General features: G+C 33.5%; 2 protein-coding genes across 11 annotated transcripts in view; one reads left to right on the top strand and one right to left on the bottom strand.

The window, feature by feature from the left end:
* The window catches only part of LOC143237598 (cadherin-like and PC-esterase domain-containing protein 1), a 275,925-nt gene extending 235,420 nt beyond the window's left edge, over positions 1-40,505 (top strand). For all 6 annotated transcript variants that reach the window (XM_076477036.1, XM_076477037.1, XM_076477035.1 and 3 more), the window contains 16 exons: positions 516-700; positions 2,332-2,575; positions 8,406-8,510; positions 12,822-12,898; positions 15,362-15,484; positions 19,390-19,475; positions 20,898-20,927; positions 21,312-21,501; positions 21,693-21,873; positions 23,452-23,575; positions 26,247-26,383; positions 32,815-33,035; positions 33,299-33,400; positions 35,382-35,469; positions 36,468-36,614; positions 38,170-40,505. In XM_076477036.1, the coding sequence (XP_076333151.1) occupies positions 516-700; positions 2,332-2,575; positions 8,406-8,510; positions 12,822-12,898; positions 15,362-15,484; positions 19,390-19,475; positions 20,898-20,927; positions 21,312-21,501; positions 21,693-21,873; positions 23,452-23,575; positions 26,247-26,383; positions 32,815-33,035; positions 33,299-33,400; positions 35,382-35,469; positions 36,468-36,614; positions 38,170-38,322 (2,193 nt within the window). In that variant the 3' untranslated portion in view covers positions 38,323-40,505. The remainder of the gene's footprint in view (positions 1-515; positions 701-2,331; positions 2,576-8,405; positions 8,511-12,821; positions 12,899-15,361; positions 15,485-19,389; positions 19,476-20,897; positions 20,928-21,311; positions 21,502-21,692; positions 21,874-23,451; positions 23,576-26,246; positions 26,384-32,814; positions 33,036-33,298; positions 33,401-35,381; positions 35,470-36,467; positions 36,615-38,169) is intronic.
* Positions 40,506-74,725: 34,220 nt separating this feature from the next.
* On the bottom strand, positions 74,726-121,642 carry LOC143237576 (membrane-associated guanylate kinase, WW and PDZ domain-containing protein 1-like). 5 transcript variants are annotated; one of them, XM_076476994.1, is made up of 20 exons: positions 121,365-121,641; positions 106,568-106,675; positions 105,107-105,323; positions 104,212-104,352; positions 103,564-103,646; positions 102,408-102,465; positions 101,365-101,429; positions 98,827-99,030; positions 97,840-98,354; positions 96,093-96,299; positions 95,332-95,398; positions 91,658-92,739; positions 86,588-86,780; positions 84,859-84,984; positions 82,456-82,623; positions 80,659-80,693; positions 79,449-79,619; positions 78,580-78,718; positions 77,283-77,440; positions 74,726-76,268 (listed from the first exon to the last, which is right to left on the bottom strand). In XM_076476994.1, the coding sequence occupies exons 1-19, from the start codon at positions 121,513-121,515 to the stop codon at positions 77,283-77,285; spliced, it is 3,888 nt and encodes a 1,295-aa protein (XP_076333109.1). In that variant the 5' UTR covers positions 121,516-121,641; the 3' UTR covers positions 74,726-76,268. The 5 variants fall into 5 exon arrangements, with proteins under 5 accessions (XP_076333109.1, XP_076333108.1, XP_076333111.1 ...); XM_076476993.1 differs by having other exon boundaries at positions 74,726-76,308; positions 121,365-121,640; XM_076476996.1 differs by lacking the exon at positions 121,365-121,641 and adding an exon at positions 108,671-109,423.
* Between the last annotated feature and the right edge of the window lie 2,358 nt (positions 121,643-124,000).

Below are 124,000 nucleotides of genomic sequence, written 5' to 3' on the forward strand. Positions count from 1 at the left end.
TACTTCAGCTCCTCCTCAAAAGTTGAGGCGCACACCACTTGGTTCCGCCAAGGCCACGCTCATTAACAGTGTTACTCTTTATGCCAACCATTGTTGGATACATTTCCTAGTTTCATATAAATCAAAGTTATTCAAGGATAAAACTCATTTTGTATCTTACAATAATAAGAACCAATTAAGTAGAATATTGTAGTCAACTTTTGTATATGCATATATCAACCACATGGTATAAATAAAGATGTTTCACTGTAAGGTCTGAATATTCAGAAACCAACTTATTTCTTGTTTCAAAATCAATGTGATTCTTTACACTGGATTATTGTGTAAAATTTATTGTGCACTTCGTGATTAGTTGTATTAAAGCTTAGACTCGTTAGACAGAACTAAAGAAACTAAGTGCACAACAACTGCAAATGTTCGATGTCTCTTTTTATTTCCAAAATCTTCTAGAAATAATCTTCAGAGAAAGTTTTAGTTTATGTTTTTCTTTCTGATTTATGGTATTTTTCTCACAGATTTCAGGGAGATTATGGAGTCTCTCCCAGTTTTGGTACTTCGTCGCACGGAACCACGGTATGCAAACCGTTAAATTGACTCTAAACAATCTTCACGATGTCATAACAAAGACTTTGTTATTAACTGACATCCTAATTGCGTCATCAACAACTAGTCGTCCAACGGATGAACTGAACCCATTAAGGTCTGTTTGACGCTACTTTTAGCATATGAAAATTAACGGTTAGTCGTAATACATAGTAACAGCACCAATGAATATAAAATTAATTATAAAATAAAATTAATTATAAAATAAAGTTAGTTAACATAGGTGAGAGTCTAAAAGCTGTGTTTGCTGGCGAAAACAATCTGTATTAGAACTAAATTTCGTTTAATGTAAAGAATGATTTTAAGTCATGATAAAATATCAGTGTTTCATAAGGACCTAAAATGATCCATACCATATTTGGAAAACAAAAGTATATTAACAGATAGGACAAATCTCTTAAGACATTATATTCTTACTGTGTGATAATCCGATACATAGTAATCATCAAGGTATGTTTTATGTATATTATATATATATGCATATGCACACACACACACACATTTTAACAAATCCGATATTATTTAATTTGAACATTTTAATTTAATTTCGTGAGATATATTGGGATTATGGCCGAAATTATATTTCACAGAGAGACAACCCAGTAACTGATGAAGCAATGCATTCTAATCTTTATAAATAAAAAACGTAAGAAAAATATACTTAATTATCTTTATGATAGCCGGTTTTAGTTATAATAAAAGTTTGTTTGTTTGTATTTTAATTTCGCACAAAGTTACACGAGGGCTACCTGCACTAGCTGTCCCTAATTTAGCAGTGTATGACTAGAGAGAAGAAAGCTAGTCATCACCACCCACCGCCCACTCTTGGGCTACTCTTTTACCAACAAATAGTGGGATTGACCTAAACATTAAAGCGCCCCCACGGCTGAAAGGACAAGCGTGGTTTGTGTGACGGAGATTCGAACCCGCGACCCTCGGATTACGAGTCAAGCGCCCTAACCACCTGGCCATGCCAGGCCCACGATCAACGTATATAACTCTGATTGGAAGTTAACATTTTCAACGTGCTATGTTTACATCACATGATATACAGTTAAAACAAGTTTTATATAACTAATCTAGCCCTGGAGTGTTTCTAATCTTCCCGATTTCAGTTTCTATCAAACTAAACGACTTCAAACGCATAAATTTCTTTAAAGCATCAATTCCACATTCTGCAAGGGCTAATGTACAAAAGCAGTTTTGGAGCATAATACCATCACTGGGGCATGTACAACCAAATGTATTGTCATTTTTTGTGACAAATAACGTTTTAATATAAACCGTTGATCTTTAAAATTCTTAAATCAAAATTAGTGACCCCTGTTCTTCCAGAAATTCACACCTAAAGTTTTTGTTTTCAGTTACTGACTATGCTATATTAAATTGCTGAAATTAAAAACACGTAATAATTCATACAGCTCAGAAATATTTCAAGCAAGTTTATCGAGAATTCTGTGTTCACCGAATCACGTTTAGCAAATGTTTTTATCTTGAAATGAAACATGACATTCTAATCGTTTAAAATAAACCTATGACTTAAGTATACGATATTGACATTAATTTCAAATTTATCTTAAAATAACATTTTACTGAAAATAGTATATGTGGGTCATCTTAAACTGCTTAACAATGATTTTAATTAACTGGGCGAATCTCCTTCATTTTGCCGACTTATTAAGATAGAAAAAAGCATAGTTGTCCTTGTTAATTGATGTGTTAATTTAGGTGTCACCAGTGTTTCCAGCTTATGGGGTTTGACGTCATTATGAATGGGTCATTTTACCCTTTTATTACGGAAATCAACGGCCAGCCTAATTTCCAGGAATCCCGAAATCAGGAAGGATGGGTAGCCAGTCGTGTAAAAAATGTTGTCGTCACAGACACCATAAATATACTGTTTACTCCTCATTCTGTGGCTAAAGATGTTTCTGAGGCTTTAGAAGAAGTCGGAGAGGAAATCGGAGTAATGGTAGGTCTCTCAGTATTTAGAGTTTGTTCTGTCGAAGTGATTTAACTGATAGAAAAGTTAACGCTTACAGATGTGAAAAAAAAAAAAAAAACGTTGGTTCTGTAAACGTCGTTGTAACATCAGTGGTGCTAAATATGTCATCAGATTGAGTTTGATAAGCAGCTTTGCAAATTTATACGAGGTTGCAGGGTCTTTTTTTCATTTTACTGGGCTGAAATTTAATTGTAGTAGAAATATAATAATTGCTTTCACTTCTTAAAGTATCGTTTCTCTCAGAAATATAAACATTTAAAACGATTAACCTTGAAGTGTGTGTGTGTGTGTATGTGTGAGATACCTCATTTCTCGTTGTTGTTTTTTTGGAAAACTATTTTGAATTGTGCAACTAAAAGTTTTAATTACAAATCCGTTTTTATTTGTTTTCAGAAACCATAAAGAAAGGTTGGATGTCGGTTTACCGTTTGTGACTCATATCTCTAAATGAACTTTATGCTTTGCCTAATACTATAAATACCACTACAGTTGGTCCGCATGACCAAGTGGGTTAAGGCGTGCGACTCGTAATCTGAGGGTTGCGGGTTCGCATCCCCCTTGCACCAAACATGCTGGCCCTTTCAGCCGTGGAGTGTTATAATGTGACGGTCAACCCCACTATTCGTTGATAAAAAAAGTAGCTCAAGAGTAGGCGGTGGGTGGTGATGACTAGCTGCCTTTCCTCTAGTCTTACACTGCTAAATTAGGGACGATTAGCGCAGATAGCCCTCGAATAGCTTTGCTCGAAATTCAAAAACAAACAAACAAACCACTATAGTTTGAATTCAAAGTATTTCTACCAACACACTGTGACGTTATTTCTAAATTTTTTCTGATTGATTAACGTAAAACAACGGGATTTTTTGTATAAAAAACCTGTTTTCAAATGATTGACAAAATACTTTGCAAGTACTTAAATAAGAAAATCTGTGTAATGTTATTCCAACTGAAGTTCCTACATATTCTGTTGGTTTTTGCCTTTTATGGTTGAATTCCCTTTAGTTGTTAACAATCAACTAAGACAGACAAGTCATTCGTAGGGTATACCTACAAGTACAATTAAAATGTTTTCAAACTTTTGTCACCTATAATATTTTTTTAATCTAAAGAATAAATTACTATCTTACAATTATCGTTAATAGTTTACAGCGTAATTTTCTAAACTGTTACCAAACTTATATTGGCTTTTTATATGCAAAAACGGCTCGTTTGGGTTGAGAAAATATTTTACATAGAAGAGCGAACAACGTTTCGACCTTCTTCGGTCATCGTCAGGTTCACAAAGAAAGAGGTAACTGACCGGAAGCTGACCACATGTTTGAAAGGGGCTGTGTAACTGTGTGTCGAAATGTAGAGGGCGGTATTAGATGTTTGAATATATAATTTTTTTATTTTATTATATTAATATAGGTATAAAGGCGTTCCCTTATATTGGTTTATTTTGGGTTTAAGTTGTTGTATAAGTAAGGCTTCTTTAATTTTGCGTTTGTTTATGTTTGTTTCTTTATTTAGTATTTGAGTGTTTTCTATGGTTATGTTGTGTTTATTTGACTTGCAGTGTTCGAAAACGTGTGAAGGTGACTTTTTATGTTCTTTGAATCTGGTTTCCATTTTTCTACTTGTTTCTCCAACATAGAAGTCGTGGCAGTTATCACATTGTATTTTATAAATAATGTTGGTGTGGTGTTTGTCAATGTAGTTTTTACATAGTACAGACCTCAGTTTTGTGTCTGGTTTTTGAATAAATTTGGTATTAACTGGAATGTCATATTTTGTTACTAATTTTTGCCAAGTGTTGGTTATTTGTTTGCTGATGTCAGGAATATATGGTATACAGCAGTATATGGTTTCGTGGTTTTTTTTGATTCGTGAGCTGTATTTACTTTAGTTGGTTGATTTTGTTTTCTGTCTAGGTGTGTGCGTATAATGTTTTTTTACGGTTTGTGGAGGAAACTTATTGATGTTGATGAAGTATTGTTTTATTTTGTCTAATTCATCGTTAATTTTATCTGGTGAGCATAGTTTTATGGCTGTGTTTATTTGGTTTCTTAGTATGTTGAGTTTTTGTTTTGTTTCATGTGCTGAGTCCCAAGGAATGTATAGTCCAGTATGGGTGATTTTTCGGTGGATTTCTGTTTTGAATTGTGTGTCAGTTCTTGTAATTTTGAGGTTAAGAAATGATATTTGATTGTTTTCTTCCTGTTCACATGTGAAGTTAATGTTGGGATGTATAGAGTTAATGTGATTGAAAAAATTAAGTATGTGTTCTGTAGATTTGAATCCCGCAACCGTGTCATCTACATATCTGTACAGTATGTTCTCTGTAGAAAGTATCACAAGTCTCCTGGCTAGGTCTTCTAAACTATAAGAAAAATAAGGAAACAACCAAACACAACCAACAGAAAGAAGACAACTTAGATAATTTTATTGACATCCAACAGCCAAACTTCCCAGGTAAAATTACAAATTTTTATTTTCCAGAAACACCTAAAAACAACATCTTAAACGATTTTTTCAAAGAATTTTCTCACAAAACCATCAACATAATTTCACAAAACAGAAAACTAAAAAACAATCTTACAAAAAGAGACATTAATTCCATTAAAAACCTAAAACAAGACAAAAACATAAAAATTCTGAAAGCAGATAAAGGTAACGCTATAGTCATAATGAACATGAATGAATACATCCAAAAAATGAATAACATCCTATCAGACACGAACAAATTTAAACCAATACACACAAATCCAACAAAGACACACGAGACCCAACTGAACAAATTACTACTACAAATGAAAAAAGCCAACACAATTTCACAAACACTTTATTCCTACCTACGTAAAACCGACTCACGCACACCGCAAATATACGGCATCCCCAAACCTCATAAACCAGATTGTCCATTACGACCAATAATGTCCACATATGAATCGTTTAATTACAATCTTGGTAAATACATAGCATGGGCATTCTCCAAATATATAACATCAGCCAGCTCATTCATCAAAGACTCTTTTAATTTCAAGTCTAATCTAAATCAACTTAATCATAAAGCCTTAATGGCCAGTTTCGATGTTATATCCCTCTTTACAGAAGTTCCAACCACTGAAGCCTGCAAGATAACCTTAGAACTCTATATCCGAGACCCTAACCCAACTATAGAAATTCCCAGTAACCAGTTAGCAACCCTCATAGAATTCACCACGATAAAGACAAACTTCATGTTCAACAACCAAAACTATATACAAACAAATGGCCTAAGCATGGGCAACCCAGTATCACCAGTTCTAGCCAATATTTGTATGACACAAGTTGAAACACAAGCAATTAACACAGCATTACATCCACCACTATACTGGTACAGATATGTAGATGACACGGTTGCGGGATTCAAATCTACAGAACACATACTTAATTTTTTCAATCACATTAACTCTATACATCCCAACATTAACTTCACATGTGAACAGGAAGAAAACAATCAAATATCATTTCTTAACCTCAAAATTACAAGAACTGACACACAATTCAAAACAGAAATCCACCGAAAAATCACCCATACTGGACTATACATTCCTTGGGACTCAGCACATGAAACAAAACAAAAACTCAACATACTAAGAAACCAAATAAACACAGCCATAAAACTATGCTCACCAGATAAAATTAACGATGAATTAGACAAAATAAAACAATACTTCATCAACATCAATAAGTTTCCTCCACAAACCGTAAAAAAACATTATACGCACACACCTAGACAGAAAACAAAATCAACCAACTAAAGTAAATACAGCTCACGAATCAAAAAACCACGAAACCATATACTGCTGTATACCATATATTCCTGACATCAGCAAACAAATAACCAACACTTGGCAAAAATTAGTAACAAAATATGACATTCCAGTTAATACCAAATTTATTCAAAAACCAGACACAAAACTGAGGTCTGTACTATGTAAAAACTACATTGACAAACACCACACCAACATTATTTATAAAATACAATGTGATAACTGCCACGACTTCTATGTTGGAGAAACAAGTAGAAAAATGGAAACCAGATTCAAAGAACATAAAAAGTCACCTTTACACGTTTTCGAACACTGCAAGTCAAATAAACACAACCATAGAAAACACTCAAATACTAAATAAAGAAACAAACATAAACAAACGCAAAATTAAAGAAGCCTTACTTATACAACTTAAACCCAAAACAAACCAATAGAAAGGAACGCCTTTATACCTATATTAATATAATAAAATAAATAAAATTATATATTCAAACATCTAATACCGCCCTCTACATTTCGACACACAGTTACACAGCCCCTTTCAAACATGTGGTCAGCTTCCGGTCAGTTACCTCTTTCTTTGTGAGCCTGACGATGACCGAAGAAGGTCGAAACGTTGTTCGCTCTTCTATGTAAAATATTTTCTCAACCCAAACGAGCCGTTTTTGCATATAAATTTCTCAACAAATGGGTTTCTCGACATCACTGATTATATTGGCTTTACTAAACAAAAACCAATAACATGTATAAAAGGATACACTAAGTTCAGATCACCCAACAAATCTAGTGTAGTTGAAGATGTCCCTTGTCGTCACCTCCATTTTATTTAATATCCTAGCTAGAGGTACTGATGAGAAATCCTCCCTGTTAAAGTCGTCTGATTCACGTCGTTAAATCTTCAGGAAGAAATCTTCCATTCTGCCTTAACAAACAATAGAAATTATGTTTCAAGCTGTATCCACAAGTAACTACCATTCGAATCTACGAATCTTAAGATACGTTGTTCTCGCCAACTAAACTAGTGTGGTTTACGTATCTCGTTTCATTGATGATTTAGAGTCAAATGTTAACAGAATCCTGAAACTCATAATTCGTTTACAGTTACTGTTTTTCAAAGTGTCTATAGTTGTTTTATTCTTATAATGTTCATGTCAATCATGAAAAAAATAAATTTTAAAATATTTTCCTTGACAGACAGACACACATTAAGTTTCCAGCTCTGAAGGAGTAAATAAAAAAGTGCATTTATCCTCATCCTTCAAACTAGTTTACAATGTGGTGCTTATATATAGGTAGAAAATACTTTACAATACTCCACTGTATAAACATTAGTAAATTAGTATTTACAAATATAAAAGTGTGAGCTCTCATAAAATTGTTTAATACATTTGAAGTTACAGCATAACTTAAAATACACAGCGGACGTTTTGCTTTAAATGGCTGGTATCTGTGAAATTTAGATTTTAAGATTGCTGATTGAATAAATGCAAAGACCGTGACAATAAACCCGTTTTCAGAACTAGATACGTTACAGATAAAGTCTGAATGAGGAGAAAATGTTTGCTTGACATAGCAACAGTTGAAAAGACATTTAATGTGTCTAGATTTGTTTGGGTGTATTGATCTAACCCTAATGACTATCATTTCATACAATATTTGCTTTCACATTTAACACTCATCTTAAACATAATCTATATTAAAAGTTGAATTATTTCACACAGGATTTGAACTAAATTGATCTAATGTTTAATAGCATACAGGATATGTAATAAATAAATCCAAGATTTTATTTCACGCAAAAAAAAAAAAATGACATTACACGCATCTTAGTCAAAATAATGTTTTATCAGTCTTATACGTCAGCAGGAAAGTACCTCACGTCTGTCACAGTGCAATGCACGCGCGTGTTTATAAATGTGAAAAATATGCAAGATGTACGAAGATTTTACTTAAATTCAACAAAAATTTCTCTTCTGGTTGATTTTTTTTATGTATTTTAGGGCCTTAACTGCTTGATAAGTCACGAAGTATGTCTGAATCGGCAGGATTTACAGATTTTGTTGGACGGACGGCGGGAGACGTTGAACCTTCGAGGCTTTCAGCAAGTAAGAAAGAGGTCATTCTTTTGTTGGATGAACGTAATTTAATTGTCTGATGGTTGAGTAGTCAAGTTTCATTTCTAGGATTTTTTTATTATTATTTCTTTACGATTAACCCCCGTATTCGTCACATTGCTTTTTTACCCTCTGTTAAGAGCAGAAATCACTTGTTAACTCAGATCATTTGTTAACCGGAAACTTTGTAACATTTGCCAATGTATAAAACTAAAGTTGTATAATATTTGGACACCAGAGTTCCCTCGGACTGTTCATTTTGTTGGCTCAACTGCTATTAGTAACAAAGATACAAATAATTTACCACAAGCCATTTTAGCCAACGTGATTTATGTACAATTAATTTACATTATATACATATATGCTGTGTACATTTTGTGATATCAGATGTTTAATAATTGATAACTAATTTGTTTATTTGCGTCTGTTTTGTGAACAAGGAAGAATTTAATTTTAGTGTATTTGAAAAACTGATCTTACCGATGTGAATGTTATGCGTGTTTGTGCCTGATCTTACCGATGTGAATGTTATGCGTGTTTGTGCCTGATCTTACCGATGTGAATGTTTTGCGTGTTTGTGCCTGATCTTACCGATGTGAATGTTATGCGTGTTTGTGCCTGATCTTACCGATGTGAATGTTATGCGTGTTTGTGCCTGATCTTACCGATGTGAATGTTATGCGTGTTTGTGCCTGATCTTACCGATGTGAATGTTATGCGTGTTTGTGCCTGATCTTACCGATGTGAATGTTATGCGTGTTTGTGCCTGATCTTACCGATGTGAATGTTATGCGTGTTTGTGCCTGATCTTACCGATGTGAATGTTATGCGTGTTTGTGCCTGATCTTACCGATGTGAATGTTATGCGTGTTTGTGCCTGATCTTACCGATGTGAATGTTATGCGTGTTTGTGCCTGATCTTACCGATGTGAATGTTATGCGTGTTTGTTCCTGATCTTACCGATGTGAATGTTATGCGTGTTTGTGCCTGATCTTACCGATGTGAATGTTATGCGTGTTTGTGCCTGATCTTACCGATGTGAATGTTATGCGTGTTTGTGCCTGATCTTACCGATGTGAATGTTATGCGTGTTTGTGCCTGATCTTACCGATGTGAATGTTATGCGTGTTTGTGCCTGATCTTACCGATGTGAATGTTATGTTCCTGATCTTACCGATGTGAATGTTATGCGTGTTTGTTCCTGATCTTACCGATGTGAATGTTATGCGTGTTTGTTCCTGATCTTACCGATGTGAATGTTATGCGTGTTTGTTCCTGATCTTACCGATGTGAATGTTATGCGTGTTTGTTCCTGATCTTACCGATGTGAATGTTATGCGTGTTTGTTCCTGATCTTACCGATGTGAATGTTATGCGTGTTTGTTCCTGATCTTACCGATGTGAATGTTATGCGTGTTTGTTCCTGATCTTACCGATGTGAATGTTATGCGTGTTTGTTCCTGATCTTACCGATGTGAATGTTATGCGTGTTTGTTCCTGATCTTACCGATGTGAATGTTATGCGTGTTTGTTCCTGATCTTACCGATGTGAATGTTATGCGTGTTTGTTCCTGATCTTACCGATGTGAATGTTATGCGTGTTTGTTCCTGATCTTACCGATGTGAATGTTTTGTGTGTTTGTTCCTGATCTTACCGATGTGAATGTTATGCGTGTTTGTTCCTGATCTTACCGATGTGAATGTTATGCGTGTTTGTTCCTGATCTTACCGATGTGAATGTTATGTGTGTTTGTTCCTGATCTTACCGATGTGAATGTTATGCGTGTTTGTTCCTGATCTTACCGATGTGAATGTTATGCGTGTTTGTTCCTGATCTTACCGATGTGAATGTTATGCGTGTTTGTTCCTGATCTTACCGATGTGAATGTTATGCGTGTTTGTTCCTGATCTTACCGATGTGAATGTTATGCGTGTTTGTTCCTGATCTTACCGATGTGAATGTTTTGTGTGTTTGTTCCTGATCTTACCGATGTGAATGTTTTGTGTGTTTGTTCCTGATCTTACCGATGTGAATGTTTGCGTGTTTGTTCCTGATCTTACCGATGTGAATGTTATGCGTGTTTGTTCCTGATCTTACCGATGTGAATGTTTTGTGTGTTTGTTCCTGATCTTACCGATGTGAATGTTTTGTGTGTTTGTTCCGGATGTTACCGATGTGAATGTTTTGTGTGTTTGTTCCGGATGTTACCGATGTGAATGTTTTGTGTGTTTGTTCCGGATGTTACCGATGTGAATGTTTTGTTTGTTTCTTCCTGTTTTTTGCAAAAAAAATACCTTACTGTATAATTTATATTTTATTGGTTTATTGTCTGTTATGCTTGTCTTAAACTAATCCTGCTCTGAAAGAGTTAAGTTGCGGTTTAACATTAGTAGAAACAGAATTGCCCCAGATCGCAATGTTCTCCTTTGTTGATAGTTTTTAGTTCCATTCTTAATAATTGTTCAGTAGGTTAAAATATCCCAAGAAAAGATTAAACAAGCATTTTAATACTAACGTTGATTGCAATAACTTGAAATATTCGACGACAGGTTTCACACAAACTGGAACTCACGTTTATAATTTGGTTGTTTGTTCTAAATCATAAAGCTAGACATTAGATGGGCTGTGATTTAATCATTGTGAACATCAAAACCCGATTTTTAGCAGTATAAGCCCACTAACTTACTGCTGAGTCACAGAGGATAAACATTTGTGTACATAACTAGAGATGTTCTGCTAACATGTGTAGTTAAGCGTTTTAAAAAAGGTCACGTGCTTATGAATAGTTTTAGAACAAACTATTAATGAGACTTGTGAATATTCAGATATAATCCTGTAGAAATCACTGGTAGAAGGTGTCGTTACACGGTTAATCTCTAATCCCATTTGTTGGGTAAAAACGACAAGAAAAATTAGTTTTTTATTGTAAAATAATCACAGAAACAATCATCCAATTTCATCCACATGCTGAATGTTTTATCAACTTAGTTCAATATATAATCGTACTTTACTGCTATAAATGAAACTTAATAGATAAATTATATTTTGTTTACTAGTGAGGTATATATCTCATCCCGTTAGATTCCTCTCATTAAAAGATCATTGACTTTCAACTGCTTGTAGACACAGGAAATTATCTTCTACCCCCCCCCCATTTATTCAATAGTACGTGAATCTTAGTCAAATGAGATTAGGTCTAGGTATAATATTCTATCTTTTATTATAAATTTAAATATAAACTAGGCTCTCAATCGAATAAAACTAACAGAGCTTCATTTTTTCAGTTCTTGAAGAGCAACTGGCCATTCGAAATGAGACGATTCAGGTTAAACTATTCTACCCACAATAACTGGAATCTTATTCTTAGAAGCAGACCATTGTTTCTTAAACACAAAAGTCCTTTTTATAGCCTTTGTTTGTATTGATTTCATTTCAACCCTTTTCCGACTATAGGAGCGTTTGTTCGTTTGTTTTGAATTTCGCGTAAATTTACACGAGGGCTACCTGTGCTAGCCGTCATTAATTTAGCAACTGAAGGCTAATGGGGAGGAAACTAGTCGTAACCACCCACAGCCAACTTTTGGGTTACTTACTCTTTTACAAACAAATAGTGAGGTTGGCAGCACATTATAACGCCCCCACGGCTGAAAGAGCGAGCATATTTGGAGAGACGAGGATTTGAACCCGTGACCCTTAGAAAGCGAGTCAGACGCTCTAATCGCCTAGACTATATGAACATATTTGATACCCACACCATTTCTATTTCAGAGACCACGTAGGTATACTTGATAATGTTTTTCTTCTTGTTGAATCCAATGATTATGTGGTTTGCGAAGCCTTTTTTCAATAAGATATAAGAATGATATTTTGTTAAGGTTTTCGTTGTTCTTCCGATTCCTGGGAACACAAAATTGGTGGTCGCGAAAAGGTTAATTTGAAAGTAAACTGCATCAGCCACATGAACAAACATGAACAATACTAAATAAAGAAACACACAAACACAAAATTAAAGAAGCCTTATTTATACAACAACTCAAGCCCAAAATAAACCAATACAAAGGAACACCTTTATACCTACACCAATAAATATATCCAAACTCTAAGCACGCCCTACACTCAATTACACAAACATGTGGTCAGCTACCGGTCAATAACCCTTTCTTTGTGAACCTGACGATGACCGAAGAAGGTCAAAACGTTGTTCGCTCCTCTATTAGTGCTTTCTTTATCCATACGAGACGTTTATAAATATATAATATTTGAGTATTACTTGTTTTGTTGAGTTTGTTTTTTTTTTCAGCTGTACCCGACAGTAGAGGCCCAGAACCAAGCAGATTTGATTCATGAACTCGATGGAGCATTACTTGACCAGAAAACGTAAGTCTATCGAATTGAATCTAGATTCAAGTGGTGGAAATGTGGTATTTCTGTGAAATACCGATGCTATTTTAAAATTAGAATAAGCAGGAACTAATAACGTAAGATAACATTGTCGACTCACCCTGTAACCAAGCTACCCCTACCAACTCGTGTAAGTCAAAAAGTTGAATTTTTTTAATTATGTTCTCGATTTTTATCAAACAGTCTGATCCGTTAAAAATAGAAATATTCAACACTATTAAGGCGCCAGTATTGCAGGTTGAAATTCAAATGGTTGTTTGAATGCGTCAATAAAAGCTTTCGATTTCCTTATTCTGAATTATTCTAATATTTCGTCTTAATTTCGTAACTGCTAATATAAATATGTGATATTATACCTTTCCTTTATCGGTTTCTGCAGCTTTATGTTTTTGTAATTGATTGATAATTGGACAATTCAAATTCGTCATGTTATTGTTGCGATAACGAAAACCGCACATTTTACCTTTTTTGTATACAGAAGTCAGCTATTAAGAATGTAACATTTGTAATTTGATATGATCTAATGTGGACTCTTAAGATTTTTTGTTTAAAAATAAACAGAATATTGTGACTTTACGCTAATAATTATCTTTTTGTTGTGAAGCCTTTAAAGTTAAATACGTCAAAGAGCCACTACCAGTCTGTTTATATTCATTTGGCACCAGCAGATGGTATATACACTGCTGGCCAAAATCTTAAGGCCAATAAACATAGAGAAAAAATATGCATTTTACTTTGTTAAACTCAACCACTCATTTGAGTAGAGCTTCGACAGATGAAAATAAAAAAAAAAATCAGCATTTAATAGGTAAAATGCTATGAAATTAGCCTAAATACTAGCTGGTTAAAAGTTTAAGACCATACTGAAACGAAGTGTTAATCGGTAAACACGAAACGAAATTTAGTCATTTGCGTTGTCAACATCTCCCACTGACATCTTTTGTGTTACACATTGGATAAAAACATGGCAAAGGCTAAAAAGTTGACAGAGCTTGAACATGGCAGAATTGTCGAGTTGCAAAAGCAAGGTCTCTCTCAACGTGCCATCGCTGGTGAGATTGAGCGTAGTAAAACTGCCGTTGCAAGTTTCTTAAAAGACCCTGAGGGATATGGAACGAGATTTTGAGGTGGTCGGCCCAATAAAATGTCGCCGGCGATGAGCAGGAGGATTTGACGGGTCGTCCGGCAAGACATCAGCCGATCGTCGAACAAGATTGAGGCCCTTACGGACGCAGAATGCAGCTCAAGAACAATAAGACGGCATCTACGAGAGAAAGGCTTTAAAAACCGTAAACGTCTTCAAAGGCCACGTCTCCTTCCACACAACGAAACAGCTCGATTAAGCTTTGCTGAAAAGCACCAAATACGGGGCGTAGAAAATTGGACGAAGGTTTTGTTCTCTGATGAGAAACAATTTAACCTGGATGGACCGGATGGCTTCTAACGTTATTGGCACGATAAGAGACATTTTCTGCCAGAGACATTTTCTACACAACACAGTGGAGGAGGTTCCATCATAATCTGGGGTGCTTTCTTCTTCCAGGGAACAATGGAGCTTCTGATTATACAGGGGCGTCAAACAGCAGCTGGTTACATTGGTATGTTGGAGAGAGCATCCTTATTGAATGAATGCCCTCACTTGTGTGGAAATGACTGGATCTTTCAACAGGACAATGCTGTAATCCACAATGCCCGCAGGACAAAGGACTTTTTCATGGCGAAACGTGATTCTTTTGGACAATCCAACGTGTTTGAGGGTGGATGACAAGGGAAGTCTATAGAAATGGACGTCAATTCCAAACAATGCATGATCTTCGTGAAACCATCGTCACCACTTGGAATAACATTCCAGCCAGCCTTCTGCAAATACTCATATCGACCATGCCAAAGCGAATGTTTGCAGTTATTCGCAATGACGGCCGTGCAACTTACTACTGAGATCTTTTGTTGGGCATTTCCAACCCTGTTTAGGACTTCTTTTTGGTATGGGTCTTAAACTTTTGACAAGCTAGTATTTAGGCTAATTTTATGGTGTTTACATTTCCCCTATTAAATGCTAAAAGAGTTTTTTATTTTTATTTTCCCTTTTTTTATTTTCATCTTTCGAAGCTCTACTCAAATAAGTGGTTGAGTCTAACAACGGAAAATGCATATTTTTTCTTTATATTTATTGGTCTCAAGATTTGGGCCAGCAGTGTATATTACGTATAAAGTTTCTAAGTCATAAGGCTTGTTTGGTTAAAATTGTCTTAAGTTACGTAATCAGCACATTTAATTGTACTGGCCTGTTACTTATTAGACAATTAAGTTGTAAATTTGGACGTAACGAAAAGTGATTCAGTTCTGTACGTTGAGACGGACGAAGCTGTCTCCTTTATCAGTTTTCTTCAAATGTAGCATCATGTAACCGTGGTTTCGCTTTTCATTTCGTTGTTGTAGCGATCTCTCGCAACACGGAACCGCAGATTTGCACGATATTTTGTTACGACTAGAATTCTACTACAATCGGCATCTTCTAGATCAAGAATTCTCAGACGATGAGATCAAAAGAAGTGAGGCTTGGTGAGTAAAATTCGAGCAGCTGTTAGCTATTTATGCCTGTGTACTAATTATTTATCATTTGTGATAGGGTGAATAATTAGTTCATCATGGCTGTATACTGTTTAATTCTAAGCTGTACTTTTCATCTATGTCTGTTGAACTTTTGAACTATTTTAAAGAAAATATATTTAGCATGTAAGTTATAGACCCCACCCACACACAGCAATTTTCGAAAAACTTAGGAGAGGTCCAAAAATGGGGACTAGAGAGTTTTGTAGGCTTTTAGGACTCAAAATGTTGACTCATTTAAAGATTAATTTAAATGTGTAAAGATCCATTCGAAAAACATTTGTTTGTTTGGTTTTGAACTTCGCGCAAAACTACACGAGGGCGAAACTAGCCCTCCCTAATTTTATAGCGTAAGACTAAAGGAAAAACAGCTAGTCATCACCACCCACCGTCAACTCTTGGGCTACCAACGAATAGTGGGATTGACCGTAATTTTATAACGCCCCCACGTCTGAAAAGGCGAGCATGTTTGGGGCGACGGGGATTCAAACCCGCGGCCCTCAGATTACGAGTCGAACGCCTTAAACGGCACGCCAGGCCGAAAAACATTTGAGTTAAGATTTTTGAAGAGTTTTTGTTTGAGCCTCCATAAAGAGTTTTGAAAAATCTCTAGACTGATTTGTGGATTCGCAAGAAACTTAGAACGAGAGTGTATAGAATCTTTCAAAATTAATATTCTTACTGAACGCATTTCTATGGAAGTTTTGGGGGCTTTCATAATTAGCTGTAGCGATTTATTTCACAAAAGACAAAACCATGTAAATGATTCTCCAAAACAAAATACACCACATATTTTGAGTAATTGTTTTATCCCGTACGTTTTCACTGGTATTTGTTTCGCTGCTTTCTGGTGCTTCATAAAGCCGGCAATGAGCTCTTAAGCACTGTGTTATTTGCGAAGAGTTGTATTTAAACCAGGGGTATGCCATAAAATTTATTTAGCCTAATGCCTGAAGTAATGAGACTTGTAAGAACGGTTTGTTATGCTTTGATTACTAAAAGAGTATTTTTTTTAAACATTGATCGTTCTCTTGTTAGAAGATCACTTCGGGTAGCTTTACAGCTGTCCATGTTTCTGAAGATTTCGAACTGCTGAATTGTAAAGAAACAAACGAACAGGTAGAAATATGTGTCTAAACCTCAATCCAAAAATATACACATCTCTAATTCACAAACCCACAATCATACAGACAGTTGCAATCGTACTGCTTAAAGTAATGGAACAATACTACTAAATTTTCTTTGTTTACTTTGTTTCGTTGGTGGTAGTATTAATGTAATCAAATTACGATTTCTTTATCTGTGGACGTGTGTGGTGAGGTAGGAGTATTCTGTGTCATTTAAAAAGCCCTCTACTGGCCAAAGTGACAATGGGAATCCATCAAACTTCTCTAAATCTTGCCAAGTTTATTTTATGATCCATTTGTGTTATCTGTCTTCATGGCTTTAATATCATCTGTATTCGTATTTTATTGTACGGAAGTAAATAACACGGATGCATCACGATGAAACTCTTTCATACAGTTACGTCGTCTGCAAACTGAGGAAAAAATAAAAATTTGAATATTTTCAGAGAAAGTCTGATACAGGAATTGGTATCTTAAACCGCTGTGCCAGACACTATCAAAAATTTACTCGAAATCGAGGAAGCATGCGACAGCGTGAACTATTATTATTAAGTTATTAACCATTTTTTCTCTTAGCTGAATTAATTGATCCCTTGTTTTGTTTTGATTTTCGGAAAATGTTTTGAACCTTTGGTACTTTGTGTTCCAGCACAAGCCAATATTCTGCTGTTTATATTTTATTTCTAAACCTCTTCCTAAACAGTAAAGCTAATGAGTTAGTAGTTTTCTAGATTAGCCTGCAATTTTCCTTCCATCGGGAACTTAAGAACATCTGCCTTTTTCCAAGTGATAGGTTTGTAGCTCGATTTTAATAAGAGACCTTATTCATCGACGTACAAGAAAACAACGTACGCAGTTCAGCTGCTATCGCATACGACTAATAAATGTAAGAATAGCTATACTTAAGACAGTCGTAAGGGAATTTCAAAGGCTATATTTAAGATATTATTGTTACGGCTGCGCAATCACGTTTCTGGTTTATTTCGGAGTTTCGATCGCAAATCGCATAGGTATTGCTCTTGTGATAAGTTGTTGTTTTGGTGGTTATGCCATTACTAAATAACTACCGATGGTTGAATTATAGAATTTTGAACTATTTATTGTCACATTTACGGATTGTTAAATAATTCTATATTTTGAAATATATTCTAATTTTTGTTTAAAATATAGCACTGGCCGATAACAAGATCTAAAGGTGTAAAAAACGCCGCCATGTTTAATAGTATCTCTTTCCCTCTCACAGTTTCACTCTCTGCGTATCGTTAATGAGATAAATATTTCGTGCTACGACCGACGTAAATAAACTCACTACGATGAAACAATAAAAGTATGTTAACTATGCACAATAATTACGTTTTTAGCTAACTTAAAATTAAAAATTAAGATAAATTACCTATGTGGCTGAGACTTCTTTCCTACAATAGCGCTAAAATTAAACAAATCAATGTAATGTGTTAGGATTTTTTACATTAGCTAAATGTTAAAAACATGAACGAGTATATATGAAAAACTTAAATGCGAAACTATCAAACTTGAAGTGCCACATTACGTTGTATTGATTACACTCACAGTTAAATCAAGCAAAAGGCCTAATGTTATTTTACTTTTATGCATGTTTCGTAAAACGGAGGTAGGGGGTTAAGACGTTAAATATATTTTTATATAATTTTATCCATTGGGCAAATATTTTTTCCGTAATGTCCGCACCTCTGTTTAAACACACAAAGATTCGCTCCTTACACTTTAGTATTGTAAGGTTGTACAAGTGTCCACGTATTAATGTTGTACTTTGTATGACATATTAAATTACTCAAAATCAATTTCTGCCCCTCTACTTCCCTGTTATTTGGAGGTAAATCTAAAGGCTCATAATGCTAAAGCCCGGGTTTCGATACTCATGGTGACATAGCACAGATAACCCACTATGTAGTTACTGAAAACGTACTGTATGCGTTTTTAAAGTATCTGAAATATCGAGATGATCAAAAGCTGTGTCACCATTTATCGTAACTCTTAATGTTTAAATATAAACATTAAGTATTCAATAATACATCAAAAATAATTATAAAATATTTAAAAAAACATTAAATACGACTGATTTGGATAATTTTAGTTAATTAGAGTTTCGTTGCTGTAAGGTTGAGCTTAGTCTTTTATTTCTGTTTTCATGTGATAGTTTACATACAAGCTTGTCTAGTAAAAATATATCTCCGAATAAACCCAATACCAGAAAGATGTTTTCTAGCAAAGTTAATGAGCAACGCATAAAGTAGATTAGATTTAACTTATGGGTCCCTCCGGGAAATAGTGAGTGAATACGTTAGATAATAATTTATCCTATCAAACATAACCTGTACCACAATGTTTATTCAGTGGAAACAACCCAGGAAGAAATTAAATCACAGCGGGTTTTTCAAGACTATTTCTTTTTTCCCTGAACCAACACGAGTTGCTTGTGTGTTATTTGTGTAAAGATAGATAATTCTTATTAACGTGTAAAAAAACATTAAGGAAAGTATAATAAAACATTTTTTTAAGGATATTCAATTTGTCGTGATAATTTTATTTTATTGTAATAACGCAAAATAACTATTGCAAGAAAAACTTACTAAAACTGTGTTAATGAAACTAAGTTTAGATAAACAACTTGTCGGATTTTAACAAAAGTCAGATTAACTGTGTTGTATTTTCTGTGATGTTTAAGAAACTCCTTAAATTTTATTGTTGTAGGAGAGGGATGAACTTGTCGTCCTTAATGAACGAACCTTCGGATCAGCAGGAGTCCCACCTTCAGGAGAGTCCTGATATTTACATAGGTTAGAACAATAAATTCTTTTGTATTAACTCGTACAGTGACTCCTCAGGCCATATACTGACTCATCGGAATTCATACTGGCATACTTATATATGCACACCGACTTGTGTAAAAATACACAGAGCATATAATGATGCATCTAAAACACAATCAGTGAATATCTAAACACGATTACATACCTTAGAGCATTTAATGACATATGACTGTTTTGGTTTTTCATTTTGTAAAGAAAAAAATTAGCATGACTAAATCAAGAAAATATCAGTCATCGAGTAAGTTTTACTGTGGTTCATTTCTTATGACGTCTATAAAATTAGAATTCACATTTTACAACTATTTCTTCTTTCTTTTGTTACTCTTTTTAAAATGTTTGTTGATTTTCAGTTTTTACCATTAACCTACAGCGTGGCCCGTAAGTCCCTACCCGTCCATATATCTTATGTATCCAGTATCTGTGTGCTGTCCTTCATTCTTGCTGCATAATATTATGCGACGCCATGTTCTGGGAGACATTTTCCTCAACATAGCAGGGTTAATGTTCCAAACGCCGCTGTAACAGCTGCCTTCAACTCATCATTAGTATTATAACGTTGGTTAGACACAACATATGAATGGGTAGGGACTTACGGGCCACCCTGTATTATATTTAGTTTAAACTGTTTAATGACGATACCATTTCTTTGTGTTTGTAATTTGAACAAAATCTTTCTTGTTTTAAAAGCAGGTGTGTTTGATGTATAACGAAACATAACCCTTTATTTTAATATATAATTTTCTTCGTGTTTTTGTCAATCCTGTAAGTCAATGATCAAATAAGAAGCACAACTTTTCCGAATAACATCACTCCCAGCTTCCGTACTGATGGTTAAAATAGGGAGTAAGCTGGTTTGTTGTAACGGGTATGCTTTCATTGGCCGATGGCCTTCAAGACAGCGTCAGTATATTTATATGCATTTAAATAATTTTCTCACATTCCAATGTAGCAAACACGTAAATAATTGATTACTTATTGATCCGTCCATTCAACATCTGACAAGAGCTTAAGTCTTTCGCACTACTAGTAAACATGCTTCTTCAAGTGGAAATTTATGAAAAAAAGCTAGGGACTCATTTATATTTCAGTGTTAGATGCATCTCAAAGCTAAACAGAAAAAGTTTTGTTCCTTAAGAAGAAAATATTTATTGCTAATACTTGTTGAGACCTTATGTTCTCAGCTTATCACAGTAGAAGAGTACGAAGAGAAAATATATTAAAAACTAATCAAAAACCAAACGAAAGCTATGTAAAAGAACCATATGTAATATGTTTAACTTCCGGTTCCGGGGGAAACTTAAATTTAAATACTCAAGGGGCAATGTTTCTGTAATAGGTAAGTATATAAATATGAGTAATGAGTTTTTTTTTTTTTTTTGCCTCTTCTAGACCAATTTGTCGGCCGGAAGTGCAGCAATGGTAAGTGTTCTGCTTTTGCCATGAAACAAAAAACAGTATTAAAATCATTCATGTGAATTTTTAGCATAAAAAACAGCTTTCCCATTTGTTCTGATAATTAAAAAACATCACACTTACTAAGCCTTATTTGGCACTCTTCTGTCTAAAAACGTTTAAACAATTATTAAAAACCCATTTACTAGAAATTACATTACTTATTTAATTTCGTCAAAAGTATTTTTGTGAATCCTTGTTTATGTACGTGTTGAGCAATATATCCACGATATTTACGCATGCGTATAATATTTAAACTAATTTGATTTGCATGGTCTTATGCTTCTTACATAATGACGATAATGCAGGCACTTAAGTTCCAGTAGAATCCGTGTTGCTTTACCCTTTTAGACCCAATAACCATGCCTTACATCGGTCAGATAACGACGTCACCACCGTTAACCCTAACACCATCTTTTTCTTCCCTCGTATCGGATTACACTGCTAACGTCTCCTACGGCCAGCTATTGCTGAGAGTGTGGGCGTTTGGCCAGAACTGTCAAACAGAAGTACGAATAGATGATAAATATGGACCATCCAGGTATGTTCTGTTTTTACTGGCCATTCAGAATAAATAATTGCATTTTGTTATTTTTCAACAAATGAAACATACTTATTTCACATTTAAATTCTCAAAACTGAAATGCTCATTACTTCTTTCTATTATTACCGAGTTCCAACATAATATGGCAGGTTATGATTTACCATATTGTGTTTTTTTTTCTTTGGCAGACCGACCAATTACACGCTAGGAGTGGGTCCAAACAAGCTTTCATTTTTCGTTGTGGATACTTCTCATACGGAACCATGGGTAGTCAACACCTACACTTTGTTGGTTTATCGTCTGCCAGTCACACATGATGAACCACCCTTCAGCCCAGATTTCCCCCATCAAGTGTGTAGCTTGAAGCAGGTTGGTGTTTTCAGCAGCAAGCTAGAACTTTTGCAATTTAAAAAAAAAAAATGGGGGACTAGGGTTAGTTCGAGCGGTTTGAATAAACTCTGCCCCTTCATTACACCAGACCTGTCGTGCAGCGAACATTACGAATCTGTATCCTAAAAAAATCGTGTGGTAAGATGACAAAACATTACCACAAATACTTATACTGAATAGCAGAACATACAAACAGTTTGTAGTGATATGTGATTGTCATAAAACAAAGACACTAGATTAATTAAAATATTAAATGTTAGTATACATTGCGTTTAATAAGATCATGCTCCAACGACAACCGGTATATTTTCGAGTTGTTAAAAATAATAGTAGGCTTAAGATCTCTGTCCGAAAATTTAATTACTCAGTGTTTTATTGAATGCAGCTGTAATTGCCAAAGATTTAAAGGTTTATTTAAATACAGCTTTTATGTACTAAACTGTCTATTCGCAATTCATGTAGTATATGCTCTATCTTTATACTAATTAAATTATATTCAGTGATAACAATGAATGAAAGACGTATGGTTAAATAAAATCAGTGGTCGCCACTACGCCCTTTATTATTAGCTATTATTTTAAAGCATGTTTAGCATATAAATTATTGTATTTCTTAATATCTCTTCACAAAGAAACCTGGTTACACTTATAATTAAAACCTCCAGTTCACGGTAGCCATAAAAGCTACGAACACGGAAGTGTTTTGATTTGTATACAGATTAATATAGTTGAAGATCACAGTGACATACAAGATTTCTTCGATTAGTCGAGTCAATGGTTTCATTCAATAGTCACCGAGACAGGACAATATACGTTTCATTTAAGAAACCAATCTTTAGATGGTACTCAAGAATGCTACTTAAATTATATCATACAATCAAACACCATGAATATATTTAAGTGCTTTGTCTTGTTGCGATAAAATTACATTGCATAACATATTATTTGTGTTCTTAAAAGTAAATGGGTTTAGTTTGTTTTTAATTTCGCGCAAAATTACACGAGGGCTATCTGCGCTAGCCGTCCCTAATTTAGCAGTAGTGTAAGACTAGAGGGAAGGCAGCTAGTCATCACCACCCACCGCCAACTCTTGGGCTACTCTTTTACCAACGAATAGTGGGATTGGTTGTAACATTATAACGCCCCCACGGCTGAAAGGACAAGCATGTTTGGTGGGATAGGGATTCGAACCCGTAACCCTCGAACTACGAGTCGAGTGCCTTAACCACCTGGCCATGACGGGTCCAAGTAAATGGGAAGCCCATTCGATTTACCACTCGTCACGGTTTTATTCAGCTTTCGGAAAATTCCACCCCTCAACCAGTAAACCTTGATAAGGGAAAATCGAAAGAAGAAGACAAGGCTTTATACGTTGTCGTAGTATATATTATATAAACATCCTATTTGTGTCTGTATTTCTTCTACGTATGATGCTATTATAAAAGCAAAATGAAAACAATTAAAATTCACCACTATTATTCAAATTCGCTTTATTATTTGTTAAAAGCATTTAACATTCGATTCCTTGTAAAAACTGTTTGTATTATTTTCTGTGCAGGAATGCGACCTTCAAGTATTTTCTAACGAGCCTTGCGGTATCCAGAAAGAACGTCAAGCTGATTGGATCACACAAATGAAAACAACTGCAGATTTACCGGCCTGTGACGTAGGTGATGCTCCAGGTATGTAAGTATTTGTCTATATAATGTTTTACTGCATTAATTTCTTAGAAAGAAAGAGAAGCAGTAAAATGTTCAATTATCATGCGGTTGTTTATTTAAGTAGAATACATTTCCAAAGAAAAATAGACTCGTGAATATTGATTTGACGGAAGAAAGAGGCTTTCAAAATAGTGGTTTTGTTAGACTAGGAAGAAGTGAAAGATATCCATGTTTACAACTGCTTGCTGGTTGAATTTTGCGCAAAGCTACTTGAGGACTATCTGCGCTAATCGTCCATAATTTTGATATGATAGACCAGAGGGAAATACACTTGTCAACTTAGTTCATCTTGATTGAATAGTGGAATTTCATTGTCATTGTTACAACAGACCCACGGCTCAAGAGAACGTATGACAATACTTTGTTGTTGTTGTCGTCGGCAACGAAGCACGAACCACGGAACCTTAGATCCACAGCCCGGCACGCTAACCACTCCAGGTTGTCGAGCGATCTTATAAATTATTCTTTCCCGTTGAATGGCTCAGCACAGAAGTTGAAAAGTTGACCGCGACAAAACTCCAGGCAGGTGTAATTCTATGAAAATTCAAAGCTAAATGTTATTTTTTTTTTTTTGTCTAGAGTTAATGGATAATGGGCTAGACCTTTTGGGCCTGACTTAACCTGGTCGTCAGGACGCTCAACTCGCAATCTGAGTCTCGAAGATGCTCGCCATTTCATCTTTGGGGCACTACATGTCGGTCAATCCAATTATCTGTTGGTAAAACAGAGAGAGTAACCCAAGAATAGCGGCGAGTGTTGCTGTCTAGGCTGCCTTCCCTCTAGTCTTTCACTGCTAAATTAAGGACACGTAGTGCATATAACTCTCGTGTAGCTTTTCGCGAAATTTAAAACTTCTCTGTCTACATTTTGTAGATTTTGTGAAGCTTTAAAAACTATTTACCTTATTTTTTACTAACATTTTAAGAAATGATTCTTAACTAGTTTTATTATCATACTACAACTATACAACATTCTGTTATTTTCACATCCGAATTTAAACTTTTTTTTAGGTTATTTCAATACATATTAATCTTTAAAATGCCGATTTCTATATTCTGTTTGCTGATCACAAAGATTGACGAGAATAATATAAATCAGTGATTTTCAACCAATTCGCGAAAGGAGGCACAGTTGCAGGCTACTTCATGCTAATACAGTTGTCACTGCCTTAAATAACAACAGTCCATTACTTACACATGTTTATTTTTTGTTTTCATTTTTTGAATTTCGCACAAAGCTACTCGTGCTAGCCATCCCTAATTTAGTAATGTAAGACTAGAGGGAAGGCAGCTAGTCATCACCACCCACCGCCAACTCTTGGACTACTCTTTTACCAACGAATAGTGGGATTGACCGTCACGTTATAACGCTTCCACGGCTGAAAGGGCGAGCATGTTTAGCGCGAAGGGATGCGAACCCGCGACCCTCAGATTACGAGTCGCACGCCTTAACACACTTGGCCATGCCCGGCTCACATGATATGAGACTTTACTGTTGTGTCGAATAATTAACCTGGAAGTAAAAAAGTTGACACTTCTATAGATGTCACCTTATCAAACTATTTCTCATGAAGACAAACCCAAGAATCATATAGAAAATTGTGAGGAATTAAATATTCGGTGGGTCGGGTATGGTCATGTAGTTAGCGCACCCTAACTGTGGATCAGGGTTCGTGGTTTGCGGACTGTTGCTATATAAAAGCATTTCGTCTTTGGGGCCGTCGGTACTCTGTGAGAATGACGATCAAACCCCAATATTATGTAGACAGAAGTATCCCTCAAGCTAGCTGAGGGTAATGCTGATTAGCTGCTTTATTTGTATAGTCCGTCAGATCATAATTAGGTAAGGTTTGGTTTGTTTTTAATTTAGTCCAAAGCGACTCGAGGGCTATTTGCACTAGCCGTCCTTAATTTAGTAATGTAAGACTAGAAGGAAGGTAGCTATCCTCAACTCTTGGGTGACTCTTACCAACGAATAATGGAATTTACCGTCACAATATAACGTCCCCACGGCTGAAAGAGCGAGTATGTTTGGTGTGGCGGGCATTCAAACAAGCAACCCTCAGATTACAAATCGAGTGCCTTAACCACCTGGCCATGTTGGGCCACGGGGTAAGTAAAAAGCTAAATATGAATTATCTTTTCAAGACAGAATGGCAAAAATTCTTTCATATCCGTCGAAACGTGGGTTTTATTCTTCAAAAGTTCAACTTACACAGACATTTCAATGAACATCTGATCAGTGTATCTACTATGTTTGTAGTTTTATACATGAATATAGTGTCGAGCTCAAAACTATCTTAAAGCAAATATTGCGCCTTCAACCGTTTTTGTTTTTTCTCTATACGATTTCATTATTAAAGCAACTGTTTGATTAGGTTAACATTAAATCTTTTATAAACATTTAAATATAAGTGTAAATGCATCTACAAGTGTTGTGTTGTACTAAATATAAGGAAACAGACCACGTTTTCTGTCATGTGGCTTAAAATTGAATTGTTCTTGGCACTTTAACCACCTTACCGAAGAGAGTGCCTACCCAAAGTGTATAGTCTTCAAGGTTTACCAACAATAACTACCTGAATACTGAAAATCCTTATATTTTGCTTACGATTGTTTTTGGTTTATTTTAGGGCGATGGGTTTTGCCATGTGGATCGTGCAGTAATCGACGTAGTTGTTTTTGGCAGGAAGCAGTATGGAACCCATATCGTTGTCGTCATCCTTTGTTGTCACGTGATCTCTTATCTCAGTGCCTTGCTAAGAAAAAGGTAAATAGCTACTTTCCCTGGTTTCATACCATATACACAGTTCTTATCTTCTCATAAAATGAGTGAACAAATAATCTACTGTGAGAGAGATGTTTCATAATAATTTCACTTTAAATTCTGTTATTAAGCACTATTTTTGGTTGTTTGTTTAGAATTGATCATAAAGCTACACAATGAGCTATCTGTGCTCATGCTCACCACAGGTGTTGAAAGCCGGTTTCTAGCGGTGTGAGTCCGCAGATATACCGCTGGGGGGTTGGGGTGCTTAAGCACTATGAAATTATCATCATCACGTTCTCATTCGATACGTCATAATATGTGAAACAAAAGTACGAGAAGTAAGAACTTTAGGACTTATAACGTTATAAAAACAACTATAACATAAACGTATGGAAAAATGAAAAATAAGACAAACAAATTATTTTAAATCAGTGATGTGGAGAAAACCCACTTGTACAGAAAAAAAATATGTAAAAACGGCTCGTTTGGGTTTAGAAAATTTTTTTTACATTTTCGAACACTGCAAGTCAAATAAACACAACATAACCATAGAAAACACTCAAATACTAAATAAAGAAACAAACATAAACAAACGCAAAATTAAAGAAGCCTTACTTATACAATTCAAGCCCAAAATAAACCAATACAAAGGAACACCTTTATACCTATATTGAAAAATAATAAAATAAATAATATAAACTTATGTATTCAAACATCTAAGCACGCCCCCTACATTCCGACACTAAGTTACACAACCCCTTTCAAACATGTGGTCAGCTTCCGGTCAGTTACCTCTTTCTTTCTTTGTGAACCTGACGATGACCGAAGAAAGTCGAAACCTTGTCGCTCCTCTACGTAAATAATTTTCTCAACCCAAACGAGCCGTTTTTACATATGAATTACTTTAAATGTTTTAAACTTTCTGGATTTGGCATTAATCAAAATCATTACATATTGTTGAACTTCATATTTTCTGTGCTAGAACTTAGTTGTTTACCAGAGGGAGCTCCTAACTTGATGATCTAAAAACTTCATCTCGTTGGTAGAAGAGGGAGCTCAGTAATAAATACTGAAATAATTGAGTAGTTCTTGATCTACAAAATATTAAATTATTGATCGAGGAAAGTTATTCAGTTCAGTAATAGTTAGTGCTTCTGTCAGATAATCAGTAAGTGAATCAGGTTTGTTATTAATTAATCAAATATCTGTTAAACGTTATTAGTGTATTAGGCCTACACTAGTGTCGGAGATTCTGTTGAAAGGTTTTGTATGAAGTTAAGCATGGCTGTAGCAAATGTTAACGAAATTAATTTATTATTGTTACGTGGACAAAACGTCTATTATTTTAAACAAATAATCCAAAAGAACCCGCCAAAGGATGGAATACTTTACAACTCTGAATTTGAAGCGTGGAAGGTAAAACGTGTGAATTAACAGTAAAAAAAAATAATCTTCAGAAAATAAATTATTTCTAAATTATCAATTAATTCTTGTCATTCTTAACTGTAACCTAACAGTCATTTGGATAATTCATAGTAGTGTGAATTCGTAACTAAGATATACATAATGATATAGAATCAAAAAAAAATAAATACCTCCCTAACATCAAAACTTTTCTGACTTTTTAATTTGAAAACTGGCCAACAATTTACACTTGCTCTAATTCCTAGTTTTTAGAAGTTAGAGAGAAGATACTGTGTTCCGTAAATATTTCTTTACTCTTTATAACACAGAAAATAACTTCATTGGTAGTATTGTTAAGAGGAAAAGACTCAGCACAGTTGCTACGTTTGGAAGTTTCGAATGTAATCCCCTCGATGGTAAATTATGTCATCTGGGCAACAAACATTTTCTTCGCAAAATTCTAAAAAATATGCTGTTTCTTCTCTAAGTGATTGTATATATATCATTCACATATAAATTAGATAATTTTTTTACTAATATTCGTGTTTTTCTTTTTTTATTGAAAAACTAAATATTTTAAAATGTAACATCACTAACTTTCAATTCTTTTGTCAATTTCTGTAACTGGTCGACCACAAATTTCAAAGAAAACACTAGAAATGAATCAGTGTGTTCCTGTTAACAATATTTCAGTGTTAATATTTTAAAAGAATACTTTCCGTTTCTGTGCGTTGTTTTTTTATCGACTTTTTCTTTCGTAAAATATTTTTGTCATCACTGATGGATAAAGCATTTGGCTTCATTTTCAAATGTGTGTGTTTTCTTATCACAAAGCCATATCGGGCTACCTGCTGAGTCCACCGAGGGGAATCGAACCCATGATTTTAGCGGTATAAATCCGTGCCTTACTGCTGAACCAGCAGGGGACCATTTTCAAACGAATCGACACCATTTTTTAAAGTGTTTCTACCATCAAAATATCTTTCGTAATTATACCTTCAAATGAGCTAATTCCTTCATATTTGGCAGAATGGTGTCACAGGAAACGAAAAGTTATACCACTCTGTTTTCATTTTTGTTTCTGCGGCAAACTGGTGGACCATTTTCACTTTTTTATTGCGCAGTGTGATTAAAAAAAAAAAACTTAAAAAATTTCCTAAATACCTGTGTTTGCTAAATTTTGCTCCTTAAGGCGCTTACAGTAGTTATGTTCACTTCCAAAAGCTAGCTAACTGATATGCGTGCGAAGAGTATTAAACTTGCAACCTTAAACAGTAACGACTCTGCTCAAGTGTATTGTATAGACTTCCTAACATTTTGAAATGCAATTTTTGGAAATAAATATGGTTGTGTGTTTAAATTTTCACAATTCATATACACTATTTAAAAATTGGAAGCATACAAAGGCTAATAACATCCAAGTCATAGGGTGATAAAATGTGGAATTTAAAAAAACTTTTGAAAAACTACACGAAGGCCTATTTATGATGTTGCCTACCACATGCATCGAAACCCGGTTTCTAACGGCATAAGCCCGCTGACTTATCGCCGTACCACTGGAGGGCAACATCATATTAAACATTTTAATTTTTGTAAGAAATATTTATATTTATTTTTACTAAATGTACAAGAATTGAAGATATTTATCTTTTTCTGTGACTATTATTTCATGGGACACAAAAATGTTTTGATATGCAAGCAAAATTTTTAAAGGGTTTGCAACCTACTAAAATGAAAAATTACGTTGTGAATTGTTTAAATTGTTCAAATACAAAATTCTGTTCTTTCAAAGATCTTTAATTTTTAATTAGCCCGAAGGCTGATCTTTAACGTGATTTAGGGGATGGAAAATAAGCAATATCGCGATGTTTGAACGAATAAAACTCGTTTATCAGAGGTGAAATGATTAATGTATGAACTGCGTTTAGACTAAATCTGTGGGTGAAGGTGTATATATATATATATATATATTGTTCTTTGTTAATAAATGAAAAATAAATAATAATAATATGTCATTATATATGTTTCATAAAATATAAAATACGTTTATGAACATTTTTAGAGTTCGGGGACCCCTACATCGAGGGTCTTAGCACACACCTTTAGCACCTACTGATAAATCTGTTTAAACCTAACAAACCAATAACCTTACATTTCAAAAGTTCTATGGGTTTACCTAACTTTACATCCTTAGAGTTCTATTGGTTTTTCCTAACCTTACGACCTAAAAGATCTACGCGTTTTCCTAACCTAACAAACCAATTAGTAATTTAACAAACAAGATTTTTTTTTCTTTTCTAGAGATGTAATTGTTTAAGCGCTGATACTTCAGTCTGTAAATTAGCATGCATATTATAAAGGTTCGTTGAGTATCAACTTCTGATGACAAACTGAACTATTGATTTGTTTATATTTCATCGGAAGTTACGCCTACCTAACAAATGAGAATAAACGTCTCAGTGTAACACTGTTGCCCAGTTTCTTACTTTTAATGCTGAAACAGCATGATGTAAGAATACAGTCTTCTGTAAAAGTACAATACTATGAATTTCCTTGAATTCTCGATTTCACGATATAGTATCCAATTAAGAGGGGAAAGAAATCCATTTTTGAGAGAAAAAGCTAAATTCTTAAAATTTTAAAAGGGCAAAAAGGAGCTTATTAGCCCATAAAGAATGTCCCTTCCAGCTCCCAACTATAACCATCCTTACTACTCGTATATTCATCAATTCTTTTCTCGAACTCTGTTAAATATTCTACCTCCAACCATCCTTGAAAACCGCTTATTCCAAAAGCAAATAGCCCTGTTTGAAAAGTAATACTATCTAAATTGCAAAACGGTTCCTGCGCTGCCAAAATTTATTTTATGAACCCTCGTCCTATTGTTTTCACTGCTAAACACACAATCGTTTCATGGATCTAGATTATCAGCTCTTAATAATCTTAAACACCTCAGTCAAATTCCCTCTGACACTTTTTCCTCTCCATAAAAAAAAAATATTAGATTTTAGTTTCTCCTCATAAGACAATCCCATCATTCCACGTACCATCCTAGTGGCTCTACTCTGAATCTTTTCAACAATTCAATGACCTTCTTCGGAAAGGAAGTCCAAACTGTACACAACACTCTAAATGAGGCTTTACAAATGATATGTATAGTTGAACAATAACATCCCTTATCCTGTATTCATTATTTTTATAGATGCTATCCAAAATCTTGCTAGCCCTGTTGCTAATGGCAATACACTGTTTAGATGATTTAAGTGATTTTTGACCATAACAAATATCCCCTCGGTGTGGATTCCTGTACGTGGTGAGAGGACCTCCCAGGGAATGTTCTGTTCTTTCAGTATACCTCCTTTGGGATTTAAACATCCTCCCACGTGTTTGCCGTGCGTGGCGACCTGTGAGGGGGAGGAAAAGGCCCTGGTGGTTGAGGGGTCCAACCCTGACACACCACTTTGGCCTTGAACTTCTGTAGACGGGCGGCCTTGGGGCGGCCCTCCTTGGGTCAGTCGGCTAGTCCACTTGGGCTAGGGTCAACCAAGAACCAGTGCTGTATGTTCTCAACAGGTGTTGTTCACATTGTATCTGATGCTGGTGTTTGGGTATAATGCTCACGAAACCCTGGCGTTGCTGCAATGTCCTTGTTTGACAATGTGGTTCATCCACTCATCGGGCTTCGTGGTGGGTGGGGTCAGTGGGCACCGAAATTTCCCTTTTTTATTATGGATACTCCAATTACAAATCTTAATAAAATAGTGAAAAATCAGTCTATAGGTAAACGACCACGTCTTGAAGATCCTGAGCAGCAGTCCTCACCATCCGTACCACCTGTTGTACCCCATTTTCTTATCCTACATTCTTTTTCAGAAGGGAGTAGAAGGGCTTGCTGGCTCTCCAAAGTCAGTAAAGAAGCTTCGACCTGGTAACATATTGGTGGAAACATCCACATCTCAACACAGTGAACTTCTCTTGCATTCAATGGCAATTGAGGATTTACATGTACCTATTGAGGTTATACCTCATGCTACTTTGAATTCATCACGAGGAGTTATTCCTGCAAGTCTGTAGTATCTCTGGTACAGTTAGCCACCCTGAAAATCTTAATGTCATCAGCAAACTTAAATATTTTGTTAGTTATTCCAGTGCGATCATTTCCACTTACACCTAATACCATTGCATTCAATGGCAATTGAGGATTTACATGTACCTATTGAGGTTATACCTCATGCTACTTTGAATTCATCACGAGGAGTTATTCCTGCAAGTCTGTAGTATCTCTGGTACAGTTAGCCACCCTGAAAATCTTAATGTCATCAGCAAACTTAAATATTTTGTTAGTTATTCCAGTGCGATCATTTCCACTTACACCTAATACATTAACTGAAGCTGACTTATTAAACAATACCATTAGTTATTGTAACATTAAATATGCATCTTAAAAGGAATTCACGTTTTGTTGTGTTTTTTTGTAAACCCGAGTGATTTTCGTTTTATCCTTGGAAGCTTCGTTTTTTGTGTGTGTTTTTTCATGACCCGAGACTTGTGTTATTTATCAATATATATTTCATATCTTTTGTCAAAATAGAAATATACATGTTTTTTCAAACTTAAAACGTTACTCTCCAATGGTTAAAATATTAATACATCAAGTTTTAGTTTATCACTTCGGGTTAATGATGTAGAGCTCCTTGTCTTACTAAGTAGGTTAGCGATAAGACTGTAGGTTTAAGACGTTATAAATCAGGCTTCAATAACTAACCGTTGAGGGCAGAGCACAGATAGCCCATTGACCGGAAGCTGACCACATGTTTGGAAGGGGTTAAATAAAATTATATATTCAAACATCTAACACCGCCCTCTACATTCCGACACTCAGTTACACAACCCCTTCCAAACAGATAGCTCATTGTGCTTAACAACAACCAAACTTTTTGTATGTTTTTAGCCCCTTCAACCACTATTATTATAAGTACTTTTAACCAATTAAGGGGTTTTTAAGTATTTTTTGTCATTTGTAACAGTTGCTTTTTATCGGAGACTCCACCAATAGAGGGATGATGCATTACGTCATGGAACGTGTGAACGGAACCCTAACAGAATGGGACAAGACGCACGATATACGAGTGTACAACAACTTGAACAATGGTCAGACAACTGTTAGTTTCGCTTACTATCCTCAATTCTGGTTACCGACCAATCAAAGACCAGTGTTCGATAAAACCCTCTATCAGCTTTTGCAACGGTAAGCTCTTACCTCGCACACAAAATCCCTCAGAACAGCTCTGTTAGCAATGCACGTGTTAATTCTTAACATTCGTAACACATAGAAGACTGTTCATTTTTAAAGTTAAAACTATGTCCATTACTGTTGTCAAATCAAGATTCCTGACTATACTCATTAAATGTTTGTTATTTAAAATGTATCCAGTTTATATTAAACTGCTACGAAACGCCATTGTACTTTGACCAGTAAATTATTAAACATTTTGATACGGCTGATTTCAGTTCCAAGCCTTTGAAGAATAACACCGACACTGTACTGATCGTAGGTGGCGTCCATTGGCTAGCTACTCAACATCTACACATGTTGATGCGTGCTTTAAGAGGGCAAGTACTATGAATACTTTAATGTTTTGTTTCTTCCCTCGGTATAGATTTAGTACATTGTTTTAAAGGATAAATGAATATGGCGTTTAAAATATTATGCTCATGGTCGCTTCATTTAAAAATAGGTATGACACAGCCTACCAGAAAGTAACTAAGCGTGTCTGAGGATAAAAATCAATCATCTTTGTTACGTCATATGAAAATAACTCAGACTTACAAATATAAGCACAGTTTGATACAGACCATTAGATACAAAAGACCATGCTACAAATGGAAGTATTCCAAGATTTGGCTGTATTGTCTCTATTCGTATAGTTCGGCGATCAAAATCGGCAAGACGACATTCAATATTACAGTCTACAGTGAAGTGATAATGCAATTACTGTGTCGCGAAGACCCTTTTGGTCATGTGTGACACACACCCTTGATCGTTCCCTTCAGAAGTGCTCCAAACAACCATCTATATTGGCTTTGTGTAATCCCATAAGTCCATATTTCAGCTCCTATGCATACGATGTGTAACCGTATTTATTGTTGTTTATTTAACACAAACGGCATTCTGAAGTGTATGTCTATTCGTTTATTAATACACTGTGTATAATGAACGGTAAGACGAAAAGCATGTGAAATTTGCCAGATTGATCAAGCTACACAATACATTTTCCTATGTACCTCGTTGCTAGTTTAAATAGCCCTGATGCTTTATTTGATCATATGTCTCGTCATTATATGAACCCATTTGATTTATTGATGACGTACATCGTTATTAAATCAATCAGCTTTCGTGCTCTCTTGAACAATAACTTGTAACTACGCGAACAAGCTTTATACTGTATTCAAGAATACAACTCAATGTTATATCGGCTAGTTTTATCTAACCCTAAAGTAAAATGGCCTGTAAACATCTAGTTTGGCTATATAATTCATTACTACTTTGACCAGCCCATCTGGTTTGTCGTCAAGATATTTTATTTTATTAATTTGGTCAGCTACATGTAAGGTGTCCCAGAAGTTGACTCAACTGCTCGTTTAAGATCTAGTATAACTTCTAGAAAATTATCTGCGCTAGCTGTCCTTAATTTTTTAAACAATAGACTAAATGAAAGCAGTTATTCAACACTATCCACCGCTATCTCATGGTCCAATTTTACCCAACGAAAAGTGGGACTGATCAACAGTATAACATCCGCACGGCTGAAAGTGCATAGTCGGTGGCAGGATTCGAACCAGTGACCTGCAGGTTGCAAGTTGAGCGCCTTGACCACCAGACCAGGCCCAGTAAGTCATTTACCAAACGCTGAATGTTTTTGGTTGTTTTTTTTTTTACACGTTTGCAGTAGGTACTGAAAAATGTTTGCCTTCAAAATCGATACAGTACTGGATTCGATCTATCCGTATTTCCTCTGTACATTCATCAATACTCAGTACCACTACAGAAACAATCAATAAAACAATATGGAAATCAACGTTAGTTTCCTTAATGTTACTGTGTGGTAACAGATTTCTGGGACATCCTCTAGTTTACTCCTTGCATAACTGTAATTTAAACCAGCCTATTTCGCTTATTTGAACACACAACTCTGTATAACGATTATACATTCTTTATTCAACGAAACAACTTATTATCCAAACAAGTTATTTAATTCAGTTTCGTATCGTAAACAACATGAATAATTTGATATATATCTTACTAACAACATTGTAGATTGTTAATATATTAGTATGTAGAAAAATAATATGTTTGTCAACCTCTACTCCACGCGTTTTAAGTAATTTTAATCTCATAATAGAACACTAGGCAGTAATATTTAATTATCTAGCAAAGTTACGTAATAAGAAACTTCAGTCTATTTACCGAAACCTAAATGACATGAAAACTTAAACTGACAAATTTGGTGAGAAACTATTAAGGTTTCAGTAGTTTTGAAGGTAGTTCTTGAAACCACCAGGGTGTATATCCTTATTTTTTGTTCTGATACAGAGAAAGACTACAAGGAATAAGACTAGTGATGAAAACCTTAGGTGCAGGGTTCCATCAGCCAGTGGACGAGATTCACAGTCTCACTACAGTAAGCCTGCCAACATTTTTGTGACAATATCACTGACATCACTAACGGGATAACGTGATTGCGTTAGATAGCATAATAATACACGTGACTCTCTAAAAACGATACACAATTTTTTATTTAGTAGATAAATAAACGAATAATCGAGTAATAGTCTTAGCTTATCCGCTTTAATTCATGAGTTAATGTCATCTTATAAAACAATATTTTTCTTGGTAAGACACGTCATCTTTTGGAATATTTGCATCATAGTGGAATTTTTGTATTTATAGAAAAACTACTCATTTTGAATTTTCAATTACTGGTCAGATAGAAGGCACTCAGGCAGCAGCACCTTCCCATCCATCATTCACGCGAAAGGATTGACTGTTGCTCTTATAACGTACATACAGCTTAAAACAACGATGTGCATATAACATTGTATCGCCTATCAAAATACACATTTTTGGTGACGTTTTGGCATAATACGAGAATTAATTCACTTAAATAGTAGAAAGCTAAGAAGCCGTCAGAATATATGTATGTACCAAACTTTAATCGGACACATGAATAGTAGCGAGTTTTGTTTTAAATGTGGGTTGATCAAGATGGCGCTACTGGAATGAAAACTGCTTAAAAAGGGAGATGCTCTTTCAATTCTAAACGTCACCATCTGTGAAATTACGAACCAATATAAATACTTTAATCTTCACTATAAATAAGTTATAAGAATTTAAATCACACTCTGGGTGATTATATTTTAAAAGTTTTAATACGAATAAATACCTAAATTTGCGTGTTTTCTGCTGTATCCACTGAGGGGAATCGAACCCTCGATTTTAGCGTTATAAACTGTACGCATCTTAAAAGCAAGATCATATTTGTAGTTTTATAGACATTACAACTCTAAACAAGAGTTAAACGTAAAGTTAACATGTGCTTTGACATTTTCTACGATAATAATAAGTTAAGAAAACAGGCGTTTATTAAGTACTTCAGTTAATTTCTTTTTACTTTTACAGACAGAACACCAAAAGCTAGTTTATCATAATTTAGGCTTAGCAGACTTTGCTAAACACTACAGTTTTGAAGTTATCGACACTTTTAACGTCACTGTAGCCCGATATAAGGACTTCTTGCAGGGAAAATGCGCGTGCCACTTTCACAAGGTAAGTAGGCACGAACAGTTGTTGTTTTGAAAATATCTACAAAAAGGAACAACGTCCTAATGTAGCTGAAAATAAATATTAAAAAGAACGAAAAAAATTGACCGATGGAGTTCTGTTGAATATTATTCAGTTTCATATACTGTTCATCTTGCATGTTAACAAATATTCTACCACTTTGACAAGAAATGTTTTAATGATTTCATAAACTTTTGTGGTTTGTTATTTATTGTCGTCGAATGTTTCATTGATAAAAAATTGCGATTTTTCTAACCTCATCCTTCATTTCTTATTGTATAGTTTATCCAGTTCACGTGTTACTATCGCCCGTTTTTATATCACTGACATTAAATGTTTAACTGATTAAAGTTTAAACGTTTTGCGTTTTTGTGTCACTAAAATAAAATACTCGACAGCTTCTAAACAGTATCGTCTGTTATGTTACTATCACCAGATGTTTTGATGTATACCGCCTGTTTCCAGTGAATATATATCTACTGATGGAGGTCTACTTTTACGAACCATAATTCGACTAATAATAACACTATGTAACACAAATTTTGTTCCTGGATAGTATGTGTTATTTCTTAATTGCTTATGTTGTAAAAGTACAGAAAATAGCCATTATTCCCTTCCAACTTTGCTTTTGTAACCTGGATAATGAAATTCAGAAATTAACCTATTTTCTATGCAAAAACGGGCAAATTTGCACATTTTCATTTACGTAAGGTCTGAATAAAACAACACATGAATCAAGATTTACATGTATTTATACTAAAGTTATACAAAAATATTTAGAAGTGAGTAGTTTTCGTTATACGCTCTCAGGTTACAAAAGCAAAGTTTGAAGAAAAAAATAGGTCTTTCATTTACTTTAGGCATAAGCAGTTGGAAAATAACACTTTCCGCCCAAGAACAAGAAAAAGTAAAAATTTTGTTACATAGTGTAATTGTTTAAAATAATATTCTTCACTAACCCTGTACAACGGGTTTGTAAGTAAGATGGACATTATAACATCTCAACAGCACATCCTTTACGCCGCACACCACTGCCAACGAGGAGTTTCACTTAATACCGGAGCTCATTGGGTCAGCTCGGAATGCAATAATACAAAACTATGTTCAAAACACTGATAAACTAGGCCTATTAGGATATTGAATAGAAGTCCCCGCTAGCAATTGCGTGAGGAAGTGTTCTCATATTCTTTATACTTTGAAGCCTGTATTATAGGGTTAGTAACTATATAAATTTGCATACAATTATCATCATTTTTACTGTAATGTTATGCCACACAAACTGCCCATCTTTGCATCATCTTATTGTTGATTGTTGTTTTGTGAGTATCACCAATATTAATCTCATATCCTGTACCCTTCTTTCAATTAGCCTAAAATTGAGTGTTGTGTGAATCACAGATAATTTAGTTTAAACATTAAAAAAGTTATTTTTTTAAAAAGATTACATGATTTAAACATTTCGATTGAAAACATAACATTAGAAAGTTGTGTTTGTGACCTAAACATAACGACTAATTTCGTGTTTTTTTGTTTTTGTTAGGTGGTTGAAGTAAACGATTCCACAAGAGAAATTCGACGATGGGGAAATCCAACAAAAAAGAAAATTCGTTATCACGTTGAAGGCACAATCAACGCCATCTACAGTGAGATCCTAATCAGCAGACTATGTAATAACTTTGTTCCAAAAAGATGATTCTTGAAAGTGAGGGTTAATCCAGAGTTATGCTAATTGTAAAGAAATGTGTATTCTAGTTTTAAACTTTCATCCGGAGCATCCTCTGAATAACTACTGCTATTGAATGTGTTGCTTTGGTAACGAGTTGCTAAGTCTAAAAAGCACATCAGTTGCCCAGTGAACAACATTCAGAAAAATCTGCCTTTGACAAAGTCTGTAACTGAGGAATTCGAAAATTATCTTGACATAGAACCTGTGATAGTTAAAAAAAAAACTACATAAGACTATGGTATAGAAGAAGTGGCAGAAGACTGTTGAGGGCCGAGTCCTCAATGTGGACAGGATAATTAAATGGTCAGTACGGTATGTGATTAAAAACGGGTATATGGAAGATGAAAATTCGCTACATCATATACTACTATGTTAGAAATGTATAGATAATATTACTATAATTCAGCCGTTAGAGTAGAAAAGAGCGCAGTTTAAATATATTGTTCGACATTTTATATCACGTAGGTTGGCATAACAATCATTTCTGCAAACGATTACTTCCTTCTGGTGGCTACGACATACGCTCTGGGTTTTTAAATTATATTAGTGGACTGACTTAAGTAACTCGAAGTCATCTTTATGGGCTGTGTATCAGTATAGTGACTAGATAAGCGCTTTTTTTCATTCCATGTCAAGATACAACTTACAAATATTTAATGGGGAGATAAGCATCATCTATTACAAGATACTGTCACAAATACAGTGGTCAAAAATTAGAGACTCTAACAAATGTTTCGAAGCCTTTTGGTTTTCATGTTTTTTAGCATTGAAGATACTGTAAATATTATATACATATGTAACAAACGAGAAAAATACATTTATGACGACTTTCTCTATAAAACAACAACCACCCCATAGTCCCTTTTCTTTCCTCAGAATAAAATAACATTGATAATTCCACTTTGATATCAGGTTGTTTCGGTATCCATGGGTCATCACAAGTTAAGTGCAAAGCTCGTTTTTTTGTTCGTTTGCTTTTGCGTAGAAAACATATAGAAACTTGTTTTTAGTTTGTAGTATCAGCTGCTATGCTAGAATAAAGTACCTCTGATACGTTTATTATGCTCATTAAGTAGCGTAATAAATCGATCACTTACTGTTTACAAATTATACTCTCGCTACAATAACGTTTTCGAATCACTAATGCAAACCTCTCCACTTCACTACGTCAAGGTATAATATTTTACGAAGTTAAAAGCTTTCGTTTGCAGATGGTGCCGTGTGATAGGCTTAAACTGAAGCAAGCACGCTTAGCACTTTATATTATAGCTGTGCGATTTCCCGAAATTCTCCAAAGCAATCTCATATCAACATTTTAGTTTTTGTAATCATCCATTGCTACTTTGTAATGAACTTCTTGTAATCCTTTTATTTCTTATAGTTTCCAAGGTATTTACCCTTTATAAATACCTCATACCTACGCATTAATATTTTGAAAGATCACAGATATCCATTATTAACACAATACACAGTCACATTGATAGTACCTGGAAAACAGTTTTGCATCTGTTGTAAATATTTGGTAATTTATTATACTTTGTATCCTTATTAATATAACTTAATATCAACTATAAGTAATCCATGTAGCGCTATTAATATATTATTGTTAAAATACGAGTTATAAATAGTTAATATATTCCTATTAATATTACTATATTATCACCTAAATACCGCAAACATTTTTATAAACAAAAAGTTTCCACGTAATTTCTGAGTATCCATTTGTCAGTTCTTAATAGTATCCCTTCTAGTCCTAAAAGTTTTTGAATATTTACTAAAAATTGCATTATTTTTAACCTCTGCCCTTCGTTTCTGTGTTCAAACTTTCCAGAAAGTCGATCACTCACTATCATGTTGTACTGGAATGAAACTGGTGACGAAAATACATCGTGCGTGTTTTTATGTAGTTTAAAACAAATTTTAATAGTTCTTGCTATTACGAAAGGATATTTAATAACGTTAATCACTTTGTTCTCATGTCACCAGACACAAAACACGTGCACGGAACTTGTTTTAAAATTTAACTCTTACACCTGAACTTGCTCATAAGAAACCACGTGCTTTACAGAATGTGAAATCTTCTAAACAGTGCCAAGAGTAGCTAAACAAAACACGGTTAAGTGCAATAAAATGATTTTGAACACGTTGAAGAGTGTGTTTTTTTGTGTTGCTTGTATGCTTATCTTGTTCGAAATAAATCACTTCTTTTACTTATTCCAGGCAAATGTTAAACAACTAGATATAGGTGAAAATATTAAACTTAAGTGTAAAGTTGTACATAGGAAGGGTAGCCCGTCTGTGTACCACACTTGTCAATTCTATTTATAAATGGCAATAGCTCGTGATACAACCGATTTAAATTTCAGACCGATTTTCACATTATTGGCTTGGATATATAAAATGTACTCGATAAAAAAAAAAATCCACGTATTAATTCCATAATGGTACTGAAGTATCTCAATAAAATATATGAAGTTTGTTTATATTTTTTCTAACTTTCCATTTGAATTAAAATTTTACAAACTGGTTTAATCTTGTACCATTGTTACAAACTGCTTTTAGTGAAGGGAAGTCATTTTCGAAGCATCATGCATGTGAAGAATGAATCTTAGTAAAATGAGAACAATAAATCATTAACCCCGTAAACAAACTTGAATAACGTTTAGAGATATGTTTATAAAATATACGCAAGTTGTTACATTAACAATTTCTGACATTGAATATTTTAATTATATTATAACAAAGTAACCGGCAGTAGTTTTATTATCGCAAGCTAAGCGAAATTAATTTACCCAAAATTATTCGAGAAAAGATAGTTTGTTTGAATTGAAACAAAGCCACATTGAGCTATTCAATTAATTTTTTCTTTTTTACTTGGAGAGCAATCGCCTTTCCAGAACTGTCTGCAGGCAGTGAAGGGTGATATAGATGTGGGACGTTGCGAGCTTGAGCACCAACATCTCGCTCTCCCAATTTTTATTCTATATCTATTGGCACTCCTTTATTTTATTTCTTTGTGCCAGACAGGCAAATGGAGGTTAAGACTGATAGACGGTGTATCCCCACCGAAATGTGAGTCCTACTTCCACAGTCACCTCCAAAACCTCAGGTACCTTTTATATCCCACATTACAGTTTGTACCCTGGGATCATTTTAATTAGTGCAGCGTGTTCTATTTTTATTTTATTATTGTTTTGGCCTGTTTTTAGCTTATAACAAACTAGTATAATTAGTCAAAGGTCTGGATTTTCTCTTGTAAACGTAGTCCTTCCTTTTGATTTTTACTTTTTCAGTATTAATTTTCTCTCATTTATAACGGTCTGATACAGTGTTGTTTATTTCATCACTTAGGTTAAATCACACAATTTAAACAGTTATCTTTAAACTGCGTATAAAATATTTTAGGTTTTTTTGTGGGGAGTAATCTGATAAATGGAAGTCATCTAGTTACAGCAAGCTACTACAAGTTGCTCAAATGGGTGGTTAGCAGAATTTGGAATTGCTTTGAAACTAATGATATAGGTGTTCCGTTACCTGTACAAACTGTCATTCGTTTCAATAACATTTGAGGAACATGATTATGAAACATACGTACGCTGTGACATCTCTGACAGTAATGTCGATTCTAGTTCGACATAGTAACAGGGTAAATATTCGAAGCTGAATTAGATGTTTTCAGCCTCAACTGAACACCATGTTAGAAATTGGCTTTAAAGGCCTCTTAAGGTAGACACCCAACAGCATTTACTAAACTCATAATTAATCTCAAAGCAACGTCCAATGACCCATTCACAGTAAATCAATTGATTTTATCTACATGATTTGCGTTTCAGTCTCCAATCATATAGGACTAGCTAATTAAACTGGAACGTGATCCATTCCGTTTAATACAGAAGTGTGTTGTATATAGTCGTAATGAAAGTATAGGGTAAGTAGGAATAAGAGATAACATTGACATCTACATCCTCCGAAACTATACCCTTAATACCATAAGTATTAAACAAATAATAGGGATCACAACATGAAACCCTTCCTATTGTTACATGGTGAAGCAGTTTTCCCTAATTCACACTAGCAGGTGATAATGCTCACTTCCACCACTGTTTGACACCTCTGTGAAGAAGAGATTAACCTTTACACTCAATCCTATCGAGCGTGTACGACTCCAGACACCTAAAGGTATAATAAAAATCATACTTTCAGAAGAAGGTTCCAGAGGATGATGCAAGAATTCATCAAATCTGATCTTCAAGCATGAAGTATCGATACCAGGATGTTCTTGCTGTTTGGGAGGCCATGTTATATACTGGTGAAATGAAAATTAACTTAAGATCACATATACCATGGTATTTACAATTCTGATACATGACTGATCAAATACACGACTACATGACATTAAGATGTATGATGAATATCATTTCTCATCAATTGTTTTTGCCTTACCATAACTATAATGTACAAAGTTACGAATATCCTTTAATTGTTTTGAATAAGAATTGAGACTGTGATGTACGTGGAATATGTGATATAAAGAGTAACTTAAAGTTCCACCAATCAAAACTTTTTGACATTCATACTGCCACTTCTTTTGTAGAACCAGTTTTACCGAATACAATTATGTTCGTAATCACAGTCATAACTTGATATCTTATTGTTTAAGTTATATATTACTGATTACACATGTAATACAATTTTTACTTTTTCTTGTTCCTGGGCAGAAAGTGTTATTTCCCAATTGCTTTCGCCTAAAGTAAATGGAAAAGATCTGTTCTTCTCTTCAAACTTCGTTTTTGTGATCTGGTGATAAATTTTTCAAATTTACCCATTTTACAGAACATTCCAGGTATATTTAGTACTGAGTGGCTCACACAGAATTTTCTGGAACTTTCTAGAATTTAAAAACTTATGAGAATTTTCTAGAACTTTCCAAAGTAATACATATACACAGGGGCTCACCACTTATCACTTCAGTTCAATTCTAGCTGCCTAAATGAACACATAGACCTATCTGATTTTATCAGAGATGGCATTAAGAAGCAGAAAGAATTCTACAGACGCATTCTGCTATGTTATGTGGCCAATTTATCAAGACAAGAGCGAAAAAGTACTCTCTGACAACATCTGCGAAAACCCTACAAGGCATATTTCGGTATGTTTGTTGGGAATCAAGACAAACCCTGGGCACCTCATTTTACCTGCGAGTACTGCAAAAAAAAAAAAAAAAAAACACTCTAGAAGGTAAGACGAACAGTTTTTGCTTGCTTGAAGAGTAAAATTTTATATTATACTTGATAAATTTAACAGGAACATGGAAGCATACTCAGAAGAGCAAGACGAGCGCTTCCACCAAGATACACTGGACTTTAAACGCTGCTACCAAGGAGCGTACAACGAAAATATGATGGGAAAGTATGTTTGGGGGCTGATACGTGAAAGTGATTTTCATTACAGTCGTAAATCTCGAAAAACTACTCACTTCTAATCATTTTTGTACAACTTTAGTATAAATACATGTAAATCTTGATTCATGTGTTGTTTTATACAGACCTTACGTAAATGAAAATGTGCAAATTTGCCCGTTTTTGCTTAGAAAATAGGTTAATTTCTGAATTTCATTATCCAGGTTACAAAAGCAAAGTTGGAAGGGAATAATGGCTATTTTCTGTACTTTTACAACATAAGCAATTAAGAAATAACACATACTATCCAGGAACAAAATTTGTGTTATATAGTGTTATATACTCAATTTATGTTTATAGCATACATTAGATGCAAATGCTGTGATAGTAATTGTTTGTATTCACACGTAGTGTAAACACAAAAAATAAAACTATAAATCTGTCTTTTAGTTGATTATTTAACATCCAAATCTATGAACAGTGCTTGACTTGTTAGTTAAAATACAACACAAGGAAGAAAATACTTTTAAAACTTCTTACCTCATCATGTTTTTAAACGAGTACTAATGCATTTAAATAGGTTGCTATTATTTTTATAAGATCATATACTCACTTTTCGTTAATAACTAGCAGATATCCGCAAAACTTTTGCAGTCACATTGTATAATTTTTGCAACAGTATTTCTTTAAATATAGGATTTTTATTTCTAGTCTTACATTACTAAATTAAGGACGGCTAGCACAGATAGCCCTCGAGTAGCTTTGTGCGAAATTCAAACAAACAAACAAACGCAGACATACCGTTGTGCCACTGGAGGGACCAAAATAATTTTAATCGTAGACAAGGAAATCTAACTACACTTGTCTTAAGCCTAACATTAAGAAAGTCTTTATTAACCACAACCTATATGCAATAAAGAGATGAATTAACACTAATTTGTGTTTATTGTTTGCTTTAGTTAAGTCAGGATTAAACTTCGCCGTACTTAATACTATCAACAAATAAACACAGTGCTTTTCTATGAAATAATGTTAGACGTTCTTAAAAGGGTTGATGTACTTTTACTATGTGGTACAAAATGTCTACTAAAGTGTATTTGCATCCGTCTCTTCGTGTTTTGTTTATTCTTTGAAATGAGTGCATGTGCATTTAGATAGATGTGCGCGCACTTCCTGGACAGAAAAACTGAGTACAGATATAATAGGTAGTTCACGAAAAAAAAGTCTTAGGTATTTTTCTCTTTATAAGTTGGTTTAATTGCTGAAATTTATCATTGATTTACTAAATCAATTAAAAATTCAACTGCTTACATACACACAAATTACATACTTTTTCGACATGTAAAAATGCATACAAACTGAATTTTGACCGTGACAGTAAGAAACACACCTAAATATGTTAAACATACAAAGAGATAATTAAACTTGATTGCGTATTATTAGGGTAAAATCTATGTTACTAATAAAAGCAGGAACCAGACGAGGAATATAACATATAATACTGTAAAAAAAAAAAAAAAAAGCGCTACGCTCGCACCTTGCCTGAAATAAAAATATTCGAAAAACTCGTAACATTCAAATAAGTAATACGATGATTAATCGCAATACACAGAAATTATAAATTGTTCTCTAATTTAATAAAAACAAAGGACATATTAACGAGTATTCTTAATGAAGCGGGAGAACGGAAATATACAACCTCGAATTCAAATTTGAAGGGTATAGACCCCCAACACTAGAAAAGCGAGGGAAACGCTGCCTTCTATCACTACACTGTTTTTATGAACCATCAGCTGTTGGCTTTATGTATGTCGGAAATTAAATTAGCAAGATACATAAAACAAAAGGTAGAAATACAAGTTGTTTGAACACATCTTATTAGACAGTCTTTTTCAAAATAGGTTTATAATTTAAAAAATTGATTCAACAAGAGCCGTGTTTCTGACAACCGAATTATTGACTAGCATGTTTGAAACAACTCCTATTGGAAATCGAGAATTCATTAAGGCTGGAAACACGTGGATAGTATAGTGGAAAAGGAGAAAAAAACTAGCGGAAAGCTACATTACAATCAAAACTTAAACCATACGCTAACTATTTTAGAAATGTTGTAGTTGTTTATTACCTTACGTCCATTATTTTTAACGTTAACAAACGAAAGTATATATTGACAAATATTATGATTATAAAACATCGAATAAAAACAGTTATTTTTCATCATAAATACCATGAGTTTTATTTTTTTAAAATAAAGCAACTTGTTCAGAAAGTTTACATTGAGATAAAGATAATTTACTTCCATCAATTTACCCAATAAGTATTACAACAGGACATATCTGTAAAACAATATAACAATATTGCACATTCTTTAGATATCTGTATAGAAATGGGTTAATTACAGAAAGTAAATACTGTGTATTAAATCTGTCAGTTTTCAGATGTTGTATTCTAAAAAATGTAGTTAGCTTTCCTGACTTAAGATAAAAAAAAATCCACTCAAAAATGCCTGTTCGTAATTATTTGTCTTGTCATTCTACAACAAAAAATGTTTGGTATAGGGTACTACAAAGGTCTGAGAATACTGAAAGTCACCTTCTCTTTTGTATACTTTACACAAGTTAAAACAGCATCAAAATTCTCGTACAAACGATGTTATCATTACTCTTGAAATTCGTTTTCTTACAAATGTCTGCTCTTCCTTTAAACAGCTTACGTAAATAGTGAAACAAGAATTACCAGCCAATAATAGATGAACATCTGATGATGAGTGAGTGTTTTATTATATCAAAGCCACATCGGGCTATCTGCCGAGTTCACCGAGAGAAATCGAACCCCTAATTTTAGCGTTGTAAATCCGTAAAGTTACCGCTGCACTAGTGGGAGACTCTGATGATTGTCATGCAACTGGAAAACTATACGATCGATGTTTTTAAGGAGCTGACTTTATATTACGTATGGATTGAACGAGTTGTGTTGTTGTTTGGCGTTTTATGGAGCATAGTAACTAGGCTATCTGCGCCAAACAACCGGTAAAACAAAAAATAGTGAAAGTATTATAAAGCGTAAAGAGAAATTAAGTTAAAAGGAAATCGGTGGCTCAACGTTGGATAAAAAGTTAAATAGAATTAAAACGTCCAATGGCGCTTTAAAAAAAATTACAAATTGTAAGGTGAACAGCGACCATCGCCAATGATGGGGTAAGCCCATGGTAAAAACGCATCTAAAATGGGGCTGTCGTTCACGGTCATGATGACGGTAGACAGTAAAATATGGACTACTGTGACTTAAGAGTCACAAAGGCCACACATTGGTGCATCAGTACGAGATAAAATAATAGTGGTGAGTTAAAAAACTGTGACCAGCGTCTAGCCTAACCAGGACAATCTCCTCCTTCCGATCCTTATGGCAGCAAGACAAAGAGCAACAGAAAATTTCATCCTGAACAGCTTGTCATGACGTTGCTCAACGGGGCGGTAGTTTCAAAGAATCATGGGTCCTTCTCAGGCTCAAAAAAGGGAGGAAAATAGTCCAGCATCAGGAAGAGCATTCTCCTGCAAAATCTGGTTAAAAACAACCAAAAGAGTAGCAAGAGAAGCAGGAGAAAGACGGTGCAGTGTCTTTTAGTAAATACCATCAACAAGCTTGACTTCTATTAGTATAAAGGGGCAATTATAGTCATAGTGATGATAAGCAGGCAACTGCTCTGCCAGAGTTTTAATGGTTAAGAAGGTGGGAGCTGAAGCAGAAGTGTTAGATGCACAAGAAAAGCCTTCACCCAGAAAATCGTAAATGGTCTAGTCATCAGCAACTTCTTAGCCGTTAGGGAACAAGAACAAAATGGAGGGGGCAAAATTTTATTATTCACTGACCTTTCGAATCTTGTTTCATACACCTTTGGAACTGGTAGGAGAAGAGATGGTGGTTGTGCAATTTGACGTCTGACCTGTTGAACATGAGCATGGGCCTGCTGAAAAACTATGTGGTTTAATAGTGCGAGATACCTATGAAAGGTAGAGCAGACTCGTTTTTGAGCCTCCCATGCCATGTGGCAGGTAGGATTCCACCACAAACAAGGATACCATGGAAAATGTTTAAGGAATACATTGAGAAACTGCCTGGATAATACAGTCAGTCAGTTACTATTACCACGCAGTCATCTATCGATAGCTTACAGACAAGTTCTGAGAGAGCACTGAAAGAGGGCCAATAAGCTTGGTCCAACTTTTATCAAGGCACGCGGGTGGGGTGGCGTCACCACAGCCAGTCTTTCTCAGAACAATAGGAAAATGATCACTGTCCCATGGGTTATTGTCAAACCTCCAAGAAAGTAAAAGAAAAGTCAAGATGAGAAGTTAAAGATATCATTCAAATGACGAGGTAAAGGTCCTGCTCCTGATGAGATTCTTAACTTCTATCATGTACATGTAAGAAGTGGGTAAAACAAATGCATGTCGTTGACAAAGACCGGTCTTAAATACACTGACAAGTTTAAAACTGAATGTGATCACATCTTCTCTGAAGAAGAAATCCTCAGCATTGAAGCTGATGAGTACACTGACGACGATGATGATAATAATGACAGATCTCTGAACGGTTACATAATTCTAGAGAATGAAAGATAAACACTGATAAGGCCTCAAAAACAACGTAGCTACAAACCTTTTATTATTATTATATTTGATGTAGGGCCCGGCGTGGCCAGGTGGTTAAGGCACTCGCATCGTAATCGTAGGGTCGCGGGTTCGAATCCCCGTCACACCAAACATGCTCGCCCTTTTAGCCCTGGGGCATTATAATGTAATAGTGAATCCCACTATTCGTTGGTAAAAGAGTAGTCCAAGAGTTGGCGGGTGGTGACGACTAGCTCCCTTCCCTCTAGTCTTACACTGCAAAATTAGGGATGGCTAGCGCAGATAGCCCTCGTGTTGCTTTGTGTGAAATTCTAAACAAGCCAAACCATGTTACAGGTAGAATATCATTTAGATCTCTGACACTAAAGTTTCTGTAGATATTGCAATATGAAAGGACTGGAGGATACCGTGGTGTTCAATCCATTATAGTCAACGTGTGTAAGTAGCTTTCCTGGTTACATTTTTGAAGAACTGTTGAGGGTTAGAGCAAATAGTGAAATGTGTGTACGTATTATTCAGAGAAAAAGATGTCATGTCGACAAAAACTACACAACGAAAAGAATAGATCTGGACATATTTGGTTTTCTCCCTATGGTTGATATAGCAAATCATTACCTACTGGCCATTATCAACTACTTTATTAAAAACGCTAAATATATGACAAAAAGTAATACAAATTTTTGTTGTACTTTTTTGTGATCACAACAGATGGAAATAACACTTGGTAGGTAAAACATGTCGTTTATTACTCAATCAAATAACCGTTTATTGCTGCTGCTTCGAACGTATCCCAATTCAAATGAAATTATATGATACATGGCCCCCATTTTGAAATTACTCATAATTCTACTTTTTCTCCGATTTTCTACTCACTCTAAAATGACTGCAACATAATAGAATATGGATGCAAATATCAACGAGCCTCTGCAATTTCAAACATTGTTACATCAATGAGACACAATAATACCCAAGTTTTCACATTTCTTTCATAATACAAGCACAACTTTGTCCTCCTCTCCTATAAGAAGTGGAAGAGAATGAGTGGAAGGCTACCATTGAACATTTAAAAATGAGATGATTAATAACGCCGACACAAGTGATGGACTAATACTACAGCGTCACAATCCTTAGTTTCACTTACTGAACAACTTCCACCATACTAGAGTACCACATCGTGCTACAGCGTCACAATCCTTAGGATTAGGCGAATTTCATTTACTGAACAACTTCCACCAGACACGAATGATTCTTTAACAACTCCAAGTAATTCTGCACTGAATGTTGTATTTTAAATTTATTACACTCATACAGTGATTTCTAATTACAGTAAAGGACATTTCGTCCATAAACTAACAACTAATTTCACACAAAAAAGGAAAATTCTGATTTCAAAACACGAATGATTTTGTTTTCCGTTTCAAGTTCATTGAATTTAATATTACGAATAATTATCTTCACATAAAAATATCCCTATCACCTGTAACTATAATTACAAATTATGATTACACCTAAAATTCTACAAACTAAATACCAATATATTTTTTCTGAAATTCAGTTTTAAGTATTAAAAATCAATACAACATTCATTAAAACGTATTAACTGTAAACGATTAGTATTGCAAATACTGGTGATATTTTAACATTCCAAATTACTTTGCTATTCACTAATGAAATACGTTGTTCAGTACGCTCAGAAATGCAAATGATCACATGATAAACCTATTCAAAGTAAAACCAGGAAAAAATTCGACACTTATTGATATAGACTATTTGATAGTCTTTCTTCGTAGCCTTTGATTCATTTTTCTATTTAAAGTACGTTTCTGTAAGCTTATCTTCATTTTGAATTTGAAAACTTTCGAGACGAAAAAAAAATTAACAAACTAAAATACACAATTATTTCTAGACAGCATGCATGTCTTTCAAAACTTCAACTATCCAAACTTCCAATAAACCTACCCTAAAGGCATTGCCAAGATGTTACATCATGTGATTGTGACAGCGCAGTTAAATTTTGAAGACCCCTTTGGCAAAAAAGTATTGAGTATGTTGATTCGCTGCTGGTCTTGACAAAAAGTATTGAATATGTTGATTGGTCTCTATTCCTGGTTTCCTCTCTTCGTGAATAAGGATCTTTTCGAAAATAAAAAATAATATCAATATTAAGTCGAATGTTTGTAAAATCTCTTTGGAAAACCTTGAACTGTTCACAACGTTCAGCCGTTAAGTAAATATTACAAAAAGTAATTGAAAAAGCTCGATATAAATATGAATTAACTTTTCAATGGGTCAGTGTTAAATAATATCCGATAGTGTTTGCTTGTTTTTGAATTTCTCGCAAAGCTACTCGAGGTCTATCTGCGCTAGCCGTTACTAAGTTAGCAGTGTAAGACTAGAGGGAAGGCAGCTAGTCATCACCATCCACCGCCAACTCTTGAGCTACTCTTTTACCAACGAATAGTTGGATTGACCGTTACATTATAACGCCCCAACGGCTGAAAAGGTTAGCATGTTTGGTGCTACGGAGATTCGAACCCGTGACCCTCAGATTACGAGTCGAACGCCTTAACCCACCTGGCCGTACCAGGCTTATCTGATAGTGATAGCCAAACAACAGATTATGATATAAATATTCCTAATTCCTCAAGTAACTTTAATATTATATTTACTGAAGAAACATAGCTGTGAAAAGTGCGATTAAAATAGGGATTTGCAATCGGAATAACTAATGTTTACAGTATCTCCAGCTGTCCATATTTGCAGATATTTAAATTCCCAATTCCTTTATTTATCATGTTTGATGGCTTTTTACGTTACTTTGGAAATAAGATATATCACCCTACTTTGTATGGTAAGTTCTTCACCGTGTAAGAGCTATTTGAAACTATTCAATAGCTTTTCTCCGAACTCTTTGATTCATATTCAAAGAGCTTGTCTTTATTTAAAATTTGAAATCTTCCTAGGAGAAAACAACATTGAAATATATAATTTTGGACATGCCGAATATTTTTAAAAACTTTGACAACATCCTAGCTTCCAGTAAGCCTAGCCTAAATATATTTAATACCAAAGCTGTTTATTCTGGTTACGTAAAATAAATAAAAAAATCGAGAATTTAAAAAACCTACAAATAGATATTACAAAAAATGTAAGAAAACAAGGCCGGAGTTACTGTAGATATTATTTACTCGAACTTCAAATTTTCTTTTGGCTTCATCATGTTGTCTAGAATTACATTTGGTGGAATCAAAATAAGGATTTGTAGTCAGACTAACTAATGTTCACAGTATCTTCAGCTTCGTTTCCTTACTCTCTTTTTTTCTATCCCTATTAGCAGGTTCTTAAATCCCCAATTGTTCTATTTATCCTGTTTCCTATCCTTTTATAATCAACTATTAATTTGATATAATACGTTGTATGATAAACATAACTAGTAGTTAGCTGATACAGTTCATGATAATTTACTGTAGCTGCTAACTATTTAATCACATCATTTCGAGATATAAAAGTTAAACTGCAGATGGAAATTAATACATAGGTTTGTTTAAGATTATAGTGAGCATTTATAGTTATTCTGTAACTAAATTCTCTACAAATAATGCAAATCATTGGATAAATACATAAATTGCTGGATCCACATCTACAGAACACACACTTAGTTTTTCAACCACATTAACTCCATACGCCTTAACATTAAGTTAACCTGTGGACAACAAATTTACTCCAAAGTACGTTGAAAAATTATACACACACACATATATACTGTGTAAAAACTACACTGACAAACTAACACTAACATTATTTATAAAATACAATGCAACAGCTGCCACAACTTTTGTATCGGAGATGCAAACAGAAAAATGGAAACCAGATTCAAAGTGCACAATAAAACACCTTCGCACGTTTTTGAACCCTGCAAATCAAATAAACACAACATAACCATAAAAAACATTCACATACTAAGTAAGGAAAGAAATATAAGTAAACACAAAATCAAAGAAACCCTACTTATGCAATAACTAAACCCAAAATTAAACCCATATACCAACTAATAACGTATCATCCAACTGTAACCTTCTCTACAATCCCGTACCCGTTTACACTCTCGTCCCTAAGATGCGCCCAGCAACGGTCATTTGCAAACTCTTTTTGTCAACCTGAAGATAACCTAAGAAGGTCGAAACATTATTCTGTATTTTACTTTAATTAAAGTTTTAATACCCGTACCAGACGTCTTTAGAACACATTTTTACTTCAAGTAGGTTTCTCATCATCACAAATTATGATATTTTTTTGGTTTATGTAAAATATAGAAAAACAGATCGACTTTTCACTACCCTCAAGACCTTTGCAATACTTTATTTTAGTATTGGGTGCAATATATGTAGCGGATTTACTATTATACATTTATTTTATTACCCCTATGATCGTTTCACTTTTGACGCATGAGACCTATATTGTTTGATGTGCGTTGTGCAAGTCCCGCCTGTTTTCTAACTATATAGAAGAATGTCGAAAGTAAGAATCAACAATATATGGTTTACGAAAACATATGTCTTCGAACATAGTTGAACATTCGAGAATCCCGCCTTAAAGTATAAAAGCCGAACTGCCAGGAGACAGAACATAATATTTTTTGTCGCTGCAGCCCGTATATTATAAGCGTCGGAAGCGTTAATTGTGGTTGATCGGAAAAGTACAGAATTTGACCAGGAACGTTTATATATTTCGAGCATTACAAACTGTTCAGTTTCATTGAATTAACTTCGGACGTTAATATTTCTACGAGAACATTGAATATCTTTCTCAGTAAAAAGCCAGCTTGCAAGCGGTGTGAGACCAGCCAAGAAAAGACAGCACTAACTTAGACGAAGTGTAATAACATCGACTCAGTATTAACTTGCTTGTCGTGAATTTGGACTGTCGATAAAATATTCAGTCCTAGACCAAGTTTAAAACTCACTGTAGTTTTCAAGTTTGTAAAATATTTATATACAAATCAATAACTTTAATAACTATTCGTAATAACCGTTGTTATAAATATCGCAAATTTAATACATATTGGCATTCAGTTAGCTTCTAAATTAAAATTAATATATTCGGCTACTTGAAATATTAATACCTAGTATATGTAGCATAATAAATCAAAAACTTTCTCGAGATAAATTGTAAAACGTAGCACATATAAAACAGTTTTCTTGTAAGTTGACAAAAAAATTACAACCAGGCCATTTTAAACGAGTGTTCTTTCCCTTGTTAGTCTAATTTTTTGTGTACATTCTTAGCAATGAACAGTAAAATATTTTAAAATGTTGTTTGAACTAACTCTTTACTGTTTAAAGAACGTTCTATTACGATTTTGTTCAGTTAATTGCAATCCTTATTATGAAATATCGTGGTTCATGATATTAATATGAATCAAAAACTTTTGTATTTAGAATTTTAAAAAGGTACTCTTTTGAATAAATCACCAAAAATAATTCTTAATAAATAGTAATGATTTTAAAAACTTCTAAAGCACCGTAATTGCATTCAGTAACCTCCCCCACCCCAGACATCAGCCATCAATAAACCCTTCTTCATTATCCTTCTAACTCTGATAGGTACACCATTATATTAAAATTAATAAACTTCCGTTTCTTCCACATGAAAAGAGAGAAAATCATCAAATATTATTGACGTAAAAACGTTAAATACAGTATACTTCCACACAATTTGTGGATATTTCGTATGTTTTTAACAGCAAACTGAGATGTCCAGATAAAAATACACTGAACACCTGCGAAAAAGTTTAAAACTATCTCACTCCTGCATGAAAATAGCTTATGAATTTGTATTCCAAGCATTCTCAGCTACAGATTAGAACATCATTAAATTTAGTGCAGCAGGTTGATATGAGATATAGCTGTCAGGAAAATTGTATCAAAATAACACAGCTATAACTTAAGCCTTATGAGCATCCCACACTGAAATAATTTTAAAACCAAATATTATGTATTAATTCAAGTAAGATTTATTTTTATTATGAATGATACTTTTGTGAACATACAACCTGCATTTTAAACGTAAAAATTATTAACATCATCGTATAAAATGCATTTATAAGTGAGTAGTGAGCTCGTGTTTCGGATTTGTATTTGATTACAATAAATGAAAAGTTTAAAATGTAATTTATTAACTTCGAACAAATGACGTTAAAACTAGCTATTTTTTCAGTCTTTTCTCTCATGTTAATCTCACCACAAAACAGTTTAGTCGACATGAAAGTATAGTACAGATCGTGTTGTGGTATCTGAAAGTCTACCCATTACACACTTATATACTATATTGGAAATATTTATGCAAACGGTGAGGAAAACGGATATATAAAAGGAGAATTCTACAGAAACACCGCCCCTTTATCGTGTGATAATAAGCCGCATCAAAGTAGAACTACATGCTGACTGGTTTTTATCCAACCAATCAGAAAGTGCCAAACCAGCAAAGCCTATGAAAATAGAGTTATATTAAGCTCAGTAATATCCACTTCTTAAATTCGAACAACTGTTGTTAGCGTCTGGTCGAAAATCCTGATGCATTCATAGGATGACGACGATAGAGTTAGATAACACTCATATATCTGTGCGTATAAATTAATCCGAACAATATTATTATCTACAAAATTAATAAAATTGAAATTTTGTAAAAGATGGTGAGGATTATTAGGAAATCGTGAAAATAATACCGTACAGAACTCTCAAAAGATTATGGGTTTAAAGAGTTAATATGATCTAATCACTGCCCATAGGAATAGAACAACAAATGCCAAACGTGTATAAACTGAAATTTTGGCAAAATAAGAATGTTGAAAGGTGTACGATATTCTGTCAATAGTGGAATTGATTGAAGTAGAAAACTACAATTCTCCACAGAGTACGTTGAATATGTCAGGGTATTTTCTTTATGAGATAGACGAGAGTCAAATATATATTTTGCCCACAACATTGCAATAAATCCATATACGAGTATTGTCTGGAGAACAGTAAGATATGTGTTAGCAGGAAGTGATAATAATGGATGACTTGTTTCTCGGTAACCTTTCCTGGTAAGAGGTAACCAAACTAAAGAACTGAAAGAAACATATGGGACTAACAATGGAATGAGCAAAGCTGCAGACATGTGCTCTCTACACGTGAATCCAATTTAAAAGTTTTCGACAACTATCAGCACAAGTTTGTTCAGTATCATAGTCGATGTACAATATTTACGGTAAAGGAAGACAGAAGTTTTTTTTCATAGATAAATTTCAACGTCAAATAAAATTAGGAAATATTTTGGTCCTTACTCAACACTTAAATAATGGCTTAGCCCTCACAGTCTCGATTACAATGCTAAAATCAGGGGTTCGATTCCCCCCGATATGGCTTTGCTCTAAGAAAAAAAACACACACACAATCTTGATAAGAACAGCGTTGAGCCTGCATGAGTTTTTGTTTAAATCGTATATTGCTAAACTGTGTGACAGCATGAAAATAGGACGTGATGTTAAATGTAAAGGAAAGTACTTATAGATAATTCTTGGTTATTGTACAACGTATTTCCTTGTATTTTATATTTTCTGATAAAATTGATACATTAATACGTTCACGTACGTTCACGGTGTAGTTGTCATTACTCGCTGTTTCCGTTTCCTACATGATTTATTTTACTCCAGATCTTCATGGTTTCGTAGTCATCAGTACACACTCAGTTAATTTTTAATTCGGTCTATGGAAGCAGCTTGCTTTAATAAGTTATTCATAAGTCCTCTTCCATAGTACCTTTGTTATTGACTTTGATCTGAAATTTTACTGCTAAAGTTTTCCCCAAATTGACTAGAAATTCAGAGATGGAAATGAATTAAAAATGAATATTAGAACACACGCCCGAACACAGAATGTTTGAAAGAAGGTTCTAATTTGCGAGATCAAAAGCAAAACATATTGTGCAAAACATGCTAATGCTACAAGGATCTGGGGATATGCAATTTTTTAACCAAAAATATGTCAATGTGTCATCAGAAGAATGTGAATCGTGATTGCACTATAACGGTGTTAATATGGTGTTTCAAATCACAAACATCCTCGAACTCTATGCGTGTGTGCATAGAACATATTCTAAGTGATGGTAAAGGGACACTGGCAACATAATCTGCTCAATAGTCATTTGTTACTTCTTCCTTATTCTCAAAAGTCGGTTCCACTAATGAGGCATTTTCATTACACCCACCCCCATCCCATACAACTGTTCGTTATGGTTGTTCTTAGGGAAACAAACAAAGCATACTGCGAAAGGTACAGCTCATGTTCTCATATTTCATGAAGTCGTTGACTTGTACTTTTAAGGCTGTTTTAAAGTTTAAGTATTTACCTATGAACATCACATATGTTTGTCAATTATACAAACATTAATACTCATTAGCCAAACACGTAAAGCACCATTTACACAGTAATTTGTTGTTGTTTTGGAATTTCGCACAAAGCTACTCGAGGGCTATCTGTGCTAGCCGTCCCTAATTTTGCAGTGTAAGACTAGAGGGAAGGCAGCTAGTCATCACCACCCACCGCCAACTCTTGGGCTACTCTTTTACCAACGAATAGGGGGATTGACCGTCACATTATACATCCCCAGGGCGAGCATGTTTAGCGCGACGTGGGCGCGAACCCGCGACCCTCAGATTACGAGTCGCACGCCTTACGCGCTTGGCCATGCCAGGCTTTACACAGTAATAATCGAGCTAATTACCCGCCATTAGCGCCACAGAACGATCCAAGATTTTGGTACTTATAAAGACTCGTTTCCAAAGGCCAACCTATACCCACGTGTACTGCTTTCTCACCTAGTTACTATGGTAACATGAGCAGCTTCGCGACGGTAAAGCATGTTAAAAATTTACGTCTGATCAAAATGGGTTGCTGCGAAAAGTGTATTTGAGAAACTAGACTCTTTCTCATGAAGAATATTAAAAGGCTATTCCTTTTTTTTTAGCACAAGTTGCAACTTTAAGCCTAACACTGACAAAATTATTCTATTTCTTATTTTTAGCAAATAGTTGAAATGTCACTAACATAAATAAAAACATGGTACTAAGATCACATCAACGAGTTCCACATTTATTGAGCGCAACGTCAAAAAAAAAAAAAAAAAGACGACAGTATGCATTTTGTATTGCTCATTTTTGCACCGGACTCTAAGCCTTATACGCTGAAAACCACATTTAACTGTACAGAGTTTTTGTTGTTTTGTGATTCCAAGTTCCTCGTAAATAGTCCGTTAAAGATTGTAAGTCATATATTTATAAAAGTAACATTTTATATTAAATATAGTTTCCAATATATTTTTATCTGCTGCTATTACCAGTCTCCTGGGCCGTGATGTGTGGGAGACAACAAATACAGTTCAAATATTACTCTTAAATAAATGCCCTTCATCTGGAATGCATGATGAGCTAATTAAGACCATGTGAAACTGACTGCAATTTACTGTGCTTTGTGTTACTAATATCAGACGTGTTGGTTTCATTGCACCGCGGGATTTCGGTTTTAAAACTATAAAAAGTCAGTCTACATTCTGGTTGTATCATCACAATGCAGTAATGAGTACAATAAGAAGAATTATATTGATTATATAGCTGTATTTAAATGTGTTGTTAAATCGCAAAAGAGAGTTTATTAAAAACTGTTAAATGTGTAACTGTGTACTTAACTACCGAACAGAAAGATGTTATAATAATTCTCTTAACTTTTGGGTGTCTCCCACTAGGACAGCGATAAGTCTACGGATTTACAACACTAAAATCAGGGGTTCTATTCCCTTCGGTGGACACAGCAGACAGCCCGATGTGGCTTTGCTGTAAGAAAACACACGCTCTTAACTTTTAGGTTGTTTAAGATGAATTGTTTAGTGCCAACTCGAATCACAAGTAACCAAGCCCTCACAGAGGTTGAGAGAGGCCAGAGCCACTTCTACCTTTTGAGGCTTCTAATTTTAATGAAAAATAAAAAATAATGATACATGAATATAAAAGAGAATAAATTGGTCAAAATAAAAGTGAAACATAATTTGAATATTTAATTTGTATATATATTTTGCAGATCTAAGCTGAGTGTCACATTGTGATTTGATAAGAAGGCACATAAAAACAAGTATCGAAACTTAACAAACCTAAAAGATTACGAGTGTATAAATTTGAGGCTCGAGCCAAGTGGCCCCGCTCCCTATAATTGGCCCTGCAAGTACATTTTATTACGATGCACGAGGCTCAATGACGTATTGCACTAAGACTTTTTACACAGTTGTACATCCTATCAAATGATCGAAAGAATCATTTAAGAACTCATTGTTTACTCTTAGACCAAACTTCTCTGACAAAATAGCAGAATTTTGCCGCACGCACGGACCTAAAGTGCGTGGCACTTTCTGTAACGGTTTGCGAACCAGGAATTTTCGGATTTACAGTCCGGGCACTATAACCACTAGATCACGCCCGACTCTCACATACATTAATATTAAAATACAATTCCCACTCACATGGTAAAATTACGATTACTGACGTTATGAAGTGACTGGTATGACTTAGTTAATCGTACACTGAATAAACAGTTCATAGTGTTTTATTGATTATAACAGCTTCTAGATGTAAAACCTTTCGCGTTCTTAACAGGAATGTATTTATATCAGTAGTAGAACATAAAAAAAAAATCGAGTGATAATTGTATATATCTTCTCTCCATTTAATGCAATTTCTGGAATACATTAAACGTCACACAAGAAATAGTCGAAATATATTCTATACGAAATCTATAAAACTTTGTGCCAGGAAACTATTAAAACCTTAAAAATAAAACTTAATAAGTATTCGTCAATTACAATCGATCAGTTAGTTGCTTACAAAAAAATCTTTATTGATCGACAAGTATGTTGAAATTTCTGCACAGTTTGATATTGTATACACAGCTGTTAGAGAAATATGGTCGATAATAGTTTAGGATATTTTCACAAATTTGGCAGTAGAGAAATCTGTTGGTCAGTTCTTTTTGTTATCACATATCTTTCAAAGCTCAGCTTTAAGGATAGGCAAAATTAGTGACTGTCTACAGCGCCAAATTTGAATAAGTTCAAAACCTTATTTACTGCCTTCAGCTGATTAAACTAACACCAGTCGTGTTTTTGCACTCAAATTTTCAAACTTTTCTCAGATTAACGTTTAGTGTTTAATAAATTCTGATGAACACTGTCTTTCCTTACACACTGAAGAGCGGAAATGAAAGCTAAAGTATTGCTAAACATATTGGAAGAGCATAAAAAATTTAATTTTTTTATATTGACTGGGTAGTGCACTTAAAAGGTAGTTCGACTTTGGCTTCAAAGGTATATTCAAGCTAACTCACTATACCTATTTGTCTTTGCGTGAAAATGGTTTGTTTTTCTTTCATATTGTCCCTTTTAATTCATTTAGGCGCACCATGGCCAGGTGGTTGAGGCATTTGAGTCGTAATCCGAGGGTCTCGGGTTCGAATTCCCGTCACACCAAACATCCTCGCCCTTACAGCCGTGGGGGCATTAAAATGTTACGGTCAATCTCACTATTCGTTTATAAAAGAGTACCCCAAGAGTTGGCGGTGGATGGTGATGACTAGCTGCCTTCCCTCTAGTCTTACACTGCTAAATTACGAACGAAGAAAGCAGATAACCCGCGTGTAGCTTTGCGCGAATTTCAAAACAAGCCAAACCAGTAAGTAATACAAAACGGTTCGACATTTCGGTTTTCAATGTATGTATAGAATAAACAAGAATTGACATTTACTAAATGAACCATTAGAAATCTATTGATGCTCTTATCCTTCTATTTAATTTTTTGTATGTTTTACCACATTTTAATAGTTAAACCTACATGTACAGTTTAGTTATTCAATGTATGGTTTGCATTACAAATAAAACAGTCTGTATGAAATAAAACTTACATGTATGAAAAATATTCCATAACAAATAAACTGACCTTTAAGTTTACACTATTTTATTAGGTTGAGGAATAATTCGTGAGCGTTTTTTAATTAATTAATTCAAGCATTACATGCAAGACTATACAATACTTCAATGCATGAACACATTACACCCAAAACATTTATTATGATACTTTATTTCATGTAATACCTAGGTATATAGTATGCATTGTTGTAAACGAAATTGCAAGAAATTAAATGCGAAAAGCAAATGGTGTCGAAAACGCTCGATTTTGTCCACTTGACATTCCATTTAATGAGCTGAAAATGAAAGCAAAAATTAAAGACATATGAAAATCAAACACACCATCTATTAGAGCAAAAAATTATCTACCAAATGACATGAAATATTTTGCGAAAGCGTTTCATTTATGAATATATTTCGTTGTTAACTTGAAAAAAACGCTCACGAATTATTCCTCAACCCAATACATTGTTCTAATCATCAATAATAAAGATATTATAAGCGAGTGGAAATAACATCAGTGTCTAGCAATTTACAACAATAAAAATAGTAAATTCAATACTGAATAGAAATATGTAAAATAGCTGCAGTAAAAACAATATTCATAAAAGATTGTATTTACAGAGTGCCGATTTTTAACCTTTTCCCCAACAACACACAAAACACAGCTAAACCAGCCTACGCCCGTGCATTGTGACGACACTTAGGTCATTCAGAAATTAGTTTTCCGAGTCCTATAAAATATAAACTATTATAGAATGTTATACATCCTCGAGTGATTCAATTTCTACTTTTATAAAGGATGTCTGTAAAGAATGCTCACCCACTAATTAATATGAAATAAATGAAATGTAAGATTTTGTTTCAAATGTCAACAAAAATCCGCTAATGAAAAAGACGGCCCGGCATGGCCAGGTGGGTTAAGGCGTTCGACCCGTAATCTGAGGGTCGCGGGTCCGAAACCCCGTCACACCAAACATGCTCGCCATTTCAGCCGTGGACCAGCGTTAATAATGTGACGGTCAATCCCACTATTCGTTGGTAAAAAAGTAGCCCAAGAGTTGGCGGTGGGTGGTGATGACTAGCTGCCTTCCCTCTAGTTTTAGACAACTAAATTAAGGACAACTAGAGCAGATAGCCCTCGAGTAGCTTTGCGCGAAATTCAAAACACAGACAAAAACAGTCATACATGAAAAAGCAACAAATACTTCACCTTAGTTAACAATAGTTTAGTAATAATAGTAATATCCAATTTTTCGATTATATTGCCTGAAATTGAAAGAGTATCTGATGCAGGGATTTCAAGGATTATACACTGGAATTAGATTTATGATGAATAAGGCTTTGTATGACTTGTTCTAGCTGTGTGCTCATCTAAACTAGCAATTCAAATCAAATACACAAATAATCCGTCGTGAAAAGCTTATGCTGGTGCTAAAATTTGAGGAAGGGGAGGAGCTAGAATGTCGCTAAATTAAGTTTAATGTGATTGTTCCTATTCTGAAAATATTTTGACTCTATAAAAACTTTTAATACGACTGTCAACTTTTTGTGTGCAATAACTGTGCTGAGGGTTTTACTCTAACCTCAGTTCCGAAAATATCGACGTCTAACAAGATGACAACTACACGGTATGTACTTCACGTTATGCTGACATAGTGAATCACGTGACTTTGCAATTCTTGTTAAACATTGGTATACCGTCTTCACGGTTGACGGTGGATTAAAAACCAGTGTCACGTTACAACGAAAGTCATATAAACCAATGGTTCCCAACCTTTTTTATGCTCCGCACCCCTAAAAAAATTTAATATGTTTTCGCACCCCTCACAGTAATTATTTATTTAAGAATAAAGGTGAAGGTAGCCAAACAAATTTTTATAATTAGTTTTAATGATATATAAACAAAAACGAAACATTTGGAAAAGAAAAATATTACAACAAACTAAAAGATGCATAAACCCTACATGGGTTACAAAAAAATAAATTTTCATCCAAGCATGAAATGAAATTTTTTTGAATTTGAAATGCTCAAATGTTCATAAATTTAATGACTCTTTTGTTCCTGTTTATTTCTTACGAGTTTTTTTCAAAGCGTGGCACAATTTTTGAATATATAGGACAGTACCCTTAATATGAGGGCTGTTCAAAAAATACGCGGACTGTTTGAATTGCGCGGCTCCAGTTGGTTCCAGGGAAATTCGCTTGGTGTCGCTAGGTTCGCACAGATCAGCTGATTACGACGCCACTTCCCGATTGCAGATATCTTTATTTGTGTATTAGCTACGCGGTTTTAAGTGAAGTGCGATTTTTTCGTTTGACGGATTTCAGAATGAATGACCTGAAGGAGCAACGACTTGCTGTGAAATTTTGTGTTAAACTTGGAAAATCTGCGACTGAAACTTTTGCTATGCTTAACACGGCTTACGTTGATGTTGCTATGAAGCGTACGGCAAGTTTCAAGTGGCATGAACGTTTTAAGGATGGCCGACAGTCCATTGAAGATGATGAGCGTCCTGGACGTCCTTCCACGTCGACAAAATCAACACCCTGATGCGGGCAAATCGACGTCTGACTGTCAGGGAGCTTGCTGAAGAGTGTGGGATATCAGTTGGATCTTGTTACGAGATTTTGACCGAAAAATTGAAGATGCACCGCGTTGCTGCGAAATTCAGCTCTCAGAACTCGTATTTGGCCAAACACTCGATCACTGTTCTTCCCCACCCCCCCCACCCCTACTCACCTGACCTTGCTCCTTGCGATTTTTATTTGTTCCCCAAACTCAAAAGACCCTTGAAAGGAAGAAGATTTGAGACGATTCCCGAGATTAAGGCAAATGCGACGAAGGAGCTGGAGGACATTACAAAAGAAGCGTACCAGGACTGTTTCAACAAGTGGAAACACCGTTGGGATAAGTATGTGCGTTGGGGAGGAGAGTACTTTGAAGGGGTCCCAGACCTGTAACTTCTAAATAAAGTACATTTTGTTTTATGACGTCAGTCCGCGTATTTTTTGAACAGACCTCGTATAAGCAAAAAAAATAAAAAAACAGACTGAAATGTTATCTCGCACCCCTGGTTGGTAACCACTGATATAAACAGTCGGATCGTAGCCTACAGTCTGTATAACTCGACTCGTAATCTGAGGGTCGCGAGTTCGAATCCTTGTCACACTAAACATGCTCGCCCTTTCAGCCGTGGGGACGTTATAACGTGACAGTCAATCCCACTATTCGTTAGTAAAAGAGTAGTCCAAGAGTTAGCGGTGGGTGGTGATGACTAGCTGCCTTCCGTCTTGTTTCATACTGCAAAATTAGTGACCGCTAGCGCAGATAGCCCTCGTGTAGCTTTGCGAAAAATTCAAAACAAACTCGATTTGTATGTTTTGGAATTTCGCACAAAGCTACTCGAGGGCTATCTGTCCCTAATTTAGCAGTGTAAGACTTGAGGGAAGGCAGCTAGTCATCACCACCCACCGCCAACTGTTGGGCTACTCTTTTACCAACGAATAGTGGGATTGACCGTCACAATATAACGCCCCCACGCCTGGGAGAGCGAGCATGTTTGGCGCGACTCGGGCGCGAGCCCGCGATCTTCAGATTACGAAGCGCACGCCTTAACGCGCTAGGCCATGCCGGGCCATCAAAACAACCCAAACCAAACCAATTGCTTCTCTGATCCTTACCGGTATTTATATGCTTTGACTAATGTATTTTGCTGCATTAAAATATTATAAATACATATTACTGAATTCCAATCTGGTCGTTTTCATTCAGTATTCTTCTCTACACAAAATACTGCATACAGAGTGCGTCAGAACAGGAAAGAAAAACTAAACATAATATCGTCATTGCGCCTTTCATACTACAAGAAGGTGCCGATCCAGAAATTTAATTTATTGGGAGGGGTATCCTTATTGCTAGGACTAAAATTCATAAATATACACAGAGATACACATAAGGATGAATGAAACTTTTAGGCCCAATGCACTAAAAAGATTATGGTACCCCATATAGATGTAATTTAAAATAAAACAGCTTTATAAGTTTTATATTGATCAAGAGAGACCTGAATCAGGTGAGGATAAGCTATAAAAAGAAAACAAAAATGGGAAACAAGTGTGCAGTATAAGGAAGTCTAACAGAATTCTGATTTTTTTTTTTTTTCATGATGACTACTTCCATGCTTTATTTGAAATATCAAGTCTCAATTTATTTCAAAAAAACTTTGTTTTTTTGGGCGGTGCCCCTGCTTTACTGGTGCCCTAAAGCATTTGCTTAATTTGACTATTGAGTAATCCAGGACTGTACACACGCTGTTCAATGTTTACTATACACTTTCCATCTCACTATTCAGAGTATAAGAGTTCAACGGCAATATTTGTTCTTTTCATTTGTACAGAAATCGTATGATTCCTGTTGTTTGTTTGTTTTTTCCATCATTTGTTAATCTGGTTGCGTCATAACATTCACAGTATACATTAGTACAAGTACCATTCATTTCATTTCCATAATGTGATTAATCTGGACTCCAGGATTAATTTGATACTTTTCCATTTCTTATAATTATGCAATGATAAGTAGATTTTTAGGGTAAAAAACTTCATTTTTATAAAATTTCACGTAATTTTTTCAGCCTTACCAATTTGAAATATTTTTCTCGTTAAGTTAGACAATTTAATGTCTTCTTCAATACGAAAAATAACCACATTTATTTCAGAATAACTAATGCTCTCATTACAGAGAAAATGTCTTTGTCTTCAATATTGCAGCAATGTGTAACGTTCATATAAAATATTAGTTTAATTCGCATGTACGACCTACATGGGACAAGTGCTGATACAACAGATGTGTACGCTGAATGTATCGCTGTCTTAAAAATTAGTAATGAACTGGGATCTGGCATGAACCTATTGGCAATACATCAAAAATATGTATGTTCGTTAGATACCACAGGCTCCCCAGTGGCACCGCGGGATGTCTGCGGAATTCCAACGATAGAAACCGAATTTCGATATCTGTGATGTAACTTAGTGCTTAACTTTAAACAGATACCACGGCCAAAGTAGTCGTTGCTATCAAAGGAAGTTATTTTAAATTATATTCTAAATTATTTCACAAGAAAAATTAGTAACTTACTAGATCCACCCTTTTATTTTATATTTAATCCTCTGTAACTGAACTTTTACATCGACTTTCATTTTCACGCTTCTAAGCACGCGACTTTCGATTCATCAGACTATATTGAGTGGCACGAATTTGTAAAAAATAACACCTCTATTTACGACACATTAGAAGGTTATTCATAAGCCTAGTTTGAAACGTTCTAAGATATTTCACGGTGAAGCGCAGCAACGTTTCTATTATTATCAGTAATACGCTTTGTCAACAATACAAAAGAAACTGGATGTAGAAGGCAGGTGTCTCGCGCTCACTACAGACTTAAAGACTTAGCAGTATATCATCCTTCAGAAGAAATGAAAAGGCTTTGATCGTTAATTCTCTAAAATCAATTGTAAACAATCAGGATCTCAATCCACTGAATTACAAATTACAAATTATCTTTGCCACGGGATTTTAACAACGGTAATTAGTGCTTATTTTGGTCTCCTCTTGTGAACAGCTAAATTACAGCTTATTCTGAGCTCTATTATAAACAGTAATGAACATAAAAACCTCTTATTTCTATCAACAGTTTAGAAATTCTTGATTTTGTCAAACCTTTTAAGACAACAGTAGAGGCCCGGCATGGCCAGGTGGGTTAAGGCGTTCGACACGTAATCTGAGGGTCGCGGGTTCGAATCCCCGTTGCACCAAACATGCTCGCCTTTTCAGCCGTGGGAGCGTTAAAAAGTGACGGTCAATCCTACTATTTGTTGGTAAAAGAGTAGCCCAAGAGTTGGCGGTGGGTGGTGATGACCAGTTCCCTTTCCTTTAGTCTTACACTGCTAAATTAAGGACGGCTAACACAGATATCCCTCGTGTAGCTTTCGCGAAATTCAAAATAGACTAAGCCAGAAACCTCATTTCCTGAGGCCCGGCATGGTCAGGTGATTAAGGAGCCCGACTCGTAATCTGAGGGTCGCGGGTCCGAATTCCAGTCCCACCAAACATGCTCGCCCTTTCAGCCGTGGGAGCGTTATCATATTACGGTCAATCCCCCTATTCGTTGGTAAAATAGTAGCCCAAGAGTTGGTGGTAATAACTAGCTGCCTTCCCTCTAGTCTTACACTGCTAAATTTGAATTTAGTAAATTTAGCAAAGCTACTTGAGGACTGTCTACACTAGCAATCTTCCTTCCCTCTGGTCTTACACTGCTAAATTTGAATTTAGTAAATTTAGCAAAGCTACTTGAGGACTGTCTACACTAGCAATCTTCCTTCCCTCTGGTCTTACACTGCTAAATTTGAATTTAGTAAATTTAGCAAAGCTACTTGAGGGCTGTCTACACTAGCGATCTTCCTTCCCTCTAGTCTTACACTGCTAAATTTGAATTTAGTAAATTTAGCAAAGCTACATGAGGACTGTCTACACTAGCGATCTTAATTTAGCGCTGATACACTAGAAAGAAGGCAGCTAGTCACGATCACACACCACTAACTTTTGGACTACTCTTTTACGAACAAATAATGGGATTGGCTGGAACACATAATACCCCATTATCGAAATAACAAAAGTTTTTGGTGAAAGATTACTGAATCCTAAACGTCTGTACATGCAAAGTTTCGCTAGCTTTTCTCATAAAACGCAAGAAGAAGTAAAAAAGATAGATTCCAATGTTCTTAAATAATTCATTTGAATTGCATAATGTGATCTGCAAAAAGAAGTGCCACTACAACTCACCAGTGGCGTAGCTAGGGGGCGCAAGGGGGGACATTTGTCCCCGGGCGCAGCATCGGGGATGTGGGGGGACAAATTAATGTTACATAATTAGGAAAATTGTGTAACGAGGGGGCGCGAAAACTGACTTTGTCCCCGGGCGCTGAAAACCCTAACTACGCCTCTGCAACTCACCAGATACACCAAACAAATATCACAAAGCATCACACCAAAGTTTCGTTTATAAACATTGCTCAAAATCTCAGAAAATTAGAAATGTTGCGCTCGTTTAGTCATTTTTTGTCAGAGAAAGCTGTCTATAATGTTGATCATGTTATAAACCTCAAGAAGAAAGTTGATGCCCGCGTCTCAGTGATTCAACAGAGCAGCCAGCCCACTCCTCTACTTGACTATTTCATCTGACTTTCCGCAGGCCGTCAAATATATACTATTAGCCATGATAGCGTTATAATGTTACGGTCAATTCCAATATTAGTTGGTAAGAGTACCTCAAGACTTGGCGATGAGCGATCATGTCTCACACTGCTAAATTAGGGACAGCTAGCACAGGTGGTCCTCGTGTAGCTTTGCGCGACATTCAAAACAAACAAAACAATCGTTTAAAATCGACATAAACAGGACTGCTCATAATTTCAGTTGAGTATGAAACTGCACAAAAAGTGAGCTTGAAGCAGAAGAGTGCGTGATTCCGCTTCAATGAAAGCGAAAAAAGGACGAAACCTTCATGACTCTAGTAAGTACAACTGTTAACTCTTATTGTAAATGTTCGTTCGGGTTGATGTGTGTGTGCTTGTTTCTAATAGCAAAACCACATCGGACTATTTGCTGAGTCCACCGAGAGGAATCGAGCCCCTGATTTTAGCGTTGTAAATCCATAGATTTACCGCTGTACCAGCATGGGACCGTCCGGTTAATAAATATATTTTTGTAGTCTTAAAATTCACAAGTGAACGTAAAAATGAAGATTAGAGTAAAGTCTTGCATGAGTGACAAAATAACTAGTAAACCTGAAGTACACTTGAGTAACAAAATAACTAGTAAACCTGAAGTACACTTGAATGACAAAATAAATAGTAAACCTGAAGTACACTTGGGTGACAAAATAACTAGTAAACCTGAAGTACACTTGAATGACAAAATCACTGGTAAACCTGAAGTACACTTGAATAACAAAATAACTAGTAAACCTGAAGTACACTTGAATGACAAAATAAATAGTAAACCTGAAGTACACTTGGGTGACAAAATAACTAGCAAACCTGAAATACACTTGGGTGACAAAATAACTAGTAAACCTGAAGTACACTTTGGTGACAAAATAACTAGCAAACCTGAAGTACACTTGGGTGACAAAATAACTAGTAAACCTGAAGTACACTTGAGTGACAAAATAACTGGTAAACCTGAAGTGCACTTGAGTGACAAAATAACTAGTAAACCTGAAGTACACTTGGGTGACAAAATAACTAGTAAACCTGAAGTACACTTGGGTGACAAAATAACTAGTAAACCTGAAGTACACTTGGGTGACAAAATAACTAGCAAACCTGAAGTACACTTGAATGACAAAATAACTAGCAAACCTGAAGTACACTTGAGTGACATAATAACTAGCAAACCTAAAGTACACTTGAGTGACATAATAACTAGTCAACCTGAAGTACACTTGGGTGACAAAATAACTAGCAAACCTGAAATACACATGGGTGACAAAATAACTAGTAAACCTGAAATACACTTGAGTGACAAAATAACTAGTCAACCTGAAGTACACTTGAGTGACAAAATAACTAGTAAACCTGAAGTACACTTGAATGACAAAATAACTAGTAAACCTGAAGTACACTTGAATGACAAAATCACTGGTAAACCTGAAGTACACTTGAATGACAAAATCACTGGTAATAACTACACTTGAGTGACAAAATAACTAGTCAACCTGAAGTACACTTGAGTGACATAATAACTAGTTAACCTGAAGTACACTTGAATGACAAAATCACTGGTAAACCTGAAGTGCACTTGAGTGACAAAATAACTAGTAAACCTGAAGTACACTTGGGTGACAAAATAACTAGTAAACTTGAAGTACACTTGAATGACAAAATAACTAGCAAACCTAAAGTACACTTGAATGACAAAATAACTAGTAAACCTGAAGTACACTTGAATGACAAAATAACTGGTAAACCTGAAGTGCACTTGAGTGACAAAATAACTAGTCAACCTGAAGTACACTTGAGTGACAAAATAACTAGTAAACCTGAAGTACACTTGGGTGACAAAATAACTAGTAAACCTGAAGTACACTTGGGTGACAAAATAACTAGTAAACCTGAAGTACACTTGGATGACAAAATAACTAGCAAACCTAAAGTACACTTGAGTGACATAATAACTAGTTAACCTGAAGTACACTTGAGTGACAAAGTAACTAGTAAACCTGAAGTACACTTGGGTGACAAAATAACTAGTAAACCTGAAGTACACTTGGGTGACAAAATAACTAGTAAACCTGAAGTACACTTGAGTGACAAAATAACTAGTAAACCTGAAGTACACTTGAAGTACACTTGGGTGACAAAATAACTAGTAAACCTGAAGTACACTTGGGTGACAAAATAACTAGTAAACTTGAAGTACACTTGAATGACAAAATAACTAGCAAACCTAAAGTACACTTGAGTGACATAATAACTAGTTAACCTGAAGTACACTTGAGTGACAAAGTAACTAGTAAACCTGAAGTACACTTGGGTGACAAAATAACTAGTAAACCTGAAGTACACTTGGGTGACAAAATAACTAGTAAACTTGAAGTACACTTGAATGACAAAATAACTAGTAAACCTGAAGTACACTTGAATGACAAAATCACTGATAAACCTGAAGTACACTTGAGTGACAAAATAACTAGTAAACCTGAAGTACACTTGAATGACAAAATAACTAGTTAACCTGAAGTACACTTGAGTGACAAAGTAACTAGTAAACCTGAAGTACACTTGGGTGACAAAATAACTAGTAAACCTGAAGTACACTTGAATGACAAAATAACTAGTAAACCTGAAGTACACTTGAATGACAAAATAACTAGCAAACCTAAAGTGCACTTGAGTGACATAATAACTAGTCAACCTGAAGTACACATGGGTGACAAAATAACTAGTAAACCTGAAGTACACATGGGTGACAAAATAACTAGTAAACCTGAAATACACTTGAGTGACAAAATAACTAGTAAACCTGAAGTACACTTGAATGACAAAATAACTAGCAAACCTGAAGTACACTTGAATGACAAAATAACTAGCAAACCTAAAGTGCACTTGAGTGACAAAATAACTAGTAAACCTGAAATACACTTGAGTGACAAAATAACTAGTAAACCTGAAGTACACTTGAATGACAAAATAACTAGCAAACCTAAAGTACACTTGAGTGACAAAATAACTAGTAAACCTGAAGTACACTTGAATGACAAAATAACTAGTAAACCTGAAGTACACTTGAATGACAAAATAACTAGTAAACCTGAAGTACACTTGACTCCCCAACTTGTATTTTAGCCATCGTATACGTGACTCTGAATACTTAAAGAATACCCCTTCCCTCGATGAACGGTAAGGAAATATATAGTGAAGTTAAAATATAAATCTCTCAGTCCTTAAACCTACTTCATAACTGGTGACGGTTCGGTTGGAAAACTTGTATCTCAAATGTGTTTGGGTGCCTGTTACATATTAACGCTGTTCTAGGTTTCATAGCTCAGTCTCTCTATACAAAATTTAGATTTTGTGACTTGTTTGCATTCCTTTCATAATGCCAAATTTTGTAATTATGGAGTAGCGTGAAATGTTGTGTAGATCCCTCTTCACGTGGGTGTTTCTTTTCTATAAGCTTCGGTCACACAAAAAACGGGAAGTTGGAAGATGGTTTGCTTGCCTGATCTCTGGGTGAGTCAGGGTAAGTTTACGGACTTACAGCGTCCGGATTTCGACTCCCCCGCGGTCGATAGAGCACAGAGAGCCCAACGTAAGGCGTTAAAACAACTACTTGCCCGTTGTTACTTGCTGTTTTAGCAATGATAACTTTAAGTGTTTAACACTCCTACGAAAAGTGGGGCCTAATAGGCCTCAGAGCAACTTGAAAGGTTATTAATATTAGGCTAATAATTTTGTATTTAAATGAAATTGCCATTTAAATCCATTAATGAATGGATTAACGAGATTCCCACTGTCCCTATCTACTATCTAGCGAAACCACAGCCAGGGGAACGGGCTTGGAGAAATCAGGAATAGAAACGTCTTTTCGTAGGAGTGTTAAAACCGCTGTTACTTTTGCTTTATGAATATATCGCAACCGAACGAGGGGGTGGGGAGACCGCTCTTTGTAGAGGTCACCGCACTCTAATGCTACTTTAGGAACTGCCCTTTATAAGCTGACAACCTCGTACAAACTTCCCATCGTCGGTCTTTAATAACTTATCTCATTGTCTGGATATTTAAAACTTTCAGGTTGAATTTAGTGCTCTTCGTGACACATTTAGCATATTAAAAAAAAAAGTTTTAAAGCTATTTCGAAAATCTGCTCTCCTGTTTTAGTTAACACATTATTCATTCACATTTAGCCTAGTGGTTCGAGCACTCGCCTCTCAATCTGAGGTTCAAATCCCATTCCCGAACATGCTCATCTTTTCAACCGTGAAGATCTTATAATGTGTGGTCAATCCCACTATTCGTTAGTCAAACGTAGCTCAAGAGTGTGAGGGTGGGTAGTATTGACTAGTTGTATTCTCTCTACGCCATCACTTCAAAATTAGGGTCGGCTAGTAAAGACAGACAGTTCACATTCATTACCAAAGTGATATTTATGAAATATTTTGAGAACTTCTACATTATTATATTCAAAGTAAAACAGTCATTTGTACAGCCCTTGTACAGTGTAATAAGTCTTAACCTGATCACTCTTTTAACAAACTGACTTCTCAAATACTGTCGTCTCAATCTTTGAGAGAATTTCACGCGCTTCTATCGCTCTTACACTTATATAGAGCTTTCCCTACCTCTATAAGATATTTTACACTTTTATACAATTAACTGGAATGAGCTGACCTGGCGAAAAACTAATATATCACCACGAGCACCTAAAGACGCCGTTTCCTTGGTTACCTGCCAAAGCACACATTCTCCTCAACTGATAATGACATCTGATTCTATCCGCCGAATGTTCACACATGAAGTTTTCTGCTATACAGAACAAAAGTGAATTACAGATTCAAACATACTGGCAAGCGCAGTGTTTTATTTAAATTTCCCGTACAGTTGTGAAGCAAAGTAATTATAGAGCAAGTTCTCAAATACATACCCGGTGAATATTAATGAAAATTAGTATTTGTTCCGTTTGTAGAGTAATACTCTGAAAATATGATTTATAAGTTTAACTTTATATTTAAAGATATCAATAAGCAGCAAATATTTCTTATTTACTGTGAATAACATTAAATATATTAGCGGTAAATTTCAGCACTTTTTACGTTAAATATCGGGTTTTGATACCTGCAGTGGGCAAAGCACATATAGCCCATTGTGTTACTTTGTGCTTAACAGCAAACAAATAGAGAAACTGTACTGGTATAGTAAATACAATTGTTTATGGGCAATTGAGTTTCTTTTATCAAACTCAGTACTGTTTGGAGAAACAGAATTGACAAATTGGCATAAATATATATATATGTTTGAACATACTTAACTAATATTTTTATACTTTCATATTTTTAATTTATATGTAATATACATATGTATGTATTTTGATTTATAACCTAATAATCCAATGATATTCATTCACACATTTGTGACCAATATTCTAATTTATGCTTCTTACCTACACTAAAATAATTAATATCTACACAGCTATTTTACATATGTTTATAATTTATAGATACTGAAAGAAATTAATAACATTTAAGTCATATTATATTCTCTATAATAGATATTTCACTATTTGTTTGTCATGAAGCCAAAAAACCAACCTAGTGATGGGATTATTTTTGTATCTACAATGCAGCAGTGTAAAAACGTAATGGATTTAAATACAAAACTTGACAACCTGAGGGTTTCCAGAAGCTAACTGTAAGCCTTTGTCTACAAAAAATTAAGTCTGTGCTTTCTAAAAGATGTTTAACAAATTTTGCACAAAGTGACACAAGGGGTATCTGTGTATAGCTGTCCCTAAGTCTGAAGTATAAGACTGGAGAGAATACAGCTAGTCAACAGCACCAACCTTTAATACTTAGGTCACTCGTGCCTGACCAAATAGTAGGATTTGACTGTTCACTCTTATTGTACTCTCTTAACCCCAAAGTGAGAAGCACAGTTTTTCAGCAACAGCATGCAAACCGTGAACCCTTGGATTTACGATCCTGGCATGCAAACTGTTAGCCCATGTTTGCCCCTATTGTGAAAGAGCTGGAATTATCAGACTTATATTACTATAATACATGCACTTTTTTAAATAACATGACTATTGGCTATAGAGATACAGTAATGTCAATATTATAGGCGAACCTTAATTACTTGTAAACATTATCAAAACATATTTTGAGTAGAGCATTAGATACATAGCTACAGCGATATCAACATCAAAGGCACATCTTAATTATTGTAAAACAGTGTCATAACATTCTTTGAGTATATTTTTCAAGATAAAACACTACAACAAGCAAAGCTGTTGATCTTCTTGCTAAAAATACCTACATTACAGATTACAAAAACAAGTGGTATACATTTCAACTGATGCACCTTCTATATATCAATGACAGCAATGATATAACTTGATTGAGATATCCTCAAAGAAGCCACACAAATAACTAAAGCAGTAAAAGAAATAAGTTAATATATAACAGTAGAGACTGATTTTCTTTTAAAGTTTGTACTGATTATCCATTCCATTTATATTTCTTGGATACTGATTCACAGTATCTTTTTATAAATAAAAAGACTACCAGGCCTCTTAAGATTGGAAATCTTTCTATATATTTCAATATCTTATGACTTCCACCCCTCTGTGAGGAACACACATTATGCAAAATACAAATGTACTTATAAAAACATCATTCAAATATTTCATTATAAGAATGACATTACAAAGTCCCATTTTGAAATTACTATTATAATGTTTCCAAATTAGAAAATATTTTATATGCATCAGTATCAAACTGTTTCAAATGTCTATCATCATTGTTCTAATATTCCATTCTAAAAGTACTGTTTTTGCATCTTCAGTATAATTTTTATATTTCACTTATTTGCATTGTTTTATATAATGTCCAGTTATTAAAAATATATGAATAAAAGCATAAATTTATGGTTTTGAATAAATAAAATATTGTTCTTGACATTTAAAAGTTTTGTCCCAAACATATAATTATAAAAATAGATTTAAATATCTTATCATTACTTTTTAAACTGTAGAATGAATATAAAATTAATAAAAAAATTATATTTTAAAAAAGAAAACTTCAATACCATTTTTTTTTATTTTCAAGCAGTATGCAATAATCACTTGTTACAAAATGTCAAACACTTTGATAATCACTTATCTAATTTACTTAAAGTACAAACTAACTTGTTAGAAAACACACTGGTAGCTCAGCATTAAGTGTTTATAAAAATGCATTACCAATAAATCTTATTTACATAGTCTTTAAAAGACCTTTTAATTTGTTTTCACCTTGAAATACATTTTTAAAAAATGCTTTTAACTTTGTTAATTTATTTTTAACATTGACTACAAGAACAACATGCACAGTATTCTCACACCTACTTTTTTTTTTCTTAATTGGCATCAAAATTTTAACTTATTTAGAAGTATCTACACATCCACCACTGACAAAATAATGCAGCAAAACAGAAAATACAAAGCTAACATCAGTAATACAAAATGCTAGACAAACACTTATAGGTTTTCTATTTAGCATGGATTCATAACAGAAATAACATGATGAAAAGTTCACAGAAAACTCAGTCCAGAATATTTTTTAGTCTGTAGAAGAACAAAATACTTTTTTCAAAACTAAACATTGACTCAAATGAAATCTGAAAATTTGATGTTAATATAGATAAAAAGACCTTGTTTAATCTATGTTATATGTATGGTGTTTTCTGCTGTCTTTTACCCACTACAGTGAATCTATATTTTTTATAGGACTTGAAAACATCATACATAAAGCAAGTTTCCCATTACAAAAAATAAAGTTTTATTTTTAATTTATTTTGTTTAGTGTTGCTGATGAATTGTAGAATTCCTTGAAACAAGTATAAATGAGTGATAAGTGGTGAGTCAAATGACAGATTGAGTTTCACGTTCATTGCAGTCCAAACGAGTCTATTTCTGCCAAACAAAAAAGTAATGGAGTTTGACCAGTTATAAAAGTTAGTCTACTTTAGCATCCTGCAACCAATGAATGATAATTGTCTCACATGAAACATGCAAAGTAAAAACTGTACATATCAACAAAGAAGTAAAGTAATATTTTTATCCCTCCTGAAATCAGATACATACATAGATGTACCACATCAGCAAAGCCCATCAGAGAAATTTCATGCCCTGATGTTACACCTACCACCCATTTACTTCCTATCAGCCAAAGTTTTGGCACAATTCTTATCTCTTTCAAAGTTTATTTACTCAAATCTAATCCTACTGTTTTTACCTATGCTCCTTTCTCACCCCTTACACTATAACCACCTCTGCAAAATTAGCATTTAAAGTTGGCATAGCATAAAAGCTGTGAAAACAAATTTGCTAGGAAACATATCCTTGAAATATATATTAGTAAGCTGTAAAACATTATGATGAAAAATAGTTCAAGTCAATCAATTCTTCAATTATTATCAGATGCAGTGAGAGCCACAATTTGTTTTTCACCAGGTCTACCACAGTGTGTTTTTTGTGTGTCTGTCTTTCTTTCTTTTTTCTTTTCCTCTTCCTTCCCTTTCCAGGAGCCATCCCACCTCCGCTAACAGGCCTTGTACATCAACAGTGGTCATCCAGACAGCACTGAACATCCAAGTAGCAATAATTATCAAAAAAGTGAAAACTGTCAAAGAGAAATAAATATCTAAACAGCAGTAAACTACCAAGTATTAGCAATCATCCAAACAATAATAATAAAACATCAGAGAAGTAACAAGCATCCAAGATACAACAATCAAACATCAGAGAAGTAACAAGCATCTAAGATACAACAATGAAATATTCAAATAATAACAATCATCTAAACAGTACCAATGATGAAAAAGAAGTAACCACCTAAATATTAACAATAATCTAAACAACAATAATCAAACACTCAAGTAGTAATAGCCATTAAACAGTAATAATCATAAAATATAAGTTAACATCCAAGTAGTAACAATCATTCAAACAGGAATAATCATCAAAAAGAATTGGACATCCAAGTAGTAACTAACACCCAAAACATCATCACATAGAGGTGAACACTCATGTATAACAATTGTCTACACAATAATAAACAAACATCCAAGTGGTAATAATCATTCCACAGTAATAATTATCAAATATAAGTGAATATCCAAGTAAAAAATAATCAAAGAGTAATAATCATTAAATAGAAATGAATACACATATAATAATGACTATCCAATAGCAACAATAATCTAAGTAGTAATAATAATTGAAGCAACATTAATAATTTACGTAGCCAAATCAATCATTCAAATATTTATGTGTGTGGTATATATTATATCATTAACTAATGATGGTGTTGGCAGATTTCACAAACTTTTTAATGTTTTTAATATTCCCATGATGACAAAAGCACTCAGTTATACACCAAATGTATAATATTATTTCACACTAACAATCTTCATGATTAACACTATTTCACACCAAATGTGATTATCTTTAATCTGGTGAATACAACCTTTTTTATATTTATTTGGCTGTGTTACCCATACACTGCAACTTCTGGCAACTAATGAAACAAGTTAATCAGGTTATTATTATGTAACAATTGCTTCTCCAAGAAAAAATTAACTTATCGACAATTACTCATGAATAGACATCATAATTCCACAGGTCCACATTTCTCATGGTGCCACCTGATTGGGAAGGTCCTCGAGGGGAGCTTTGACTAATTGGTCCATTAAATATTGTAGACAGTGATGGCACTGCTGAAGCAGAGATATTCAGTGGACTTGACTGGTCAACTAAAATCCATAATAAAAAGTTAAATATACTAAAGCATTAGCCATCTACTATAAAACAAATAAAGAAAACTGGAACTGAAACTTTTTAACATGTGATCACATAAATAAATGGCACACATAATAAATATACAATAATATTCTATCCTTTTATTATATGAAGAAAAACACCATGAAAGACTTTTCCCACTGAGAAACTGATAGAATGGAAAAAGAGAGAAAGTTTGTGCATGACAAAAAGAATCAACCCTATTCTTAAATATTTATTTTATAACTTTCACTTAAATAGACTGAAATTTCTAAACAGCATCTTAGCTGACTAGATGAAAGTCAGAGAACTTAACTCTTACACTTATTGCAACTTTCTAGTTCCTGCAAATTAAGTCAGGAAAATATCTGCAGAATCTACAGTTTTTTAAAATGTAAACAAATCTCTCTCAAAACTTCAGTTTCTTCACACACTAAAACAGCAAAATCTCTTACAAACTACATTAAACCAAAAAATATCTAAAAAAATCTTCAGTTTGTCAACATCACAAGTCCTTTTTAAAAACTTCAGTTTTTCTACAATAAAACAAAATATCCCTCAAAAGTTTTACTTTTTCTAATAGAAACCACAAAATATCTCACAGAAACTATAGCTTCTCTAAATTAAAAAAAAGTCTTTCAAAAATGTTTCATCATTGAAAGCCTTGCATTTTCACATCCATTTCATTATTACAGTTGCTACTATAAATACAATCTCATACATGCTAATTTTTAAAACTACTTCAGCAATTCTTTAGTTTAAAGATAAAATAGGTAAAATAAGTCCTGGAATATTACTTCTTTATAACTTCCACCACTTATTAAACATTGCCTAATAATCTAAATTAGAGGTACTTTTAAACTGTAGTACAAATATGTATGCATATTTAGCAATCAGTCCCTTGCACAAACTTAACAGTAAATGCCCAAGCCTTTACAAAAGTTAGGTAAACAAATATTTTTGGAAAATAATGACAAACAGCCCTTGCTACAAACTTTAAAGTAAATTCTGAAGCCTCTATAGAACTGTATGTAAACAAAGGTTTATGGAAAATAAAATATCAGAAGATAACTACTTGAATTCACACAGAAAGATCCAATACCAGTATACATACCAAACTCACATGACAGATTCCCTCCCCTCTTAACTAATAATCTCACACTGTTACTACTCTGTCTAATAAGTTCTGTTGCTTCTCCATGGGTCATGTTCTTCGTGTTTATTCCATTAATTTCAGTTAACTGATCACCAACCTGAAAGAAAAAAATTTAAGTTGTCATTCAACATTGATATAACATTAGCATAACTAGTGTGAATGATGCATTTCTTCATCTAATAGCATAAGTAATGCTCATTTATAACATCAGTTGTTTTCTAGGTTTCAAGTTTATCTCTGACTGCTAAGTGTAAAAGAATAAACTAACAAATTTAAAAATAAAACCTCAGTTTTAACTTTGAAAAATGTTAAGTTCGCCCTGAGTTTGTTTAATGTTTTTAATTGTAATGGTTTTACAATATGAACTAAACTAACTCTAATGGTACCAGGCTCAGAAATGAAAAATTTGATAAATTTCTTCAATTTTGTTCAGTAGTTTCCAAAATATATATATATGTGTGTGTGTGTGTGTGTATTCTTAATAAAATGATCTTATGTATGTTTATAAAAATATATTATGTACATAAAAGTTTAAAAAACTGTTGATATTGTATTTTATTAAGAATACACACACACACACACACACATATATATAGGAAACTACTGAACAAAAGTATATATTGTAGTTGTTTACTGCAGTCAGAAAAATGTAACTGAATTAGTTGAAACACTGAATTCATTTAAAATTTATTTTGGAACTTAATAATTTCTAAAAAAGAGATATTTAAGTCTATATCTTATATTTTTGTTTCAATTCACCATAACAAATTTCTAGTTATTCTGAAAATATAATACATATGGGTTGTTCGTTTTAGACTATTACCCACCTGGAGTCTATTATTTTGATGTGCTGGTCCATTTTCTGCTATCCTCAGTACAAAGAGAGGCATATTTTTAAACTCTTTTCCACCTCGAATGCTAAAGCCATAACCCTGAGGGCCACGATGAAGCTCAACAGAATAGTATTCACTAACGTGGTCAGTTGATTGCTCATCTTCCTGTTACATTTATCATCAAAATATTAGAACTCAATGCTCAAATCCTCTAGTTTATTTGTTGCTTCTTAAAATTTGTCAGCTCATTGAGAAATTAAAGTTTTATCTGTTATACTCATTATATTTATAACAATCTATCATTATGCTTAGAAAAAGGAAAACTGCTTGTATAGTTCTGAGTATATCTTCCAATTTTTATTAATATACTGTATTTAAGAAAATGATTGCTTGCAAACAAAATTATAACAGTTACTATCTCAAATGGTTTTAAAAATACTTTGAAATATTTGATATTTTTTATCATATTATCAACAGAGGAATGTATATAAAATCAAAGACAAACCAGATTATTGAAAATTAATGTTGATAATACTTTAAAAAAATATCAAATATTTCAAAGTATTTTTCACTCCTTAAACAAGTTAATTAAACTCTTCACTGACAGATTTGGTGTCATTTATCTACTAAAATGCAGTTATAAAAAATAAATTAGGGGTGTAAAACAAGACGATGATGATGAAGAAATTACAGAACAGACCTGCAATGAAGGTAACCACAGAATGTAAGAATCACAGTTAACCTGTGTGTCCTGTCAGGATCAGCCAGTGGCAGTGAAAGAATGGCTATGACAGAAAGTAAAGATGTCCCAAAGTTCTGAGATAAAGAGTACAGAAGAGCAGCAAAGCAAGTGAAAACAAAGTTGGTGCAAAATCAAAAAATATTGTTAGTTAAAATAATATTGGTTATTGTAAACAACAGGTAAAAGTTTTTATTTCAGAGCAAAGTTTCAGGTAAGTATCCTTTGTCAGTTTATGATGTTATGCAATACAGTACTTGATCTAAGATATATGATTTCTCCTCATTTTTAATTGTTAATCTTGATATAAACGTGCAGCTTACTATTCCACATGGTGGTTACTCGGTTAATAGCGTACAACAGTAAACAAATATAACACTTGAATAAATAAGTATAAAACAACTCAAACATTTTGAACATAGGAATACTGAATGGAAACTAACACCATCTTAACATGTTACTTACCCTTTGTGATAATGACGTTGTACTGGAGGTGTCACCTGCATGACAAAAAATTAAAACAAACTAAATTTTTAGACATAAAAAACAACATATTAGTAATAAGCGTGGCAGTTAGTGGCCAGTGATACTGAAAACTTTATTTAATCAGTGTTATATATTTTTAACTAAACAGACATCAACTAAGAAAAGCATAATAAATATTATAAAATTAGTGATAAAGATACATAGGTTATCGATACAGAAAGCAAAAAGGTCTCTAAAATGTTTTAAGATGACTATTTATTTATGTTGGATTCAAAGTGTTCAACCTCTTATTTCAGTAAACCAGCATAGTAGGCCTGTCAACAGGGAATGGAAGAGGATAAAGTAGCAACTTCCCAGAAGCCCATCAATTTAAAGATGCCTATGCAAATGGTGGGGCAAATACATTTTCTTAAATTTAAAGTAAAACTGGTAAAAATAATAATCACCTGTTTCTATATGTTATTGATTAGTGTGAAGTTTTGATGAAAGATTTGCTCAACACTATTTATCTATTTTGTAACACGCAGTGTTTCAAGCGTCTTCAGCGCTAAACGATGATTTGTATTAGTTAGAAGCGGTCCTAGCCAAATCACCTTTGTGGAATGAGAACCTTGTGCATTTAAAAATAGTACTCATTGTAACTTCAGATTTATTTCAGATTCCATTATATACAGATTTATCTGAATATATAACAATGTTCTATGACTTACTGTTTAATCAATGATATAATCCTTTGAATGTATTTTCATGTATGAGTGTTAGATCCCGATTGTAAACCAATTCAAATAATGCATGTAGTGATACAATACTGTATAAAGGAAGTGAGGGTCCGTGCATTGGATCAGATCCATGTGAGATTGAGACTGTTAAAAGAAATATTGTTGTTATGAAGCAGACACAAGAAACTTTCAAGATTTGGATTGTCCCTGTTTTTTGTATTCAAACTACGACTGTATTCACCCCAAAGTCACTAAACAACTATTTACATTTTGTTAATCATAAACAAAAATATTGATTTTATGGAAATTTTTCTGATTTACCATGTGGGTTTGGATCTAATAATAGAATTTGCAATTTTGTTCTTAAATTATACTCTTGTGTTCAATGAACTGAGAAAGTATGTTTTAATTCTATTCTGAATTCTTCACAGATTGATATGTTTTCAATTCAATTCTGCACTTATGTCTACTGCACTTTGATATGTTTTATGTGGTCTTTACATGTTTTATATGAGAACTATAGGAAGATATGTTATTCTTGCTAACCAGATCAAGTCGTGTATCATGCTACTAAAACGTTTTGTCATATTGTATACTTTCAATTGTTATTTTTCTTTGTAATAGTTGATGGTCGCTTATTACTTAGCACTTGCTATTTAATAAAAAGATCAATAATACAACACTTGACTCAAGTTATTGGATCAGAATATATCACACAAGACAGTGGGCAATTACAATTAGACAAAAACAAAATTCATTACAGTCAGCATTACTTTTCTAAGGGGCCAATGGCTGTTCTGTACTTGGATCTGAAACTGCTGTCCGAAGACCTGTGTAGTCGGTTTGATCTGTATAGTGGTCACATTTAGAAATGTGACAATAATGGTTTTAACTAAGTTATTTCTATGAAAAAATAAAATAAAGATTACTTAAATTGACTATCATAACAAATTAGTTTCTAGTTATCATTTATGGAAAAGATACTTCACAAAGATCACCATGAAATGGTTAAAAATCTGACACTGTGTGCTTTGGTTAAAATGTCAAAGGTTAGTACCTTGAGGAGGGCCAATGGTGAGTACAACTGTACAACCAGAAGCTTTAATCAGGCTCACAATCTCTTCATGGTGCATATTTAAAATACGTATTCCATTTATAGCCAATATATTGTCCCCAACATGAAGTTGTCCACAATGTTCTGCTGGACTTTGTTGAACAATCTTCCCTGCAATATAGAAAACCAGACAATTTTTAAGAGAGTTTTATGATTTGTAACAAATTATCTCCTTAAAATTATACATTTTTAAAATAGCAGAAACACTGGTTAATGAAACTGCTTAATCACAACCAAATAAAATGTGTATTTATCAATAATATATAGTGGTGAAGTCCTGCATTTTGTATTGATAGACTCCCACCAAAATCTCTTAGACGTGTGACATCACCTTCAAAGTACTTACTTCTAGCATTAGTTCTAAACTGAATACACATATATTACCAAGAGAAAACATACAACAAAACATTTTTTTAATTAAGCCATAACTTGCTGCCATATATAAAAATTACTAATATCAAAGCAAGTTTTAAAACATCTTATTAATTTATAATATTTCTAATTCTGACATCACTACATCCCTGGTACCACATATTGTCTTTAAGAAGAAATAAAACATACCAATTGTTAATAATGCCTTAAAGAAGAATTAAGCTCTACCTATTATTAATACTGCCTTTCAAACCTATCTATTGCCAATCTAGTCTAAACCATTTTATGGCAGGTGATGGGTCAAAGGCAATGCCATTGCATTTGTTGATTTGTATTCAAAATTTTATTGAACGACTATTTTATGAATTAATGCCAATAGATTTAGTATTAAATTGTAGATTATAATTCAAACTTTAATATTATATATGAGATAATTTCTTAATTTAAAAGTAAATATTAAAAGAACACACCAAATATAGATTTTAGTGGTCACATGGTATGTTAAATGCAGCACTGGTTAAAATTAAATGTTTGTGATGTCAAAATACTAAGTCTATAGTTTCAAAAAATCAGGAACTCAAATTACCAATATCAACAAGCTATAATATAAAATAAGAACCTCGTATCTTTTTATTTTGTTGAGACATGGCTTATGTACTGAGTCAAACACAGTGGCCTTATTCACCTCTTTCCATTTTTGGAAATGGTCCTTTATATACACTTAGTTCAATATATAACATGTGAATAACTAATGTCCCCCTACTGGTTTCCTCAGCCATTTTAATCTGTGAAAAGGCTACCACATTCCTTCGAATGAAGATTTCAAAAGGTAGGTTGTGTCTTTGGTCAGCTTGAAGTTTTTCTCTTTTTTTTAAATCTAAATACAGCTTAGTTACTAAGTTTAATAAATTATAGTGGAATTCTAAGATACCAATGTAGTTGTTCATGATTTCTTTGGTTATTCAACTATACATACAAACCCTCAAATAATTTGTTTTATATCTTCCACGTGTGAAATTTAAAAAAAAACTTTGAAACTTATGTCTAGCAGCAACTGAGTTCAAAGAGATAATTGTTTTGTTTACTCTTCTTTATTTATTGTATTACATTTTAAGAAAAATAAGTTTCATAAGTTATTTCTAAATAGTAATAATCTGTATACATATATAATGTATAATAATTGAAATGTAACTGTATATTACAAAATATTAGTCCACTAAAATACAGCCAGACAAGGTCACTTTGTAAAGACTAAAGGTCAGTTTTATGTTATTAGATATGGCAACATGAGTACACATACACTGTGTCAATGCAAGTTATGTAATATTAGCAAGGCATGATTGGAAGGCCAATATAAAAAAAGAATAAATATATAACATTATAAGATTTAAGCTACTTGAACTAAACATTTATATTTTTGTGTTATAATATGTAGTCATTCTAGCATGAAAGAAGCATAATTTATATTTATTTCCTAATTTTTTTATGATGGTTATGAGGTCAGTAAGTTGACAGATCCCACACACTTAAGGTATAGAAAATAACAGACAAAAAATATAAAGTCTTGCTGCAAAAAAAACATTTTAAAAGTATTTAAAAGATTTTAGACATTACACAAATAACATTAGAGATTCTTGTGTTTAAGAAGAGTTTTTTAATCATAACATGAAATCACTTCACACTCACACTAGTAATGAAACAGACTTGATATTTTTACAAACAAATCTTTAATAAAAATATTTCATTATAAAATCTAATTTTTTATGAACATGATTTGTAGTCTTTACTAAAAGTCTACCAAATATTATAAAGATACATACACTGCAACAAAAGTTATTGTATAAATACCTAACCTGTACAAGTATGTATACAAACTTGTTATATTATACCAAGCCTGTTGCAAAAGGGTTAAAGAAGAAAAACGTCTTAGCTGTTGTTAATCCTATTTCACTTACAAAATGAAATGAAACCTACCTATTGCTGATCCTGCCTTGCCTACAGAAGAAATTATAACAAATCCAAATCCTTCATTCTCTTTTCTTGTGAGAGTGATGTCATATGGATACATTTTTTCAGTTGATTTGGTGTGATTTAAAGGCTCTGCCAGAAAAATAAATCACACAATGTTTAGTGAAAATAATGTATAACAACACAATGGTAAAAGTTTATATAAAAATTAAGGATACACTGATAAACACTATAACATAATAATTAACAATACACTGGTAAAAGTTATTACATAATAATCATCATCTTACCTCTTTGTCATGCTAAACATAAAGTTTACTTTTTAGTCTGAAAAGCAATTAAATTAGTTCAAGTAATTTAATTTGAATCTTGTAAATCAGTTAAAAACAAAACATCATAAAAGCTTTTTACTGTAAAAATTACACAAACCTCAGAAAAGAAAAATATGTTAATGATTTATTAATTATGTATATGTTTAATAACAAAGAACTTATGAAAACCTCTGCTTATGTTGCAAAGTAACAAATCACCTGACTGAACATTAAACCCTGCACTTAAACAAGTTTGAAGTGTACACAAACTGTAGATAGTGTTTATTGTTTTACAAAAAGGGTTGTGGTGTGTCCTGATTATCAATTTTACCAATGTTCCCTGTTTTATAGAAGAGTTTGTGATATATCCTACTTGCCAAACTTTAGACATTGTTCAATGGTTTACAGAAAAGTTTATGTATGTCTTAATTATCAGATTTTAAAAAGTGCTCACTGTTTTACAGAACAATTTGTTATGTGTTCTGATTATCAAACTTTAAACATATTCACTGTGTTATGAAAGGTTTGTGGTGTGTCCTAGTTGTAACTCTTTGAACACTGTTCACTGTTTTACAGAATAGTTTCCATGTGGCATTGTTATCAAACTCAGACAGTATTCATTGTTTTTCAGAAGAATTTGTAGTATGTTCTGGTTGCCAACCTTGGACATTGTTCACCAGTTTAGTGGAAAACTTAAGGAGTGTTTCAACTGACAAACTTTAGATAGTGTTTTTAAAGTTAAAATATAGTTTGAAACTAACCTAGTTCTGAAATACTTCAATATTTACTTCCATGTAATCAATCCATGGAATCAACTCTATAATCTTTAAAAATAATTTCTAATATATAAGATCCTTCAAGAAATTTTCTTCAAACCCAGCTATATTTGTATATGTTCCAAGAACATCCTAAGTTGGGTATTCAACTTGAACTTTTTTTCAAAAAATGTAACTCAATGTTAATATTCTTTCACATCACAATGGTTTGAGATTTTTTATTAGTTGATGTTATAAGTAACAACTTACACAACATGTTAGCTACAGTAAAAACACAAGTTACAAAAATCATTTAATAAAAATATTGCTGTGCATGTAATGTGATATGTTAATTAATACATTAATTAGACATAACAATAATGAAAAAGACTGTAAAATGTGTAAGTTTGCAAAATCAGGGTATTTTTCGTTAATTTCACTTACTCTGTAAGAAGTAAGTGTGTAAGGGACAATAGTTATTCTTCCTTTTGAGTAGATAACTTTGGCATATTGTATTTTAAGAAACAACAAATATTAAAAAATAAAAAATGGTAAAAGTATTTGAACTTATAACAATGTAATTTTCAATATTTAATGTTTTAAAAGTAGATCTCCCTTTATCATTATTTTTTTATCTTATAAGTTTAGAATACATAAATCAGAACAAACCTAAAGATGATACTCGTCTTCTGATTCTTAATGTTACTCTGCCATTTAGTGCTGCATTTCTCACTAACTGAACTACTTGATGGTGTGATTCGTTGAAGACTGCCTGACTGTCAACAAAGATTATTTCATCACCTGAATGGAGACGTCCATCCATATCTGCAACTCCACCAGGCACAATATAACCAACAGACACCTGTAAATTGAACAAATGTAATGTCACCTTTGTTTGAGATAAATTATTGAAGACTTAAAAGTCACTTTTTTTCAAAAGAAAATTACAGTTAAAAGTTTTTAAGTCCACCAAACATATTTCACAAGTGTTTCTCATAACACACAAGATTTCATCATAATAACTATATCTGGAGGGTTCCCACAACAACAGTTGACATTTTTCATTACTTTGAAAACATTATTCTGTTTATCTTATTAAACAACTTTTATTTAATGGTCTGTTGTGCATTTTTTAATTCTAGCTGACAATAGAAAAGGTTTAAAAATAAGACTTTAACAGCTACAAGTAGTGAAGATTTGACAATGACTCAGCATCAGAAGAAAGAAATTAGAAATAATTAAAAATTATGAATCTAAAACTAAACTTAAACTGACAATTGTTAGCTCACTCCTAGTCTACTTGTTGAGTTCTAGCTCAAAAGTTGATGTAGATAACTGTAAAACATACTTTAAAATATGTAATATATGATTCAAGTATTTTTTATTTCATACTCAATGTACAGTCACGTGAAAAAGTTAGGACACCCTATGAAAGCCTGTGTATTTTTGTAACATTTTTGGATATATAGATATTTAATCTTAATTTCAATAATACTGAGATTATAGGAATATAACTAAACAATTAAAACTGAAGAAAAGACTTTTCAAGATCTTCTCTAAATGTAATTCTACAAAAATGCATATTCTAACTGTGGAAAAAGTTAGGGCACCCTATCCCCTAATAGCTAGTGTTACTCCCTTTGGCTGAAATAACTGCAGTGAGACGCTTCTTGTAGCCATCTACTTGTCTCTGACATCGGTCTGAAGAAAGTTTGCCCCACTCCTCAATGCAGAATTCTTTCAGCTGTGAGATGTTTGAGGAGTTTCTTGCATGTACAGCCTGTTTCAAGTCACTCCACAGCATCTCAATGGAATTAAGATCTGGGGTTTGACTCAGCCATTCCAGGACTCATCATTTCTTAGTTTTCAGCCAGTCCTTGGTGGATTTACTGGTATGTTTTGGGTCATTGTCGTGTTGCAGGGTCCAGTTCCGCTTCAGCTTTAATTTTCATGCAGATGGTCTCACATGATCCTCAAGCACTCTCTGATACACAGTAGAATTCATAGTGGATTCTATGATTGTGAGCTGTCCAGGTTCTGCTGCAGCAAAGCAGCCCCAAACCATGACACTTCCACCTCCATGCTTCACAGTTGGTATGAGGTTCTTTTCCTGGAATGCTGTATTTGGTTTATGCCAAACATGTTCTCTGTTCTGATGTCCAAATAATTCAATTTTGGACTCATCTGTCCAAAGAACATTATTCCAGAAGCCCTGGTCTTTGTCTACATTCTCTCTGGCAAACTTCAGTCTGGCCTTGATGTTTCCCCTAGAGAGCAAAGGTTTCCTCCTTGCACACCTCCCATGCAAGTTACACTTGTGCAGTCTCTTTCTGATTGTAGAGGCATGCACTTTCATATCAACAGTAGCCAGAGCCTGCTGTAGGTCCCATGTTAGGGTGTTTGGAGACCTCTTTTAGCATCTTGTGGTCTGTTCTTGGGGTGAACTTGCTTGGACCTGGGCATGTTGGCAGTTGTTTTGAAAGCCCTCCACTTGTTGACTATTTTCCAGACAGTGGAATGGCTGATTTCAAAATATTTTGGGATCTGTTTAAATCCTTTATCAGACTCATAAGCTGCTACAATTTTCTTTCTGAAGGTCTCAAACAACTCTTTTGTTCTCACCATGGTGTGCACTCTCACTTCAACAGTCAGGAGCACCTCAAACTAAATGTCTGATTTTTAAATTGGACAAGCCTCATTCAAAATGCTGAGTAACTATCTCCTAATCATGTGCACCTGGTGTGATACACCTGTGTGTGAGTTGAGCCATTTAAGTGGGAATAAATGTGGGGATGTCCTAACTCTTTCCTCAGTTAGAATATGCATTTTTGTAGAATTACATTTACAGAAGATCTTGAAAAGTCTTTTCTTCAGTTTTAATTGTTTAGTTATATTCCTATAATCTCTCAGTATTGTTAAAATTGAGATTAAATATCTATATATCCAAAAATGTTACAAAAATACACAGGCTTTCATAGGGTGTCCTAACTTTTTCACATGACTGTATGTCGTAAGCTCTTTTGCACATAATCTCTTCTTAGAATTGTTTTTACTCACTATAATTTGAGAAAGCTCCAGTAAATGAAATGCTTATTGACAAACAAACCAGAATAAAAAAAAATTGTAGTTTCATTAATTCTAACTATATGTTGCATCTTCTAACTGAGATTACAATTTAAATACACTTTCAGAAAAACATTCAATACATCAATAACAAAATGACACTTCAATGAAACCAATTAAATTAGAAGAAACATGTCACAGCTTGAAGGCTAATAAATAACAAAGCAACTTTACATTAGGAAAAAAAATCCTCTGCTAAATCAGTTTCATCAAGAGTAAACCTGAAGGTAGCAGTGTAAATAATTTTTGATTCTCAATTTTGTATCCACCCAACTAACCATTGTTCAGACTATTACTATTTTAATTCTACATGTTTTGAAATCAAGTACTGTATATCAACTATTCTGCTTGTGAGATAATAATCAGAAATTATGGATTGTTAAGAGCAAATCCATATGTAACTACCCATCAATAGAATGAAAAATAAATTAAAAATTCAGAAAATTTAATTTTATGGCTCATAAATAGTTTAGGGAGTTTTAATTTATGTTATGATTTCATTTAATAAAAAAACAAAACACCAGTGTTTATAGCATATAAGAACATATTAAACAATCATTTTTATCATAGTGATTTATTACTTTCACATCATAACCTAAATTTTACCTTTGAACACTGAAAATACAACTGAATTATTATGATAAAAGGAAATATATATAAGAACTTAAGTCTTGTTATTATACCTTATTAACAGAAACTTCTCATTAATATTATAACTGAGGTAACTGAATGCTAGCTGCCCACATGTTTGAAGGGGGTTGTATAACTAAGTGTGGGATGTTAGAGGGCATGCTTAGATGTTTCATTATATTTATTAATATAGATATAAAGGTGTTCTTTTGTGTTGGTTTATTTTGGGCTTGAGTTGTTGTATAAGTAAGGCTTCTTTAATTTTGCATTTGTTTATGTTTTTTCTTTATTTAGTATTTGGGTGTTTTCTGTGGTTATGTTGAAGGCGACATTTTGTGTTCTTTGAATCTGGTTTCCATTTTTCTACTTGTTTCTCCAATATAAAAGTCACAGCAGTTACCACATGGTAGTTTATAAATAATGTTGGTGTGGTGTTTGTCAATGTAGTTTTTACATAGTTTAAACCTTAGTTTTGTGCCCAGTTTTTGAATGAATTTGGTATTAACTGAAATGTCATATTTTGTTATTAGTTTTTGCCAAATGTTGGTTATTTTTCTGCTGATGTCAGGAATAAATGGTATGCAGCAGTATATGGTTTCATGATTTTTTAATTCATGGGATATATTTACTTTTGTTAGTTGATTTTGCTTTTCCTTGAGACTCAGCACATGAAACAAAACAAAAACTCAACATACTAAAAAAACCAAATAAACACAGTCATAAAACTATGCTCACCAGATAAAATTAACGACGAATTAGACAAAATAAAACAATGGGTCATTCTATGTCAAATCATCCAGATTTTGGAAAATTTTCCAGGTGACCCCCTCAGAATGCCTTAAAAAATTCACATGTGCCCATCTACCCATATAATGGAAAATTGCCAAATATTAGATCAATATCTCCAATAGTTTCTGATTTACAGCCCTGTAAAATTTATTTTTTTTTATATTTTTTTTGCAAATTCATTTTCGGGCAACTTTGGCTGCTTAAAGCTGCAAGAGTAATGGTCGTAGAAGGCTGAAATCTGCTACACTGACTGAATTAATCTCACAAAATTCAAAAATGGTCTCAACCTAAGTTTATCTCTCCTAGGATTTGCATAGTGAGGCTGTAAAATTACCTGAAAACCCAAAATTGTAAAAAACATTGGTTTATTTAATAAGCCATAGCTCTAAGACTTAATATGATACAAAGCTGAATTTTGTTTTCAAATGTCCTATCATATCAGTTGATACATCAGCAATTGTTAGATCTCCTGTAAAAAAATTTAGCTGCATCCAACTCTTTATGATTTAGCTAAAAATAGCCCTACTTCAGACCACAGTTTGACCGTGTCACCAGTTATTCAGCCTTTTCAGATTTTTACCATATATTCTTACATCTCTGAATATGATCTACAAAAAAATCAGGATGGTGTTCAACCTACTTTTTGAGTTATAATTTTTTTAAAGTATCCTCTGACCACACATTTTGTATTTAAAAAAATTCAGTTCAGGTGTGATACAATGTGATAATTGCCACAACTTTTATATTAGAGAAACAAGTAGGAAAATGGAAACTAGGTTCAAAGAACACTAAAAGTCACTTTCATACATTTTCAAGCACTGCAAATCAAATAAACACAACATAACCACAGAAAACACCCAAATACTAAATAAAGAAACATAAACAAACGCAAAATTAAAGAAACCTTACTTATACAACAACTCAAGCCCAAAATAAACCAACACAAAGGAACACCTTTATGCCTATATTGATAAATATAATCAAACATCTAAGCATGCCCTCTACATTACTACACTCAGTTACACAATTCCCCTTCAAACATGTGGTCAGCTACCATTCAGTTACCTCTTTCTTTCTTTGTGAACCTAATGATAACCAAAGAAGGTCAAAACGTTGTTTGCTCCTCTACGTAAAAATTTTCTCAACCCAAACCAGCCATTTTTACATACATATTATAATACTTTTCTTCAAAATTACCTGTGAATCCTCCTCTGTTCCTCCCACAATACGAAAACCAAAACCACTCTCTTTTCTGACAAGTGTTATGGTCATTTCAAGAAAATCTTCACTCCATCCAAGAGGTGGTGGTCTTGGAACAGTTGCACAAAGTGGATTAATACTTGGATTACTGTGAGTTGAAATGTTGTCACGTGACGCACAGTAACATCCTGTAGTCTCTGGTTGCTGACACTCTGTTGATGTTTCGTACTTTTGTTGAGACTGGCTGTCATTCTGAGAACCCACTCTATATTTATTAGGAGGTACAGTTGAATAAATAGATTCTGTTTCTTCACCAGACAGTGTTTGAAAATATTCCTGTGGACTATGTTCGTGTGGAAATTCACCTGAACTACTTCCATTCTTGCTGTATAATAAAGTTCTGTTGTAACACTTGTTCAAACTATTAGAGCAGCCTGAACTACTTCTGTTGTTGGTAATTTTCCTGTTGTTAACTAAACAATTAATATCCTGACTGTCCACATCACCACAACTCTGAATATTTGTCCTACTATGATATGACAAAGTACAGAAATCCTCATCCTCTGACCTTTCACTATGAGAACTGGGAATGTTTGAATAGATAGGGTTTTTCAGACCTAACTTCATATTTCTATTAACATTTCCACTGTGATGAGATGTGCATGTATACACAGGTTCATGCTCACCCTCATTAATATTCATACCCATATCTGTATAGCTATGATCATTCCAGTAAGATTTTTGACTGTGATCATTAGAACCAACATTCTCAGTAACAGCTGTATGTGAGCCACTTAGATGCATTTCTTTTAGCATTCCACAGTAAGTTTTATATCTATCACAGGAGGTAACACACATACTTCCAGTAGTTCTAGCATTCAACGTATTTTCTGAATCACCAGAGATGTTTTGTGAAGATGGAAATATTTCACTATTTGCAGATTGTTCCCAATTCCTAGAATCAACAAGTGGAGTTTTTGGTCGACTAATGTAGATAGTTTCTTTGTCTTTGGATCTGTAGAGGTCAGCTGTTGGAGTTTTACTTCGATGTGCTCCAGAAGCAGATGGAAAGTGACCTTCTTTATTGAGAAAACAAAACTTAACTAAACTGACTACTTTTAAAGCAACAGGTAAAAGATAAGGCTTTACATGAAAAATGTTAGTGTGTTCAATCAGTATACTCCATAATTTATGCAACATGTAAATAATCAGCAGTAAAAATTTACAAAATATAGCTTTTCCTTTAATAAATATAATACAATTATGAGATGCAATGATTTATAGTCAATACTTTTAAGATTCTACATTATTAATAAATATTCTAAATAATTCAAAGCATTCTTGTCAGACTAATTCAGTATAACTAACAAATATTGAATTACATCGCTTGCAGCAAATTTTACTATATCTGTTTCTAATCTTGAATAATTACATAGAAAAGTTGTATTTTTCCTATACTGAAAGTGTATTTCTCATAGATACTTACCTCATCTCACAAAATTAGCTATTCTCATTCAGTGCTGCCCTCTATATGTAAACGTTTTTATACACATGCTGCAAACCTCCTTCACCTTCCTATTGGAATTTAAAGATTCCAGCATGTCTCTCATACAAATCATCATATGTCACTTCTCCACAAACAGAAGCATGGCATGCTCACATGACATGTGACTCCCTCTATACTCCTCTACTGATAGTTTGTCACTTCGAAGTTTGACAGAAAACGTAAACACAAGACTAAAGTGAGGAAGAAGGGTATGAAGCATGGAAGGAGGTGAGTACCTATCAGAAATACATCTTTAATATAGAAAAAATAATAACTTCTGACATGGTACTAACCTTCCCTCAAAAATTACCTAGAATCCCACATTGAATTTGAGAAAAGACCAGTGAAAGGGTATGATAGAAGTAATCCCTGAAAGCATCCAAAAGATACCTCTGGATATGAGAGAGTCAGATTCAAATCAGATGAGAGGAACCACACTACTTCTGAACAAGGTATACTCTTTACCCTCTCCAAAATGTGAAGAAGCTAAGGGTGGAAAAGAAGAAGAGCACATCTTCTTGTGGAAAAGATCACAAATCCTTCTGATAAAACTTTTAGAAAACATTGATCCTTAATAAAGGAATGTCAGAGATGACAAACTCAGCAAGTAAAACTTACACTGGACCAGAACTAAGTAGTCAACAGTACTGTTGGAAACATGAAAGGTATCACTGAAAAAAATATGATGAGAAAAGTCACCCTGAGAAGAAGGGACAAGTAAGTGTTGAGAATGGGAAACAGTGATAGATGGCATATGTTCAACAATATTGGTAAGGATAGACTGTTGTTGGACTGATACCACAAGTAACTCTGTTTCTGGAATAGCATCAAAAACATATCACTGCAAAAATAGGGCCATATGTAAATCCTGGAGATAAGTCAATGGTAGATAGAAAGAAACCAAAATTGCATCATGACCGAGAAAGTCCCAGCAACAGAGAACTACATGTGTAAAATCAGAGCTGAAAACAGAAAATGAGCTAGTGTGGAAGAAAGAAGGGAAAGGGTATCCCCAGGAAACCCCTCAGTATATCTGTGGAGAGCTTCAGAGAAGAGATATAGGGTAAAAAGAAACCATAACAGGCTTATAAGGCTAAGATACATGTGAGAATACTCAGCATAGGTCAGACTAACAAGTGATTTTGGAGCCACCCTCCAAACAAGCAATATGAAACCTAACAACTGTAGATCCATAAATGGACAGTCAACATAATGATATGAAAATGCAAACCTAGTTGAAGCTGGCAGGTGTCAAGGCATGCTAATCCCATTGCTTAATTGTGAGTCAAATTGATCAGCATGCATTTGAATATCAGGGGAGGGAGGAAAATATCAAATACCTGAGAAAAAAAATCCAAACAGACAAAGTTAAGTCTAACTGTTTCCTCACGCAGGAAATTGGAAGGTAGAGTAAAATCAGAAGGCAAAAATTGGCAACTGAAGTCCTCATCAATCTAAACAGGGTCAGTCTGTTCACAAGGAACTGGGATAAGGTCCGAGGACAATGGCTGGCTCATGTAACATTTGATCTCCTGGAATTCATAGTGAAGAAGAGTCTTTCAAATTTGAGCAAAGAAAAAGAATAACATGACAGGAGCCAACTGATAAAACTGTGAAGTGAAAAACAGTGTCTTAATAAAAACTAAATGTGAATTGTTAAACAACATCAAGCACATCCAAATAAATGCAAGTGCTAGTAAAGGAGAAGTAATAATTTGGTAAATGAGTATGGTGGAAGTCACATGCATCATGTGAGGATATCATGCTCCTTTTGGTAAAGAAGAGATGTATAATGATTTGCATTAGAAACATGTTGGAAACTTTCAATTTCAATAGCGGGGAGCAAAAGACTTATGGCATATGTCTAGAAAAAGTTCACATATGGAGGGTAACACTGAATGAGAATAGTTTTAAGAGATGATAGGTAACCTACAGGAATTTAACTTATTCCAATTATTAAAGGTGCATCAGTTGTAGATCTAATTATAAAAACAATATGTCAAAGGGGCAAACCACTTCATGTCATGTAAATTTTCATTTGATGTTTATTCAAAATACTTAAACTTAATTATCTAAGAAATAATAATAAAATAAATTTTGTGTTATTACATAAACTATTACAAACCTGAAAAGTCAGTCAGTAAGAAATGAGAAATGGGGCTTTTTTCAGATTTATGAATACCACTAGGGTTCTACAAAAGATAAAAAATGTTGATAAGAATTTTAAAAGTTCACAAGTTTAGTGTGAGTTTCCAATAAAATGCTTTAGCCCAGTTTTTCTAAAATATATTGATTATTTTGGTAAAACAAGTAAAATATTACTTTTTCACTTTTTTAGAGTAGCATCTCTTATGCACCACTATTTATAAATTATAATATGCATTTCATTTTTCTGTTCTCCAACCTCATAGCTATGAAATAAATACAAGTTTAAATCTTCTTTTTAAGTTTTGTTTGATATACAGTAGGGAACAAAGCTGATTATAATTATTTGTAAAATATTTATTGCTATATAAAGTACTGAACCAATAATAACAAATAACTTAACAGATTTTGTTTGTTTTTATTATATGAATAAATGATTTTTACAATGTTTAGTTATATAAGCTACAAGGGCCACTTTATAAACCACATTCTCCAGACATAACCTACAATTAGATACCAATATATTTGCTATTAAAACTACTTGTTACTAGAATTTTATTATTTAAAACAAAAATTGCAGAACTTAAGAACTGTATAAATTACGATTAAGTGTTAATACAACATCTACATCATTAGAAGTATAATTACAGGTTGCAAGACTAAAACACTGGGGAAGTTAAAATAAGTTGTTTTTCTAAAAATAAAAAATATTATTTTTATCTGTCTCATACTACTCCTCACCTTTGAAACTTTATCTTTTCCTTTGATGTGAGAGGCACTTCCTCCTCGTTGTATAGTGATGCATGCCTGATCCCCACATAGGAATTCTTTCAGTAACTGCACTACCTTAGCATGTGGAAGTCCAGTTATATCCTGATTGCTGATCTTTACTAAGATGTCTCCCTCTTGTAGTAACTTACATCGTTGTTTATCCAGAATTTTCTTGACCTATTACACATTGCTAAAACTCTACAGGCTGAACAAAAGTGACAGAGTGTTTTGATAATTCTGAAAACGTTTTTATCTTCTAGTCTAGTCAAAGTAACAAGTAGATTGTGTTGATAGTAACAACATTTGCAGCTTAAAAATGCCTTATAGATATCCAATAAATTACTAATGTAACTTGTTCACATTAACCCACTCTGTCTTATGGAACACACAGTATGTGATTTATTATATAAAATCACAACATCCCTCCCAAAAAGGGCAGAATAACACTATGAAAGACCAATGATAGTATATCAAAACATTGTGTTTAAATATGTTTTTTTTTCAACAAACTACGAAAAACGTTTATAGTCTTTCTTTATGTCATTGAATAAGAAAAAATTGTAACTATTCTATCTGTTAAAGTCGTGATATTTTGAGAAACAGATCTTAAAATTATTAGGAATTATTTTGAATTACTAACCACATTAAGTTCATACATCACCCACACATAAAGATAAAACAATAAACAAGCTACACAGTTTTACTCATTCAACCACAATTTAAATCTATTGATCAATATACTTTCCTTCATATATAGTTTCTGTCCACTGCTGGTCTTAGTGAGAAACTGTCTTCTACTTTGGAATTTATAACATTAATTCAACCCATGTTTCTTAATACTTTGGAATGACAGTTTATAAATTTGCATCCTCTTATATTTGAACTATTAACTACTTAAGTGTTGAAATGTATTTTAAACCTGCATGCAGATTACATTATGTTATGAGGTATCTGGGTCATATAACTACCTTCAAATCTTTGAAGATGTTATATGAACAAAAATGTCCAAAATTATTTTTGGTTGTATTGGATCCATGAGATGGTTAACAGTTTATATGCAAGAACATGTAAATTTAAGATTTGAATCATTTTCAAGTATTAAGAAAAAAAGCACTGAATTGATATGTAGATAAGGAGTTAAAATCTTTGCAAAGGCCAATGGTGAACATGAAATTAATATAGAAGAAAAGCTGTAAAGCAATAAACCTAACTGAGACTGAATGAGTGTGGTTCATTGTTGATTATTCACTACAACTCGATCTACAGGTTTTGCCTTTATCCAAGCATTTTGAAATATTGGATTGACCATTACTAAACATTTGTTTGATTTTTTTTTATTATCAGAGCACAAATATTTATATATATAAATTATTGTATGGATGGAAAAACATAGATACAACATTTGCAGTCATTCACAAGCTTCATGTAACCTTAATCATTAAGACACTTTTTTGCTCATTCTCTCTCTGTATAAATAAATATGTTAAGAAATTCATATTTATTAGATTTCTTAATCTTTTTGTTAGCTGCAAGTTTCTTACAGAAAAATCCTTTATCCTAATCTACCTTAGCTAACATTTACCAAGATATAACAATTTTATTTTTCTACCATTTCTTTCTTTCAAGACAAGTTTAGTTAGTATGCTATGACTTTTAATTAACTATATTTATATACCTTCCTAAAATATAGCACCAGCATTCAAAAATAGCATCTTACCTTTTGCCCATAAGCACTGTCTGCAATTGTAAAACCAAATCCTCCATTACCCTTTATTATCTCTAACGTTAACAACTCTGGCTTGTGTGGACTCTGAGGGTTAAAATCTAGGATATCAGGGGCATTTTCCATCTCACTGAAGTTTTGAAGATCTGAACTATTGTACCTCTGAGAGTGCTGGTGATCAACTTGATCACTATTGAGGTCAGTTACTGACTGGCTAGACCATCCCACTGACTCTACTTCAGCCCCTGAAAGTTGAGAGTTGTTCATTTTTGATTTGTTCAAACCAGTAAAATGCATCTTCCCATCATCAGATAGTGTGTTACAAGCTGTCACAGCATCTGTAGTCACTATTTCTGTGTCTGGATCATTTGGGTCGAAGGGCAAGGGATAACCTCTGCAAACTTCTAAGTGTACAGTACTTCCAGGTGGTATGGACTGAAAGAGTTCCACCATATCTTCAGGTGCTAGTCCCAGGACACACTTGTCATTTAAATATACAAGTACATCTCCTAGGATAAGGGAAATTGTAGTGAATTAAAATTATCTTATATGTATATAACTTTTGATAATCATTTACTCCTGAGAAAATTGTATTATTCTGTACTGAAATTTTTCAGAGCCAATTTAAAACAACAGTGCTTGTTGTACCAAAATGTCTGAAATTATTTCAAGAACTTTTAATTATGTTTAATAAGTTGCCTAACACAACAATGGTTAAAAGTTTAAGGTGAGGTAAAAGAAAATACAACAGTTATATAAAATAAACAATTTAAAGTTAAATTTTCAAACTTATTTTAAATATAAATAAATATCCTTGTAGCACTTTTACATTTTTATAATTTAACTTCTTCATTATCAAATGACAAAAATAGTCATCAAGAGCACTTTCAGTAAGTACAAAATTATGTGAACTTTACACAGTTCTTTCACAATTATACAACCACAAAGATAACGAAAAAAAATGCAAATAGAAAAACAAACCTGTTTGTAGTTTACCATCCTTCCAGGCTGGCCCATTTTGCACAACACTTTTAATTTGTAAAAATTCTTTTCCATTATCCCCACCAATTATAGTGAAACCAAAACCTTGAGAACTTTTGACAAGTGATGTTTGATGAATCTCTCCTTGAAGTTCTTCTGGGTTGGAGGTGAAGACACGGGGTGATCTATACATTGTGGTACATCCTGTAATAAAAATGTGAATTGCTAATGAAGAATGCCTATTTTCACTAATGGCAAGTGGATTTTTTGTGCATCATTTTGTCAAAAAACTTCATATAATAATGTTTCTGTTAATAAATTCATACATTTGATAGACCTTCACTGCAGTCTGAGTTTTGATATGAAACAAATATGTTACATACTATGATAACTATACACATTAGATTAAGTACTATGTTTATCATCATGAATGGGTTACAGATTAAATTGATTATTAAAATAATTTAAATGACACTAAAGTATGCCCATGAACACATTGCATTATTTACTGAAATTGAATCTGTAGCTAAGAACTTTTTCCAAGCCAGTAGAGTAAATATAGTGCATTTAGAAGACTGCTTATGGTTGCATGCTTCCATACTTGTACTTAAATATGGTACAGTTAAATCCTTTGCAACATGTAAATATTTCACAACATCTAAACACCAAGTCTATAAGAAATCAAGATAATAATGAAGGAAAAAGCAGCAGGCACAGATAAAATCACGACTAAAACAGTTCATTGCTTGGAAGAGTTAGGAATTGACATCATCAGAGAATTTCTGAATTAGATACATGAAACTGTTAAAATAAATTTCCATTGAATTTCGTAAAAAACCAGGAGCAGTTGAGTATGAATTATACAGAACAATATGTTTTACAAGACACTTAACCCAAATCCTCCTCAGAAAATTCATGACAGAAGGAAAAGCTAAATAAATCCTGACGTAGCAGAAGTACACTGTGGATTTGTTAAAGGCATAAAAAATGTTTTATATGTATTTATATATGTGTGTGTGTGTGTGTTTTTCATTGTTCTAAAAGAGTTAACATGTTATTTTTACATAAACAGGCTATTCAGTTAGTCTAAAGCTCTTGTAAAATAGCAAATTCTACTTTTATTTTATCATGGATTTATTTACCCTTAATGTGTTATTCCTTCTATCATTTCATTCAACTATGAATATTTAGTTATATTAAAGTAATAGCACCCCTACTAGTTAAAACAAACTGAATTTAAGTATATTTGTGTTATGAAACTAACATAAGCTTCTGCTAGAGGTGATACACAGATATTAATATTATGAAATATTATATAAATTAGCTAATAACCTGAGATGTAACCTGGTGGCCTAGCTATTAAATAAAAACCCTGCCTTGAATTTAAATGAGTTAATTTACAAGATACAGGGAAACAAATTATTGTTGACTGTTACTCCATAGTATTATTGACTTTAAGATGGTTTAATTTTAGAATATTGTTTGTTTGTTTTTTGTAATTAGATTTTCTTCTTCTTCTGGTTCTTTTTCCTAATTTCTTATTTATTTAAATTATTAACATCAATATTTATGTCATTTGTTTATTAATGTTTGTATCAGGTCCTGGCCAGGAACATGTTTATTAACTGTTTGTTTTTTTATAAGTGATAAAATTTACACTCCAATTGTTCGAAAAATCTGCTGGGATTTCTGTAGTTATTACACTTTTATTACTTTTTTGTTCAGCCTTGGACGTAGCAATATTTTGTTTTACTTTATTACACTCTATTACTGTACTCACTCTTCACATAAGCAGTTTTATGTTAAAAAAAAAAAAAGAGAGACAAAATATCAAACTTTTTTTGTAAAAAGTAAACACAATTAAATTATACATCTAATTCAATATAAAAAAACTTTATTGCAACATTTATTTCACCAAACCAGGATATTAAGAACTAAACTACCAGAATACAATTCTGAAATTGAAAACCTCTTTGTTGAGCACTACAGAATCCCCACCTCCACCCAAACAAGGATTGTTCTTGAGTTTACAGCACAACCCAAAAATTATTAAGCTACCAGTATGAAAAATAGAACTTTCAGCATGTATACAGATGGTTTGGCTCACAATCCACTCAGCTCAAAAGACCCTCAACTGACCACTAGAATGGTGTCAATATAATGAGTCAAGATATCCAGTCATCTACTCTGACCAATGCTTGAACACAAAAACCTTTGGTTTACGAGCAATGTTCTGAGACCAATGTCAACTAAACCATGAGAATCAAATCCCAAGCAGATAATCTCAACTTTCATTATTACAACTTGTAAACATTTGTAATATAAATTCATATATTAGAAACAAAATGACAATAATATAAATAAAAAATAAAATCTCTATCAACCCTTGCAAACAGATTTCATTTTGTTTGATGAATGACTGTCATATCACACATGAATTAAAAACTAGACAACTGTTACATAAATAACATGATGCAAAATATTTTCACCATTAAATAGATTATTTTAAATTTTTAAAGACTATAATATGATACTTACCATCATTTATTCCATACTTGGCATGTAATACTGGATTTTCATATTGTGTCCTTCTGTTTACATGACTGGAAAAACACAAAGCACCAATATATGAAAGAAGAAGAAGAAAAACTTTCTAAAACATATGTTAAATCATAAGGATAAAAGCCTAATCAGTAAATAAATGTCATAATAGATATAATGAATATCTTATCAATAAATAAAGTTCATTACCACGCAGAATAACTATTTGCATCAATTAAAATAAAATTTGAAGAACTGTGAGGCAACAAATTGTATTTTCTAGAAAAGTTAGACTAGAAAACTTCATGAATAAAATCTACAAACCTCACAAATAATATCAAATGAAGCTTTTTACCATGTACGTATTTACATAACAAGAAAGAACATACAAAAAACAATAAATTACTACATGTACAAGTGCTCATATTTTTATATTAATGGATAATTGGAGTTATCACTACATTTCTAAGAAATTTTAGCTACAGTTTTTGGTTATGCCTCATCCAGGAGTAAAAGTACTCAGCTGGTTGAAATGAACCTGTTTTTTAAAAAGAAAAACCATTATGTGTACACATAAAAAATGACAAACCGGCTTGAACAAATCCTGATACTAGTATCACCTTAAAAAATAAATTTAAGTTCTGGTACTAGAAAATGGTGAGTACCAATAGAATTTCACCCATGGACACATCACATTAAAGAACTCAGCTAATGATGAAAAGGAAGAAAATATGGTGTTGAAGCTGTGCAAATAAAAGAATGGCTGAATTTTGTTAGATCACTAATAGCTTATCATAAACTATTAGTAAACACTTAATTACTCTGATAGTTTCGTAATTTCATCTTACCTAGAATTTGAGATTTATACAAATATTATAGACTATTATTACTGATTTCCTATACTTTTGTGTTACAGTAAATGTTCTTTTATTACATGTGGTGAGACTTTTAACTCAAGATGACTGAAAATCTATCAAGCCACACACAAAGAACCATAATTCATCTTCTCTTTTGTAGTTTAATTGATTGATTCCACTTACTCTATAAAATACGTTCCATAGTGAGGGTCATTTACTTTCTCCCATCCATAAGGAAGTTCTGTAAGACAAAACAATCTAACTGACTCAGAGATTACTTGTTATTCTATATGAGTATAAAAAATATGTATACAGAGATGTTTCCTGAAAATTCTTCCCTAAGCTGAAGAATTTCCAACACATACGTATAAACTAAAACTGGTGTAAATAGGATTCTAACCAAAATAATTAAAGCAAGCTTTTTAAGTACAGTACATTCTTAAAAATTCCTAGAACAGTCACAAGCACATGCAGTAAAAAATAAATTTCCAAGCATTAAAAAAATTTCAAAATGTGCACTTGCAGAATCTAGCATTTTATGATAATTTTATAAGTTTATATTTTCCATCTCATTTTAGCATTTTGTCAATGCTGTCTTTTTTAATGAGGTACTATAAATGACTCAACAAAAAGCTAACATCTCAAGTTACAAATTACTTTAACATTTAAAACATTACACTCTCTATGTGTCACATTTTCATTGGTTTTTGCATTAAGATAATTTAGTTTTAGAATTTAATAATTTCTTGCATATCATATGAATTTTTTTTCAAACAAATATACTGTGTTTGACTCCAAATATTTGGATACCTGCTTTAGCACACCCATCATCTACTTAAATTATATTGATCAGCTGCTGCAAAAATATACAAATAGTTTGTTTTCAACAAACAATTTCAAAAAATACTAAAATGCCCAAGAACATTTTCTTTTTCACAAAACATATGAAACATCTATAAACAAATTATTTATTTAGAAACTCTTTTTCAGATGTTCTTCCATATATCTTGATATTTGCATTGAATGAATAACCTTCCTAATTAATATCATGCTATTAGAATCATACTTGCATGTTTAAAACAATACTTGAATATATTAAGTCATTAAAATCATAGCTCCCATCTAGCATTTTTAAAGTACAGTTATATGTAAGCAAGTTACATAAATATTCTAATATGAACTAGTTATATTTAGCTACAATCTTGTATTACTAAACAAAATATCTTTCTAACTAGTATGTTCATCGATTGTTTTCAAGATCACAATATTTTAGACAATATTGAATTTATTTACACTTGCATTCTGTTTATTGTTGAAATCACCTATAAACATGACTTACCATCTTCATGACATTCCTGAATGGCCTTCTTTTGTATTGTAGTTAATCGTGGATCTAGCCACTGAGATGTGCCATGGTTATGACTATACAAAAATGGATGCCACCACAAACACAAAATAAGCCCACAGAAAAATAAATAAAACAACAAAATACAGACTGGTGAAAACATAACTGTATATAATTAATGAAACAGGTGACACATGCAATTGGACAAATATTGAACACTGAAAAGTTGAAAACTGTTATGATAAAATAAAAAAACACTTTTCATGTTGATGAAGGTTCATAAAGGTTGATATATTCTTTTATTAAGACCTAAAAGTGAAAGTCTCTTTCTCTCTCATAAGAAACTTAATATGTAATATATAATATTTTAATGTTTTAAAATACAAAATTATTTTTTACTTTAGTTTTGTCAATGGAGTACAAAATACTATCAAGGAGCAAAGGTTCTTTACTTTAAATATAAGCATATGCTATCATACACTACTTATCATACCATCAGAAGTATGTAACAATAATCTTTTGACGATTGTCAAAATATCCTCTTGCTTAGAGAACTGAACATTAAGCAAACTTATCTAAATCACTACTAATGATTGAGCAAAAATACTCTCTCTGTTTTGTCTTTTGAATAAAACAACCTACTCAATGAAATAGACTTCTCCAAATTCTGTATAGGCTATCTCCCAGTTTTCAGGTAGAGAACCGAGATCACCTAAAGCATGTGCTTGCTCCATGTCTTGTGAATTCCTGTGACAATTCCTTAAAGACTGAGGTGTGGAAGACCTATTAAAACAATATTAATGACAGTTTGGATATAATCACTCTAGTAAATGCCCTACACTTTATTTTCACTATTTTCCCCTAAAAAAATTCAAAAATATTTTAGTATTTCCTTCAAAACCTCATTTCAATAAAATGAAATAACACACATATATTAATTGCTCAAGACTTTTTCTCAAGTTCTATGTGGCCCAATCTAAATATTAGATCTCTTTGGCAAATAGAATATGGACTTTGAATTAAAGAAATAAATACATACATACTCTTTAAATTGTGTTTTTAAAAAACAGTACCCAATATTTTATTTTAAATTATGTAGATTAATGTTATTCAACTATCCTTCTTCAATAACATCATTATAAAACTTTCTTAAACTTCTCAGTTTATCTTTAAATAGTTTTAAGGTATAACTATTATTATACTTTCATCACACAGAATGAGGCAAAAATTAGTTGTCCCCTAAATATAAATTATTAATTATAATTTCATTTCTTACTTGATTATATTCAAGCACAGCAGGTCATTTGAAATTTGTTTATTTAATTTTTCATGCTAAGAAAGTTACAAAAAAGATAAAACAATTGTAACATTAATACACTATATAACAACGTTAACTGAAGCAACTAACATTTGCCTTACTCCGTATGTCACACTTGCAATGTAATATGATAACGACCAGAAGAGCTAAGCAACAAAGAAAAAAAAAAGGTGCAAAAATATAATTCTTATGACAGTTCCAAAAGAAAAACAACCAAACCTGGCACTATTTTGATTAGACAACAGTTCATAGTCTGTGGGATCTATATTTTTAGTTGCTGTTGTTTCAGCATTCAAAGAATGCTGTTGTTCCTTGTCCTCAGAAAATTGTTGAAGATCAGGAAGGGCAACACTGTTAACATTTCCAATGGAACTGGTTTGCTGCAGAATAGACATGGAACTCTCTCTCATGGAGTTGGTGGTGTCATAATGGTTGCCTAACAAAAAGAGACATTGATTTTTTAATTATAGAAACATGAATGGAAATATTACTTTTTAACCTTCATATTTTACTTCTTTATACAACGTTTTACTGGAAGAAAGACTGAATGACAGGATTTCTAACTCACTAATACCCTAAGTTTTATCTTTTCATTCTTATATAAAATACCTTTGTTTCTTTGATAGATTATTTAGGCAGAATATTCATGATGAAACTTTGTAGAATGGACAGCAACTGTCTGTTGTGGAGACACAAGTGTAGAGGACAACGTTTTGAAAGTCTTCTGCCTTTCAAAACTTTGTCCTCTACCTTTGTTTGTTTTTGCATTTTCTGTCAGAACCCTTGTCATTATTTAAATTTGATTTGATTAAAGTATGCACTTCATATCACTTATAAAACATCTAAGGTTTAATAGCAAAAATTCTTACTTGTATAATGATCAACAATGAGTTGTGTTTCAGCAGATTTATAATGCCTATGTTTAACAAGCATTAAAATTAATTGCAACTTGTGTCACATTTTTACAACTAGTTAATGAGTTAAAACACAACACTTTGACGTTGAGATGTTCAGAGTAGAATTTTGAACATACTCTAAAGAGGTGATTACCTAGTATATGGAGTTGATGACATGAATAAGATCAACAATAAAACCTAGTCAGTTTTTTATTGAAGAGTCAAGTCTATGTCTAAATCTTTCTAAATAGTGTTACCACCTCTGTTTCTGACCATTTTCCTTTGGCTGAAAACACCAATCATGACATAGAACTATTATAATATGACTTATGTTAGCAAGTTTAATTAGATAGTGTTTTAAAAAATCAGTGAAAGCAATAAATATTTGCCTAAAGAAAAATGCATATGTCACATATTTCAATGATTTTGTTTGTTTGTAGTTAAGCACAAAGCTATGCAATGGATTATCTGTGCTGTACTTACTATAAGTATCAAAACCTGATTTATAATGAGCTAAGTTCACAAACATACCACTTAGTCCCTGAGGGTTAACTTAAATGATAAAAGTCAGTATTAAAAGCCTTGAAACTACATGAATAGTTTCTAAAGTTCAGTATGAAACACTATACAATAATTTCACTAATGGTATTTGAATAAGATATCTAACAAAATATGTAACACTGTGTAACACAAAGGATAAAAAACACCAATATCAGTTGTTTTTTAAATCCAACAATAAACCAAATTCCAACAAATCAAATTTTTATACAAATAAAAAACACACATTGTAATGGATGAAAATTGTCTTTGATGGCATTCTGAAGATGATGGTTTCCAGATCCTTTCTGAAAATGAGAATTCAGGTACTGACGAAGATCCTTAGTTAAGTAACCTGTAAAGGAAGAAAATATTGTTTTAAGATTAAGAGAACATATACCTCACAAGATGGAGCCTCCTACAAACATTTCATACTCTTTATCAAAATAAGGCTTCAGGTATCACTTTCTCTTTTTTACTTCATAAAAGATATGTTTGTATTAGTTTTAAAACTATTATAAAAATAAAACTAGATTTATTTCTTCTTTAAGCTAAACTTGACTAGTGAATCACACTTGATTACTAAAAGGTAAGGCAAAAATGTTAGAAAAAGCAAATCACTGCTTATTTAGATATTAAATTACATTTAACCTAAGTGCGATTTAATTATCAAGAAAAATTTGAATACAGTACAATAGATTTATTATCAACAAAACAATCAAGATTAATAAGAAGTAAAATACACAAAACTTGAATGTACAAATGAATAAAATTCTAAAATACAGTTTATTAAGGTTTTCTACATCCATCAGATGTAATTTATTTTACACAGAACCAAGGTAATGCATTCTACAGAGGTATCTTATAGAATGTATGCCTATATTAATGAATTTTACAGAAGGATTGCTTAGCAAGTGACCAGTATAATTAATTTCACAGAGCAAGTTTTGTAAACCATTGAAGAAACTATTGAATTTTAAAGACAAAACCTCATGGATCGTGTAACCAAACATAATCTTGACAAACTGGCCAAACTAATGATTTTTACAAACAATATTTTGGAGATTCTGTGACAAAACTAATATATTTTTAAAAGAATCTTCTAGGTTAAGTGACAAAACTAACATATTTTTAGGCATGATTTGTGAAGCATGTGTCTAAACTAATGCATTTTTCAAGCAGGATCTTGTACATCTATAGGCAACAATTTCAAACTGTTATGTCAAAAGTGATATACAAAGCAGAAAAAGAATATTTTATTAATAATATTTAAAACATGAGATTTGCTACTTGAATATGAATATTTAAACAAACAAATTAAGAAAATAGATACATATTTGAAAATGAAAATTATCTGTGTAAAGTAATTCAAAATTTTGGTATTTTTTTTGGAAAATAAATAATGCTTTTTCTTTTTTTTTTTTTGCTTTAAACATGATTGCCAATATCCCCCTAGCAACCTTTCATTAAATCATTTGTCTCTAAAGAACTAGTGAATAGCAAAATGACAAAGTTTAAGAGAATATGAAAAACTTCAGAATTTTAAGGTTTTCATTTTCCTTGAAACATTGTCTTTTATCAGATAATTTCAAATCCTTAAAAAGCACAATAAATCTCTGTCAATTTTATAGTATTTAAACAATGTCTTCACCTTCAATAAAAGAAAATTTTTCTACTACGAAATAAAAATAAAATAATTTATTTCAAATAGATAATAGACTGAAACAGAAACAGCAGGAGATATTATCAACATCAGACTGTAAGTAAGAACAACTTATAGGAACTTGAACAAGGTCTACCAGATATTCCCTTGGTATCAAACTAAAGTGTAACTACGTTAAACTTCTTAACATTTAGTAAATTTCTATATATTGTCCACCACAGCAATTACAGGGCAACTCTTGAACATCTGTAGCAGTTTTACTACAGTTATATCAACTTCTTCCTGCCATCCTGATGAGAAAGTAATGTTTATTTCACATATATATATATTACAGTAGAAGTAAAGTCGCATGCAGTAATCCATAATAGACATTTGATTTTATCACACTTGTAACACAATGAACTTACAACAGTTACAAGAATTATGACAGCAATATTGGGTAATCATAGATTTAGATTCATTAAAAAAAATAGCTTACTCGTGAAAATAAGTTCAATTAACCAAAGTATTATCAAATATTAAATAATCAATGGTTAAATGTAATACATATGGACTTTAAAATATGTGAAAAAAGCAAGAAAGTAAAACAACTACATCTAACAATTACTGCTTAAAAATTATTAGCCCATAAATAAAATAAGTGCGAAAGAGAATCACATTGCTTGGATTCTCATCACCAAGACAAACCTCCATTTCTTCGAAGATGACGATTGATAAGCAAGCCACTACACAATGGCATTGATTAGAGATGTAAAATCTCGTTCAGAAAAGAAACATTTTTTTCTTGGTGTTTTCGGACTCGTTCGGAGTCTTATGTCATAAATTCTCAACAGTACATTTATCCAGTAACTTCTGAGTGTTTTCCTCCATCCACGAGAACGTCCGATATGAATAATAAAGCTATCACGCAGTTTCAATTTTACAGAAAATTTGGCAAGGACGACAGTTAGAAAATAATAGGCACTGATTCTCAAGTTTTCAAAAGGAAATTAGCATATTATTACTTTGCTAGCATACAAAATAGCAAAATTATCAAGATGTGATTCAACGAATTATAAAGTTATAATGTTTGATTTTGCAATACTGTTATATTAAACTGTAACAAAACACAAGTATTTATATCGGGAAAAGTTCCAAAGGTTTTGAATAATCTCCACACATGTATACCAATCCTTTCCACACAACAACAAAGACAGCACTACAGTATTTCATCACACTCCGTTAGATCTACAGCTAGCGTGAGAAGAGTGCTGTTCCAGATTGTTGAAGGCTAAGACAGATAACCAAGTCTACTCACAATATCCCAGACATTACGCACAAACTGATGCCGTCTTACCAGCTGCTACAAAGACAGCAAACCGTGTGAGGATTTCCTGTGTAAGCAGTCAAGCGAACAAGCTCATCAGTGGGGATCGTTGCCTATACTTTCCTCCTTCTCACCAGTATAAACATAGCTTCTCCAGCCTTCACTTTACAACTTATTGTTAAATTCTGGCCAACTTAAGTCACTGTATAAACGAGTTCGCTTCTTTGTACACGTGTGTCTTTCTGTAGAAGCAGTGTTTCACAACTCTTGTTTATGATCTCGGGGTCATCTGCCAAGTGTAACCTCTGAGAATTTCTTACAATGCTTAACAGTAAATTTGAATTCTCACTCATGTAACTATGACAACTGCCTTTACATCAACAAAATTATTTCCTGGCCAACTATATTCTCATAGTAACAAAAATACTTATGTAGTGTTTTATATGACTTATACAAAATTAACGAGAACATTCTGTTGCTAAAAAAAGACCCTAAAATGTAAATATATATCTATTCTTATCATTTGAAGAACGTAGTATCATTGTGAGTGAGCATTATCTTTATCATTTATGAATTTGCATACTCTGATACTTAAGCTTGATTAGTCGTCTATTTCCAAGTGTTGATAATACACATTTATTAATATATTTTCTTACTAGCTGGTGTATCCGTCCCATGGACGGAAGTTATGAAAATTAATGATTAATAAACGGTTATCTTAGGACATGGAAAGTTGCTTCCCTTGTATGTAATCGTAAAAACCGCAAAAACAGCCATAAAAACTGTAAAACAATAAATGTAAAAACGCAATTTTGCATGGACCTAATAATTCTTTACACCAAGTTTTGTGAAGATCCATTAATAGGTGACGAAGTAGCAATAAAAAACACGAGAACGCACACAAGAACTTAAAATCTGACCTAATGAACTACCTTATCAATTTTGGTGAAAATTCATCTACACGCTGCGAAGTGGTTACACGAACAGACAACAGACAGTACTGTTATATTTATACAGATTCTGACCCAAGTACTCCGTTGTTTATTTCGTTGCTGTGTAAATAATATCTCATCTTACTTGTATTTCGTATTTATGACACAGCTACGAAAAGTATCTGTCGCCGTTACTAATTTTGAGCTACTCATCAGGGGGTGTAACTATGCTCACTCAATTGCGAAAGGGGTTCAAAAGGAGACCCAAAGGGCCCGACATACGTAAGAACTGCCGACAAGGGAAATAAATGTAGGAGTCACATGTTTTACAGTTAGGTTACTGTTGCTGTCCAAAGGGGACAACCAGTCAGCAACATGCTAACATCCACGCTAAAGAAAATGATTCACACTCACAACGCTTTCACATTTTAGTGAAAAGAATATTTCATGATCTCGAGTTGATTCGAACTCATCTCAGAAGCTCCAAAACCCAAACCTCAGGGCCCACCGTTACTTTAGTAGCCAATTATGTGAAACACTGATAGATTCGATTCCCTTACATCCAACAATAACTGATAACATATACACGTGAGTATAGATCTTTGTAGAGCTGATACTTAGTTTTAATAAATTTTATCGTGCAATTATTTTAACGTTGTACGCTTTTTAATTGTATATATATATACATATATGTATGTATGTATATGTATGCACAAGTACCGTTTTAATTTATTTAACAACCGACACATCGATTTAAAATAATAACATGAAGTAACAACGCCTAAAACGCAAGGGTTTTTACTACGGTGCTTGTAAATCACGCACGATCTTGATATAATACTAAGGACCTGAGAGTTTTAATTAACCTGAAGCTGAAACTGTTTTCATTTCTGCGCCCATGGTGATCTACGCCCATGCCTCACAAATAAAGTTCTAAAGGACGTACCACCGTAACACTAACAGCTACAGGTCTGTGAAAGAGGTTGTTGTTTCTTGTTGGATTTTTGTTGTTTGTTTGTTGTTGTTTTTACCTTACTTCCGGGCTTCTTTCCCTCACCACACGGACCTGCACATATGTTGTATACGTGATTTAATGAAAAGCAGATATTCGTATTACTTAAATCCAGACACATTACTGATTCATCAAAAGCTAAATATAAAAAGAGAGTCCCAAATTCGTTTTTGCTATTGGTCCTTGAAATACTATGCATGTTATTGGTACATAAGTAACACCACATTACCGTTACGTTTCTCGAAATGTATTGCAGTTTACTTCTAAATCTCATGGATTAGAACTGACAGATAAGTTGGATCCATTCGATAACCAGGGTACCGTATATCTTTTCTTGCCCATCGTGACTAGAGCTTTGTGGTATTTTTCTCTTCATTTATTATAACGTTTCATCGGCACATTCTTAAACGTATATTCACTGTGGTATCCATACCTTCGATCACGGTGGCTCTAACAATCAAAATATTCATATTTGTCTTACTCTACTGACACTTTATTAACAAGACAAGCACACTGGATGCAATGGTTACTATGTTGATAAAAATATTCTAACTGTTACTAAATATGAATGTATTTAATATAGAAAATGCTTTAATTTATATGCATATCAGAGTATTTCATCACTGAGTACCATGTATATATATATATATAGTAACTAGTATATAAAACACTATCAGCCTTGTTTGTGAGTAAAATATTCTCATATGTTGGATTGTCTTACGAATATCAATGATATATCAAATAAGTTTTTTTATTTCATCAGATAATTTTTATATACGACTAATTGTTGAATTCCTTTCATTTGCCTGAATTCGTGTATGATTAAAAGCAATTAAGCTGACTAAAGCTGTAAAGCTTTACAATGGGTAATTCCCATTAGCTTGTAACATTGACCCACTGGCTACTTATGTAGGGATTACTGGAAGGCTTCATTCCTACTTTGTGTTTGGTTCTGTACTTTCTAGCGTTGTCCTCCCTACATCATCTTTATATTCTAATTCCTTGTTTCCCCTCTTGTTATCTTATAAATGACAGTCGCTACGAAGTCAGCAGTTTTCGCCTGACGTTATGAGTTATCTTGACGTACATTATCTGTTAAAGTTAATGAAACGTTGCATTGCTTCTGTATTCCCAAAGTCAAAAAGTAGCATGGATGAGCTAACCCTTCTGACACCAGAAGCAGAATAATCAGCAAAACATTTGATTGACGATACTTACCGGTTCTCTATTTTAGCTATATATTTTTTGGCAAAACTGAAGGTCTTAATAGATTTTGAAAGTCTCGAAAACTTAACTTAGGTCTTTACAAAAGTCTCTTAGACTGTCATAAGATTGTTTGCTTGTTTTTGAATTTTGCGCAAAGCTATACGAGGGCTATCTACACAAGCCGTCCCTAACTTAGCAGTGCAAGACTAGAGGAAAGGCAGCTAGTCATCACCACCCACCGCCAACTCTTGGCCTACTCTTTTACCAACGAATAGTGGGATTGTCTATCGCATTATAACGTCCCTACGGCTGAAAGGGCGAACATGTTGAACATGTTTGGTGCGACGGGGATTCGAACCCGCGACCCTCAGATTACAAGTAGAGTGCTTTAAGATGCTTGGTCATACCGGGCCCTGTCATAACAAATTTGAAACTATGATGAGCAATACGTAATGTGCGAAAGCCATTCTTTTCCCGGTCCATCCCAACATACTAAGCGATACCGGCCTTAGTGATGAAGAAGATATACCTGCGAATCTTTTGAATATTAACTTTGATTCGAAAGTAGCCCATTTTCTGTATGAAATATAAATAGTTTTGATCTTCCTGCTTAGTGACTGTTCAAATGTTTGTTCTCCAACGAATAAATAACATTTATCCCAAGTATTAACGTGCGATATTATTCTTCGAGCTAAGGTACTTATTTAGATATAACTGTTCTTTTAGCTGCTTCGCTTCTTTTGCAAACTATCTTGTTTTGTGAACTCCCAGAATATTTCCAGTGTATTGACCCTTTGCAAACTTACCTTTACAAACCGATCATGCATTTAGCTTCTGATAACAGACAAATCTTGGCCTAACTGGATTTTGTATAATTTTACGTGTGCATGAAAACACATTGTATAACGTTTTGTGTTCTTAAAATGTATAAACTATAAAATAAAAATTTTATACTAAGCGTGTAAAGCTTAGTGCTTTTGTTTGTTTGTCTGAACGCTATAAGGTAGTACAGTGTAAACTGTGGTACAAATAGATAAATTGATAAAGTCTTTACAATTGCACAAACTAAGCAAGCTCCGACCAAACCAGTTCCACAACCACAAATCAAGTTACATAAGCAAACAAACAATCAAGAAATAACAGCGTTGTTAGGAGAGTTTTAAGAAAATAGACCCATTGTTATATCTCATTACATAATTTATAGCCTAAATCCACGTAATATTAACAAACCATCAAATGTCGACTTTAGAAGAAACTTCAGTGTGTATTTCAAAATGGGAAAGTATATTGGTCTTGTGCTCAGTTTGTGAAAACTGAACACAAAAACATGCACGATTTTCTAGCTTATGTACATAAGTAATTGACCGTTTTAAAATATATCAGAGTTTAGAGGAAGATGCACAGAGCTGAAGATAAATATTGTTCTTTCAAGCATTATGTGAAATATCTTGAAATGTTCGACCTTCTTAGGTCATCTTCAAATTAACAAAGACAGTTTACAACTGGCCATTGCTGGACACATGTCTTAAAGACGAGAGTGTGAACGGTTGATTTTGTTTGTTTTTGAATTTCGCGCAAAGCGACACGAGGACTATCTGCGCTATCCGTCCCTAATTTAGCAATGTAAGACTAGAGGGAAGGCAGCTAATCTTGGGCTACTCTTTTACCAACGAATAGTGGGAATAACTGTTACATTATAACGCCCCCACGGCTGAAAGGGCAAGTATATTTGGTGCGACGAGGATTCGAACCCGCGACCCTCAGATTACGAGTCGAACGTCTTTACCCACCTGGCCATGCCGGGCCTTTGCGATCGATAGTAGTGATGTAGGTAAGTATCAAAAGCTGAAGGATGGGGGCGTAGAAAAGTTCTCCAATTAACTACTTTAATAGATTTGCAACTGTGGTTTTCACAAAGACTAAACAAAACGCGCTCCGAAAGGTTTTGGATATATTGAACATAAGACAAACAAACATGAGTATTAAAATCTTTATTGTTCTTATAAACCTATCTTGTGTAAACATATTGTTAAGTAAAGCAAAAGTGAGTTTCTTTATGTTGTAAATATGTGATCATAACTTATTAATAAAACCATTGTCTATATAGACATCGTAAAAATAATGTAGTGCGCCACCTATTGGCGATAATTCAGTTCTTTCTTGTCTATCACGTTTGATGTCCTATTTTAAAGCACATTAAATAATAAAACAAATTAAACACCACGGGAACAAAAGACAGATCTCGTGTTTCAGAATACAGTCTAGAATTAATACAAACAGAAATGTTTAAAACCAATTTCCATAACCTATGCAAGTTTTTAAACATTAGAGAAGCCGCACCTATATCTAGATAAAATGTCAGTAATTAAAACGCTAAAATTATAAAAGCATATAAATTCATATTCTTTTCATAAAATTGTTTTATTTTAACTGTGGCTGATGATGTTTGATATCAGTTACCAATCGAAAATCCCGAGCTTTTCTCAGACACAGGTGGCTTTACAGATAACATATTAGTAAAAAACTGTATCTTTCATACCATACCTGATTATGATTTTAACAGCATAAATAGAACCCCCTCGATTTGTTTGTTTGGTTTTGAATTTCGCACAAAGCTACTCGAGGGCTATCTATGCTAGCCGTCCCTAATTTAGCAGTGTAAGACTAGAGGGAAGGCAGCTAGTCATCACCACCCACCGCCAACTCTTGGGCTACTCTTTTACCAACGAATAGTGGGATTGACTGAAACATTATAACGCCCCCACGGCTGGGAGGGCGAGCATGTTTGGCGCGACGCGGGCGCGAACCCGCGACCCTCGGATTACGAGTCGCACGCCTTACGCGCTGGGCCATGCCAGGCCAAACCCCCTCGAAATCTGCTTGCATTTATTTATTATACTTATTATTATTTTGTACGAATTGTTTTACATTGTTAATTTAGCATATAGTCTTAGTTAGGACTAACCTAAATTTTCTAAACTTTCTGAATCTCATTTGATATTATTAGGATTACGGCCAAAAGTATCTATAATAGCCAGGATACCAAAATGACAAATCAATCAAATTTAATTATTGTACGTTGTTGTTGGTGTTGTTTTTATGAGACTGCATTCTTCTAATTACATTGATACATTAAATTAAATACGTTATTGACTGGGTTAATATTTCGTTCTGACCTACGTAAATGGCTAGTTTTGATCAGAAGTTCTTGATAATAGCTTCAAAACTTATTCTTAAATTTTCCCCTTTGCTCCAATATTTCATCACTAAAAGAAGAGTAAATTTTAACAAAGAACTCACCTGACTGGTTATTGTTTTACCACAGAAATTCGTTTTAAACGCGACAAGATAGGACCAATGTGTCAGAATCAACCAGTATTACATCCCTCGGAAACTACTATAAAGATAGTTATTTACCATGCCATAATAAAAACACGCCCACGACTGGTAAAGTGGTACTGTTTCATAGTTTAAAGGAAGAACATTTCTCACTCTCACTCACTTCATTAACTGAAAGTTGTTCCAGCCACACTTTAATAGCAGCGATGTTAAATCTTAAGTTATGTTTGTTCTTTCATATACGTCTTGAAATAAGGCTGTATGTATAGAAATCTAATTCGAAAGTCGGTGAAGACTCCTTCGGTAATTCATTCAGTGTCGAAGAATTATGAAACTCATGTTAACTAAATTTATAGTTAAAACAACAAAAACTACATTATTATCAGTTATTTGTAATAATTTTGAGACCCACGTTACAACAACATGCATGTAATTCGGCTGTCGAAAACTGAAATCGTTTCAACGAAAGTCGCGAAACACGAGTTACAGATTTTCAAACATCTAAAAATAATTCATTTTTGGCTTGGAAAATGGATCATGTACTGAAAGTATTTTATAGCAATGTCTGCTGCTGTGTCAACATTACTTAACTGAAATGGTCGTTTGTTCATGGGAGTTCACTCAATCTGAATTACCTCTATTTAATATAACTGCTACCTTAGAATTAACTTAAATCTAGTTTAACCTCAAGAATGAAATTTCCTTAATACATGTACGATATGAGCGAGTTCAGATTGTCATGTTAGTGATTGCTACTACGGTTATAATATAATTAATCAGAGGTTGGGATTTACTGTTTTTAACGTAGTCCTTTCTCACGATTTTGTTTATTCATTGAACTTCATTTAGATATAAATTATTTAATTTCACTAAAAAATGTATATATATATTTCATCAACTTTCATGAATAACAACTTTCAGGGTGTGAATCAGATTAAGAAATTGTATTGTAATTATTTTTAATTTTGTGCGTGTGTTTTCATAGAGTAAAGCCACATCGGGCTATCTGCTGTGTTCACCGAGGGGAATCGAACGCCTTATTTTAGGCGTTGTAAATTCGAAGACTTACCGCTGACCCAGCATGGTACTTGTTACTTTTATTTAATTTGTTTACAAACAAGGATTTCTATGGTAAAGTATGTATTAATAGCATAACCTTATTTATACTATTTTAAATTCCATTATTCACAAGAATTGTTGAAACTATAAGCTGAAACAGTGAGGTATTTCAAATCAAATTTTCTCGGACATTACAAATATGGAATGTCTCTTGGTTTTGTATCCATCAACACTGGGATATCGCACTATGAAATAAAGCTTGTTTTCAAGATGAATAACGACATAAAACGAATGAAAAATATATTCAGGCTGCTGAAAATTGCAGAAAGCTGTATTGAAAGTTCAATGAAAAAGCTTAGGTGCTTTTAATTAATTCGATGATCAAAGGCCCGGCACGGCCAGATGGTTAGGGTGTTCGAATCTAATCTGAGGGTCGCGGGTTTGAATCCCCGTCACATCAAATATGCTCGCTCTTTCAGTCACGGGGTCGTTATAACCACCAGACAATCTCATTATTCGTTGCTAAAAGAGTAGTCCGAGAGTTGGCGGTTCTTAACTTAGAACTGCTGAACAGAAGGAGGGCGAAAAGCCACTAGTACCCACAACCTTAAGTGCATAATGGGATTGAATGCAACATTTATAACGGCCTACAGGTAGAAGTGTAAAGAGTGTTCAGCACCTGTATCTCTACTGTGGCCTCAGATCTTTGGATTAGTAGTGTGTCACTTAATTACCAAGCCATGTCAAGCCCACACAACAATTTTAACGAAAGTATGTGTTTGATAGACAATTAAAGCTACATGTGTTTGTATGTAAAAATACTACTCTGTGAAATCCGTATATCAGATTATTGATAAATAACATTAAATCATAAAATAATTAAATTAAAACAACAGAGACGAATTAATTAATTGTTAATATAACAAAAGAAACTGTAAGGATGAAAACAACAGCAAAGTGACACCATTGGTGAAACTTATAAAAATGCCTGGTGGTCATATGAATGAACATGCTGGTGGTAAGTGCTGACAGATAATGACCCGCAGCCCACTTTTCTCTTCAGAGCTCAAGGTTGAGCGAGAAATCAAACTAAACTAACCTACACTGAACAACAAAAGGTGATGTGACATATACATCCATGCCAAGGACAAAGTTTCCAAGCTAGAAATTATCAGTAGTATAGGAAGATACAATATGCGGCAAAAGAAAATACCAGTTGTTTTCACGCACTATACAAAAAATAATAATAATTACGAAATATTTATAACCCAATTACTTTTTATCTGAGTGGAAATATCTCTTACTAGAAAGGTTATTAAGTTTCTGTCAAGAGTGGAAACTTTGGAGATATACTATATCGGAGCAACCACTTTACCGTAAGCTAGTTACATAAGTTTGTATGGTTGTAATAATATTACGTTGTGCTAACTTAACCTTGAAAATAAAATAATGAAACATAAAAAAAGCTTTTGGTACTAACCCTCATAACTTAAATCAATGATGGAAAATAAGATAGCACCGCAGTCAGATTTACAAAGGATATAAAAAGAAATGAACCATGTCATTTATTCGTATATAAAAAAAAAGATACAGTGAGCGCCATACACCTACTTTCCAACAAGAAACACATTTTATTCAAATTGTAATAAGGTGATTAATACAGTGTCATAATGCTGTAACAGTTAATCTGTTCTAGATACCTCGAGAAAACGCTCGTCTTAGTATTACACCCATATTATTTTTAGAGCATCAGTGGTAATGACGTCATTCTCACATTCATGGCCACCTTATTAAGATCGCATCCTAATATTGAGTTGGACCACTTTCCCTGGTATGGACTTCTGGAGGTATCTGTTTTGCAATTGTTTCCCAAATCTTGACAGTTAATTATCACGGCAAAATGTAATGTTCAAGTTCATCCGAAAGATGGTTAACTAGATGGAAATCCAGAATTGTGTTTGCCACGAAAGATGTTTTGCTTTTCGAACTTGTTGCTGACTATACTGTGCAGTGGATTGTTGCAGTATCGTATTGGAAGAGCCCATCAGAATAAAAAAAAAACAGCAGCAATTAGGGGTGGAAAAAATGCAGAATCTCTCTACAGATATTCTTTGTCCTTCTAGAGGAGTAAAAGAACCCACCTCTTTCCATGAAGACTCTCGATCCCCATATCATAACACCCTTTACAGCTGTTTGTACACTCAAAATAACTCAAAACTTTTAAACATATTTTTATCCTACCGTTAGTAGAGAAATGGGTAAAAAATGCGATTCTTCAGTTCATATTACAAATTTCCTAACATTCACTATTCTTAATGTGTCAGTGAAGCTGTGTTTTATTGTTTCCATCTGAAATGGAAACCATTTCATTAAAGCTTTTAATCAAACAAAGAGTTGATCGTTTGTTGCAGAATTTGTGTAATGTTCTTTGCATGATATTATTATATACTATCAGTTCCTGATTACTGTTATTGGAGTTGATCAGTTTAGGGCATGATATAAAATCTCCTGCAAACCTACTCATTTGTTTTTACTTGTTTTTCACCCAAACATTCAGTAGTGACTAGTAGCCATGGTTTTTCCTAGTGGAAGAAGTGTTCCATTTCAGTTACCACCGTTGGTAGATTCTGAATGCTGATATCCTTAGCTAAATAGCAGGTCGGAAACTGTTTCAAAGATCACTTACCACTGCTCTTTTGAAAATTAGAAACTCTTTGCTCCAACCTATATCTATGAATTAGAAACTCTTTGCTCCAACCTATATCTATGAATTAGAAACTCTTTGCTCCAACCTATATCTATGCCTCAAACAGTCATTTGATATACGAGTTATCAGTCCATTTTTAAAACGAAAATAGATTTACAACTACAAATATCTTGGTGTTCTCATGCACAGTTTCTTTTATATATACTAGATTATACGTAAGAAAATTTATACTAGTGAGCCTCCCATTCCATTTGCTAATCTGATGCTTTATGATCGTATAATCTTTTCCAAAACCTTTATCGTGGTTTTGCAAAAACTCGTGTAAACATAAACCTTATCTGTCATTTACGATTCATTCATAAATTCCTCATGAATTATCTTATGATTCACCAAAGTCGTTTTGAATTTCTGAAACAAAAAGTAACGTCCGTCCGGATTTTCAGTTCATTAAAAATGAACTTCTATTGTGTGCAAAGTAAAACTGATTACATATTAGAACCCAATAATTACAGATAAACAGCTCCTTACTAGTACTTTAGTCGCTCGAATTTCAGAGAACAATGAATACAACACATTACATGTACAATGACAAAAACAATAAGACAACGCTGCCGTTGAACTGGAGTAAAACAAACTTGTGGTTGTTAACCTTGTTAACGAGGTTATTATAAAAACAAATACTTCTGCTAGTAGGATGCGTAATGAACGCCATTCGCTCTTTGTAGTAAGAATTAACAGGCACAGAACTACTACTAAAATCTTGGTATTTATACAATGAAGTAAATTTTAAACTGAACTCATGGCGATACAGTAGTGGTTTGGTTCGTTTTGAGCAACACGAGAACTATCTGCGCTAGCTGTCCCTAATTTAGCAGTGTAAGGCTGGATGGAAGGTAGCTAGTCATCACCACCCACCGCCAACTCTTGGGTTACTCTTTTACCAACGAATAGTGGGATTGGCCGTTACATTATAACGCCCCCATGGCTGAAAGGGCGAGTATATTTGGTGCGACGGGGATTCGAACACGAAACCCTCAGGTTACATGCAATAGTGAATAAACCATTGTGGTGATTTCTGCAAAACAGTTGACGTTTATTTGATGCGTGTTCCAATATCTATGTAAGTTCAATTAAACGTTTTCAGGTTATATCAAATCATTAACCAAGAAATTTTAAGCACATTCAGGGCTTGACGTTATTTCAATAAATTAAAATACTATGTAATAGGTGAAAGGAAGGGTCTACTGAAAATAGAATAGGTGTAGTTCGGTATACTGAAATACCCTGAACAATTATTAAAGATAACCATGAAGCATACGTCTTTAAACTGAAATTATACGTAGCTTTAACCCATCACCGAGCTTTAACCGTAGTTTTACATAAGTACAATTATTGAAAACTTGGTCAATGATCAATGTACAATTTCTGTTTGAGCTTAGCATAACGACACAGGAATCACGCGCACACAATATGTAATACTAGCTTGAGCACCCATCTATTGAACGAATGAGATAAAAACTCATTTGCCACAAAGGACAGAAAATTGTGCTGCTATATTTTTGTGAAAATAAACAATAAAAGTACAATAAAATACGTAAAGGTACCAATACTGAAAATAAAGACACACTGTTTCAAGACTTTTATCAAATTAAACTAAATGGGTGCCCGATACCCCATACACTTTCATGACGTTTCTCATGTCATCCAGTATCATTGCGTCAAGTTTGATGCTGGTTGATCAAGGAATGTGGAAACGCATAAGGAACAAACACACACTAATACTTATTAATATAGATGAACTATGTAAAACTGTTACTTACCAACAGGTAACGGGTCGTCTTCACCGTACAAAGCTTCCGTTTCTTCAGAATCTCTATAAACCACCTCGTAGAATAACCGACGATTTTTTGAAGAGTGTTCCAAACATAAAAGTTGACGAAAAACTGTTAGTACACCTTTAAAGGGGCCCATTTTTGTGAACTGATAGTTTCACAGAAAAAAGTCTAAAACTACAGTATTGCATACACTTTAGGCTCATTTCACAAGGTGGCACAGGTGCAGAACAATACCAATTAAACTAGCCATCCTAACATCAATAATACGATTCTATCCAAGTGACCACAAACTTCCCAAGTTGCAAACCATACGAACGTTCCTAATTGGCCAAAGATAACTTTTGTTTTTCAGAAAATATTCGATTTTCCTAAATAACACAGAAACAGATTCTACTCAAAAAATCCAAAGAACCATGATTATGACATTGTGTGCTTTTTTTATCTGGAGAATATTCTTTTGACGTTTAAACGCACAGTGCATCATAAAGTTTTCCTTTTCATGACAGTATAATGATGTTCGGGCTGTATAAATTGTTTTCCCTATATTTCTGCGGGTCACATATGTGAGGGAGTCTTTCAGTTCTCGGAACACTAAAATTTAAAATCAGTTTGAATTACGCCCAAAGTAACCATTCCAAACTGCGATTAGTTGCAGATGTATCTTCAAAACACATTTATGGGGATAATTTCGGTGAAAATTTAACTTAAATAGAAACGGGCACCCTTGTTAAAAATAAATAAAAAATCTGTGATTTTTAAGAGAGAACAATGAGATACTGTAATGAACAAAAACAAAAGACTGAACGGACAGTCTTCTCAATACGTACGTCCATATGGCTGTGGTGTACCACACACTTCAAGGCATGTGACGAGAATGTTGCCATAACAACTGCGGATTTTTACCTCACCAGACAAATACGTGACATGAATGATACTGACCTTATGGATTCTCCCTAACGCTAGATATGATTCATTAAAACAAGGATATAAAAACTGGCGCCCTTAATGTTCCACGACTTTGATTCCAGTCGTCAAAGCTTTAGGCAGCTTACAATGAAGTTGAACAAAAGAAGCAAAATAGTTTGTTTTTTTAACTGTTTGCGATTAATTTATAAAAACTCCGATTTTATTGAACACAAAGCATATAATACATTATTCTTTATACACAACAGTTAACTAAGATTCTTGCATCCCTCGTATAATTTATTAATTGTTGGAGTAGTTGTATTACGACAGCATATTCGAGAAAAAAATTAATGTTTTATATATATATATATATACACTTAGTAAGAATCGTTAATATCACACATTTATTACATTTTTACGTTAGGAACAAAAACCTTATAGACAAAGGGTTAGTCAAACTTAAAACAGAGGGGGTGTGAAGATCTATTATGTTGTATTAAAAAGTGCTTGAATAATAAAAACGTTGGAACCTAGGGTCCATTTCAGTGAATACAATGCATGACGTAATTAGTTTCCATGGTTATAGAACTATAGTTACCATTAGCAACAGTGCAAAGTAAGTAAGATGTGAGAGATTTCACTATCGTTAATAAACATATACAGAAAGTAACGTTACTTTCTAATAACGAATCACCTTTCTCTACACACGCTAAATCGCTGTAAACAACCGATTCTATTCTTGTCAGAAACGTTGTTGTCAAGATTTGCTTTACACCTACTCAAAATCACCCGTAAACAGCAAACTACAATCTTATCAAAATCTTTTATGAGCAGATTTCTTAAACAGATTGTGAATCGCTGTAAAAACAGATTACGATCTCATGAGCAACCTTACTGTGAAGAAGAATCTTACATTTACTGTACCATTGAATAACAAATTATTGAAACACCCAGTATACTACAGGGTGTTCGGAATGTCTATATATTTATTAACAGACAAAACTGCACACTGACTTTCCCAACACCCTGTAGATAAACAAAAGAGTAAGAACTTGTTCATGGCTAATATCCACATTTTAAGATATTCATCAGACTTTCTGGGGTTATTTATATCAGAATTCCTAGGCTACTGGTCAGCTACCAAGCAGCTAAGGAATAAAAAGTGTTTTCCCTCTGTGTACTAGGAAACATAGTCATTATACTATGGTTATCAGCTGCTTGGTTTTAAAATTGTTCCCTTTAAGGCTTAGCAAGAATTTTTTTTCTCCTGTCACTATACGAGTTCATACCTCCACAGCTGCACAGCTGCAACAATTGGTTATAAATATACGGCATTAATATTTCCAAAAACTGAGTGAAAGAGTGGCTATTTATATATATATATAGAGAGAGAGAGATAAAGTTGTTCGCAGTTTGTGAATTTATACGTAGAATTAACTTTGGAACTTCGATATACATGCCTACTCTGAAATCTCATAGTACTTTCATGCTGTGGTTAAACTGGACATGAAGTTTACAAATATCTGTTCTTCTACATGTTTAGAGTACACATCACACTATGAAACACCTAGCAAAAATGAAACCGGGAATAGGGGTCGACCTATAAGCTGGCGGCTTCTTGAAAGAAATTCTGTCTTCTTTAGTTGAGGCATTCCTCTCGTATAGGGTCTATCTGAAAGAGACGCCCATTGTATGCTATTGGCTTTCTACACATG

The sequence above is a fragment of the Tachypleus tridentatus genome, chromosome 13 (genome assembly GCF_004210375.1).
Source record: "Tachypleus tridentatus isolate NWPU-2018 chromosome 13, ASM421037v1, whole genome shotgun sequence".
NCBI lineage: Eukaryota > Metazoa > Arthropoda > Merostomata > Xiphosura > Limulidae > Tachypleus > Tachypleus tridentatus.

Excerpts from the sequence above, each read along its gene's own strand:
- LOC143237576 (XM_076476994.1), bottom strand. The coding sequence starts at position 121,515 with ATGGGCCCCTTTAAAGGTGTACTAACAGTTTTTCGTCAACTTTTATGT. Across the intron at positions 104,353-105,106 it reads TCTAATCAAAATAGTGCCAG|GTCTTCCACACCTCAGTCTT; the intron begins GTTTGGTTGTTT and ends TTGTTTTAATAG. Across the intron at positions 102,466-103,563 it reads TCAGGAATGTCATGAAGATG|AACTTCCTTATGGATGGGAG; the intron begins GTAAGTCATGTT and ends TTTGTCTTACAG.